General features: G+C 38.3%; 6 protein-coding genes across 10 annotated transcripts in view; 2 read left to right on the top strand and 4 right to left on the bottom strand.

Annotated features, from left to right (window-relative positions):
* The window catches only part of zbedx (zinc finger BED-type containing X), an 8,649-nt gene extending 405 nt beyond the window's left edge, over positions 1 to 8,244 (top strand). The window contains exons 1-4 of one of the 4 annotated variants that reach the window (XM_079841322.1): positions 286 to 438; positions 1,768 to 2,028; positions 3,908 to 4,168; positions 6,085 to 8,244. In XM_079841322.1, coding sequence (XP_079697448.1) covers positions 1,786 to 2,028; positions 3,908 to 4,168; positions 6,085 to 7,806 — 2,226 coding nt within the window. In that variant the 5' untranslated portion in view covers positions 286 to 438; positions 1,768 to 1,785 and the 3' untranslated portion in view covers positions 7,807 to 8,244. Of the gene's footprint in view, positions 1 to 285; positions 439 to 1,767; positions 2,029 to 3,907; positions 4,169 to 6,084 lie in introns of those variants that run through there. The other 3 variants (XM_079841321.1, XM_079841324.1, XM_079841323.1) reach the window with 3 other exon arrangements.
* Positions 8,245 to 15,542: 7,298 nt separating this feature from the next.
* Positions 15,543 to 22,064, bottom strand: psmb3 (proteasome 20S subunit beta 3). Its single transcript, XM_079841320.1, has 6 exons — positions 21,902 to 22,064; positions 20,807 to 20,991; positions 20,595 to 20,702; positions 17,655 to 17,832; positions 17,454 to 17,548; positions 15,543 to 15,711 (listed from the first exon to the last, which is right to left on the bottom strand). The coding sequence occupies exons 1-6, from the start codon at positions 21,902 to 21,904 to the stop codon at positions 15,663 to 15,665; spliced, it is 618 nt and encodes a 205-aa protein (XP_079697446.1). The 5' UTR covers positions 21,905 to 22,064; the 3' UTR covers positions 15,543 to 15,662.
* Positions 22,065 to 22,106: 42 nt separating this feature from the next.
* Positions 22,107 to 25,925, top strand: LOC307141263 (uncharacterized protein). Its single transcript, XM_079841319.1, has 5 exons — positions 22,107 to 22,147; positions 22,324 to 22,403; positions 22,606 to 22,699; positions 22,787 to 22,874; positions 25,307 to 25,925. Exons 1-5 carry the CDS (start codon positions 22,122 to 22,124, stop codon positions 25,859 to 25,861), a joined length of 843 nt encoding a protein of 280 aa, XP_079697445.1. The 5' UTR covers positions 22,107 to 22,121; the 3' UTR covers positions 25,862 to 25,925.
* Positions 25,926 to 30,325: 4,400 nt separating this feature from the next.
* unc80 (unc-80 homolog (C. elegans)) lies at positions 30,326 to 97,679 on the bottom strand (the record flags this gene model as incomplete). Its single annotated transcript, XM_079841011.1, has 64 exons — positions 97,413 to 97,679; positions 96,956 to 97,004; positions 96,081 to 96,237; positions 95,666 to 95,961; positions 94,586 to 94,709; positions 94,360 to 94,424; positions 94,084 to 94,217; positions 93,105 to 93,372; positions 90,617 to 90,751; positions 89,928 to 90,144; positions 89,612 to 89,743; positions 87,907 to 88,175; positions 86,682 to 87,002; positions 86,465 to 86,596; positions 86,052 to 86,199; positions 75,395 to 75,445; positions 74,796 to 74,944; positions 73,096 to 73,259; positions 72,803 to 73,011; positions 71,233 to 71,339; positions 66,455 to 66,602; positions 65,832 to 66,004; positions 65,334 to 65,546; positions 65,076 to 65,211; positions 64,837 to 64,970; positions 62,281 to 62,461; positions 61,974 to 62,186; positions 61,075 to 61,175; positions 60,789 to 60,989; positions 58,397 to 58,504; positions 58,139 to 58,277; positions 56,395 to 56,576; positions 56,066 to 56,197; positions 55,725 to 55,911; positions 54,789 to 54,920; positions 54,562 to 54,705; positions 54,354 to 54,454; positions 54,189 to 54,275; positions 51,148 to 51,331; positions 50,965 to 51,059; positions 50,776 to 50,865; positions 50,555 to 50,656; positions 50,178 to 50,358; positions 45,445 to 45,710; positions 45,198 to 45,332; positions 44,947 to 45,085; positions 44,736 to 44,832; positions 43,987 to 44,157; positions 43,779 to 43,871; positions 42,805 to 43,023; positions 42,457 to 42,687; positions 41,653 to 41,776; positions 41,447 to 41,572; positions 41,020 to 41,143; positions 39,763 to 39,969; positions 39,484 to 39,668; positions 38,916 to 39,081; positions 38,459 to 38,638; positions 36,901 to 37,048; positions 36,667 to 36,723; positions 35,871 to 35,952; positions 33,497 to 33,614; positions 32,235 to 32,446; positions 30,326 to 30,673 (listed from the first exon to the last, which is right to left on the bottom strand). The coding sequence occupies exons 1-64, from the start codon at positions 97,502 to 97,504 to the stop codon at positions 30,326 to 30,328; spliced, it is 10,011 nt and encodes a 3,336-aa protein (XP_079697137.1). The 5' UTR covers positions 97,505 to 97,679.
* A 709-nt stretch (positions 97,680 to 98,388) lies between these two features.
* Positions 98,389 to 131,120, bottom strand: nomo (nodal modulator). Its single transcript, XM_079841013.1, has 31 exons — positions 130,958 to 131,120; positions 130,362 to 130,451; positions 127,812 to 127,857; positions 127,533 to 127,633; positions 127,341 to 127,447; positions 124,133 to 124,205; positions 122,793 to 122,945; positions 122,517 to 122,654; positions 121,872 to 121,961; positions 118,772 to 118,877; positions 118,467 to 118,617; positions 116,437 to 116,614; positions 116,209 to 116,350; positions 115,990 to 116,121; positions 113,914 to 114,050; positions 113,708 to 113,795; positions 113,569 to 113,632; positions 113,311 to 113,406; positions 112,995 to 113,195; positions 111,617 to 111,699; positions 106,990 to 107,149; positions 106,649 to 106,775; positions 106,438 to 106,551; positions 105,591 to 105,718; positions 105,104 to 105,245; positions 104,905 to 104,988; positions 102,517 to 102,627; positions 102,324 to 102,425; positions 102,038 to 102,157; positions 99,671 to 99,763; positions 98,389 to 99,563 (listed from the first exon to the last, which is right to left on the bottom strand). Exons 1-31 carry the CDS (start codon positions 131,093 to 131,095, stop codon positions 99,432 to 99,434), a joined length of 3,627 nt encoding a protein of 1,208 aa, XP_079697139.1. The 5' UTR covers positions 131,096 to 131,120; the 3' UTR covers positions 98,389 to 99,431.
* An 11,193-nt stretch (positions 131,121 to 142,313) lies between these two features.
* LOC307140667 (poly(rC)-binding protein 3) overlaps positions 142,314 to 144,179 on the bottom strand; it is a 16,895-nt gene continuing 15,029 nt past the window's right edge. For both annotated transcript variants that reach the window (XR_013818271.1, XM_079840320.1), the window contains one exon: positions 142,314 to 144,179. This exon is cut by the window's right edge and continues 324 nt beyond it. The gene's annotated coding sequence lies outside the window, so the exon portion shown is untranslated.

The raw sequence follows: 144,179 nt of genomic DNA, 5'->3' as shown, positions 1-144,179 counted from the left end.
GTTTTTTCGTAATTTAACACCCAACAGATTGCTGTTTTTACTGTATATTTGAGTTTGTGGAGCGAATATGCAAAAGTAGACTGTTTTTGGTAGATTTGCGGTCGAGCACAGGTAAAAGCTTTTTTTTACACGGCTAAATGTGAATATGCAAGGATGCACCAGATAATATAATTTTGTGACTTATAAATACAGAAAGGCACTGGTTTCACTTTAAATGCTTTTCAGGCAAAGTTTCGAGCGAAACGTGGGGACAGAACCAACAAAAGTGGGAGTGGTTTTGAGTTTGTAGCAAAAATTTCTTCTATTAAAAAGTGTATAGTTAGGAGTAAGGTACTAAATGAGGTCTAGTTACCCGCTAGTAATATAACGTACAATAGATTATCCAGTCGTGGAATGAGAAACCTTCGTTTCAAATCGATTGGCGGTTTGGCGTATTAGGTGAGCAGAACTGTTCCTAACGATTCTACAACGCATTTACTTTTTGCAAACTCTTTAGTTACCGTCGACTCTATAATGTAGATACAACGTTTGTAAAAATGTAATTACTTTAAAAAAATGTTATTGATGTAATACGTGGTCTTTTGGAAATGAGGGGCAATACCGCGTGTAGCCTACGTCTCGCGGTTTGTTTATGATGCTTTACAGAAGGAAAATGCCGCTTGTGTTTCAATTATAAGTGATTCAACAACAACATCTTGCTGTATGTTTGTAAAATATAGGCTAAAACTTCGAAACATGCATATCCTCGGTAGACTTGCATTTAAAACCGCAAAAGCTCGTCTGAGAAAATGGCGGACGGCAGTTGTGAAGGTGGGATTGGTCAGTAATGTTTTTAAGGCGGGCTTGCTTGGCGTGTTCAACTTTGTTGTATGAAAAATGCTGTGTCCGAATTAGTCCCCTATTCCTTGATTAGTGTATGTTATATAATGTATTACACGAGAAAGGAGTTAATGAAAATTGGAGAGGGTTTTGTCACATACACAATAATTCGATGAGACCATACAATGTAACATTTCTGTTAAACGTTGCTTTTTAGCAGTGGTCCCCAAACTCGATCCTGGAGGGCCACTGTCCTGCAGAGTTTTGCTCCAACCCCCAATCTAACACACCTGAACCAGCTAATCAAGGTCTTTATAGGCCATAGTAAGACACTGATTAGCTGGTTCAGGTGTGTTTGATTTGGGTTGGAGCTAAACTCTGCAGGACAGTGGCCCTCCAGGACCGAGTTTGGGGACCCCTGCTTTATAGTTTAAAAAAAAGGGAAATTAAACATTCCTTTGCAGACATCTGACACAAACGTTTTTTTAATTTCTTAATACAAATGAGTATTGCACCCCTCCCTGTTATGTTTAATTGATATTAAATATACCGTAACCACCATGCATTATGGGTATGCTTTAGTTGAGCATTATGGGATTGAATGAGTGCAATGGATAATCTCCACCCTAAGTAATGCACAATATGGGATCGGGGCGATTTCAGACACAGCTAAATTTCTATATGGCATGGTTTGTGACATGTTAATTCATAACAGCATGTTGATTGATTATCACTATTCATCAAAGCACTTTATTTGTTCAAACTAGCAATGTAATGGTATGACGGTTTTTACGGTACATGGTTTTAAATATAGACGATTATTACTACATAAGTTAGGGTTTTTATTTTTAATAAAACCAAAGTAAAGACATTTTTCTATTTACTATACGTATAATTAAGAGAGAATCATAAGTGTCTAAATTGCGACTTTCTCCTCTTTCATTTAAGTGTCACTCACCTTGCCAGATGCGCAAACGGCAGCACAGCGAAATGTCGGAGCCTGAGCCTCTTTTTCTCCCACCCAAGCGACTGAAGTCTGTTGTTTGGGAGTATTTTGGGTATTTAAAAGACCCAGGAGGCACCATCCTTGTTGATGGTTATCCAGTTTGTAGAATGTGTCGGAAAAAAGTGTCGGCACGGGCGGGCAACACTTCAAACATGATGCACCATCTCCGTGACCACCACCCCAAGGAATTTGCAAAGTTGAATGTAAGTGACAATACTATAAATCGCCAACTAATAAATTATAGATCGCCTTTCATAAAATACATAAGCAAATGGAATACACTTCAAGTTTTGAAATTACTAATTTTTAGGTATGTATATAATATATATATCTATAGGTCAATATTATGTTTGTGCTTTTTGTAAGCGCTAAATGCAACATTACTGTAGGCCAAATGCCAAAAACAACAGAAAATAGTTGTGGGGTGAGGGAAACAATTGTTATATGTGGTATAATTGTGTTATATTGTACCGTGAAGATCACATACCGTTACACTTCTAGATCAGCTTGCCTGAGAGCTACTGTCCCACTTTGTCGAACATGTTAAAGGATGGTTCACCCAAAAATAAAAATTGTCGTCATTTACTTCTCCTGATGTTGTTCCTTTCGTTTGAAACACAAAATATATTTTGAAGAATGTTTTGAATAGGGATGTCCTGAGTCATTGAGGATTTGCGCATATATATATATACACACACAAACACACAGACACACACACAGACACAGACACAGACACACACACACAGACACACACAGACAATACAATTATAAAACATATATGGACCTTTTATATAAAATATATAATCTTGCATGTAACATCTTAAAGCCATATCTATATATATATATAAAAATAGCTTTAAAATAAACATTATATATATATATATATATATATAACTATATAACTATATAACTATATAACACAAGACGTTGGTTGATGTAAACATCTGTTTTAGACAATTGTAGACATTGTAACTGTGGTCAGAATAGGGATGTAATTTTACACAAATTCCCACAATCGATCATCGTTTAAATTAACGATCAATGAATCGATTAATCGTTAGCCTTAATATTGCAATATGCGTCTACTGCAGTGGGATACAGCATGACAGGGTGTGCCAATGATGCTCAAAACGCTGTGTTTCTCACCAAATGAATTAGAAGGGTTTTTAGTCTAAATAAAAGGCTAGTAGGATTGTAAAATGAGTTGATTTGATTGATCATTTAATTTAATTATTTAATAATCAAATATAACAACCATTACATGTCACCAACGCCACCTCAGATGCGTGTCAGTCAGAATGTGTAACTCCTGTTGTGGACGAGCTCTTCCGGGTGCAACGTGCTGAAACAAGACAACTAAACACAATGAGTTCACCACGATTTATTACAATAGTGTTCTCATTATAATGTTATGTAACATTCAAATTGATTAGGTTTCAACATCCCCCCCGTAAACTACGCACCTGCCTTCACAAAAATAAACGCAATATAAAAACTTAAATTTGCACAAAACAAAAGGCTGCAAATGCGCACGCAAACTTAATGTCATGAAGCTGTAACTCTAGCCATAGCGTAAAATGGTCCCAAACATAACTCCGGCGCCCTCGCTTCATTTTTCCTCTTGTCCACTTACGTATTTCGCAGTACACATGCGCATGAACATTCTTAATCGACGAAGTGGAATAGTTGCAACAAAAAGAAAAAAAGTGGAGATAAAGTTAGAAAGCATGAATCTCGAGGTGTCAGAATGCCAGTCTGTCGGCCAAGTCAGAGGAAGGACGTCTCGGATAGTCTGATGACAGATAAACATAAGCAGTAAATAAATAACTTCAGAGTGATTCGTTACAAAAGTGCACATCAAATATGCTGAACACGGAAGTTCGAACATGCGTGTGGGAAGCGCTTGAACAGACCTCGGTTTTTGTGTCACACACATTTGATTTGAGCTGCTTTTCCTTTTAATGGTGGTTGGTAAAACCGCTTGAAGGTGCATACCGCCACCTACTGCACGACACCTGCGTGACCACAATTAAGAGGGAATCATAAATGTCTAAATTGCGACTTTCTCCTCTTTCATTTAAGTGTCACTCACCTTGCCAGATGCGCAAACGGCAGCACAGCGAAATGTCGGAGCCTGAGCCTCTTTTTCTCCCACCCAAGCGACTGAAGTCCGTTGTTTGGGAGTATTTTGGGTATTTAAAAGACCCAGGAGGCACCATCCTTGTTGATGGTTATCCAGTTTGTAGAACGTGTCGGAAAAAAGTGTCGGCTCCGGGAGGCAACACTTCAAACATGATGCACCATCTCCGTGACCACCACCCCAAGGAATTTGCAAAGTTGAATGTAAGTGACAATACAATAAATCGCAAACTGATAAATTATAGATCGCTTTTCATAAAATAAGTAAGATAAGTAAATGGAATATTACTCATTTTTAGGTGTGTATATATGTATATAGAGGTAAATATTATGTTTGTGCTTTCTGTAAGTGCTAAATGCAACATTACTGTAGGCCAAATGCCAAAAACAACAGAAAATAGTTGTGGGGTGGGGGAAACAATTGTTATATGTGGTATAATTGTTATATTGTACCGTGAAGATCGCATACCGTTACACTTCTTCTAGATCAGCTTGCCTGAGAGCTACTGTCCCACTTTGTCGAACATGTTAAAGGATAGTTCATCCTGATGTTGTTCCAAACCTGTATAAGTTACTTTCGTCTGTGAAACACAAAAAATATATTTTGAAGAAATGCTGAGTCCCAATCCGATACTTGTATTTTCCAAGTGCTTGGTGCACACACTTCCAGTACATTAAACACACACACACACACACACACATACGAGACATTGGTTGATGTAAACATCTGTTTTAGACAATGGTAGACATTGTAAATAGACGTTGTGGTCAGAATAGGGATGTCATTTTGCACAAATTCCCACAATCGATCATCGTTTAAATTAACGATCAATGAATCGATTAATCGTTAGCCTTAATATTGCAATATGCGTCTACTGCAGTGGGATACAGCATGACAGGGTGTGCCAATGATGCTCAAAACGCCATGTTTCTCACCAAATGAATTAGAAGGGTTTTTAGTCCAAATAAAGGGCTAGTAGGATTGTAAAATGAGTTGATGTGATTTTAATTAAATTTTAATTTAATAATCAAATATAATGACCAATACAACATTTCACCAACACCACCTCAGATGCGTGTCAGTCAGAATGTGTAACTCCTGTTGTGGACGCGCTCTTCCTGGAGCAATGTGCTGAAACACGGCAACTAAGCGCAATGAGTTCACCACGATTTATTACAATAGTGTTCTCATTATAATGTTATGTAACATGACAGTCTCAATCATAGCTATTTGCACAAAAAAAAAGGCTGCAAATAAGCGCACAAACTTATTGTCATGAAGGTGTAACTCTAGCCATAAAGCCAACGTTAAATGGTCCCAAACATAACTCCGGTGCCCCTTCGCTTCATTTTTCTTCTTGTCTGCTTTACCTATTTTGCGGTTGAGCGGCTCTCTTGCACATGACCATTCTTAATCGACAAAGCGGACTAGTTGCAACAGAAAGCATGAAGCTCGAGGTGTCAGAATGCCAGTCTGTCGGCCATGTCAGAAGAAAGACGTCTCAGATAGTCTGATGACAGATGTAAATAAATAACTTCCAAAAGATTTGTTGCAAAAGTGCACATCAAATATGCTGAACACGGAAGTTTGAACATGCGTGTGTGATGCACTTGAACAGACCTCGGTTTTTGTGTCGCACACATTTGAGCTTTGTCTTTTCCTTTTAATGGTGGTTGGCAAAACCGCTTGAGGGTGCATACCGCCACCTACTGCACGACACCTGCGTGAACGCTGCCGTAAAAAAAAGGATCGGGCTTAGGATAGCTGATACTAATCAGTTAAAAAATCTGCTTAATTCCCAATTAGATCTTTGAAATCGGCTTGGGATATCCCTAGTTTTGACTATACAATTAAAGTCACTGGGTTTCAAAACAGAATTGGGCCCATGGACTTTTATTGAACGGACAAAAACGGTTCAAGGAGGACTCATCCCTCATAGGGCATTAACTCATTATTGTTTTCAAACCTAGAAGAAATAAATATTGCAAAAATCCTTTTTAAATGAAAAAGGCAAAACATACCTATAAGTTAATGTCTTAAAGTGTTCCATGTGTCTTGGTTTCACCAAGTTTAAGCAAAGAAAATAAATGTCTTGTTTTATTTTTTCTTTGTCCTCCAGAGAAAGCATTCTGTGGCGTGTAGGAAGAGAATAAGGGATGCACCAAGCAGTGATGGACCAAGCAATTATGGACCAAGCATTTTGGAAAATCAAACGGAAGAATCATCTGACACAAAAGATGCTAAGGCCGATCCCACCATTTATTATCAAACACAATCCAGGCTAAATGCACTGGTTTTTAATTTTATCGTGGAGGATGTGCAACCCATTTCAATTCTAGAGCAACCTGGCTTCAGAAAGTTGATTGAAGCATTAAGCAGAGGCAAAAAAGTCATGAACCGAAGCGCTTTTGTCACCAGGCTTGATGTAGCATTTGATAAAATGAAAGGGGAGCTAAAAGCAAAACTCGACAAAGTGCAGACATTGTGTACAACTGCTGACATATGGTCGGTGCAGGACAGAAGTTATTTTGGAATGACTTGTCACTGGCTTGAGGACAATCTCGAAAGGAAGTCTGCCGCTCTTGCCTGCACGAGAATCCCTATCAGCTACACTTGTGAAACCATTATTGCTAAAATTCAAGAAATTCACTCTTCCTTTAACATTGAGAGCAAAGTTCAGGCCACTGTCACTGACAATGGTAACAATTTTGTGAAGGCTTTTAAAGAGTTCTCATCTGAGGATGACCAAGAAGTGGAGGACAGTCGTTTTGAGGATTTGGGCAGTATTCTTTGTGACGGAGAAATGGGTGGAGACTTCTTTCTGAGTTATTTCTTACCACCCCACCAAAGGTGTGCAGCTCAAACATTGAATTTGATTGCCTCAAAGGATCTAGCGGATGCTGTCTCAAAGGGACCGACTGGCAAACTGCACAGTAGCGCAACTGCAAAATGTGCAGCGATATGGCACAAGTCCCATTCCTCTGTGGAAGCTGCTGAGGCAATGGAATCCATTGCAAAAATGACAATTACAGTTCCTTGCCTGAATAAGTGGAGCTCCGAATACTATGCCGTTAACAAGCTGATGTCCCTTACTGATTCACAGCTCAACGAATTGACCGAAGCCTTGGGTGTCACAGGTTTTACACCTGATGAAACTGCGTATCTCACAGAGTATACAGATGTCTTCAAACCAGTGGCTTTTGCGCTTGACCTTTTGCATGGAGAAGAAAAGTGTTTCCTTGGTATTGTGATACCAACGTTGTTGACCCTTAAAAGGAAGCTTGAGGAAAAGGCGGCAAACACCCGCCTTTTCTCCAAGGTCATTGAGAACACCGTTGAGGCAATTGACTCTCGCTTCAAGCAGGTATTTGACAGTTCTGATGCCAGATTGGCCACAGCCACCATGCCACAATTTAGATTGTGGTGGCTACCAGAAGATGAGAGGGAAGCTCTTCGGGCACAGTTGATCACTGAGGTTGTACAGGTAGACCAGGGGACTGAAGAAACCGAGACCAATGGAGGCTCTGTTCATGAGGATGAATTCTTCTCGTATGGACCTGGAAGTTCTGGCAACAAAAGTGGAAAGAGGGAAGCGGCAGAAGAGGTATGGCTGTATCTTCAGGGCACAAACAAAGATCTGAAATGCCTAAATGAATTTCCAGGTGTGAAAAAAGTGTTCATCAAGTTCAACACAACTCTGCCATCAAGTGTCCCGGTACAACATCTCTTCAGCAATGGGGCCAACGCTGTGACCCCAAAAGGACATCATCTCTCTGATGAACAATTTGAGCGTGTACTCCTTTTACGTTACAACAGCAAAATCACCACTGCTTTGGAGTAATTAGTGGAGTAACATTTGCTGATTTCATTGTAAAATATATTTTTTCTTTTTGTATAGTTAATAGGATATATGTTCTGTCCGCCCCCCACTACCCAAAATATTACAACTATTCCACACAAAAGCATGTGCCACCAAATAAAATTAATTTCTTAGTAAACGTGTAAACAAAAATAAATTTGTTACTTTTAAAGTTTGGACTAGTGGTTCTAGAACTGTTTGTAGAACATGGTAGTCATTGAATCATTTAGATGTTTTAAGATTAAAGCTTACTCTAAATTAAGATTTAAGTCATGTTCAGAGCTGTTGTAAAATGCTTAACACATAACTGTAACCACACATTCATGCGCCATGTTGATACATTGCTAAGCAACTGTAAACTATATCACTTGGTGGAGGAATTGTTTATTCTGATTCTCATTACTAATAAAAGTGTTTTTTTTTTTACATTGGCCTCTCTTATTTAATGGTTTCTGCAATTTTGTAAGAGCAAGAAGACCATTTAAGTGATTTTTACCATGATTATTACCTGTGGTAAAACCCAACTAACACAGCCATTAGTGGTGTATTGCTTTAACTTGTTCTTTTGGTATAGAAGAGATGATTTATATTATTAGATTAATTTACGTTATTGTTTTGACCTTTTATTCAAAAGAAATCGGATTGGCTACAGTTAAAAACATAAAACCCTTAGGAGGGAATATTTTTGGTCTCTGTTGAGGCCATAATTCAAATACTAGTGAATGCACTTTTGATTCATGCAAGATACTATATCATCATACAGAGGTGTCAAACTCGGCTTTTGGAAGGCCACACTACACATGTAACATAGCAGCTGCCAAAGACCTTGATTAATTGGTTCAGGGTTGAAGTTATGCTGCCTTCACGTGCTATCGGAATGATCGTAAATACGAGTTTCCTAGGTAAAAATAGCACATGAACGCCCTCACATTCTGAAACTTGAATGCAATGAGCTCGTAATCACGACTTCAGAAGTCGGAATTCACATTTCCGATAGCACGTGAAGGCAGCATTAAAGTCTGCAGGAAAGAACTGTCCTCAGGAACAGAGTTTGACATCCCTGATCTTATGCTGCGTTCCAGGCAGGTTTTTGAGCCCGTAAATTACAACTTCAAACCACGACTCACGACTTTGTAGTGTTCCAGGCAAAGTCACGCCAAACTGCCTGAACGCAAGGAATTGTGTGGTAGTTAGATGTAAACAAAGCATGGCGGACCGTGCGGGGTGTATGCTCATTTACAATCATTTCTATCGCCAAAGGTGCTTACTCCTTGCTTGTTTGAGGGAAACGGAGGAGGAAAACAGCGCAGACGGCAAGAAAAGCTGTTATACCTTTTATTTTACGTTATTTGTATATTTGTTTAATAAACACTGCATCCGTAGGGGGCTGCCATTGTTGCTTCGCGGGCTATGTGACTTCAAAACTCGTAACTGGGAGTACATCGATCTAGTACGAGTTCACAGGTGGGAAGTCACGGGTTTGACTGCCATTCCAGTCCACTTTAACGGGTAGAAGGTTGGAAAAACACGGGTTACGGTTTGCCTGGAACGCGGCATTATCGAACTTATTTTACAACGTGGAAGTAGGATATTTTCTATGAATGTGCAAGACTTCTGATTCATTATATGCTAAAGGTAAATAATTAGAAGAATAATAAAGTAAATTGGATAAATATTTGCGTTACAAACCAGTGTTTATGATTACGAGTGCAATAGAGCAGGGGTTCTCAACCCTGGTCCTCGAGGCCCACAGTCCTGCAGAATTTAGCTCCAACCCTAATCAAACACACCTGAAACCGCTAATTAAGCTCTGCAGGATTACTAGAAAGCTACAGCCAGGCAGGTGTGTTTGATCAAGGTTGGAGCTAAACTCTGTAGGACAGTGGGCCTCAAGGACCAGGGTTGAGAACCCGTGCAATAAAGTGGTGCAGGGATGGCGTCAAAACCCGGAAGACTGTTTTGCCACTGGTTCCCTTGAGATTTTCCTATGGGGTTTTTCTGTGATACATGATGACACTCCCAACATTTTGCTCTACAACCTAAATTACACACACCTGTATTGAAAACCCAAAATTTTAAGCTGTTTTTATTTATATTTTTAATAAGTAACTAGATAAGAACATTTGGGGTGTGAGTGTGTGCAGTTCATGTTGTAGAACAAAAGGAAGGTCTAACAAGGAAGCAATGCGACATTAAAATCCAGAGGCTGAGCTTCTTTCATACATCTTTTCTTATGAGTAATAAATAAAATAATTCATTGTGTCTGAAAATAACATTTACTTATTACCCAGTTTATTAATTCCCATGATTCACAAACATTTATGATTAAGAACCTATATGTGAGATTTATGTAATAGAAAATACCTGGTATATCGTTTGCAAAAACAGTACTGCGAGCAATACCAGTTATACCGGTTATAAGAAACAAACCGGTAAAGATCTCATTGCATTGCCAAGCAATGTAGTTTTTCTGAATCACTGTAAACTACGGCTTCTTGGGGCTTAAGATTTTTAAAAATGTTTTTAAAAGAAGTCTCTTGTGCTCACCAATTCGGCATTTATTTAATGAAAAATACAGTGAAAACAAAAAATATTTTTAAATATTATTACAATTTAAAATAACCATTTAAATATATTTTAAAATACAATTTACTCATGTGATGTCAAAGCTTCAGTCTTCAGTGTCTCATGATCAATCAGAAATCATTCTAATGATTTGAAACATTTACTATCAATTTTGAAAAAAGTTTTTTTGAGGAAAATTAATAATTAGATATTAATACTTTTATTCAATAAGGACACATTACATTGATTCAGTAAAGACATTTATAATGTTACAAAATATTTATATTTCAAATAAATGCTGTACTTATTAACTTTCTAATAACCAAAAAAATCCTGAAAAAAAATGTAGTCTCCACAAAAATATTAATCAGCAAAAACATTTTCAACATTGACATGAACCATTATTAATTGAGCAATAACAATGCATTATAGCTGAGGTCTAAATCAGTATATCGAATGATTTCTGAAGGATCGTGTGACACTGAAGACTGGAGTTATGATGCTGAAAATTCAGCTTTGCATCACAGGAATAAACCTTCTAAACCAGAAGACCTTCTAAAATATATTAAAATAGAAATCAGTTATTTAAAAAAAATTATATTTCACAATATTACTGTTATACTGTAATTTTAATAAAATAGATTCAGCCTTGGTGAGAACAGACTACCTTACCTAGGCTAATAAAAAAATACATTGACCTCCTGTAACCTTCCATTCTCTAATGTCATGGCGCTGCGATGCTGCCCCATTCACGGCAGACCTTTCACACCACTTAAGAGTATGATACGTTAATGTCATCATCCTTTTGTTTTATTCTGGATTTAAATTGCATGCTAAGAATGCCCATCCACAACTCTTTGATCCCGATATACATTAATTCATCCATTCTCCAAACTGCTTTATCCTCTTCAGGATTGCTGGGGATGGGTCTCGGGCCACAGATGGGGGACACCTGGATGGATGGATAGCCAGTCCATCACAGTGCTCACACACACATCCACACTGTCATTCACACCTATGGACAATTTGGTGTCTCCAATTCCTGATACACATTTACATTCAGCTTACAGCAAACCTATTGCACCTATTATCAAAAATCTTTCTTTGGCGAATACTGGTGAGAGCTGCAAACATATCCACCGAAATGTTGGAAATTGTGCGAAATGCGTATGTGTAAATAAAGGAATGCTAGTGCATACTGCATTTCCAAAATGCATGTTAAACTCCCTGCACATACAGAGACAGAGTTGATGAGAAGCAGCATTTACTGAGACCCTGAAAACACTGTAAGCTGAACGCGTGTAACACAGTGTTGCTCTTCATTCTGAAACACGCAGCGCAACAGGCTATTAAATCCCAGCTGTAGACTGTCTGAAATTTTATTTTATTATGATTAATTCTGCAGCCACATTTATTATAATTTTACATAGCTTTTCATCAGCTCACAAACCACCTGCAGATCCCTCCCAAACTCCCTATTTGGGGAAACTAGACTAGACCAATTAACTAGACCAATGGAATAAACAGTTCAATCAGAAACCACTTAAGTAACAGCCATTTCACCATTATTTTTTTTACAGATTAAACACAAGCATAGATAAGCAAGTCAATGCATGAAGAGGAAAAAAAAGTTCTCATCGAACCTTCCAACCAATCAGATTGGTTGAGAAGCAAGCAAGTTAGCATTTTAGCACTGGGTCGATGGGTTTTTTGAATGGGGTTTTGGTCAAATGGCTGAAATAAGGTCTGTGATGAACACAAGACACTTTCACATTTTATTCTACGACATAAAATACATCAGTATTATCCCACTCGTGATTTTTACGTCATGATTAAAGGGGCAGTATGTAACATTTATGAGGATCTATTGACAAAAATACAATATAATATACATAACTATGTTTTCTGTGGTGTATAAAGACCTTACACAATGAACCGTTATCTTTTTATTACCTTAGAACAAGTAATTTCTATCTCCATACACTGCGGGTCCCCTTACAGTGAAGTCACCATTTTGCACCGTTTCTACAGTAGGCCAGACAAACTGCTCTACAGAACAACTATTTGCAACTGTATGATTATGGACAAACTTTAGTGTATGGGCATTTGCCGCGTGACAGTGATTTAATGGGGCCAATCCATAAGCCTTAGCTAATAGTAGGCCCAATCACAGTTTCAAAACGGCATGACATAAACAGTTATCGCTTGTTAACACGACAAATTTGTACTACTGTTAAATCTTTAAAAAATACAGTGAATTCATTAACGGGTCTGTTAATTGTATTCTGAATCATCCGTTTACTTTATTGTTGTAGTTCAGGGTTTCGAGTGTGAATGGCTACTGGCGGTGTGCAGCGTTTAGTTTAAATAGCTCGCTATTGGTTTTAGCATTCGCTTACGGCCATACCACCCTGAGCACGCCCGATCTCGGAAGCTAAGCAGGGTCGGGCCTGGTTAGTAGTACTTGGATGGGAGACCGCCTGGGAATACCAGGTGCTGTAAGCGTTTTTTTATTTTTTATCATTACTCAGATCTTCATCTTCAATAATCATACACTTATTAGCTCGACTCTGACAGTTGTTTCTTTATCCTTTTTAATTCAATTGCTTTATTTTCATTTTGCTTTCGGTGTGGCAAAGGACATCTCAGCCTTGTCATTCTTCCTTTCTCCTCGAGGGGGCGATCGACAGGCTTTTTTCTCTCTCTCAGTCTACAAGCAACAGGCATCCAAGCACTTGTTCTTTTGTAGCCCAGAGGTTCCCAAACTTTTCTGTCAGCCGAACCCCAATATTTAAATAATTCAACACATCGCATGTTCATGGCTTTCTTATGTTGGTAACGGTCACATAAGGACATGCAAGTAAACAGATGCACGTTTTTCTTCTTTAATTTAATATTATTTATACACTCACCTAAAGGATTATTAGGAACACCTGTTCAATTTCTCATTAATGCAATTATCTAATCAAACAATCACATGGCAGTTGCTTCAATGCATGTAGGGGTGTGGTCCTGGTCAAGACAATCTCCTGAACTCCAAACTGAATATCAGAATGGGAAAGAAGGTGATTTAAGCAATTTTGAGCATGGCATGGTTGTTGGTGCCAGACGGGCCGGTCTGAGTATTTCACAATCTGCTCAGTTACTGGGATTTTCACGCACAACCATTTCTAGGGATTACAAAGAATGGTGTGAAAAGGGTAAAACATCCAGTATGCGGCAGTCCTGTGGGCGAAAATGCCTTGTTGATACTAGAGGTCAGAGGAGAATGGGCCGACTGATTCAAGCTGATAGAAGAGCAACTTTGACTGAAATAACCACTCATAACAACCGAGGTATGCAGCAAAGCATTTGTGAAGCCACAACACGCACAACCTTGAGGCGGATGGGCTACAACAGCAGAAGACCCCACTGAGTACCACTCATCTCCACTACAAATAGGAAAAAGAGGCTACAATTTGCACAAACTCACCAAAATTGGACAGTTGAAAACTGGAAAAATGTTGCCTGGTCTGATGAGTCTCGATTTCTGTTGAGACATTCAGATGGTAGAGTCAGAATTTGGCGTAAACAGAATGAGAACATGGAGCCATCATGCCTTGTTACCACTGTGCAGGCTGGTGGTGGTGGTGTAATGGTGTGGGGGATGTTTTCTTGGCACACTTTAGGCCCCTTAGTGCCAATTGGGCAACGTTTATATAATGCCACGGCCTACCTGAGCATTGTTTCTGACCATGTCCATCCCTTTATGACCACCATGTACCCATCCTCTGATGGCTACTTCCAGCAGGATAATGCACCATGTCACAAAGCTGGAATCATTTCAAATTGGTTTTGTGAACATGTCAATGAGTTCACTGTACTAAAATGGCCCCCACAGTCACCAAATCTCAACCCAATAGAGCATCTTTGGGATGTGGTGGAACGGGAGCTTCGTGCCCTGGATGTGCATCCCACAAATCTCCATCAACTGCAAGATGCTATCCTATCAATATGGGCCAACATTTCTAAAGAATGCTTTCAGCACCTTGTTGAATCAAGGCCACGTAGAATTAAGGCAGTTCTGAAGGCATTAGTATGGTGTTCCTAATAATCCTTCAGGTGAGTGTATATATGACTGTGCATTTAGGGCCTATTAATATTATTCTATTATTGTTTTAACGCTAATTATAAAAATTAATCTATAAATATATTGTTGTAAATTACAACTGTCCTGTGAAATAAAAAAATGAATATTTCATTTTAATTATCGCCTAAACCTAATTACAAGGCTAATATTTATGTCTAAAATTCTTCATTTTTAAACATTCAGATCTCCCAGCTTATAGAAAACAGAACAAAATGTTTTATTTCTTGTAAATTCACAAGTAAGTGTTTGCAATAACTTCCGATTGCGATCTAAAGTGGATTTTGACCATATAATAAGGCATAGGCCTAAATATTTGTAGCTTTTTATAATAAGCTCTGACTCCCGGGTTTTCTCCCGACTGTGTCAAGAAAATATTTCAACCAAGCCAGTTTAAGTCAACTGAAAATGTTTTTAAACTTTTCTTAAAAGGTTTATCCTGATTAAAGCAGTCAAATGACTGTGATACCGGGTGGGGGGTTACTGTCGCTTGCATTGGCCACTCAGTCCATCCAGACGATATTGAGTTTAGAAATTAACATCCCCTATCACTCAAACTACAAGGATTTACATCCATTTATTGTTGCGTTTTTTATATGAATCCATTCTTTTACATGATCTGTGTTTTATTGAATTGTATCTCAAATAAAGTGGTCAAATGACGGTGATCCTGACTTTTGAACAACATCTTGAGACTACACTGGACTTGTCCAAGCGACCGCTGCAAATCCATGGCCATGTACACACACTGCAGTTAAATTTGGTTTTCAATTCACCTTTCAGTCAGTCTTGTCTTCCATTTCTTAATACATGGGTCCTGGCATCTGCTAGAAATCATAAAGTAATATCTTCTTTTGTACCAAACTATAAAGACAAAAAAAATGACAATAATGTTACACTGGATCTCAGGAGGATAAAACTCCATTATTCATGACACTTGTACCGGGAAAATCCCAGTAAATCCTTTCTGGTAGTTTGGTATGAATAAACTGAAATAAGTTTTGAATAAACAGACCACTTTTGAGTAAATATCAGAAATTTTTATTGAACAATTCAATCTTAATGATGACAAATGGAACGAGGCAAATTCTATTTCAGTACAAAAAAAATGGGGTCGTAGCAGAGGAAACAGCAGTAGTAGTTTTCTCTAGTCCATTCTGGCCTTCAGGGTGCGTGTGGTTATCTTATCCTTCTCGCTGTGAAATAACCACATATACCAATTACCTCACTGAATTCAACTAGAAATGTACAAATAAAAATGTCAGTCTGAATCTGTACTATGCATTACTACACTTCAAGAAATCCCACAAAATTAATTACAATGGTTGTCAAACGTTTGGAATAATTAATAAAGGGGGGGTCTAGTGCTATTTCATGCATTATGACTTATTTACACTGTTAAAGAGTTGGATTCTCATGCTAAACATGGCCAGAATTAAAAACAAAAAACGAATTGGACGTATGACGGAGTATTTCTGTGCCAAATACACTGCTTCAGGATTCAAACAAGTTTTGAAAAATTCCCATAAAGGCATCAAAAAATAATTGAGTGGTCTAATCCAAATCCAAGTCTTCTGAAGAGACACAATGGCTTTCTATGATGAACAGATTAACAACGACGCACATACTGTAGTAAACACGGACATTCAAATGTGACGTGCGGAAGCAACATGAGAGTGAGTAAATGCAGAACGAACCATTTACAGTTTGGGAATAGTCATTTTTAACACACTTTCTTGCGATTAGAACTGTGACTGATTGCATTGATCCTCTGAAGCGCACACGCTGCCGGAATGACACGAAATTAAGCGCAAACATTTAAATCATCATATCACATTTAGTTTTAGTAGTATGATTATTAAAGCATTTTAGATGGTTTATTCTTATATGTATAGTGCATTAATAGCAGGAGAGGCGGAACATTGCGAGCACTGGGAGAGTCTATGTGCGCAGCGCGAGGATTACATGAGAAAAAAGTTTCAGTGACATTACTAAATTAAACTACTATATAATGTTGAATATAATGTATAGTAATGCAATGGGGGAATAATTGTGTGTCCTGATAATATAATATAATAATATTTAAATAATAATAAAAAAAAACACCATCTCTATTTTGGCTTAAAACATCACAATAAATATCGTATCACGATAGTATTGTATCTATAATGCAGAAACTGTGTTTTATGTACCCTTTAAGATTTGTTATGTTTTTGAAATAAGTCTCTTATGCTCACCAAGGCTGCATTTTATTTAATCAAAAACACAGTAAAACCGTAATATTGTGAAATATTATTATTACACTTACATTTTTTTTTAATTTAAGTTAATTTTTTAAAAAGTAATTCCTGTAATGCAAAGCTACATTTTCTGCAGCCATTACTCCAGTCTTTAGTGTCACCAGATCCTTCAGAAATCATTACAAGTGCTCAATTATTATTAATGGTTCTTCTTATTGCTTCTTAATATTTTTGTGGAAACGGACACATTTTAAATTGAAAGTTCAAAAGAATAGCATTTATTTGAAATAGTAAAGACCGTTATAATATTACTTGAATCTTAATAATTCTTGAATCAATTTAATGTGTCCTGGTTGAATACAAATATTAAATTCGATTTTAAATCCTTAAAAAAAAAAAAAAAAAAAAATTACATCCCCTAAAATTTTAAATGGTGGTATCATGGTTTTCAACTGTAAAATATTTTACAATATTACTGTATTTTTTAATCAAATAAATGCAGCCTCTGTAAGCAGAGGAGACTTCTTTCAAAAGCATTAAAAATCTTAATCATTTCAAACTTTTGACCCCCAGTGTATACAATGAATAAAAAGTTTTAAAATTCTTAAAGCGTTTTGTGCATGTATAAGTCAGTGGATTAAAAGTTAATGATTTTCATACTATAACTATGGTTGATGACATTTGATTGATACACTTACATGACATGAACAACGACTCCCATTCCAGACACTGCGTCTCTGTCAACGGCGTTCAGCATGGCCTGTGAGATGGTCTCAAACAAATCCTCTGGGTTCTAGAGAACACAATCAGCAGCATAGTCTATGAGTCTACCAGGTCTAGATGGCGCATAAATCAGCCTTGTCCAATAGAGTGATGTAGACTTGTTCTTCTCCACTTACCATGTCAGGTTCCCATAGCGACTCACACATGCCGTACATCTGTTCTGAGCAAGTCCCGCTCACAACAAAGTCTTCTGTTACCATTGGACATCCAATAAGATCAAGGGAGCAGATGAAGGGTTCAAAGGTCTTTGGGTCTAGACCAGCAATCACAGGCTCAATATAGTACGGCCCAAACCTGAGAAAGGTACATGACAGGTTGCAGTTCTGTACACAGTGTAGCAATATTTCAGAGAAAGACAAAGGTGCTGCTAAACATTTCATATCTTCCAGTCCTGTTCCTGGAAGCGCACTAACAGCACACATTTTCCAACTCTTCCTAATCAAACAGACCTGATTCAACCCATCCGCTGCTTAGTAGAAACTTGAAGGTGTGCATCCAGAATTAGGGTTGGAAACCGTGTACTAGGTATAGGAAAGATGCCTAACTACATGTGAATCAAAGCGAGAGACAGGAAATGCAAGCTCATGCGTACAAATGGAAGTCAATGGAACAAAGAGTGCAACATAACCACCTCTTACTACTGGTTAGACTCTAAAGACCCTTTCACACTGCCAGCAACTTTGTTGCTGTATTTTGCTAGTCTCAGCACTGGGAATGCCCACAAGCACCTTCACAGTACAGTCACTCTAATGCTATTGTTAGATTGCGCCTCTAGTCAGAGTCCTGCCCGGGTGCGGGTACCCGACGGGTGACCCGCGAATATTGCTGAAACGGGTGAAAAACATCCTACTGTGACGGATACGGGTGCGGGTCGGACAAGGGAGAACACGGGTCTAAACACGGGTTTTAAACAGTCACGTGCAAACGAATATAGGCCTATATATAAAAATATATGCATGTATATTGTAGATGTGTTCCTAAAAATATGCATATACAAAAATATGCCTTGCCTGTATTTCAAGTTGATAAAATACATTTCAAATCCATATCAGGTTATTTGTGGCCGCGCAGCGTGCGCCCTCCCAGGAGAATCACAACCGCGCGCGCTCTGCCTGCACTAGTCGAGATGGCTCATGAGGAATTGAAGAAAAGATAGCCGCAAATGTGGAAGTTCATCGCTGAGGAAGCACGCAGCTAACTGTGGTAACAAAACCAAGCACACGCAGTTCAATCGAACAGTATTTTTGTTATGGTTCCTGAGTTTAGTCTCTTAATAACACTGTCTTAGTAGCCTTCATTAAGCCATGTTAAGCGTTTTCTTATAATGGTTTTCTATGGGAGGAAAACGCTTAACGTGTAATTAAACGCGTTGCGTTCAAATTTTGGGCTCATTAGATTTTTTGTACATAGTATACGTTATTAGTACTGAGTTTGGTCTCTTAATAACGGTGTCTCACCTACATTAAGCCACGTTAAGCGTTTTAGAATTTCCCGAAGTTGTCCTTAAGTTAATGGTCGTGTAATAACTTATGTATGCTGGCAATAAACATTTTTGTAAGTGTGTCTATAATGTAATATGCTAAACTGATTTTATTGTGGGTGCAGGTCGGGTGTCGGTTCTATTTTAAGCGGGTCAGGTGTCGGTTCTATTTTAAGCGGGTCGGGTCGGGTGCGGATTTTATTTAGTGCTGTTGTCGGAAAACGGGTCGGATGCGGTTTTAAGCACTGCGGGTACGGGCGGGTGCGGGTTTACAAAATCGGACCCGTGCAGGACTCTGCCTCTTGTACCTTTGTCTGATTGAGATCATAGTCTGTTGTTGTGATTCATCTTGTAGCTGGTTGGTTTTGGTTTATGGCTTCTAACTCTTAAAGGAACATGCCGACTTTTTGGGACTTTAGCTTATTCACCATATCCCCTAGAGTTAGATAAGTCCATACATACCATTCTCATCTCCATGCGTGCCATAACTCTGTCTGACGCATCCACGCTAGCCTAGCTTAGCACAAAGACTGGCGGTTAACGGCTCCATCTAGCCTACTGCTCAATAAGTGACAAAATTACACCAACATTTTCCTATTTACATGTTGTGATGTGTATAGTTACATCGTGTACTAAGACCGACGGAAAATGAAAAGTTGCGATTTTCTAGACCGATATAGCTAGGAACTATTCTCTCATTCCTGCGTAATAATCAAGGAACTTTGCTGCCGTACTATGGGTGCAGCGCCGCAATGATATTACGCAGCGCCTGAAAATACGCTCTCTGTGCAAGCAGGTTGTCACGTTGGTTATGTTGACGGAAGTCTGCCTATTTCAGGCGCTGCGTAATATCATTTGTGCTAAGCTAGGCTAGCGGTGGGTGCGTCAGACAGAGTTATGGCACGCACGGAGATGAGAATGGTATGTATGGACTCTCGGTGAATAAGCTTAAGTCCCAAAAAGTTGACGTGTTCCTTTTAACAAAGACTTAAAAAAAAGTATGTGAAAAATACTTCCATAACCAAGGCCTCTTGCTTTTTGTTCACCAGTCCTAAGGAACTTACCACTGTAAATTCGTCCTGTAAAATCTGTGCTTGCAAAGGTTCTGCACGATCCTCTTGTTCGCAAACATTCTCAGGGTCTGAATCGAGCTGGTATGGCAAAATTGACCCCATTCATAATATTTAAACCAGAGCTGATGAAACATATGGTTATGCTAAGGGGTGTGACATTTCCAGAACACGTTCTAAGCCGTCCGTCAATCACAACCCACTGGGCCAGCTAACTAATCTGAGCACATTTCGTATTTCGGAGGAGCTTCATTGAAACATACACTAATGGGGCATTTGAGACAAACTGGTAAGAGAGGAGCTGCAATGTAAAATATGTGAAAAATTGTAATAATAGGACCCCTTAAAAGCAGTAAAAAAATAGGAATCATCACTGCAGGACAAGAGGGCGTTTGGTCCATTGAATGCATTTGCTGTTGAACTAGTGCCCTTCCATTTCCAGCCATTTGTTTTTGTATTTGGTGCAAATGAACAGTAACTAGCAAGGAAATAAGTGCGTTATTTACCTCCTCTCATACAGAAGATTGGACACCATGCTCATGAAGGTCTTTGGCTTGATCTGACGACCTTCCTTCAGCTCATACAAGTTCAAGCGGAACTTCAGCCTTTGGGATCTAGAATATAAGGGAAAGGTAAAAGCCAAAAAGTCTTAAAAGGTCAAATTACTAGTGATGTTTAAAATCATAAGATTATAATGCATCTAACATTGTATTCTTACACTGTCTGTACATCTGTGGCAAGACCTGCCAGCCCGATGAAGAGTCTATCTCCCATGGGGAATAATTTCTGGAAGTCGGTGGTAACCAGCTGTGCCTGGATGCCAAACCTCCGGTCTGATGCTATTGCCACACAGTCCTTTCCCCGCATCGCCATTACGGCACCTCCATTATATGACATAATAGACTGTAGGCAGAAGACAATAAGAGTACTATTAGACTTTCTGCGATAGTCTGTGTTACCGGTTACATCACTTGTCCACCGTGTCCGATATCATGCGTCCTGCCAGTTAACATTTTTCCGTAAGTTGAATACGAAAGGCGGTCTGGCGGCAGCTAGATATTTTCCTTTATAACGTGTTTAACAATGCTTCAGAAGGCCTTTATTAACTCCTGGAGTCGTGTGGAGTATATTTATGATGGATGGATGCACTTTTTTTGAGCTTCAAACTTGTGATCCAATTGTGTTCCTCAGAAAGAAGAAAGTCATATACACCTAGGATGACTTGAGGGCGAGTAAATCATGGGGTAATTTTCATTTTAAAGTGAATAAATCCTTTAAGAAGCTATTTTATATACATTCTGCCTAGACGATCATATACATTTTTCAAACAGTTATTATATAGAATGAAATACTAAAACGTAGTTCTGATGATAGAATATTTTGCCACTAGGAACACTGCAATTGTTATCCAACTCCACATCTGAAATGCTTATGATAAAAAAAACTAACAGAATTCCCCTTCTCATAATGAGACAATTATGAAAATCATGATATAAAGAACGTCTGCATGATTAATCCACCATCATTTGGCCTAGGCAGCCAAGTTCAACACTGTTAGTTTCGTTTTAAACATGACTCGTTCAAATAATTCTGCATACTAGCACTCCCTCAATATAACTAAAGCTTATTGTGCGCGTGGAATGATTACAAATATACGAAAGTATTTAAAAGAAAGCTATATAGTTAGCAGGTTAGGATACATTCTTTTATAACAACTTTCGCCAGGAAAGACGAGAAGGCAAATGAGCTAAAGTGCTAATAAACACGATCGCATTCAACAAACGCACTTAATTCTTCAAACGTGTTCACTTACCATGATCACAAATGTAAAAGAAAGCACTAATATGAGGAACTATCAGGAAGGTTTTGTTATGTTAAGCTGAAAATATAGCTGCAGACCGGGTTACACACGGTGACTACACACTTTCTTCTTTCAAGCGCTGCAAGTGCTAGCTGTTCCTGCTGCTGCTGCTAGCGTCATTTCCTACAGACGCAAACCCTACAGCGCCCCTGCTGGAGAAAATCCTCAGCCGATGTCTCAGTACAACACTTTTCTCCTGTAAAGAATTTAACTAGTTTTCAAATCGTGCCCATGTAATATATTATATCGCTTATATCGTTTTTTGAATTGTGATTCCTTTTAAATCTGTCACGGAAAACAACAACCAGCGAAAACAAGCCTTTTGTACATTACGATAGGGGGCGATAATGTTTGTAATTTATTCTCACCCACAGGAGAGAACAAACGGCAGAAGAAAACAATGCTAAACAAAACATAAAAAATAAAATGGGTTCGGAAGAAGGAGTTTTCAAATGCAAGTAGCACGTTTTTTTTTAATGTCAAAATGTATCGGTTTATGATTAGACTGATTTCTTTGACTTTACTTCCCAAAACTGCTTCAACAATAACACTATGTTGATATTATGAAAAATTAATTGTTGATTGCCATTAATAACTCCATTTTCAAGTAGTGGTAAAAGGCAAAACATCTTTACCAGCCGTCTCTATGCATTTAGGGACTGATGCCAACACGGCAGATCTGATTGTGTGGAGAGTCAGAAACAACAGTCTGTTTACAGGCAGAAGAAATGCAGCCATTAAAGCCTTTGAGTGAGTAAAACCAGCCCTGACTTTACTGAGTGCTATTATGCCTTCGTCTCCTTACTTATTTCATGCTGTCGATCTGTCAATCTATAGGCTGTATGTGAAAGAGAAACAGCTGGAAGGGAAAGTGACCCCTGCATGGGTTCGAAAGAAGTGGGAGAACTTAAAACAAAAGTATAAGGTGATGTCATGCTTTAATTTAGCTAGTTTGCAAGTCACATGTCTGCAGAAATCTATTCAATACAGTAGAAATATTAATGAATTACTTTGCTTTAAGGTAACTGTTCAGTTACATGCCATTTTTTTCTGGATCTATAGGTATCTTGATGTCATGATGAAGAAAAAAACTTTATTGATAAGAATATCTATATATACTGCCGTTCAAAAGTTTTTGATCAGTAAGATTTTTTATGTTTTTAGACGAAGTCTCTTCTGCTCACCAAGGCTGCATTTATTTTATAAAAACAAAACAAAACAAAAAAACAGTAATATTGTGAAATATTATTTAAATATGAAATAACTGTTTTCTTTTTTAATGTATTTTAAAATGTAATTTATTTCTGTGATGCAAAGCTGAATTTCCAGCAGCAATCCTCCAGTTTTCAGTGATCCTTACGAAATCATTCTAATATGATGATTTGCTGCTCAAGAAACTTTTTTGAGTATTATCAATGTTGAAAACAGGATTCTTTGATGAATAGAAAGTTCAAAAGAACAGCATTTATCTGAAATAGAAAGGTTTTGCAGCATTGTATTACCGTTCAAAAGATTTGGTAAGAATTCAGTACAAAATCTTTTTTTTTTTTTTTTTAAAGAACTTCAGCAAGGATGCATTAAATGGATCAAAAGTGACAGTAAAGACATTTATAATGTTACAAAAGATTCTAATTTCAAATAAATGCTGTTCTTTTGAACTTTCTATTCATCAAAGAATCCTGTTTTCAACATTGATAGTAATCAAAAAAGTTTCTTGAGCAGCAAATATTAGAAAGTTTCTGACGGATCATGTGACACTGAAGACTGGATTAGTGATGCTGGAAATTCAGTTTGAATCACAGAAATACATTTCATTATAAAATGTATTCAAATTGAAAACAGTTATTTTACATTTTAATAATATTTCACAACATTACAGTTTAAAAAAAAAAATGCAGCCTTGGTGAGCATAAGAGACTTCTTCTAAAAACATAAAAAATCTTACCAATCAAAAACTTTTGAACGACAGTGTATATTTTTAAATAGCTTATTAATGTTTTTTTTAAACGTTGGCCAAATCAAAATCATGATGTGAAACTAACATGCAAATATTAAATATCTTCCTTTGTGTTCAGCAGAACAAAGACATTTATACAGGTTTGGAACAATTTGAGAGTGAGTAAACAATGACAGATTTTATTTTTGGGTGAACTATCCCTTTAATAGAGAAGGTAAGGTTGGTAGTTTTGGTTGTAAAATATCATGTGCTGTAAGTCCCCCTATTTATTAATTAATTCATATAAATAATTCATGATAATTGCAAAAATATGTAAACTATTTAAAGGTCCTGTTCTTCGTGATCCCATTTTTCAAACTTTAGTTAGTGTGTAATGTTGCTGTTAGAGCATAAATAATACCTGTAAAATTATAAAGCTCAAAGTTCAATGCCAAGCGAGATATTTTATTTGACAGAAGTTCCCCTTCAAAGCCTACAGCGAACGGCCGGTTTGTACTACATCCCTGTACATTCTGCTTTAATGAGAACAGTTTGTTGACTAACCTCCGCCCACAAGAATACGCGAAAAAGGGGGCGTGGTCTTGTTGCTCCCTCGTGGAGAAGAGGAAGTGTTGCGTTCGGTTCGGTTCGGTTCGGTTGCGTTTGTCGCCATGTCGTTCAGACGCTGTTATTTTCATCCCGGAGTCAAATCACCTTTGTTTGGCCTTCAGGGGCTGTAGTTTGAGCACATGCATCTCCCCGTTATGGTAAGAGGCGTGACCTTTCCGGGCAACGTGCCCTAAGCTGTTGTCGAATCACAACACGGGAACCGCTGGCACAATCAGAACTCGTTACGTATTTCTGAAGGAGGGACTTCATAGAACGAGGAAATTCTCAGGCCGTTTTGAGGACAGTGAAAACAGCGGTATACAGATAAGTAAATTGTGTGAAAAATACTGTTTTTTTACACATGAAACATGAACACATGTTATATTGCACACTGTAAACACAATCAAAGCTTCAAAAAAACACGAAAAACGGGACCTTTAAAAAAATAGTGCATACTCACATTCAAGATGTAACGAAAAAGCATTCAAACTTGCATAATAAAGTGAAACCTTTCTTGAAAATTATGCAGAGAAAAATCAGTAGAGTCAACATAATGAGAAGATGCTTAGAATGTCTGCATTTAAATATGTTATTATTATTCAATTACTTTTAATTTATCCATCTATTTTTTTCCGCTGGAAATTGACAGGTGTGGTTTATTGTACAATAGAATATTTGGCAACAAACTTGGCATCAATATTATCTTAAATGTTACAAGGAAGGTTCTCAAAACCATATGAAACCAACATAAATACAAAAAAAGTACATTTCTAATAACTTGCAGTTCATTAGTCTTTGGTTATTTATTGCAGGACCTCAAAAGCCTCAGTGTGCTGGGAGGAGACACAGCAATTGCAACCTGGAAGTGGTATGCAATCATGGACGGTGCACTGAGTAGCGAGATCCCCCTCAACCATTTCATCAAGCCGGATCATGTGTCCTCATTCGCTCAGGACGCTCCTCCCATCAAGCAGAGAAAGGAAGAGGATTGGTTGATAGTCCTGCGGGAGATGGAAAGGAGGCAGGAGGAACGAGAGAGGCAAGCGGCGGAGAGGGAGGACGAGAGAGACAGACGGGCTGCAGCGAGAGAGGACGAACGAGACCGACGGGCTGTAGAGAGGGAGGTGGAAAGAGATCGAAGGGCTGCTGAGAGAGAAGAAACGAGGGAGAGACAGGCGCTGGAGAGGGAGGAGAGGAGGGAACGGGAAATGTTTGCGAGAGAGGAACGGTGGGAGAAAGAGATGCTGGCTAGGGAAGAACGGCAGGAAAGGGAATGGCGAGAAAGGGAGGATAGGAGAGAAAGAGAAGCTGATGCTAGAGACGAAAGGCTCTTTAAAGTCCTTGAGACATTTCTGGCCAACAAGTAAAACTTACTGATAGTTATATTCCAAGAATTGCCTATTTTCTGCTAATAAATTGTTTTGCATTACCGCCGTGTGACTAGTTCTTTGAATGAAAAGTCAGTATTACTCTTTCACAAATCCCATAGAATTAATTTAGTAATTACAGTCAAACCAAAATTTTCTTACATTATCACAGTTTATTCGCTATAGTTTAAAAAATGGTAAAAAAATATGACAAACTGTGTCAGAGCAAATTCATCTTGATAATGTCTGATAACTTTGATAGAAAGGTATGTAATTGATTACAATAAACCAATCAGCTGTTAAATTTAAAGTACACAATTAATACCAATTTAGGTCCAATGACCAAGCAATGCTTAAAGGTGCACTATGTAAAAAAATTTCAGTAAAATATCCAAAGAACTAGGCCAGTGTTATATATTTTGTTCAGTTGAGTACTTACAACATCCCAAATGTTACCAACTATTTGTAAGTCGTGAGAAATTGCCATTTTAACTAAGGAACCGGGACGTGTGAGGGAGGCGCCTGTTGATTGCGTCATATCTGCGTTACCCTCGGTGTCCGGTTTTATTTTGTAGAAACGCTTTACTCTTACTGCAGTGTGCAATAAGTGTCATAGCAGCCGCTGAGCGAACGCACAGAGTAACGTCATAACATCATTTTCAACACACTCAAATGTATCTAATATGATAAAAAGAGCTGCATTACCTCATACTCATGACCCTAAAAGCGGAGATGTGGCATAATAAAAGTCCCGCTGCTTGTGAGGCGTGTTGCGTTCATCTTATTTACAATCGCTGCAGCGGCCTTGCTCAGCTCCCACAACACTCAGTCCTGCTCTGCTTCATACTACAGTAATGTCAATGATCGCATCCATGAACATGATTTCTGCCCGAGTCCTATCCCGATTCTTTTCCACCGGCTGTGAGGTGAAGACCTAGCCTAGAAATCTAGACGCACCCTAGCGGCAGCAAATCTAATTTGCAGCCGGGTAGTCTAGCAACTCTCCGTTGGCTTGCGAGCTGGAAAAACCAAACTCTGGTCAGGCCAATCACATCGTGTATAGAGTCAGTGGGCGGCCTTAACATAATGACGGCAGAGATGCCACGGTTCTGTGTGCTATTTGTAAACAAAGAAGCTGGTGAACTGGGGCCTATACCATGAAGCCGGTTTAGCTGGCTAGCCAGATATGTTTAAGCTTAGTTTGTGCCAATCCTGGGTTTTAGGTACCATTAAAGTGGTTTGGCTTTTAGCAGGGTTCATCTCCATAGTAACTAACGCTCCACGGCTAACCTGCTCCAGGGCAGGTTATGTTCTGGATAAGAGATCTCAAACTGAAATTAGACCAATCAGCTGTGAGCAAAGTGACACACCTCTGATGCAATGAAGTCACTCCCCCTGTTTCTACTCCAAATTAAAGGTCACTACATAGCAAATGATTTTAAAAGACTTAAGTGTCTGGCTTTTAACAATGCTTATTTATTATAATAATAGTTTTGAATGACTTAGATATCATTTAAGTAATTATATACCCTTATTCACTTACACATGTATCATTTTAGTTAATCAATCATTAATAGGCACATAGTTAAAATTAATATAAATAGCCTAATGTATATAAAGGTCATACAAATGAGCTTTAAAATCAATAAATAAAGCTATAAAAATGACTACATGCGAGTTTAAATGTTCAATTCTCTCTATATATCAACTAAACTAACTTTATAACTTTTACTTGTACTGACTAAGTAAGATTTTTCTTAAAGTTGACAGCTTTCATAGACAGCTCTTTTCTTCTTCCTGTGTACATTTGTTTAAATTCTTAATATTTTCAATCATGTAATATTCTGCAGAAGAGAGAAATCAATTCTGCAGAAGAGAGAAATCTCTCGCGAGAAGTAGATGTCAGTTTCACTGATCCACATCGTGTGATTGGCTGTTCATTACTGATGTCACAGCTAAAATCCTAAACTCAGGATCAAAGCCTGAGTTGACAGAGAAAGTTGATGAGCTGCGTCATGGTACCAATAAAGCTTGATTGCATCGGTTTGGTTTTGTCAACTCAAAACCAATCCTGTAACCCTGAGTTTGTTCAACTACCTTCATGGTACAGGCCCCAGCGGTCTTTTGAATCGGCTTTGGCCGCGACTCTGGAAGACTTGGAGTTAAGCTTTTCTTTGAGAAAAGAACGGCACTGAAGTCACTCTTAAGAAAGGAAGATGTGTTCTGAGTTTTACCGACCGGAGGCGAAAGTTTAATTTATCAACTAGCTCCACTTCACCTTCTTCATTGCTCTGGTTGGTTGTAGCGCTATATATCCTATTGCGTCCAGATGGAATTTGAAAGACAACTGTTTATCCCGCCCCTCGGATTGAGCCCTGCCAATGGTGAGTTCCCAGACCCAACATCTTGATGTGGGTTTTGAACAGGCCTGGTGTACGGAAAAGTTGCATAGTGCACCTTTAATTTTGTTCAGTCTGTGGTGTAAAAGGTCGCATTAGCAATTAAAGCAAAACATGGTCAGGTCAAAGTGTCTGAATAAATTTGCTCCCAAATTTTTTATCAATTTTATTGGTAGTCCACTGTATGAAGAATTTTTAGGTAAAATGTGTCAGTTTATTTTATTTTGCTATCCTCACTTACATAAATTAACTATAGTGTCCTGCACCCACTAGTAAAAAAATCTGTTGTCTGAATAATTTTTGACTGTATACTAATTATATTAAACCAACAAGAAAACACAGACATGTCATGATTAAAAAATTTATTCTTGAACAAATCCAACAGATAGCAACACATTAGACGAAAAAACAAAATACCCACAAAGCAGCGAACACAGAAAAAAAATGCCTGCTGAGCTTTTACATTCTGAATACAAGAGTGTGAGACATTCAGTTAATTAAGTTACTATTTTAACATTGAATGTTATGTAGAAGAATTTGTAAGGTATCTGAAAAAAGGTTATACTGTATTTTAAAGTCAGAAGTTGAGGTAACACTTCATTTTAAGGTACTTACTATAGTAATAACAGTAAATGATGCATGATTACAAGTAACTAACCCTAAACCAAACCCTAACCGTAGCACTATAGTAAGTACATGTAGTTAGGTAATATTACTCGTAAATAGTACGTATTTGAGTAATTACAATGTAACTACGTCATCTTAAAATAAAGGGATCCATTTTATATTAGGTGGCCTTAACTACTATGTACTAACATTTAAATTAATCATTTGATACAATGCACTTATTGTGTAAATACATGTTTTTACATTGTACTTACATTTTAAAAATTACCTGCATGTAATTATATCTGTAATTACATTTATAATTAAACTGTTGACAGTTCCCTTACACCTAACCCTACCGTTAAACTTACCCATACCACCACACCTGTCCCTTTACCCGTATCCCACCTTAATATCAGCAAAAGTGTTTTGCAATACAATATGAACACAATAAGTACTTATTTTTTTATGGAAGTGCATAGAATTTAAGGCCACCTAATATAAAGTGGGACCAAATAAAGTGTAACCAACGTTGAATTAGGCTGAAATTAACAGAGGAATCAACAGGACAACAGAAGACGCTTAGAATATTTCTATTTAAATATATTTCTATTATTTCAATATTTATAATAGTTAATTATGTCTATTTTTCCATCTTTGCAAACAAATATTTGGCAACAAACTCGGCATCAGTATTATACAAGCATCTTTTTTTTCTGAAAATAAAGCATTTATAATATTCTAAATATTTATTTTGATATAATCCTCTAAATAAATACTTTAAGAGATGACAAATATTTAGAATACATCTATAATATTACACAATGAGTTTCTGTAGATAATATATACTTTTCACAGAATACGTCATCTTATTTGATCAAAAATGATGTAATTTATCTCACGAAAGACTAAATGATACAACAAAGATTAATCAGCTTTCATTGACGGGTGGAGTTAAAGGGATAGTTCACACAAAACTGACAATTCTGTCATTTGCTCACCCTCAAATTGTTCCAAACTCGTATGAATTTCTTTCTTCTACTGAACAAAAAAGAAGATATTTTGGAGAATGTCTGTTACCAATGAGTTGATGGACCCCACTGACTTCAATAGTATGGAAAATAATACTAAGGACGTCAATGAGGCCCATCAACAAAATATATTTTGTGTTCAGTAGAAGAAAGAAATTCATACAGGTTTGGAACAACTTGAGGGCGAGTAGATGACAGAATTTTCATTTTTGGGTGAACTGTCCCTTTAAGCACAGTGCTTCATAAACACTTCTATTAATTTCAAAGGATGTCACATCAGCTTATTATGCTTTATCTCTTTTCTTTTGATCAGAGTTGACCAAAAAAAGAAAGAACGAAATCTGATCAGAGGAGCCCTGCCATTTCTTTTTCCACTTCCTGTTACACTAGCACAGTATTGCACTGTTACATCCTGAAGCTGGACATTCTCAGACGTGAGACTCGTCCAGATCCAGGTCAACAGGGGACAGGGGGAGCGGACAGAGGGCATGGGATGTGAGCAGCGAGGTCAGGAGTGGGTTCTCTGTGCCACAGTCCTCTTCTGTAATATGGGAGGTGTCTGTGTTTTGCAGAAGCCCAGAGGTCTCCTCATCCTCCGGACTTTCTCTGATCTGGGTTGGGACCAGCCGGGACGGTGTGCTCAGGACAGGGAGGGGAGGAGGAAGAAGAGGGGAGCAGGCTCTAGAAGTGGAGCTGGAGCCGGCAGAGGGGGTGGGAGACAGACTGCTTCTTACACTCTCCTGATCTTTCCTTTCTTTATTCTCATATTGAGAGACCTACAGTCAAAATAGAGCAAGTGGTTTGTAAGTTGCTGAATTTAGAGGTATACAATGAATTTTAAAAACACAATGTCTCCACAACAGTCAGAAATTGTCAATATTTGCCCCCTGGAATTGATTTATAATTACCTTATTTAATATATTGTTTTGTCTTTTATGTCAAATACTTGAATATAAATATAACAATTTCTAACAATATAAATATAATTTATAAGCACATCAGAGTCTTGCATCAATTGCAAGTGCACAAATACATGGTAATTTAACATTTAGGTGAGATAAATGTAATAAAACAAAAAAACAATTGTCTGAAATATGACCCCCCACCTCCCCCCTGACATTAAAAAATCCCCCCATAACCTAAACGAATGCTGCCCCCATTTTCAGAAATGAAATTCAGACCCTGATTTTTTTAGGACATTCTGCAGTTTAAAATTTTTTTAATATATCGCAATATGCTATTGCTAATGCTGTCAAATCGGGATAAAAAAATTATATATTTATATAATTTGTTGTTATTATTACTTGCCCAGTGATGACACCTTGTCCTCTGTATGTTTTCAAAATAGTTCAATAAAAGCAAAAAAGGGGAGGGGGGATAATATATATATATATATATATATATATGAACACGTATATTATGTAAACAAAAACTTTTATGTTAGATGTGATTAATTACTAGTGCAAAATGTTTAAAATTACAATAATATCATATCGTGGGTTAATTATCGTGATAATAACACACTGTGGGGCCTCTGCAATATTATGACAAAAGTATTATTGTCGATTATTGCTCTTGATATTGCAATAACGATTATTAATGTTGATTAATATAATACATTATTTTTATTTTTATTTTTATGTGGAAACATATTCTGGCTACACTGACAAAACAAGCTAAAGAACCGTTACTTTGATAATTAGTAGTGCTATTAATAGATTAAAAAATATTACTAATCAATCACATATTTTTCTGTAATAATTGTGATTAATCGTACCTAACATTAACGTTTTTAATGTATTTTTATATTGTAATAATAAAAATTGTGTAATAATTTCACATTTAATCTACAAATTAATATAGAGACAACTTAAAGAGAATTTGCAAGAGTACAGATTTCAGTCTAATCTAAACGCCTCTGATTGGCCATAAGATCAACAGAAACGTGTGTGATTGGTTATAATGCTCAATGCTGCAAAAAAAAGCATAAGTAGAAATTCTGATGCAACATGAGCAATGTAATGCCGCAATTGACACTTTGCATTTAATTCATTTTCACATTTTACTTTAATAGCGGCAAACATAATAGATTTAGTATAATTGTCCAGATGCAGTTTTTCCTCCTTATCTTGAATTGGGGGACATTTTTGTTCATTTTGATGGTACTCCAAACTGTTAATTTCCGCCCCTGGTCTCCACTCAAAGTTCACTCAATGCACTCAAACTTTTCAAGTACATTTCAAACTAGTGCTTATAAACTTGATATTTTGAAACTAAGCATGTGTGTAACCAACAACTCAGCAAGCTTTCATTTGAACACTGTGTTCTTAATCAGACCTGTGGCAATGCTGGTTTGTGGTGGGCAGTTTTGATGCTAGGTGATGAGGACTCTGATGCGGCGGAAGGAGACTGTCCTCCTGCAGCATGGCTCAGCCTGCCGACCTCTGTGGCCCCTGCTTGGCCGCTGCTGGGGCTGGCAGTGGGAGATCTGCCAGCTGCATCCTGCTGGGTCTCAGTAAAAGTGACAGACCTCTTTTGGTCACAATGTGCTTAAGGAAAAAAATGAGAGATTCGTTAGACTATCTGAGCCTCTTTTGCATTGATGCACGTGGCAGGCGTTCATTGCATTCAAGGTATACATTATTAGTTCATGCAATTTCCTGGGACTCAAATACATAACATTGGTGTTGTAAGCACCATGTACTACTGTTTACCTACAGACACTTCCATAAATAATTCTCATTGTGGCCATTTGAGCTGATGACAGAATTCCCATAAATCCACATATGTATCAAATGTGTACGTCATTAATTTGACTAATGCTTTTCCAAGACAAACAACAGCAGCAAAAACTTTTTATATGACATACTACATATCTTCTGCCCCCTGGTGGATTATCCATGCTCTTCAGAAAGTAGAAGAACTTTTAATATTATTGTTATTGTATAATATAATACTTGTCTTTTTGCTGGCAGTCAAGAATGGCAAAATATTGATATCTCGAAATTAATATTCAGTGTATTTAAGCAACTTATAGACATTATGTATATTTCATTGCTTATAGAAAAATCATGTTGAAAATGTTTTCAATTACACAGTAGGTATTTGAGGTATGTTTTTTATGTACTATGCCCACCACAATATCAATATTATTTTATATTTAGAGTAGGAACTGATATGTAATGTTTTATTTATGCAGCCTGCTCTATCATTATAATTTGTTTAATTTATATTATTATTCATAATAATGTATTTTTCCCCCATTATTATACATCCTATATATATATATATATATATATATATATATATATATATATATATATATATATATATATATATATATATATATATATATATATATATATATATATATATATATATATATATATATATATATATATATATATATATATATATATATATATATATATATATATATATATATATATATATATGTCAAAAGATTCAATAGACTATATTACTACATCTATTTTCTGGATTATTATTTCATATACCAGGCATTACAGAGTTAAATATGCTAAATGTTAAATTTTGTGCACATTAGAATCATAGGCATTCATTTAATTTTCAACATGTACCCCTGTCGAGTGGTTTATTCTTAGGCTGAATACTCCTGCGGGTTGTTGAGAGTCTGGCTCCCTGACGCCCACGAGACTCGTCCTGCACCCTCTGGATTGACAGCAGGGGTCGCCGTAGCTACAAGACACAGCGGCTCAATTTTATGCCTTGAAGGGTTAGTTCACCCAAAAAGGAAAATTCTGTCATTAATCCCTCACCCTCATGTCGTTCCCAACCCGTTAGTCCTTCGGTCATCTTCTGAACACAAATGAAGATATTTTTGATGAAATCCGAGAGCTCTCTGACCTCTCCATAGACAGCAATTTAATTAAAGGTACTGTTCTTCGTGATCCCATTTTTCAAACTTTAGTTAGTGTGTAATGTTGCTGTTAGAGCATAAATAATACCTTTAAAATTATAAAGCTCAAAGTTCAATGCCAAGCGAGATATTTTATTTAACAGAAGTTCCCTTTCAAAGCCTACAGCGAACGGCCGGTTTGGACTACATCCATGTACATCCTGCTTTAATTACGTCAGTAGAACAGTTTGTTGACTAACCTCCGCCCACAAGAATACGCAAAAAGGGGGCGTGGTCTTGTTGCTCTCCCACGTGGAGAAGAGGAAGTGTTGCGTTCGGTTGCGTTTCTAGAGTGAGTTTGTCGCCATGTCGTCCAGACGCTGTTATTTTCATCCCCGAGTCAAATCACCTTTGTTTGGCCTTCAGGGGCTGTAGTTTGAGCGCGTTAATCTCCCCGTTATGGTAAGAGGCGTGACCTTTCCGGGCTACGTGCCCTAAGCTGCTGTCGAATCACAACACGGGAAACGCTGGCACAATCAGAACTCGTTACGTATTTCTGAAGGAGGGACTTCATAGAATAAGGAAATCTTCGAGCCGTTTTTAGGACAGTGAAAACAGAGGTATACAGATAAGTACATTGTGTAAAAAATACTGTGTTTTTTTTACACGCGAAACATGAACACATGTTATATTGCACACTGTAAACACAATCAAAGCTTAAAAAAAAACAGGAAAAACGGGACCTTTAACACTTTCAAGGTCCAGAAAGGTAATAAACATTGTTAAAATAGTTCATGTGACTCCAGTGGTTCAACCTTAATTTTATGAAGCGACGAGAATACTTTTTGTGCGCAAAAAAACGAATAAAAACAATTTCTTCTCGCCTGTGCCAGTCTCCTACGCTGTTGACGTAGTAAATACAGTCCAGTGCTTCCGAGTTACGTCAGAGCTATGCCAGAACACCGGCTTACTATTGGCCGATGCTGTTCACGTGAGCACCACGACGGATGTGTGTGATGCTGACGCAGGAACTGGCCAACATAAACTGCGTAGGAGACTGACAGACATTAAGAAATTGTTGAATACTTTTTTGTTTGTTTTTGTGCACAAAAAGTATTCTCGACGCTTCATAAAATTAAGGTTGAACCATTGGAGCCACATGGACTATTTTAACAATGTTTTACTACCTTTTTGGACCTTGACAGTGGTAATTAAATTGCTGTCTATGGAGGGGTCAGAGAGCTCTCGGATTTCATCAGAAATATCTTCATTTGTAGACTGGGTAAACCCAGCCTGATCAGCCGGCAATTTTATTTCGCCCTGCAGCTCAGTCTGGAAACCTGTACATTAATTTATCCTGCGTCTGTCACAAATTTGCGGCAACCAATCACAGACTGGCTTATCCACCTGGCACGCTATCGCCGGGTTTAACACAATGGCCCTGTCCCAAATGGCACCCTCTGAGACCCACCCAGTCTTCCTCTGAGACCGCACTTTCACAACGTAACGCCGCTTTGACTGCCGGGAAGAAGTCCACTGCGTAACCCTCGGCTGTTACCTCAACTTCTTGCTCGGCTGAAGTGCGCATATCGACCTCGCGAGCACCCTTCTGAGACCTAAAATGACAAATGGGACACCCTACGGTCTCATGGACTTAACGGACACGCACACGCAGCGGCCATTTTAAGTCCACAGGACCGAAAGTGCACATGAAGTGCGCCATTTGGGACAGGCCCGATGACGGATAGAGAAGCGATGGCTCAATGCCTGTTGATCATGCCTCTTGTGGTCTGATTGGTTGAAGGACTATCTAATTGCGTACAGTTTCATTTTTGATCACGCCTCTTGTGCAGGAGAAAAATACAGTACATAGCAGACTCCCCAGATCAATGTTCAATCCTAAAAGATTGAGCTTGGTCTGGTGATAGCCAGATAACTTAATTTGTGTTCCCGAAGATAAACGAAGGACTTATGGGTTTGGAATGACATGAGGGTGAGTAATTAATGACAGAATTTTCATTTTTGGGTGAACTAACCCTTACATAATACACAGAATGCAAAAAATATGACCATTATAAGTAAGACTGAAAGCTCACCTGCCGAAGTCCTCTCTTACGACCGAGAGGTGGCTGAATGAGCAGATTCTGCTGTCCTGGTTCACTCTGCACACTGGCAACCCTGCAGAATAAAGCCGACGGAAAGACACAAACAGAACCGATGAGCTTGAAATGCTTGGAGAGCTGAACACAATCCCTGTTAAATCCTCCGCATAAATGGGAGAGTTAAGAGGAAATGTGTCCCTTCCACAAATCCCCATCAGTCCTTAGCCCTCCACCAATCAAACACAGTGACAGGGACGAATCAGAAAGCATGAATCACAGGTCAGAACCTGCAATGTCATCCACAAAAAAACAAAGGGGAATAGAGAAGCTGGTATAGCAGTGAGAGCAGGACGTGAACTAAGCCATTTCTTGATAATAAGCAAATTGGTGAGATTCATCTGATGGCAGATCGGAAAAACACATTGTTAAATGTCTAATTGTCTAATTGTCTACTTTAAACCTGCTAGACCAACCCCCCCAGCCCCACAGATTGGCCCCCCAAAGAGGAACTCCAATTTGAGCAGCAAAAAGCCTGAAACATGAGTGGACACCATGAGGCTCACTGGAGATGACATGAGTACCACAAAGTGATAATACGTAGACAGGCATCATTGTCCCTTGCCAAGAGAGAGAGAGACAGAAAGAAACAGTGACTTGGAGTGGATGAGAAGAGAAAGAGAGAGGGAGATCCTAGTGAGAATTCAAGTTGGATGTGATGAACAGGGAAGGCAGGCCCAGCCCCGGCACACAGACGGTGAGACACTGCACACACAGGGCCTTGACACTGTACCTAGACAGGTTACCCTCCTCCAGAAGCCCCTGGGATTCATCTAGCACATTGGGTTCACTGTAGAATTGGGCAGGGAACAAGATTAGGGGAATAATAAGAGAGACATGCAACCCCCCAGCTGTAGATCAGCCCTCTCTTAAAGGGAAAGATAAGGTAAGATTGGATAAATAAGGCTGTTATAGACAGTTTTTGTGGCTTTCCGTCGTAATGTTTCGAAGTGGGGTGTTTGTTTACCTGTGACTGGGTAGCATGGTGCTTATGCCTGGTTCAGGCTGAGTGGCGGCTGAGCCCGTGGCGTGACTGGAGAAACGCCGCTGGGAAATGAGCCTGGGGAGGAAAGCTTCGTGCTCACTTACCACGCTGGGAATGCTAATGGAGTCATCTGAAAATGACAGGGTAAGAGTTAATATGGATCATTCAGTAATAATAACATAAAATTCCTCAGCAATGAAACCCATCGATTTTACATTAAACTTAGCATGCTGCATTAAATCATTTCTAATAATTATTTTATGCAAGGTCACGCTAAATAATTTAGCATTTATGACACCTTTGATTAAAATGACCTACATTAAAAGGTAACTAGTAACACAACTGAATTTCATGATGGCATTTAATGGAAGGTGTTACAAAAATACTAGTATTGACATCCATAACAGATAAGGCTATTGAAGAATTTGTGTTTAAAGGTTGTTTTTCTAAAAGGATTCATCATGAGGTTTATAACGCAATAACAGACTTGCATTATTGTAGAGACATTATTGTAGAATGATGTTCTTTACACAATCATCTGTGATGAAAATAATGAAACCCCCAAAAATGACAATTACTATTATTTACATTGTTGTGTTCAAGGGCATAGATTGACATCTGAGCGTTGGGGGGTTGGGGGGGGGTACCTTGCCAGTTGCTTTGGTTAGTCACCATTTTAAACTAATTTTAGCTTTTCTATAGTAAACCTTTATATATTCAGTTGCTTTGGTTAGTCACCATTTTAAACTAATTTTAGCTTTTCTATAGTAAACCTTTATATATTCACACTCCGTGTAACTCCATACATAATAATATTGAAGTGTTTTAACTATGACTACAGAGAACACACTGATTACTTAAGGGCTGCCCTGAGTCTGTTTTGCCATGCTAAACTTAGGAATATACATATTGAAAATGCCAATATTTTAAAGTAGTAAAATGCATCACGTGACAACAGCTTACGCAAATGAGATTGGGGTGGAGTTAGTAAGTTTGATAGAATTTTTTTATTTATTTATGAAATAATTCAAAATGTATTCAAATATCTACATTATACGCATATTTACTTTTGAGTTGAACATATAATTTATTTGTAATACTAAAGTAAACTCCCCGCAAGCTACGCCCATGGTTGCGTTGCTCTAAACCTACAATGACTGACTTTCCTTTGTGGAACGCAAAAGGAGAATTTAACAATGCATGTTTTTTTTCTCTCTCCATGCAATTAGCCTACAAAAGAATTTGGATGGTACATAAAAGCACAATTAAAAGTAGTCAATTTGGCTTATGCATTACAGTACGAGTCATATAGGCTATATGTCACATATATATTTGGAAATTCCTTGTGTGTTTGAGCACACTTGGCGAATAAAACTCATTCTTTTAAGTCAGATCTTTTCAATTAACAGGTTGAAATAGTTGACAAAGAAAGAAAGTTAATGCGATTTGTAATGACACATGGATGAGTAAATGATGATCAAATTTTTTTGTTGTTGAGTGAACTAGGCCTTTAAGAAGAAACTTAAGAAGAATTACACACTTTCCTCCTCCTCCTCATCGGTACGACTGAGTGTATCCTGTGAGGGCTGGCGTGAGGGTTGGCTCTCCTGCTCCCAGACAGTTCCTGTACCAGTGTTGGAGCGAGACATGGTGGCGAGACTTAACCTGTATGCAGAGGTGGACGTGCCAACAGTACTGATGGAAGTCTTTCCCTGGTATGCTGGAGAAAAAACAGGGAGAGATAGACAGAAAAAGCTTTTCACGTTATATTTAATCTTAGGTGAATGTCTTTTCAAACCCTGGGTAAAGTCCAATTTTTAACCCCGGGTTAAATTAAGATGAATTACTAATGCAAGAGCTGTGTGAACATGATAACCTAATATTACATTAGCCCGTGGTTAAGGATGATCCGGGGTTAACAATGTGTGACAAATCCTGACAGATGTGTAGGAAAACCTTTAATTTATAAGTAATATATCAATTAAGCCAGTTCTCACCAGAGCCGCTGTGCACAGCCTCTTTCAGGATCTTGAGCTCGTTGCTGAACTCGGCAAACAGAGAGCTCTTGCAGAGGGAACGTGGGATGAAACGGCGCTCTAGTTGCTCTGCGATATGGTGACGGGCTGTGATCTCCTCCTGAGACTCAGCCGGTTGGGTCAACAGCTGAAAGTAGAGACATGAAGACTTATTCATGAGTATCAACCTTATGGAAGAATGGAAAGAAAGCACGCAGAAGAAAGAGATCAGAGATAGAAACTAGTAGTTAACCGACATATCACCAAGGCTGATATATTTATAGGAACGTCCACCTGAAGGGCAAAACAAAGACTTTCTTCTGCTGCCTGCCAGCTATTTTTTCCAAGCATATAGTCAAATTGTTGGATAGTTGTTCCATCGAATGCATTAACCAAGCCTGTGTTAGGTCACTGTTAGGTAGCTAGCTAACATCAGCTAATTAGCACTCACTTTTGCTCTGACAATAAAGAATTTATTGTCTTTCACATCCCAAAACAGCCATTGGTATCAGCCATTAAAAAAACCATATCGGTCGACCACTAATCGTACCTTGCACTGTATGAAAGGACGCAGTAGGATGAAGATTGGAATTCGTGTGCGCACTATGAAGTCAATAAAATCCCAAAAAGCCAGACCGCCGACTTTACGCAGGGCCATTTCCTTGACCTGTAGACTCAGCTTGTACCACTGATTACCCAACTGTCGCTCAAAGCAGACTAAGACCACCTTCAGAGCTAGAGAGAGCAGAATTAAGAAAAATATATAATATAAAAACATTATTTGCTAAATATTTGTCAAATGAAAATTTCCTTTCTAGGGCTCTAGTACCAAGATAAGCTGCTTGGCTGGTGGATTCAGCCAGTCCCTCTCTACGCAGGTCTTTCCCAGTGTCCCCTGGGGTGGAGCAGTGGGCAGGGGATGCGTCCAGAACAAAGTTCTTACTGCGGGAGGTGCTGATGATGCGTGGAGGTAACAGGATGTTAATGACTGTCTGCAAAAGTAGAAAAACCTCTGGTTGTTCCAGATGAGGGCTGTCTGTGAAGGGAAAACAAACAAACAAACATATTCTAAATGACATCCAATCACATTATCTCTTTGAGCATATTTAAAGTGATAGTTCGCCCAAAAAATTTAAATTATCCTATAATTTACTCACCCTCAAGCCATCCTAGGTGTATATGACATTCTTCTTTCAGACGAATACAATTGTAGTTATATTAAAAAATGTCCTGGCTAATCCAAGCTTTTTAATGGCAGTGATTGAGAACTTTGAAACCAAATTGAACCAAAATTTGAAGCCTATAAAAGTGCATCCATCCATTATAAAAGTAATCCACACGGCTCCGGGGGGGTGGTTAATAAAAGCCTTCTGAAGCGAAGTGATGTATTCAACTTACGAAGGAAGTGTGATGCCTCTCGCAGTTAAAAACGCTGACACTACGTCCGTTGTCATTGTCAGGCCAGTTACGCGTTTTCCGTAAGTTGAATATGGAAGACGGTCCGCCGGAAGCTAGATATTTTACATTATAACATGTTAAATATGGATATTTTTCTTACAAAAACCCAACGATTCGCTTCAGAAGGCATTTATTAACCCCCACGGAGCCGTGTGGATTACTTTTATAATGGATGGATGCACTTTTTTGGGCTTCAATTTTTGGGCTGCCATTTACTGTCATTACAATGCTTGGATTTGCCAGGACATTTTTAAATATAACAACGATTGTATTAGTCTGAAAGAAGAATGTCATATAAACTTAGGATGGCTTGAGGGTAAGTAAACCATGGGGTAATTTTTTTTTTTTGGGGTGAACTATCCCTTTAAGGGGACATTCACACATACATTTTTGCAGTTAAAAATGCGAGAGGCAGGTCAGCGAAAAGAAATAAAACATGCAAGGTCTAGAGATGCATTTTTATATCGTCGTGCCATGCAAAAGACCCAAGAGCAATAGTCAAACACGTCCGTCTACCACATTTTTACATCAGAAAACAATAGAAAAGCATGTGCAGTGGAATGCAAAAATGCATTCTGTGTGAACAGTCTCTAAATGTTCCTGGTTCTGTTTGTTCTCTGAGGCAGACCTTTGCTTCCTGAGCCCACGGTTAGTACAAATGGAATCAAGAGGTTAAGTAGCATCCCCTCTCGTCTCTCCTGATTGGTGAATGGGGAGATCACATGACTGAGTGGGAAGTCTTCCTTTAAAGCCTAGATTTGGAGGAAGACATTAAACTTATGCCCATGAACACAGGCAAAAAAATATGTCAATGAATTGAAATGCACATTAGAAATATTGGTTGCACTTTATTTTACAGTATATGCACTTACCTAAGAAAGTAACCAGTAATATAAGGTAACTACATACATCAGATTTAAGGGTATGTTCAGGGTTAGTACCTAGTTATTACCCAGTTCTTGTAATTACTATTATAAGTACATAGTATGTGTATGCAGAGCAGGACTGTAAAATAAAGTGCTAACGAAATATCCTGATGAAGAAATAGATTATACCTGGATCTGCATGGCAACCAAACGCACAACTGCTGTGCTGAAGGGAAGGGGAGGAGACAGATAAGGACTAAGGTGCAACAAGGGAAGTCCATCTGCCACGCTAGATGGCCCCACAACGCCCATCACCTAAACACATAAATATAAACAATGTAAACACATATATATCACACAGAGCATCTAATCGGTGACAGGTTTTTGGGACTCACCAGGTTGACACAGACGTTGATTAGAGATCGCAGGTGAGGAAGGAAGGAGATGATTGGCTGCCGATGAAGTGTCAAACAAATCCCTTCAATCAGACTGCTAGCCGCCTCCCACTCCACCTGCCGCCTGCAAAAACAACACCGAGGTAATTATCTCACACTTTGACAAGATGGACATCAACAAGGTATCATGTTTTCTGCCACTAGGCACTGAATTACGGAGCACCAAAAGTAATATTTTCCCAAAAAAAACCCATAAAGTTGCAAACAAGAACATTTTCCTGTGTTTGCACAAGAAACTCTTTGATATGCAGGCAAGAAAATTCTCAATTATGCTAGAAATCTTTTTTTGTGGAAATGTCACTTTAGGTGCTCTGTAATGAATCCCTTCTGCCATTGCACTGACAAACTCACAAACATTATATCTAAATAACGTAGTCCTTTTTGCAGAATACTTCTGCTCGTAAGTTGCAAGGTTGTCAATGACAACTTGCAGTTTAATTGGTGTAAAAGTATATTGTTTTACAATACAGTATTTCACAAACATAAGCAAACTTACACAAACTACTTAAGCAAGATACAGCATACTTAGACATACTTGTTGCTTTACAACATTTAGTCCACTTTCAACTTTATTTTAAAACCATAATGGAGACAATGGAAGACAAAGCACAACACCATAGCACAAAAGCAGCAGCCGTCCATTACATCTCAGAGATGTGATACCAATGATGAGGCCAGCAGAGCTCCACCGGAGCATACAGAAACACAGATGGTGGAGGGCTAGAGATCAGCGTGAGGACGTACCTGGTGCACAGAGCCTGAGGATGAACGCACCTGAGTGTGGGCATTTTATGAATCTTGTTAAACATGCGGTCCAGCCTCTTCAGAATGAGGATGAGAGCGGGACGAATGGCCTCCGTCGACCAATCGGTAATGGGTAACATCTCTGTAATGTAGCGGCGCAGCCCTCGGCTTTCCATGGTCAGTGTGTCATATGGGGCCAATTTGAGAAGGGAGTGAGCGATTTCTGCCAGTCTGTAGAACATAAAGGGTTAAGTCATAGATGCATGCTGTGACTCGCTTGCTCCATAATGCTGTGGAAATGTAATTGCTACTGAATGTTGAAACTTATTTAGGTAGCTTTTGTTTCACCTCATATGAGACTTGATATCCAGCAGTTCTAGAGCAGTGACTCTGGGTTCTCCTGCCACATTCTGCAGGATTTTGAGGCGCGGACCACAGTGCTTGTAGAACTCCGTGCAGATGTTAAGCAGAGACTCGCGGGGGCGACGGAACTCTTCACGGGCGATGCGCTCGTCCAGTTCCTCCCTCAGTATACCCTGACCCTCCTCCAGCAGGTGCAGGTTATCCCTGCAGAGAGTCAAATTAAGAGTACTTTTAAATAACTACAGCTTGATTTGCCAACCATATCAACAGTGGTAGTGCTAAAGTTTTAAAGCCCTCTGTTCCGGCCAGGTGGGACTGTATAGACATAATAAATGCATAGATGCCTATATGTCTATGGGACTGTCAGACAGGTATCAATATACCATTATTTATTAAAAGAACTGATAATGTAATAATAAAGATGTTCAGCAAAATTAAAAACGTGCATAATAACTGCACAATTTACAATGTGGCCTTATACATGGTTTAAGGTAAAATTTTAAATATTGAATATTTAAGTTATTAATATACTTAATACATAACTTAATAGCACCCCCTTTGAACTGCTAAGCTGTATGACGGCTCTGGTTCTGAGCAGTCCCTAATTTCTTTTTTTAGCTACGTACTGACACACTGGCCTGTCAGTTTCTCTGAAGTGGCCGCTTTTAGGACAGCGGATAGCTTTTCTTTGACTGTTAGCATTTTTGACTGTTAGTCTTTTTTGCCATCTTCTAACATTACACTCTGACACACCGTATTTCTTGGCTGCTTAATGAGAGTTGTTTGACTCGTTTTACACGTATTTGGCACTCCCTATTGTTGTGGGTGTATTATTGACATGTAAAAGTGAATTTAAGATGACCCAATTTTAGTTATTTATATATAACTAATATATAGAGTTATTTCCAAAAAAAAACAAAACATATATATTCGGAACAATACGGCATATCTGTCCTGACCTTGTGTTTGGTCCTCCAGACATGGTGTGGTTGGCTGTAGTTGCTCCCTTGTGGCCTTGATCACATCGACTCATCTGAGGTGCGGTCATAGGTCTAGGAATTCAAAATCATATGATAAAGACAATAATAAATTATACACGACGCAGGGAATATCTAGGACTTCAGAGCAGTGTGTAATTACAGTAATGGCTTGTGTTCTGGGACTGACCGTGTCAATGCCTCCACGCTATAGAGCAGAGCCTGTAGAGAGGTGGCCAGAGCAGCTATGGCAGCAATCTCATCCCTTGCTGCAGATGCAGACTCCAGAGTCTGTGTGTTACCCTTCATCTTCTGCAGGTAACATGGAACCAAAGCCTCCAGAACCATCAGCATTTGTAGACTGACAAAAGAAACAGAAGAAAAGAGAAAAGAGACTGTGCATCATACACTAAATGACTAAGGATCAAACACTACCAGATTTTAATGTAATTCCAAACACAACAAACTCAAACAAAAACTTTGTTGCTAGCAGATTTCTGAAATCCTTCGATCCTCCACTTATCAGCCAATAATTATTCTAATGTTGTGGCTGATAACTGGTAAATGGCTGATATTAAAATGACACTATTTTGTCTAAATCAATTAAAAATAAAACATCAAAAACTATAATCAAATGAAATCTTTTAAAGTGAATCACATAATATTAGGTATCACAACTTTAAAAATAAAAAATTACAATATTAAAAAAATGGATATTTATTTTGAGATTTACTAAGATTACATTTAACAGTGTCATTAAATTAATCATGTTTTGAAAAATGATAACGTCAGATAATTAGGTAAATGAGCATGGCATGCACACTTATATGTCTAATATTGGACAATATATATCCAATATCGATGGGCATCTAATACCTGCTTATAACTGATATGGGACCAATATATATATATATCGATTGAAATCTGCAAGTGACAAACCTGCGGTAGGATTCTGGTGCATAAGCGACCACTGTGACACACAGCTTAATGCCTTCACTTATTGAAAATGCCAGATCCTCATTACCATAGCAAAAATCTGAAAAAGAAAGCCAAAACAATAGCAATAGTCATGCTATTACGTATTATGTATACATAATACAGAGGATGAGGGTAGATCTGTATCCTCCAGGAGCCCTGTGTGCCATCTTACCCAGAGAGCGGAGAGGTTTCTCAGCCTTCACCAGCTCAAGAGCATCCAAGGAATCTGCAGTCTCTCCCTCCAAAGATACCAGCAGGTCAAAAAGACACTGTGAAGACACACCTTTCGAAAGACCAGTACTAGTGCGAGTCTGTAAAAAAGTCAGTTCATACAGTCAATGTTTAAAGATACTGTAATAAAACTGTAATAACAGTATCTATAAATGAGGGGTTGTTAAAATCATGAAATCTTAATGTTCTTACAGTAAATTCCAACAGTGGGGCCACACTAGCAAAGAGCTGCAATATGAATGGTTTACGGTGGAGGATATAGAACTGTCTGCAGCAGAACTCAATACCTCGACGCAACAGTGGGTTACTCTCATAATCCGCGTATGTCTTCAACAAAGAAAAGCAGCAACACAAAACCAAATGAGCATCATAAAAAAATGGGAAAACATTCCTAAATCATAATAAATGCGGAAGATGACTTTATATGTGTGCTGCTAACCTGGAGCATAGTGGGAAGGATCCATTGATAGCCACTAAGAGAGAAGAGGTGGTTGAAGTGTACAGCTGTGTTAATGGCAGTGGCGCTGTATTGCCTGAGGAGGGCACTGTCCTCGGGGTGTAGGAGCAGGGCACCATTAAACACATTCAGAAATAGCATAATCTCATCACCCCAGGGATATTCACTGGGCATGCCCAGAAACATCTCCTCCAGCAGTTTGATCCATAGGACCTTGTGTAAAGTGTCCAAACCAAAAAGCTCTTTGCCTGGGTAGAGGGGAAAATACATTAATTTAAATACTGATTATAATTTGTATTATATGATTGTAAGAACAAAACACATATTTTTTAAAATAAGAACTGTAAAGGAGATGTTCTAAACATGAATTAATATGAACATAATTATTTACATCTAACCATGACTGTAGAGCAAGGGGTATGAATTTATTTTAAATAACAAAATAAAAATGTTTTGACAATGTACTGACAATTTAAATGTTCTAAATTATTTCAAAATGAAATGTAATGATGCTTCAAATTATTACTATATTTTATTATACATACATATATACATATATACACACACACACATTTCACTAATTCCATTCAAAAAGTGAAACTTTATATATTATATTCATTCATTACACACAGACTGATATATTTCAAACGTTTATTTCTTTGAATTTTGATGATTATAACACAACTATGGAAAATCCCGAATTCAGTATCTCAAAAAATTAGAATATTGTGAAAAGGTTCAATATTGAAGACACCTGCTGCCACACTCTAATCAGCTAATTAACTCAAAACACCTGCAAAGCCCTTTAATGGTCTCTCAGTCTAGTTCTGTAGGCTACACAATCATGGGGAAGACTGCTGACTTGACAGTTGTCCAAAAGACGACAATTGACACCTTGCACAAGGAGGGCAAGACACAAAAGGTCATTGCAAAAAAGGCTGGCTGTTCACAGAGCTCTGTGTTCAAGCACATTAATAGAGAGGCGAAGGGAAGGAAAACATGTGGTAGAAAAAAGTGTACAAGCAATAGGGATAACCGTACCCTAGAGAGGATTGTGAAACAAAACCCATTCAAAAATGTGGGGGAGATTCACAAAGAGTGGACTGCAGCTGGAGTCAGTGCTTCAAGAACCACTACGCATAGACGTATGCAAGACATGGGTTTCAGCTGTCGCATTCCTTGTGTCAAGCCACTCTTGAACAACAGACAGTGTCAGAAGCGTCTCGCCTGTGCTAAAGACAAAAAGGAAAAAACAGTGGTCAAAGTTGTGTTCTCTGATGAAAGTAAATTTTGCATTTCCTTTGGAAACCAGGGTCCCAGAGTCTGGAGGAAGAGAGGAGAGGCACACAATCCACGTTGCTTGAGGTCCAGTGTAAAGTTTCCACAGTCAGTGATGGTTTGGGGTGCCATGTCATCTGCTGGTGTTGGTCCGCTGTGTTTTCTGAGGTCCAAGGTCAACGCAGCCGTATACCAGGAAGTTTTAGAGCACTTCATGCTTCCTGCTGCTGACCAACTTTATGGAGATGCAGATTTCATTTTCCAGCAGGACTTGGCACCTGCACACAGTGCCAAAGCAACCAGTACCTGGTTTAAGGACCATGGTATCCCTGTTCTTAATTGGCCTGCAAACTCGCCTGACCTTAACTCCATAGAAAATCTATGGGGTATTGTGTAGAGGAAGATGCGATATGCCAGACCCAACAATGTAAAAGAGCTGAAGGCCACTATCAGAGCAACCTGGGCTCTCATAACACCTGAACAGTGCCACAGACTGATCGACTCCATGCCACGCCGCATTGCTGCTGTAATTCAGGCAAAAGGAGGCCCAACTAAGAATTAAGTGCTGTACATGCTCATACTTTTCATGTTCATACTTTTCAGTTGGGCAAGATTTCTAAAAATCCTTTCTTTGTATTGGTCTTAAAGGAACTGTATGTAAGAAATGTATTTCAATTAATCATAAAATGGCCCTGATTTGTCACTAGACATTAAGAAATCATGTTCATTTCAAATACTTATATCACTGACAACAGTTGTCAGGCCAAGATATTGTCATTTTAAAAGTGAAGTTGCAGCCCTCAACTGATGTTGATGTTGACATGTTGTGTCATGCCTGAAGCGCCACCCTCCACCTATCTACCAATCACGAAGTCAGTAGTGTTTCTGCATTCGGGTTGCCAGCTCTGCTCTAGTTACCACAGCTGCAGCTACAAACTTTTTGGATAAACAATGTCTAACTTTACGAAACCTAAACGGCCTCGTTATGAATCAGAAAATCGTCGTGACAGTGTCCGAGATAAAACAAGGATTTGTATAAGAGATGCCTTTGAAAGATGGAGACGGCTGAAAACGGAGAATAATTTGAAGACTGATGCCAACGTTGCTAATTTTCTCCTGGACAGGTAAGGTTCATCTATGTTTGGCTAACTTGTACTTAATGTAAATGGACATTTCAAATATTCATGACAGTCGAACAAAGTTATGCATGTTCGTGCAAAGTAACGTTAGGTTAGCGCAGATGTAGGAGGTGGGTCATTGAATTGAAAAGTTAACGTTAAGGAATTGTTTGGTAAATAAAAACGGCGAGTCGTCATTGCTAACAATAGTAATGCATTATCAGAGCCCGTTTCTCTGTCATTATGCTGGGACGCTGAGGAAAACAACATTAGCACGCCTATATATGGCAATGTGAAAACGTATTTGAGACTGTAGCATAACGTTACCTCAGTAAAAATTATTCCTCATTCGTTCTTCGCATATATAGTGGACAAAACATGCTGCAAGTGGACCTGTATGACCATTGCTAATGTTATTTAGCTTTGCTGTAATTTTACTATAGTATTTTTTCATGTGGGAATGTACTGTCACATACGAGCGTTCATATTTACGATTATATTTGGCTAATCGCCATAAGTAAATTTTTGCGATTCATAATTACTTCACAAAACACTGCTCTTGAAGCATAAACATAATTAACAGAAAGAAAAAAAACTTACTGTGTACGACACGTCACTTGCCATTGAAAGCTCCGTGTAGCAGCCTACGTTCCTGCTGGATCCTGCAGCCTAGCTGGCAACCTCGAGTCAGGGGAGGGGGAGAGGGGATACACCGGTCTACAGTAATTTGAAAGTGATTGCAGTACCAGTTTTGGCCACAGTCCTACATACAGCTCCTTTTAGTAATATTCTAATTTTCTGAAATACTGAATTTTCCTTAGTTGTCTGTTATAATCATCAAAATTAAAAGAAATAAACATTTAAAATATATCAATCTGTGTGTAATGAATGAATATAATATACAAGTTTCACTTTTTGAACCGAATTAGTAAAATAAATCAACTTTTTGATTATATACTAATTATATGACCAGCACCTGTATATATATATATATATATATATATATATATATATATATATATATATATATATATATATATATATATATATATATATATATATATATATATATATATATATAAATTATAGTCATATTCTTATTCTGTTACCGATTTAATTGAGGGGAGACAGTCACCGAACAAATAAGTTGTGTAGGAGTAAAATAACTGAAAGTCTCTGTTTGCTAGCTCCCTTCAGTCCCTCTGCTCCCCCTCTGTTGACTCCACTCTGCTGCCTCAGATCTGCCTCAGGTCTTCCGCTCTCAGCTCCGCCAGGTTGCCTAGCCTGTAACTTCACCTCGGCCCGTCGACCAGTTAGCTCCACCTTGGCTCCTTGCCTCCTCGGCTGCACCCAGGACTGTCATCGCTCTGCTTACACCATGGATTTCATGGGCTTCGTTTGGGCTCCTCCTTCCCTCCGGCTCCACCTTGGTCATCAGTCCCACTGGTTACGCCTCAGTCCTCCGACACCCTGGCTCCACCTTGGCTGCTAGGTCTAGGTCCATTAGTTTCCCCCGGTCCGCCTGGGTTTCCAGCTCTTCTTTCTGAACCACTGTCGGTCGGATTGCTGGTTCCATTCTGGCTCCACCCATCATGGGTTTCGGCAATGTCCTTTGTTCTGGCTGTGCTCCAGGGCTTCATCTGGCTCCTACCATCCCCTTTACTAGCTCCTCCCAGTTCCCTTCTACGCCCACCTCCAGAGCCCCCACCCTTTCTCCTCTGTTGGATTATGTCTATAACTATAACTATGTTCCGGGAGGGGGGTGTAATGTCAGGTTATGTAAATAGCAAATAGCAAATGACTAAGTGTAAATAGTATATTATCTTAGAACTCGAATAATTCGAACTCGTCGATTTGTGTCAAAACTTTCTGCCTCTATAGGTACTTCTGCCCTTGCAACTGTTGACAATCCAAACCAGACGTCAGTGGGTTAGTGTAAATAGCCTCTGCTAACAAGGCGGACTATTTGTGATTAGTGTAAATGGATGGACTCACCATTAAGTAATTAAGTGATGCTAATTTTGGTGAATTTTATGAAAACATTTCACGCTAAAACCAAAGAAATTATACTTTGCATTAAGAAAAGTTTTTTTTGAGGACCATTTGGATTTTTTTAGATTGGTAAAGGGTTTTCATGGTTAGAAAGGATAAAATGAGCAGGACTTTGAAATTGTCAGGTAATATTGCAAGATGGATGACATCCACAGAACTTGCCATATTCTGACTTTTGGTGAACTGACACCACTGGTTAATTGGTTAGACTGTTAGTCAAGATATTAGCTTAATGTAAAAGAGGATCAAATTGTTTTTCTCACTCACCCAGAGGCTCATTGAAGAGGGTGAACTCAGCATCAATGGCAGAGCGAGGAAATGACGGCAGTCGCAGAAGGTCTTCTTGAAGCATGGAGACGTGGGATTGCTTGTGCATGGCAGGCATACGCTGGGTAAGCGAGATGATGAACAAAACTCGGCCAATCTCTTCCAGCTTTCTGGAAAACACCTAAAAAAAAGAAATAACAAATTATTGTTCTATATTTTTCTTAAATGAAAAAAAGTTATGTACACTAGAATTCTGAACTATTGTTGAATATATATATAAAGTCAACTTGATCTTACACAAATTCCATTATGTGAGCAAATTCCAAATTCCATTATTGGTTCAGCAAAAACACTTGACTGAGATTCACAAAGCACACCTGTTTCTGAATGAGCTCTTGACCCTTCTCTGGAAGCATATGAACCAGGTTGAGCTGAGGAGACACTGATCTTCTGAAAGGGTAGATGTCTCGCACATAGGTCTGATGTCGAGATGGATACCAAATTTCAGCCAACATACAAACATTTTAGTGTTTACTATAAAGAATAGTCACAATGCATCCTTTGAAATGTCTAGATTTGTTTAAAAACTATGGCCCACCTTGGCATAGTGGATAAGGTTCCAACGCTTATCCATCAGAAAATAGTTAGCAGATCGAGCCTCTGGTATATTGAAGAACTCTAAACACTCCTGGCATGAAAACATTAGGCAAAAAAGGGAAAAAGGTTGTTAAATTGTGAAAATATACCAAATTAATATTTTGAACAAATCTACAGCTTTTACAATGACCTTCAAAAGAGCTTCAAACTGGGTGTCTTCATGCACTGGTAACTGGGTGGGAATGTCACACTCATTCTGTCCATGAACGACCAGGGTTTTGGTTCCTAGGCACATAATTACAGGTACAGTTATGAACATGAACAGGACACTAGTAAATTATTTTCTGTATGGAGTGTGGCTGAAATATGCAACCTGGCATGGAGGCAGTAACCAGAAGCTTGACCTCACACTGTTCTTTCTTCATAGTCTGTTTAAGGTCTTTGAAAAAGAGCCCTTCTACATAACCCACCACCTCCCACAGAAAGGTCAATGTGGCTGATATGGCATCCATGCCCCACTCACAGGGAGTCCTTACGAAATACATGATCAAGCCCACCTTGGAAAAAATGAGAAAAATATCAGATTTCACATGTCTAGTATGATACCCAGATCTGCATAACGAGATCCCTGCATCTCCATCCTTCACTCTAAAAGGGATAGTTCCCTGAAAAGTGAAAATTATTTTATCATCTACTCACCCTTATGTCGTTCCAGACTTTTATTAATCTTCAAAACATGATTTAAGATATTTTTAATGAAACCTGAGAGGTTTCTGTCTCTCCATTGATTGTCCACGTAAGCAAAATTTAGAAGATCCAAAAAGGTGATGAAAGCATCGTAAAACGAATCCGTATGAATCAAGCGGATTAATACAAGTCTTGTGAAGTGATATGATCGCCTTTTATATGACAAAGGTCATTGCCAATGACCTTTGTTCTGGCTGTGCTCCAGGGCTTCATCTGGCTCCTACCATCATCTTCTCCCTGGCTCCTCCCTCCATCATCTCCGCCATGGTGTTCCCCTTTACTAGCTCCTCCCAGTTCCCTTCTACACCCACCTCCAGAGCTCCTCCTCTGTTGGATTATGTCTATAACTATAACTATGTTCCGGGAGGGGGGTGTAATGTCAGGTTTCATTCTGTTTTGGTTTCGTTATCATGATTTTCCGATTTTCCCTGTTCCTGTTTTGCCTGAGTTCACGTTCATTGATAGTTGCTTAATACAAGTCTTGTGAAGAGATATGATCGCTTTTTATATGATTTATATATATATCGCTTTTTTTCATGCATTCTGACTTATTTAAACTGTTAAAGGCCCACTGAAGTGCCTTGGAATGCGCAGCATTATTCAATGTGTTGGCGTAATTGAAACGGCTCAAGCTGTTAGCAGCTCCTCCCCTTTTTTGAAACAGCCAATAGCGTTTCGTTATTACCACAGTTTGACTAGCCTCTCTCTTTGTTAAAGCCAGTTTCCTCCAAATCGAACCGTTTATCATCAATATCTCTTTCATATCTCTTTGAAATACAGCATTCTGTGCAGAATTTAAATGGGTCTGATATGTTTTGTTGTCTGCGCCGACTTGCGCATATGATCCGCGCTGCGCTCTTGTGTCTCTAGTCAACGGCTCTGGTCTAGACTAAGTGTGTGCGCTGCTGCGGTGCACGTGAAACTATCATGAACCCAGACTTAATTCGCCTCAACTGAAAGCATATTTAGACTGTCTGAATCGTTTCCTATCGCATGTATAGAGCGCTATGTGCCATTCACCAGTAGAAAATAGTAAATGCGTGAACAACTGACTGTTTTCAGACGCAGTTCAGGGTCTATTTATAATGCAGGGGGCGGGACTTCACATTCTAGAGCGTATTTGATTGGACAGAAGGTTTGATGAGAAAGTGAAGTCTGCGATGATGTCATCAAATATGATTAGTTTTAACGGAAGTGAGAGACTGTAAGTTTTGAATGCTTATATCTCCTAAATGCAAATTTTGTCACTGTTTTGGCACACCAGCTAATTCATAACCTTAAGGCTAAGATAATCATACTAAAATCTAAAAAACTTTTTTTCAAGTATGGCCCCGTATTACATCATAAAGGGCGGAATTGCTAGTATGGGCACTTCTCCTGGGTGAGCGCATGCACACATCAACCAGAGCCAGAGCCAGAGCAAGAGCAAGAGCAAGGACATCAATGAGCTTTGTTCGTGTTATGGAAGCCGTCCGCATTGTTGATTTCGTGGTCTATAAACAAAATGACAGCAATGTCACTAAAGAAGTGCGTTTTTGGTTGTGAGGGAAAGATAACCTTGTTCAGCTTCCCAAATAACCCTGCGTTAAGGAAACAGTGGATGCAGTTTGTTTTTGAGTTCTGTAAGTGTGTTTGTTTGTTCCCGGTCATGAGTCGAAACCGCAGGCGGTGAGTGAAACTCAAATGTCTGTGTTTTGTTGGCAATTGGCGCGTAAGCGCATATAGTGTAAAAAACACAAGCGTATAATGAATCGAAAGTTATCAAGGGGTAATGCCATGATGCATTTTGTGTGTGTGTGTGCTTGTGACTCTTTAGCTCCACCCACTTCACGCCTGCACGACCTCGGCTGTTTTTGGGAAGAATCGGTATCTGTCTTTCATAAATATGATAAAACGAAAAACTCTTCGGAGATATGAAGGATGCAATACTACTCTATAGGTACTTAAGATTAACAGCAGAAACTGTGTGTGTTATGTACCCTTTAACGGATTTAATTGAGTATTTTATTGACATCTAAACAATGATCTACACACATAGAAACAGTAGAGCACATCACATATAGTAAACATGGAAGCTCAAACGAGAACCAATGAGGTTTTTTTCTAGCATGTAGTGCATGCACAAGCTTCCATGTTTACCATATGTGATGCACTCTTATGTACGTGCGTTTATATGTGAATAAAAGCCTAAATTAAATCTGTTCATCATATCGATCGTATGTCTTCAAATCACTTAATTCATATGGATTTATTTTACTTCTCAGGTTTCATTAAAAAATATCTTGTTTTGAAGAATACCGGTAGTCAAAGTCTTATGGGTTTGGAATGACATGAGGGTGAGTAAATGATGACAAGAATTTTAATTGTGGGTAAACTATCCCTAACAAAGTTCTTTTTGTATTCCATGAAGAACCTTTAACATCCATGGAACCTTCCCACAGCACAAAAGGTTCTCTGCAATAGAAAAATTACTAAGAAAAATGGTTTCTGGAATCTAAAATGGTTCTTCTATGGCATTGCTGTAAAACACCCTTTTTGGTTCTTTCTGGTAGCATCATTTTTAAGAGTGTTCACTTAAACCACTATGGCATTTAAATTATGCCATTTAAAAACAAATTCTTCCTTTTGTCATCACATTGGTGTTGAAAAAGCATGCTAAAGTCTCACCAGATAGTTGAAAAGAATGTGCGAGGTCTGTGCAGGCAAATCCCCAATGTTAAGCAGCAGTTTCCTCAGCATGTACATCAGCTCATCCTGAGAACAATAACCATGTTTCGTCATATAACAGCACACGTTCATCGTTTATTCTCTGACTTACTTAGGTGATCTTACCTGTCTGTTACTGACGGTGAGTTTCTCCAGGAAGTGTCTCAGCACCAGTGCTGGATCTTCAATCAGGCAGTTCCACAAGACCTGCTGAGCAACAGCACATACTGTGGGAACACAAAACGAAGAAACAAAGTAGTGTGAGGGTCTAAAAAAACAGTGGGTAAAAATGTTTATTAAATGGTTTGTTGGAAGATTCTTTTTTGCCTCTCACCCGCAACTCCATCTTCCCGAACTCCTCCATCTTCCATCAGGTGCACAATGGGCAACACGGCAGCACATATGCACGGTGGGAAAACAGCCTGGGGTGGCTGCAGCATGTGATGTGTTGGTGTGAGTTCTGTTGTGTTCTCATCATCTTGTAAGGTAAAACAAACCACATGAATAACAAAAAATAAAATCAATATGACCAATGACAGGTGAGTCCAGAATGCTAATTACCTTCAGCACTGACCACTGACCGCACTGACCACACGGAGCCTCTGCGAAAGGAGTAGTTTCTGTGGGAGTTACTGGAGGCACAGGAAGGGCTGACGGACAGACGACGTGATGTCAGGTTCACCACATCTTCTACTGACAGAGAAGAGGATACCACATATTATATTTGCACATAATTAGCTCAGCTGAAAATATGTTCTGAAAATTTCAGGGTTGATCTCTGTGGGCTTAAAGTGAAATCAGTGTTTCAAAATCGAAATAAGTCATATCATTCATTGTTTTATTATTTAGTCCATCAATAGATTATGATCGAAATATATTTTTTAATTATTTAATAACGACCACTTTCTACTCGCTTTCTGGCACTTAGAATTCTGAAAAAAGGCACACCTTTTTTTTCTTTTTGAGACTATGTAAATACATTCACATATGAAGAGACTTGCATGGCCATGCAGTATTCACACACAAGCTGTGGGTTTGCTCTTGAGTCTAATTGAGTTTTTAATCGCTCCATCCTTTTGGAAGCCTTACATTGTGACAAGTTCACTAAACAATCTATGTTCAAACTGAAAATATGTACAAGCGTAAAAAACTTTTTTGCAATATATGGGAGTTTTTGTGAAATTGACGCATTTCCACTGGGCGTATTTTCAATTCGCAATTTCAATTTGCGCAATTTGAAGGATAATGGAAACGTGGTTAGTGTCAATATAGATGTAATTGCAGAAATTAATAACAGATGTAATTACATGCGGATATATTTTTTAAATATAAGTACAGTGTGAAATCATGTTACGTGTTTTGTATCAAATGATTAATTTAAATGTTAGTACATAGTAGTTAAAATATAAAGTGAGACCACTCTTTTATCTGAAAAGATAAAGGAAATAAGATTCCTTATGATATAACCCTGACTAGCACAGCACAGAAATGACACACCCTCTTCTTCCTGCTCGGGCGGGGGACTACATGTGGGCTCATAGCAGGCCTCTTGAGCGATAGGGATGGCCGTAATGATGCTGGCCTCGCGACCGAGTCTCCTCTTCTCTTCCTCCTGCTGCATGTTCTTCAGGATGTGCTCTGCCCGTTGGTGAGAGCGAGACACTGCACGTGCCGAGAACGATTTCTGAAATGTACAGGGAGCAGAGAAAGAACTGAATGAGTGGTTAATGGGGAAATATCTTCTGTAAAATTTGTGCATGGCCATTTTGCCTTAAAGCAAATGTTTGGTGTGTTAGGCAAATGTTATATGTTTGGTGTGGTGGGCCACTAAAACGTACAGACTGATCTTCACTAATTGCATCCGGAACAGTGCCTGCATTAACAGGAACCCATGGAGGGTCAAATATGGGCACACAGGGCATTCCCAGGATAGGAGAGGGCAGCGTGAAGTTAATGCTGGGTGGAGGAATCTATAAAACAACATGCATGCACAGAGAGAGAGAGAGAGCGAGAGAGAGAGAGTTAAATAATTTGTAATGATATTATTTAGTTGTAACGATTTAAAACAAAATAATAACAAAGAAGAATATATGCATCGAAAATTTTACTGCAGTATGCTTGTATACTTCTAATTTCTAACTGTAAAGTGTTTTTCCATCAGTAATACCTTAAAAATCTGCTGAGCCCCCTCCTCCATCCGAGGCCACACTTGGTAACGGAATCTCCAGACAGTGTAGAATTTCAAAACGGAGTTAATTCTCTGACACGCTTCCTGGTGCTGAAATTCAGCCATCATCATCTCGGTCACTCCATCGGGCACCTTCACCGCGCACAGCAGGAACAGGGCAGCTGTGTGTGTGTGTGTTTGCATGATAATAATTAATGTATGTAGAGAGAGACTCCATTCAAGAAATGGATGGATAAGTATCCCTGCTCTCTTCCAAACCTTAGGGAGTTGTCTTGCTGTCTACATTTTATATATTCTCCTTAGACCCAGGCACAGACTTTGTCCTCTGTAGAGGACATTACATTTTAGTGAATTTCTCTGGGACCATACATGTCACAGTTTTATGTCTGGATGTACAGTACTGTAAAGAGCCAATTCAGGGATTTTCAGAGATAACAAATATTTGGAGGTTTCACCATGACAACACCATCTCCTTTGACTGAATTCAATTATTTGTCCTTATTTACAAGAAAAATTGTTTATCGTAAATACACTTTATGGGGGCTTCAAATCAGAATATGACTTTCTGTTATGAAACAAGCCATTGATTTGTAGTCCTCTGTAGTGGACACCATTCCTATGAAATATTAGATATTCTTATGAAAATGTTTCCAAGTTATTACTCTTTTTCATTTAATGTTGCTCCAAGAACACATTAATATGCAAATTATATACAATGTATAGAATAGGACTACCCATTTACAGCAATTTTACACACATATTGCAAAAAGTAATATCAAATCATTCTTTAATATCTTTCATAACAGATTTAAGAATCATCTTTATACAAAGTTTGGTTAAAAATAGCCTAAAACCTATTATAATTTGTATTTATTTGTATAGCCCTTATAGAATTTTAACTAATGTATTAATTATAACTATTGACACTGTCCTAGCACTGAGAATAACTATATAAAATATTGTTAAAATAAAAAATGTTCTTGACTGTCTGAAGGAGCTTGTCCCAGTGCAATGGGATTGCCTTACAGAATTTGGTCAAAACAAGGTTCCTTAAGGTGAGATCACACTAGACTTTGTGAATGCACAATTCTTTCAGCCACTGCAACGTACAGGATATGATGCAAAGCTTAATTTTTAATACATTTAAAGTATAAATTAAGTTGCAGTAGTCTTTTCTTTCCTATTGGGATGTACATCCAAGTGAAACGGCTTCTGGAACAAGAACAAATTTATGGTGAAATAAAAAAAAATTATGGACTTGATTTTGTCCAACCGGAATTGAATGGACCATTGTCATTTGCTTTGGCTGTAATTTCATGTGAATGACCGGTTGTCCCGTCCTCGTGCCAGTAAACAAGTCATAAAAGAAGAGATGTTGTTGAAAGAGGGAGGGGAATTTATTTTGATTAAAGATTATGAATGCACATAAATTAAAATGATGATGTGCATGGATAAATTATTTATAATAAATATTGCAATGATTTCATGGTGACTTTAATAGTGCCTAAAATACACCACAGGTAGGCTGTTCACTAGGGTTTGGAACAGAGCAATCAACATTATAAAATGGGTCATTAACATTATAAAATGAAAATATAATTCTATATTGCCATAAATAGGAATAAAATCCCTTGCTATAAAACCCCCTGCATTTCAAAGGCTAACTAACTAATGACTTTGAGTAGATTCCACAACAAGGAAGGAATATGTTAGTCAGACAGACCTGCAGCTGCAGCCATATGCTCATCCACACTCAGCAGGAGCTCCCATGCTGCAGGCAGAATGTCTCCATACATGTCCTCAGTCAGGATAGGGGCTGCTTTTATGAGCAAGGACAGAGGGGCTGGAGACAGGCTCATTACCTAAAGGATTGAACATAGCATACTTAACAAAACTAACTCACAGTCTTTATGTATTTGTAACAATAGCAAAAGGTTGTACACCAGTAAAGTTCTCTCCGTAGTGGACAGAAAAAAGAGACCTGGTTGCGGATGTACTTTAACATGCCAGTGTCTTTTTTCCCCTCGGCACTGCTGTCAGTGGGGCGTCTTTTCATGGATGGGGTCCGGAGGCAGGATTTGTCTGAACACTGAAACAAAACACAATATATACAGCACTTAGGTAGGCTAAGCTAGGAGTTAGGTTGTCCCTGGACACCATTAGTCAACACATACTCTACAGTGCCAAAGCTCTTGGATTGTATTTACTTAGGTGGAATGAATATCTTTACACTGCAATGACAATTGCATAAAAATGTTAGGAGATTAATGTTTTAAATACTAAATCCTAAAACAGCCAGGTGAATGTAAGTCACTGTCTTAATGAATGAGCCATTGAATCAATTCAGTTCTATCAAAAGGATTGATTCATTCAGGAACGAAGCAAGCGAATGGGTCATTGAATCATTTGCTCAACCAATTTATTCAAAACATTAATTCAGGAACTAAACACCGTCATTCTCCTACGCTATTCACTTAGTAAACACAGTGCGGCGCTTCCAGGTTCTACGTCAGAACACGTAGGTGATGCTGACGCAGTTCACGTGAGCACCACGACACATGTGATGCTGACGTAGGAGCTACCAAATAATGAGCCGGCTTTCTGACGTAGGAGAATGACGTTGAAGAGACTGTTGAATAAAGTCATTATTTTTGTTTTGTTTTTGCTCACAAAAAGTATTCTCGTCGCTTCATAAAATTAAGGTTGAACCACTGTAGTCATATGGACTATTTTAACGATGTCTTTACTAAATTTTTGGGCCTTGAAAGTTGCTATGACATTGCTGCCTATGGCTGGTTCACAAAGCTCTTGGATTTCATCAAAAATATCTTAAATTGTCTTCTGAAGATGAACGAAGGTGAAAGACTGAGAAAACTTACACAATGCCAAAATGTCTGATGGAGGACAATTACTCACTGAGAGGACACTTTTCGCAGACGACATCACACTGAGTGAATCAACTGAGAATGGCCTTAATCTACATGTCCCTTCCCCTGAATTTCCCCCATCCTATTCCACTTCATGGTGAGAGATCACCTAGAATTCTCCCAAAATCTGTATGCTTTAAATGTCAATTCACACTATACAATATTATATGCGTTTGATATCGTTTGAAATGTCTCCGTGCGACTGGTACAAAAATCTCGTCCCCACAGAAGTATACAAGAAGATAATAAGAGTTTTTAGAGCTTAGAGATATTTTGCATATTATGATGGGTGTGGCTTTTGGAGCCATTTTGGTCTCTTCTTTCAATCCAGGCAAATGGGAGAGCGATTAAATTTAAATTTCCTTTGTTATCATGTTTCCATTTGAAAGAGGTTTCTGTCTGGTCTGACCTACTTACAGCGATGTAGCAGAGAGATCGGGGCACGATGCTGTAATGAGTTCAGCCTGTAACGCAGAATGTTAGACACTCTGCGTTATGTAATATTCAGAAGTCAGGTGTCAATATCTTATTCTTTGCTTCAGAGTATTTGATGTTGTATATGGATTATCTTTGAATTGATTATATAATTGGCATTATAAATTTACCCGACTGTTAATAAATAGTTAGATTTTTGATCTATTCTGACTTACTCTATAATTCTCTAGTAGATTATGGCAACGAAGGGTTAAACGGAATGATTAAATGTGTGACTAACTTTTAAATATAAATAACCAAACAACCAATTTGCATTCTATCCTAAATTCGAGATTATGATAAAATGGAGTCAGATTAAAGATAAATTAGAATTAAATCCATTCTGCCCAGCTGAAAACACAGAACGCGCAGCAACCTTCAAACAGCAGATCGTTAGCCTCCATTGGAACGATTTTAGCGGGTCTTTTAAAGGTCTTATGGGTTCGGAAGGAAATGAGGGTAAGATGACAGAATTTAACTGAACTGAACTATCCCTTAGTTAGTAACTATCCCTATCCCTTTAACTTCTTGTTTATTAAACTGTTGTATAACATATATCAAAATAATTTACAGTCGTGCGTGCTGGTATTGTAGAAAAACAGCACTCTTTCTTGCTCACGTGAAACTGCTTAACATTATTGTATGTTATAAATATAAAAAAAACAAGGGGACTTTTTTTGCCCCAAAGCCTCAATTTCCAAACTGCTTACTTTCACTGTAAGGTGAAAATGAGGATCCACTCTGCCAGTGTCACTCAGTTGTTGCATGTACATTCCTTCAGAAAGCAGCATGCAACTCACTTGAGTGTGTTTAGAGTTTTTAGAGGAATTATGTATAAAATTGGTACAACTAGCAATCCCGCATTGTGTCAGCACAATAAATTAAACAGCAACAAAAAATAAATCTAGTTTTATGTTTCTAGAATACTAGTTTGTACTTGGGAACAACCTAGCACTGAATATTTTTAACCACCTCTTTGCTCTTCTTGGCACGGCCGCTGATATTGCCGGTGGCGCTGTTCTCTTTCAGGCTGTCCACTGTTTCTCCATATAGAAGTTTGATGGCACGGACGAGCCGAGCACAGGAACGGCTGTGGTGCTGATAGCAGCGAGGATGGCAGAAATCCACATGAGTGCAGATGAAACTCTGCTGGTTGCACAGCAGAATCATAATCTGGAAATTGAGAAAGAGGAGTATAAGAAACAAATATCACACACATTTAGTTCACACTGGGAAAAGTCAGAATGCTGGCACTTACGTGCAGCCACGACATGTTGCGATGGTAGTTATCCTCCACACCCCCTGTGCTGCCAGGACCTTCAGGTTCAATGCTTGGCTCGCTAGCACTCCAAGGGCTTCCTAAACAGATAAAACATACAGCCATTTTATTCATGAAATTAAGCTGTGAAGTAAATTTTTCGTTTACCGGATAACTACTAACGATGTGCAGAAAAGCAAATTTGTATGGTATATGTATCTGTGGCAAAGACAAATCTTTTTAGATGTATCTGATCTCAGTTTCCAAATATGACTTGTACAATTCATTGAATTATTCATTATTTTATTTTTATAGCGACCTTTAAGTAAATCAAGGAAAAACAAAGGTTGGTAAAAAAGGTTTAGCTTGAATCAGAATCAGAAATATAACATGCCACATTTTATTTAATAATTTATTGTTTTGTTGAGAAATTTTACCCCTCTTTTACCTCATATACTGCATACAGAAACATGTTATATCTCTCTCACTCGGAAGGTTTAAAACAGTAGCATAAACATTTAAAAATGGGAAAATATGTACGATAACATAGTTCAATATTACTTGTGACAAGCTTCGATTTCTGAGACACATTAAATAAAATGATTGCAAAATGTCCATCCAATTTGAATTCCTTTTACACACACCTTGTGTATTACTTTATTAGCTTTACCACTGACCATTACATTAAAACATGTACAATTAGATGTGTATTAAAAAAATTACCTTTGTTGGATCAGCCAAACAAATATTTTTTCTATTTTTCAGTAAAATGTATTATTGACGCCATTATTATTGCCTTTCCAAATAAGGTATTCTGCTTTGGTCAGCTTCCCAATAACAACATTTACAAATTTAATTATAAAATAACTTAATATAGGGCTGGAGAAGCATTGCCTGACCTATATCAGTGACAGTATCTCTGCTCTGGGAGAGCAGCCGTTCCGAATCCACGTCATTCTCAGACTCCGAGTCCTGTCGGGACATCTTAGTGCTTTTCAGACTCCCTGCTCTGCGGATAGAAGACAAAGAGCCCCCTTTCTTTATTCGGAAACTCCTTGCTCCTTTAATCTGTAGCAAACGAGAGCCACCAATACGGATCTTCCTAATTGGAGCTGGGGAGAGGAGACAAGACAAAATGAAATGATAAATCCTATCTTCATTTATCAAACAAGTACATGCAGAAAATTATTCCTTTTTTAATTTTACCCAGCGGCTCTTGTGATGATTTCTTCTCCTCACAGCCAGTGTCAGACTTGAGAGTGTGGCTGCTGCTGTTCAAAGAATCGTGTCCATCTTCATCATCTAGGATTCCGGCAAAACTGATCTTCCTCTCATAGCGGTGACGGCCTAGCTCTGGGTCTAGACGCAAGCGGCAGCTCTCTAAATCCTAAAGGAGCCAAAAGACAAGCCTGTTTTAGGATTTTTTTTTACTGTGCGACGATGTAAGATCCACTTACTGTTAAATTATCAGTCAAGTAAACACATACACCAGGGCTGTGCGCTATTAAGAATGAAATTGAGCGATTTAAATTCCAAATTCATTTCCTTCATTTAAAAATACACATCATATTTAATAAATAAATGTTTTACTTAATTTCCCAGAATGCAGAATTACGCCAAATTTCCTTGAATTAAAATTCTGTACATTTTTCTTCCTGTCATTCCACTTCAACACAGTGCAGCCAACTGAATTCAAATTACAAATAATGAACTGAAATGGAGACTAATCTTCAATTCTAAACTTTGTGCAATAAATAAGATGTTTGGCATATAAAAATATAATTTCGAAGTCCTACACATTATCTGTGGAAGTATATTGTGGGCACAAATTAAGCATTTATTCTCATGACTTGTTTATCAATTAGTTCCCTCATTTTAGTAAAATCATGGCCACATTGTACTAATTTGTTCCCTCGTTTTAATGTAAATAAATCAAGGGAACCAAATAGTACAACCATGGTCAAGATTTAACTAAAACAAGGGAACAAATTAATAATTTGTTGGAATTAAAGGGGCGGTCACACTACACTTTTCATTCCATTGACATCCATTCATACGTGTGCTATTGAGGGAGACAGGAAACACAAGCCCAAGCAAAGAATTGTAGAAGTAGATTGCATATTTTTACATTTTTGATGCATTCGTTTAAAAAGACAATTCTAGTGTCTGTAGAAATGTTGTATGCTCAAAGTCTAGTGAGACCGCATTTTAATTCCTAATTCATGGCAACAACATCCTGTTTTACCCCTGCATGTTATATGTGGGGCTTCGTAGTTAAAGGTGCACTATGTAACTTTTCCGTCCACTAGAGGGCGCCTATTCAAAACAAAGGCGTAGTTTAATGATGCCAAGTTTGAGCGAAGACTCTTGGGACATGTGGTCTTCACCTCACAGCCGGTGGAAAAGAATCTGGATAGGACTAGGGCAAAATTCATGTTCATGGATGCGATCATTGACGTTACTGTAGTATGAAGCAGAGCAGGACTCAGTGTTGTGGGAGCTGAGCAAGGCCGCTTGAGCGATTGTTAATAAGATGAACGCAACACACCCCTCACGAGCAGTGGGACTTTTATTATGCCACAGTCGCCAACGCCATCTCCGCTTTTCCGGTCATCAGTATGAGGTAACACAGCTCTGTTTATCATATTAAATACATTTGAGTGTGTTGAAAATGATGTTATGACATTACTCTGTGCGTTCACTTGGCGGCTGCTATGATGATACTTGTTGTACACTGCAGTAAGAGTAAAACGTTTCTGCAAAATAAAACCGGAAACTGAGGGTAACGCAGATATGACGCAATCGACAGGCGACTTCCACACACGTCCCGGTTCCTTGGTTAAAATAGCAATTTTCTCACGATTTACAAATAGTTGGAAACATTTGGGATATTGTAAGTACTCAACTGAACAAAATATATAACACTGGCCTAGTGGTTTTTGAATATTTTACTGAAAAAATATTACATAGTGCACCTTTAAAAAGATATTCCAACCAAAAATTCTCTCATTATTTACTCATCCTCATGCCATCCCAGATGTATATGACTTTCTTTCTTCAGATGAATGTATAATAATCCATCTTTGTGAGTCCATATAATGCAAATGGATATGTCTCTCAAAGCTGACGCTTCAAAAACAACGCAAAATGAACAAGGCGGTAATCTATATGACCTCATTTGATGAATCAATGGCTTCTGAAGTGAAACGATAGGAATGTGTAGTAACATGAGAAGTAACCATCCTCTGTGCTTCCGCATCACTTGTCGAGCTAATTTCACGACGTGCTTCACAACATAAATTTATAATAAGTTTAAAATGTTAGTATTTTGCTACAACAAACCTATTGTTTCTCTTCAGAAGACATTGACCTATCAACTAGGGTCATGTCACATGGACACAATTACCATTGTGTTTGTTTTGCGTGGTTTTTAAAGCCTCAACTTTGAGGGAACCATCAACTTGCATTATAAGGACTCAGAGATTTTTCTAAAAATCTTTGTATGTGTTCATCTGAAGAAAGCAAGTCATATACATCTGTATCGACATGAGGGTGAGTAAATGATGAGAGAATTTTCATTTTTGGGAGAACTTTCCCTTTAATCATGTCACATGAATGAATCTAGGCAGCGTTTCCCAAAAGCATCGTAAGCCTTAGTTGATCGCATAACAATTACCACCAATTGTCTCTATGATTAACTTAGGCTTATGATACTTTTGGGAAATGCAGCCCTGGTCTGAGGGAGACAATACCAAAACGGACCACAAGGGGCTCTGTTCGGGGTCTGGGGAGACAGGGAAACGTCTCTCGCAGGAAAGTGGTGATCTCCAGAAGCAGCTGACAAGCAGCCATCTTCAGAGCAAAAGGGCAGCCACACTTTGTAGGGTTGACTGTGTCTGATGAAAGAATAATTCAAAAATCATTAACTAAATGCTGAAGCATTATATTGAATTTGTACATCGTGTTTGTTTAATCGGAATTCATGTCATTTTCACTCTTACTGTCATCCAGATAATCTTCCTCCTCATCCTCCTTTTTTGCACGTCTCTTGCTCTCTTCATCATAGATGAAACCCAAGATGTTGGCTGGACTCTCACTGTCTGAGTGGCAAATTTCACTCAGCCGAGTGCCTATTGCCTTTTTGATGATACACATATTAGATGCAGCCAAATACCACAAAATGAATTTCTCAATTTATGTAAGTGGGTTTTCTGCAAGAAAGACAACATTTGCATATCTTTCAGCGTAATGTGACTCACATCTCCCCACTGGTAAAATTGTTTGGCAGCGTTCCACTGGAGCTTCGTGTTCCTTTTGTTTCCCGCTATAGGCGATCGTCCTCTGGACAGTCCTCTCTTAGTGATGTTCACATGGTGACCTTTCATCCACTCTGGCCAGTTACCACGATTACAGCGATGCACGAAACGGGCACACTCCAGGAAAAGCGATGCCCTTGCTACGACAGGGGCTTCCTGGCAAAGACATTCATCAAAATCAACAAGACAATATTCAGTTCCTTATTTTCTTTGAAAAAAATACTGATGCCAATTTAAAGCTGCACTAATTTTGATGCAAAAACTTCATAAGCTAACCTCCAGAAACATAATATAAAGATCTGAAAATGCATTTCTTGACTCCTTTAAAGGAAATAACTGGTTTCAAGTTTTTGGTTATCATTTTATCTCTTTAGTCTAGCAGATTTGCATCAAAAGTAACGTGACACCATTTTGTATATAAACAGAAGAATCCAAACTGACCAGGTCCAGCGCTGCTGCTAAAATCGAAGCATCTGGTATGGTTCCTGGCTCACAGCAGTTCAACAGGAACTGAAACCTCTTCATGCCTTGTCTGATTGCACCTAGATTCACAATGTTTTTATTCTTTATGGCCTCCTGGCTAGCAGCCAAGCGCTCCTGGAATCCATGGCAACCTTGTCGGTGGTACAGAATAGTGTCAGTAAAATCTCTGCATGACAAGGTTTTAACAGCTGAAAATAGCTGGTGAAATATGCATCTGGTGATATCGCAATGAACATGCAAGTCTGTTTTTGTCACTATTCTGAAATAGCAAGAACACTACAAGATCTACAAATCAAAAATTTCCCCAAATAAATATCTATTAACTATTAACTTTGAGAGCAGAAGGTTCACGATAACTGTGACAAAGCTGTGGCGGGTCATGGTGTCAGGTCACTGGTCAGAGAACCACAGTTCCTCTTCCAGCAGATGCTTCTGACAAAGATGGACAAACACACAGAGAGCTGGCATGGAAGATGGTAGAGGAGTGTACCAGAAGCACAAGACACGTCAAGTACGGGCACACACACAAACAAACAGAGCGAATTGTGGGCGGGGTGGGGGAAGGCACCCGAGGATTCTACCATCTTTCTCTTCTGTGTGGTGAATCTTGGAAGGGTTCCTCCGACCAGACCGCCATTTACCGAGCCGCTTGAAGAAATTCTCCTCTTCCTCTCGCCCATATTCAATAGCGTTACCCTCCGACAGCTTCACGGCACTGGTGAACTTGACCTGAGATGTACAGGAAAGTCTTGGATCAAGGACATGATGTCTAATAACTCTAGCGCAAAGACTGATTCTTTTCCATGAAGAGGTTCAGCTTTATTCCCAAGAAAGAAATTAGGTGAGGCAGAAAAATGATCACATTAACGATGGCAATGGCATAGTTTCTGGTGGGACCTAACCATTGTAACCCCGTTTCCCCCCCTTGGGTGTACATGTTCATACTATAGTAGAATTAATTCATTTAATTTTGTTGTGTGTGTGTGTCTTTGTATAAGGTTTTAGTTTAAATGATTGAATAGATGCATGTTTTACATCATTATTGTTTGTAGAATAAGAAAGCCCAATTAAGTATAAATGATAAAAAAGAAATCAGGTCAACTATCTTCGGTGAATGAAATTATGCTCTTTTTTTTTGTCTCAATCTAATAATTTATTCAAAAATGCAATTCATACATACAATGACTGGAATTCTCATCTTCCATGATGAGTATGTTTTGGGGCATAAAGTTAAAAATGTAGGCAGTGTTATTTTAGTATTAATGATATTGTCACACTGCAAGTTCAGTTCTGTTTCTTTGTCTCGTCAGTGTGTACGTTGTGTTGGACTGCTATTGAAATTTGTCTTCTGATTGAATTTGAATTTGCCATATTTAAACCTGTTGTACTTCATCTTCTTCGTGGTGCGTTTGGCTCTCACCACACAACCCGTGACAGAAAGAGAAAGTAATCTGCGACTCGTTTGTGTTTTTTTTTTTTTTTCTGTTTCCAGTTTTATGTATCGGTTTTTGTTTATTATGGATATCCCTGCTGTGAAGCGATTGTGCCTTGAGCAGGGAGAAAGCTCCCTTGAGGAACACCTGGAAGAGTTACTGGATCTCACCTTCCCTTATGACTGCCTGTGCTTGTTCCTGTTCACTGGCCTCAACAACGCCACACGAGCGCAGCTGTCCGGGAAGGCTCCCCGAGGGAGCTATGCCTCCTTTGTGGAGTGGGTTCTGGTATGCTATGGATCTGCATTCACCGTGGATGATGTCACCAGCCCCACTCCCAACAGTGCTAAGCCAGAGCCCATTGAATGGGATAGAGCAGTCTAAACCCACCGCAGAAGTCGAGCCCTTCTCTGCCGCGAACTGTGTGCCAACGCCATCAGGGGCGTGTGAGATTAACATCACCTACGGAGCCTGATTTGCACGAGTCTGACCAGGTGTGCATGCCCGGCTGCACCATCTACCACCAAGGGAGTGGAATCTGAGGGCAAGGATGAGAGTCCCACCCACCCTCCTGCCAGTGAGAGTGAGACTCACAAAGTTTGGATGGGTAGTTAGGAGAAAATATCAGAATTACCCCTTACCAACTTGTTCACAGAACCTTCATCCGTCCCGTCAGTCCCACCCAGCCTCCCTCTCCCACCACCTCTCCTAACCACCATTGAAGATTTATCTTGTCTCATTGAACTATTTATTATTCTCCAGTTTCGTCCTCAGCCACTCCTGCCACCCACTCGTCATCTCCCACCAATCCCTCTGTGTCCTCTCCTCCTCTTAGTCGCGTAGTTCCACCTCGGGCCTGCTGGAAACAGTCTCTGCCTGGGCAAGAGGAGGTCGCGACTCTGCATACAGCCTCAGCTGACTTCGCTCCTCCTCGACCTGTCACCCCGGCTCCTGCGCCTACACTCCAATGGGGCTTTCTCTGTCAGTGGGCTCCACCTGGGTTAGATCTCGCTATGCCTTCGCTGCGGACTTGCGGCCATCTGCTGCGCTTCAGCCCCCCCCAGCCCTTCGACTATGGCCCGCTTAGCCCGCCCTCAGGCTCTGCCTCCAACCTTGGTTGTTCCAGCTCGCCCTCTCGCCTCCGGACCCACACTTTCATCTCGGGAGGTTGTCTCTGCGGCTCTGTCGCGGATGCCTGGGTCATTGACGTCGCTCCATCGCATCTGCATTTCGGCTACGCAGTGGGCTCCAACTCCATCGGCACCACTTCCGGCCATCCCCCATTCCGGCCATCCCCATCCCCAGGACTCATACCACCATGGTTTTTCCATGGCACCATGGTTTCCACTCTGCTCAAGGCTCCTCCCTGGCTCTCACCACCCTGGACTTTTCTGTTCTGCCTCCAGAGCTTCCTCCTGTATCCTCTGCCTGTTTTGCCAACCCTTCGCCATCTCCTCATCCTCCTCACCTTCTCTCTTGAGGGGCATTATATCACACTGCATGGGCTCTGTTTGTGTTTTGTACCATTCCTGCCTTAGTTGTCATGGTTATTCATTTGATTTCATCATGTTAAGGTGGGTGTGTCTTGTTATCGCCACTTCTTAAGTTCAGTTCTGTTTGAGTTTCTATGTCGGTCCTCCTCAGTGTGTACGTTGTGTTGGACTGCTATTGGAATTTGTCTTATGGATTATTAAAACCTGTTATACTTTAACTTCTTTGTCGTGCGTTTGTCTCTCTCCACACAACCCGTGACAGATATACTATTATAGTTCTTGTTAATATTTTGAATTATATTTTCTATTTTCACTTGAATTTTTAGTTAAAGTTTTAGTAATTTTATTTTTATTACATTTTAGTTTGTCATTTTATTACTTCAACTTAAACTAAACAAATATTAGAAATGTAATTACTAGCAAAAACAAAATTTGGTTCTTTTATAATTTATTTGATTTCAGTTTTTTTTTTTTTTTTTTTTAGCCATGAAAATGTTTTAGTTAGCGATAATAACCCTGTGTCAAGGTAATACAATTGCACTAATTTCATAATGGAGAAAAAAGCAAAAATGCAAAAACAGAAATTGCTGAAAAGAATATTCATAGCATATTCATAGAAAACAACACAGGGAGAGAATGGCCTCCTGGCTCAGCCGGGACTTGAACCAGGGATCTTTTTGTTAATTTATTATTTATTAGTAGTTTCCATATTATTGTTATTATTATTTATAAAATAATTATATTTTAACAAAACTGCTGCACTGCTTATTAATATTGGTCAAGTAATGCAACGAGTCTCTGACAATATCAGATTATGTTACCTTTTTATGTCATACTAAGGTTAGTTCAAGTTGTAAAGTGTGGTGCAACTCTCCAAAACCTAGTAACATATACACTATATTGCCAAATGTTTTGACACCTGCCTTTACATGCACATTAACTTTAATGACATCCCATTCTTAATCCATAGGGTTTAATATGGAGCTGGCCAACCGTTGCTGCAATAACAGCTTCAACTCTTCTGGGAAGGCTTTCCACAAGATTTAGGGAATACATTTATGGGAATTTTTGATCATTCTTCTAGAAGCGCATTTGTCAGGTCAGGCACTGATGTTGGACAAGAAGGCCTGGCTTGCAGTCTCCACTCTAATTCCTCCCAAAGGTGTTTTATCGGGTTGAAGTCAGGACTTCAGTAAAAAACAGTAAAGTTCCTCCACACCAAACTCGCTCATCCATGTTTTTATGGACCTTGCTTTGTGCACTGGTGCACAGTCATGTTGGAACAGGAAGGGGGCATCCCCAAATTGTTCCCTCAAAGTTGGGAGCATGAAATTGTCCAAAATGTCTTGGTATGCTGAAGCATAAAGAGTTCCTTTCACTGGAACTAAGGGGCCAAGCCCAACCCCTGAAAAACAACCCCACACCATAATCCCTCCTCGACCAAACTTTACCACTTGACACAATGTGCAGGCAGGCAAGTACCGTTCTCCTACTCGTCTCCCAGACTCGTCCATCGGATTGCCAGACAGAGAAGCGTGATTCGTCACTCCAGAGAACACGTCTCCACTGCTCTAGAGTCCTGTGGCGGCGTGCTTTACACCACTGCATCTGATGCTTTGCTTTGCGCTTGGTGATGTAAGGCTTGGATGCAGCTGCTCGGCCATGGAAACCCATTCCATGAAGTTCTCTATGCACTGTCCTTGAGCTAATCTGAAGGCCACACAAAGTTTGGAGGTCTGTAGCTATTGACTCTGCAGAAAGTTGAAAGAAAGCGCTGACCCCGCTCTGTGATTTTCCATGGCCTACCACCTCGTGGTGGAGTTGCTGTTGTTCCCAATTGGTACCACTTTGTTGTAATACCACTAACAGTTGACTGTGGGATATTTAGTAGTGAGGAAATGTCACGAATGGACTTATTGCACAGGTGGCAACCTATCACGGTACCATGCTTGAATTAACTGAGCTGCTGAGAGCGACCCATTCTTTTACAAATGTTTGTAGAAGCAGTCTGCAAGTCTAGGTACTTGGTTTTATACACCTGTGGCCATGGGAGTGATTGGAACACCTGAATTCAATTATTTGGAGGGGTGTCCCAATACTTTTGGCAATATAATATATGAACTAACAATACATAATATCTTTTAAAATATAGGCTACTTTTTACCTTCAAAAATATATTTTTGAATATAATGATAAAGTAATGAGCAATGAAAGAGTATACTCACATGCATTCAATGTGTAAGAAAAGTATGTTATTACTTTTTACTTGATGCAAACACCACATGACCTTTTAATGTAATTAATTAAATGTAATCTCTTCATGGATGCATTTCTAAGAACTTTGCGAATTTTAGTACTGTGGACACTCTTATTTGTCATTGACCCTCTAAATCCCATCTTATCCTCAATACACTGTAAATTTAAAGTCCTCACCTTGGAGCTCTGTCTGATAAAGGACAGTCTGTCCACTGAGCTGATGTCCAGCAGGTCCTCGACTCCATCAGCCAGCCCAGATAGAGAGGAGCGTTTCAGCCAGTTACCTGACCACAGATTCAATAGTTACATGGAAAAAAAAAGTGAATTTAGCACTCTGGTAACTTTGAGACCTAGTCATGTTTGAACTCTGGTACCCTTTCAATGGAAGTGCAAACAAGCCAAAAGGAATGTAAGAGGGAAGATTTCATGCTGGTTCTCCGGGTCATACAGCTTATACACAAAAATAGACAAACAACTCATAAACTCTCACAGCAAGTAAATAAAAGTAAAAAAAGAGAGATCAAATTTGAATGCATTTTCTTCAAACTAAAGCTTCCATAATGACACCATAAGATGAGGCTGCATAACTAAAACACAACACACATACGTAACATGGAGAGAGTGAGTGGATGGCGAACTTTCCTATGGCATGCTGGTGAAAAAAAAGGAAAGAACAGAGATATGAATGACTTTTCATGAAATTCAGATCCCTAACCTACCAGTGAACCAATCAGAACTGAAAAATCTTTTTTTAAATCTAATATCAACTTCACATACTCTCATATAAAGTTATTTAATATTATTATTATTATAATTTTTTTTTTTACAAACTTACCTATGTATGGCATGCACATGAACACATTAAAGAGAAACCTAAATCTTAATGTGTGTTTTGAAGATGAATGAAACAACATTAGTTTTGGAACGACATGATTAGTAAATGATGACAGAATTTTATATTTTGAACTATCCCTTTGTGAATCCTCTGTGTATGGAAATTTAAATTGTGTAGTTTTTAGTTTACAGATAGCAAATTACTATCAATGTGATTATTTACCCAATCATGCATATTTGGTAAAAGATCATAGTTTTGCAATTCAGAAAAAAAAGAAACACTTTTTTATCTTCTGGTTTGGACTAATATATCACACACACACACACACACACACACACACACACACACACACACACACACACACACACACACACACACACACACACACACACACACACACACACACACACACACACACACACACACACACACACACACACACACACACACACACACACACACACACACACACACACACACACACACACACACACACACACACACACACACACACACACACACACACACACACACACACACACACACACACACACACACACACACACACACACACACACACACACACACACACACACACACACACACATATATATATATGGGGAGCTACTTTATATTGGAATATTATTATGAATATTATTATTATGAAACTGTTTATACAGTAATTCTGCAATGAAAGAAATTCTGAAAAACAGGGTTATACCAGTGATGAACAGCAGTATAAGGATAAGAAAAGTAAGTATTGGTAGGGCTGGTTCTGATCCTCTGATCATACAGATCACACTGTTGTTCATCATAGTTAAAACTCTAATAATCTGCTTTGTATAGGACAACAAAGAAAATGAGACAAATATGGTTATGTTTGTAAAGAACTTCTCTCTCACAAAAACATACCTATGGGTAGTTTGAGCTTCTTGCGCAGTGAGATCCGTCGGGAACGTGAACGTGAACGCCGGTCTGTGGTAGTACCAGAGTGGGCAGTGGTACACTCAGAAGTATCCTGCTCTGATTGGCTGCTTGTATCACTGGCGGCACTCTGAGACTTGAACATCTTCCTCCAAAAGTCTTTCCTTCCTAAAAGAGCTCCTGGAATCTGCTCCTCACTGATATACACATACAGATGCACTTAATCCATGCATATATTTAATTTATGCATTACAAAATGTGTGTAATATTTGTGTGTATACTTTTTTGCTGCAGATGGCTTGGTTTCCTCCTTTTCGTCTGTTTTTTTAGTGGTATTAAGTTTCTCTGCGCTGTCCAGGAGGGCACTGAGTGCCACACGTCGGAAGACATTTCCATGAGACTCCTTTATAAACTGAACCAGCTGACGTATGTCACAATACAGACCCTGATTTGAGTGTGTATAGATGTGAGGAGAGACAGTCATAGTGTGAAAGTGTGAAAAGAGAGATGGAAAATAAAAATAAAGATTTAAATATTCACTCTTCTTTGAACAATAGAGTTCGTTACCTGAGAGCTGCTACACAGCTATTCATTTTACATACTCATAGATACATAGAAGCAATTAAAATATAACTAGTATTATACCATGTCCTAACCAGATGCAATGCGACAAGATCCCAGCAAAGAACAATTGACGAATGTGAAAATGGGGTGTGATGCAAACTATAAATCACAAACCACAGCCAATCAAAACAAATCTTCCTCAGTTCCACCTCAGTACAGAGTTAAAAATTAAATTAAAAGGTACTTGCGGCTTTATATTTGACAATTTGACTTTATATCTAACAGTGAAACTTTTTCTTACAATTGTAACTTTTTTCTACCAATTTGTAACTTTATTTCTCATAATTTTCGACCCTATGACCTTATTATCGCAAGTCTTACAGAGTCTTTTTTGCAACAGATTTGATTATCGAAAGATTGTCGCAATTACTTTAAAAAAGTAATTGTGACTTTATATCTTGCAATGCAACTTTATTCCTCGCAACTGTGATTTGCGACATTATTTATTACAATTTGAGACTTAATTTCTCGCGATTTTCGACCAGATTTCTCGCAATTTGTGACGTTATTTCTCAGAACTTTACATCTCACAGTGTGACTAAGTCGCGATGTAACAGAAGTGACCTATATCATTATGAAATGGATTATCAAAAATAAATGATAAAAATGTAGGGCGGGACTTGGTTCTGTACATCGGTTGTTGATTGGATGGAGGCACATAATGTGAACTTACTTAGTTTGCATTCAGATCTTCTAAAGGCATGTTATTGATCACAATAAGATCAATAATGTGCCTTTAGAAAATAGATAGGATGAAGTTTTTCTTTTCATTTGGAAATAAGCTTTCATATTTACAACAGTGTAGGAGACTGACACAGGCGAGCAAAAAGTATTCTCGTCCCTTCATAAAATTAAGGTTGAACCACTGGAGTCACATGGACTATTTTAACAATGTGTTTACTACTTTTCTGAAAATGTAATTGCTGTCTATGGAGGGGTAATGACAGAATTTACATTTTTGGGTGAACTATCCCTTTAAACATGATAAACAGTGTCAGTGTGTCGTTTAATCAGAAGTACAACTTAATTTTCTACTATAAAGCAGCTCTCCAGTGTGTTTTTATCTGCGGACGTCTGACCTCGACGGACGGAACAGGAGAAATGAAGCAGAAAAGATTTCCACGTGAAAGAAGGCAAAGCCTCCGTGCACACCTACCTAGGTAATCGCCATGGACCAATGGTAGTAAAGTCCCAAAACTAACTTTTAATGAACTTTGTTTTGGCCTGATTTTGTTCGAAATTACATCACATTAGTTCATTCTTTGATTTTGCCTGAAGTATATCGGGGCCTTTAGGGTCACTAAATATCTCAAGCCCAAAGTTTTGGCAACTCATGAATTAAATGCAGTACTCTCACCAGGTTTTCAGAACTGTGAAGCTCATGTGTAGTGGAGGCACATCTTGTGATGAGAGACTTGAACATGCAGCCCACCACTACAGTCTCCATGCTCTGGGCCAGAGACTTATCTCCTCCAGTGGTGAAGTTGTTCCCGAAGCCAGCCTTGTCTGCAAAGACAAACAAGTAATCTCAGATGAGAAACTGTGACCTGAATGCCATGCCTGGGCAAAATCACTGAAGCTCAGCTATAGGTGCCAAACAATAAGGGAAGCAGGAAGCACTGATGTTTACAAGATGAAAAGGGGGAAAATCAATAGCACATATGATAGGAAAACCTAAAAAGTGATTGCGGGTTTTGAAGGTTTGCATACATGCAAGTGACTGTGGCCTGAGAGATAGTGATAGACCTAACAATCAGGTCATGCTCTGATTTCACAGCAATGTTGAGTTTTGTTTAGCTGGATCTATAAAGCCGGTTTTATTGATTGTTTATTTGGTAAGGCCTATGCACTGTTTAGCTCTACTACAGGAGAGAACATCACCCTGGACACTGTGAGGGGTGCAGGAATGGGTGTAATGCCTAGTTTTGGCAGTAAATTTAGATATTGTGTATCTACCGATGTTTCTTTTATTCGCCCTCCTGGACCTCTCACCTGCACTGCCGTATTCTGCAAGAGAAAAGATGGTGGGCAACATTGGTGTCAGGCCAGCACAGACATGTACTCGTAAGTCAGGAAACACCAACTCGCTCCAAAACACACCCACACACAGACGCACACACCCACAGATGCAAAAAAGACAACCCCCCAAAAAAACATAGGGACATCATTTTCATAACATTCACTCATGTTCACTAACTTGCCAGATATCAATCGAAATTCAGCGTATCTTGCTGTTTTGATACCATAAAATTTAAAATACAAACAATAAGAATTGGCTCTGTCAATATGATGTTTGGCAAGTCTGCTGAAAGGATGAGTGATGAGGGTTTGGGGTACAAACAGTGGAGGTTGACTGGCAGACAGACATGTAGAAAGAAAGAAAGAAAGAAAGGTCATACGAAAGAAAGAAAGAAAGAAAGAAAGAAAGAAAGAAAGAAAGAAAGAAAGAAAGAAAGAAAGAAAGAAAGAAAGAAAGAAAGAAAGAAAGAAAGAAAGAAAGAAAGAAAGAAAGAAAGAAAGAAAGAAAGAAAGAAAGGTCATACTGGCAGACATGAAGGCAGAAGACAGAAGAGGCCAAGGAGCGAGAAACGAATGACATTAAAAAATGTAGAGACGATCTGTATTTCCAGATCATTTTACAATTTAATACTTTGTAGCACATGGCCTTTTTAAATGGAATATAAGACTTGTGATATATTTATATATATTTATGATATATTTTTATTGTGATAGAACTGTAATGCCATTGCTGGCATGTCCATTCCAAAACCGAATTTCAAATTTCGGTAACACTTTATTTTAGTGTCCATGTAAATATAGTACATAGTTACTACAGTAATAACTCTAAATTAGGCATAATTACATGCAACTAACCCTCAACCAAACTCTAACCTATAGTGGGCACATGTAGTTAATTCTTATTAGTACATAAATGTATAATTACACTGTAACACAGACACCTTAAAATAAAGTGTAACCACATTTTCTATGTTGGATATACATAACCTCTAAAATATTTGGATTTGGTCTAATCTATTTGGTGGTGGAATAGTTAATTATATAAACTACTGAAAAGACAGGGATGAAAAAGCCCTGATTTATGAGGCTAAATTGCTAAATTAGGTGTTCTGATCTGTTCTGATTGGTCATGGCTGTGTTATTAAGCATAATTCATGTTGTGTATCATGGGAAATGTGGTATGACACAGAAATATTCAGATGTTCTGATAAATGGCAATGTTTTTATAGGAAAAGCTACTCACTTTATGCAATCAAGTCTCATTTCTTATAGAAATTAATAATGTACAGTCAGCTGATCATTTTTGCAATATTAACCCAGACAGAGGATCGAATACCACCTGTTTAAACCTGATGGGGTTTGTTTTGCTATAATGACCAGCTATATGTACAGTGCATGGGTACATGGGTATACAATAATGATTTGATTTTACTATCTTACTAAAAGATTAGCTTAAAGCTTTTGAAATCCTCCCGAGACCAGAGGTGGACAGTAACTAAGTACATTTACTTGAGTACTGTACTTAAGTACACTTTTTGAGTATCTGTACTTTACTGGAGTATTATTTTTTAGGGATACTTTTACTTTAACTTCACTACATTTGAAAGACAAATATCGTACTTTTTACTCCACTACATTTCTATCAAGGTCCTCGAAGTCGAAAGTCGTTTCTGTAGCAGCTTTAAAAGTCAGTGGATGAATTTTTTCTTCTTTAAAAGGAATTTTTTTTTTTTTTTTTTTTTTTTTGCAGACAGCCTATCAGTAATCACTCTTGTATAGGGTCATGTGAAGTTTCCCAACATTTTTTAACACTGATCAGTTTACAGCAAAATGGAAGAAGACGGTTCCTCGGCACAGTGTGTGCACCCATGGCTATACTCAAAAAGTATGTTTCAGTTTTCTCAAAAGATTAAAGATTAAATTAGTTGGCATACACTTTGATGCATGTCTCATAAAATGTTAAAAAATGTAAATGTCTTGGAGACAGAGTAAGTTGGGGGAATATCGGATGTGTATCAGTGTATAGGGTCCATGCATTCAGCCTTAAAGTGACAGCAGCTTTGTTAAGAGCTTTGTAACTTTTATACAAGAAATTTTAAATTTCAATACTTGTATAAAAGTTACAACGCTCTATACAAATGTAAAGAAATGAGTTTAAGGTAGTCGTATGCTAGCATGTCGGATGGAGCATCACTGACTGGCTTAAACCACCTTGGTGGCATAATGTACATTTATACAACAATGCAACAATAATAAAATAATGCATTGACATAAAAAAAAGGAAATTTACTTTTGATACTTAAGTACTTTTAAAAACAAATACTTCTGTACTTTTACTTAAGTAAAAATCTGTTTTTAGAACTTTCACTTGTAACGGAGTAATATTTGACCAGTAGTACTTTTACTTTTACTCAAGTAATAGAGTTGTGTACTTTGTCCACCTCTGCCCGAGACCCAGTCATAGACTTATGTCTTTTGTAGAGGATATTACATTTTAGCAAATTTCTCTGAGATCATATATGTCAGTTTTAAGTCTGGATGAGTAGGGTACAACGGGGCTAAAGGCTCCACGGGGTAAAAGGCTCCTTTGATTTTATTTTCCTCTAAACCACTAGATGGCACAAAAACTTGCCTCAGCACTTTCCAAAACAACGGCTTTTCAAGATGCACGTGGAAATTTGTCTGATCTTTGATGCGATCACGGGCAGCAGCGCTCATTTGATTTAATATTTGATGTTTTTTAAAATGTTGTAGATTTAAGTAGCAAATAAGAATCGCTAAAATTATTGAATATATTTTGAAACAAAGGTCTTGTTAATGTTTGTCAGTTTTGTTCAAGGTAATTAAAGCAACTGTTTTTCAATGACGGAATAATATGTAAAAGTATGGTATTTGGGGTAAAAGGCACCCTTGCTGTCAGGGCAAAAGGCACCATATTTAACATGATAATAAACAGCTAGCTGACTTTTCCATTTGTTGACATGACATGGTTAGATTCAGATTGTAAGTATATCATATATTAAGTTGGGTGTTCACCTTAGAGATAATCACCATATTTATAATGAAACTATCATATTAAAAAAAATTATATTAATCATATCATATAATAAAATATAATTTATTGTTACTACTGTAAATCTATATTAAATTATTATGGTATCTCCTTCAATGCTTTCAGAATCTTTACTTTTTTAAATGATTTTGTTTCTATATTTTTCAGATATATTTCTATATTAAAATTTTTTAATGACAACATATTTATTGATCAAAAATGAATTATTTTATTCATCAAAATAAACAGAAAATAGTTCAAACTTTGCTAAAGTGATTGTTTTGAACAAGTATTAACTTAGACATTATTAAAAAAAACTAGTGCAGGGCAAACGATTAATCGCGATTAAACGCATCCAAAATAAAAGTTTGTGTTTACATAATAATTATACACAGCACACACACATATATTATGTATATATAAATACACACACAGGCATGTATATATTTAAGAAAAATATGTTATTTTATATATAAAATATTTATATTTATAAATAAGATAAATTATCTATACACGAAGGAGTGTGTATATATATATATAAAATTATACAGAGCACACACACATATATTATGTAAACACAAACTTTTATTTTGGATGTGATTATTCGCGATTAATCATTTGCCCAGCACCAGAGGTGGACAAAGTACACAACTCCATTACTTGAGTGAAAGTAAAAGTACTACTAGTCAAATATTACTCCGTTACAAGTCAAAGTTCTTAAAAACTATTTTTACTTAAGTAAAAGTACAGAAGTACTTGCTTTTAAAAGTACTTAAGTATCAAAAGTAAATTTCCTTTTTTATGTCGATGCATTATTTTATTATTGTTGCATTGTTGTATAAATGCACGCTATTCCATGGTGGTTTAAGCCAGTTAGTGATGCTCCATACGACCACCTTGAACTAATTTAAATACTTAAAAGTTACAAAGCTTTTTACAAAGCTGCTGTCACTTTAAGGCAGAATGCACAAATCCAACACACTGATACACATCCGATATTCCCCCAACTGTTTACGTTCACTTAAGACATAATCAACTTTGTTTACGTGAATACTTCCCAAAATGAAAATTGACATTTTGTGTGTATTGGTCTGTTTAAGTGCGAAAAACACACAAAAGAAAGCTCTATTCAGTACTCGTGCATCTCAGAGGCACATAAAAACAGACTGAACTGAGCTCCTTCATCATGCTTTTTCAGATTCATCCATACGTCTATGCTTCTCTTTCTCCCAGACATTTACATTTAGCAAAAAAGAAAAAAAAAAACTTTTAAAGAAGAAAAAAAATCATCCACTGACTTGCAAAGCTGCTACAGAAGCGACTTTTGACTTCGAGGGCCTTGATAGAAATGTAGTGGAGTAAAAAGTACGATATTTGTCTTTCAAATGTAGTAAAGTTAAAGTAAAAGTTTCCCTAAAAAATAATACTTCAGTAAAGTACAGATACTCAAAAAGTGTACTTAGGTACAGTACTCAAGTAAATGTACTTCGTTACTGTCCACCTCTGCCCAGCACTATAAAAAAACCTAAAATTTATTTTTGTGTGCCTTTTGCCCCATGCTGGGGAGCCTTTTACCCCATGTGTGGGGTAAAATGCCCCCTGCCCCCCACGACACCCCATACATTTTAAAGATTTTTAAATAAAATAAACCACTCTTATGATTTATTTTCCCACAACATCTGTTGCTCCATAAATGTTCAATACAAACATATATATTTTTCTGTATATCATACACTATAGGAGTAGTGAAAAGCACATTTTTCTTAAGGTGTGCCTTTAGCACCATTGTACTCAACTGTAAAGAGCACATTCAGTGCTTTTCAGATATACCAAATGTTTGGAGGTTTCACCATGACAACTCCTTCTCCTTGGTCTTGGTCTGAATGACAAAATTTAGCACTCTTATGGAAATATGAAAATATTTTGTAATTATCATTTAAATCTGACTAATTAATTTTTAAATAAACAGGAAAATGTTACGGGGCTTCAAGTCAGAATATGTCTTTCTGTTACGAAACAGAGCATCGACAAACAGTGTTTTCCCCCTATACATGTCTTTCATTCTTAAAAACTGGACATAAAATATGAATGACATTTTTTTTGTAAATTCCAGTTGTTTCTTATGCTCCCTCCAAACAACGTGATGACAAAAAAAATCTGGGTCTCAGGAGGTTATACAGAAAACAGCTCAATATTACTAAGAAAACAAGTTCAGCAACAAAATGCTGCTACAAGATTATAATATCAATTTATATATATTATTATTATTCATCTTAAATCTAAGTTACTTTTATGGACTAGTTAATTAATATAATTAGCTACAATGTTACATGTCTTCATCTATTTTAATTTCTCTCTCATCGAGCTCTTTACGCTTCTTACCGGTTTGTTGTTCTTCCAAGCAATGGTTTCATTTTCTTGCCTCTAGTCATCTATCAAAGGTTTTATCCTCACCCTATATATTAAAATGAACATTCAAGTCTTCGAGTCACAAGATGACACCATTGCTATTCTAATCTCCGTTTGTATGAAAACAGACGCTAAAGTTATACATGAGACATGAAAGTAGCACCGGCATCTTGCTATGGACAACAATCAAATATACAGTTTAGCGGTTATTATACAAAAATATTTCACAGCTCAGTGACCAATTAGAATCAAGTATTTCAGAGAGCCATGTAATATACTGTATTGACAAAAGTTTTGGGACGCCTGCCTTAACATGCACATGAACTTTAATGACATCCCATTCTTAATCCGTAGGGTTTAATATGGAGTTGGCCCACCCTTTGCAGCTTTAACAGCTTCAACTCTTCTGGAAAGGCTTTCCACCAGGTTTAGGAGTGTGTTTATGGGAATTTTTGACCATTCTTCTAAATGCACATTTGTTAGGTCAGTCACTGATGCTGGACGAGAAGGCCTGGCTCTCCGTCTCCGCTCTAATTCATCCTAAAGGTATTCTATCGAGTTGCAGGCCAGTCAAGTTCCTCCGCACCAAACTCGCTCATCCATGTCTTTATGGACCTTGCATTATGCACTGGTGCACAGTCATGTTGGAACAGGAAGGGTCCATCCCCAGAAATTGTCCAAAATGTCTTGGTATGCTGAAGCATTAAGTGTTCCTTCACTGGAAATAAGGGGCCAATCCCAACCCCTGAAAAACAACCCCCCACATCATAATCCCCCCTCCACCAAACTTTACACTTGGAACAATGCAGTCAGGCAAGTACCGTTCTCCTGGCAACTGCCAAACCAAGACTCGTCTATCGGATTGCCAGAAAGAGAAGCGTGATTTGTCACTCCAGAGAACAAGTCTCCACTGCTCAAGAGTCCAGTGGCGGCGTGCTTTACACCACTGCATCTGACGCTTTGCATTGCGCTTGGTAATGTAAGGCTTGGATGCAGCTGCTTAGCCATGGAAACCCATTCCATGAAGTTCTCTATGCACTGTCCTTGAGCTAATCTGAAGGCCACACAAAGTTTGGAGGTCTGTAGCTATTGACTCTGCAGAAAGTTTCTGCACATTGTGTGCCTTAGCATGTGCTGACCCCGTTCTGTGATTTTACGTGGCCTACCACTTCGTGACTGAGTTGCTGTTGTTCCCAATTGCTTCCACTTTGTTTTAATACCATCAATAGTTGACCGTGGGATATTTAGTAGTGAGGAAATGTCACGAATGGACTTATTGCACAGGTGGCAACCTCTCACGATACCATGCTTGAATTCACTGAGCTGCTGATAGCGACCCATTCTTTCACAAATGTTTGTAGAAGCGTCTGCATGCCTAGGGGTTTGATTTTATACACATGGCCATGGAAGTGATTGGAACACCTGAATTCAAAGATTTGGAGGGGTGTCCCAATACTTTTGGCAATATAGTGTATGCAATGAATGAATTTGACAAGATTCCAAAACCTACAATAAAAATGTATTTGTAATACATTAACAGTCAAACGTTTAATTTATTTTTTTTGTTTGTTTGTTGTGTGTGCCTTTGAAAAAGACATCTCTTGTGCTCACCAAGGCTGCATTTGTTTTTGCATTTGTGCAGCAACAGTAATATTGTGATCCATTATTACAATCTTAAAAAGCTGTTTTCTATTTTAATATTATTTAAAAATGTAATTTATTCCTGTGATGCAAAGCTGAATTTTCAGCAGGCATTACTTTCAGCAGTCTTCAGTGTCACACGATCCTTCAGAAATCATTCCAAAACGCTGATTAATTATTAATAATGGTTCTTATTGATTAGGAATTATATACTTGCTCATACACCTTCCTTGGATAATACATCACCCTGACAAGTTTTGACAAGTATTTTGATCAGTGTAAAGGAAGTAAAAATGGGTTATCATTAATTTATGACCTGTTGCAATCCATTAACTCTCCCTCTACAGAATTAGTTAAAGAGGAATGGGAGAAAGAGCTAGGAGTGGAAATTCCTGAGGAAACATGGCAGAATAGTTTAAATGATATTAATGAACACTCCATCAATTCTAGACACTGCCTCGTTCACTTTAAGGTTATTCACAGACTACACTATTCTAAAAATAAGCTGCAATACATTTTTCAGAGTATCTCACCTCTCTGTGATAAATGCAACTCAGTTGATGCTGATTTGTCACAGTTTTATTTTCTTCCCCAAGGTACAGAGTTATTAGTATAAAAAAATGGGATGCACTTTCAGAAACGTATGCAAGCACTCATCATTCTGGAACGTTCTGATCTTCACAATCTAGGGCGCAACGTACATTTCTTGCTTACAGTTTAATTATTGCCAAAAAGCTAATAAGGCTGTTCTGAAAGAAAAAAGCAGACTCCTAAGGTCAAGTTATTGTTATGGGTTATGTTTAGGTCTGTTGAGTTGTTGTCACATGGTGTTTTGGTGTTGGTTCATGTTCATTGTTCCTTGTTCATGTTTTAGTTTATCATGTTCTTGCTTTGTTTTAGTGTCATGCGCTGCGTCCCAATTCGCATACTATCCGTACTAAATAGTATTCGAAAAAGAATTAGTATGTCCCAAATCGTAGTATGTTGAAAAGAGTATTCCAAATATTCCCGGATGGTTTACTATTTCTGGTCATAATTCGAAGTGCAGATCGATGCGCACTCTAACGGCTGATATTCCCCACAACCCATTGCGAGATGGACGAGGATTCGATTAAAACTACAAACGCGGATAAAAAGTGTTAAAAAACTACAAACATGACGGTTACGCGAGTCTGGCGGTTAAATAGAGAGGATTAGATAAAGGGGTTTGAGTGAGCAATTATCAGTATTTAACCTGACGAAAAGATATTTCTTCAATGTTAGCCACATTATATTTCACCTGCAGCAGCATTGTGAACTTTTGTAAGAATATGTTTGGCCATTAACTTGGCAAACACATGAGAGGAGTCTCTGCATTAAAGACCCACGAATGTCAGATCAACGTGCGATACGGGAGGATTCTCTCCGATACGGTAGGAAATTAAATTGAATGTGGAGGATTTTAACTGTGACGATGATTGACAGGGCAGTTTAAACGGTGACGGGCTGCACGTAACTAAGCAACAGAGTCCGTTAAAGATGACGAAGTAGTATGTCCCAAAGCTTGCATACTCTTCTGCTACACACTCAAAAGTATGTACTTTTTCTTCACAAAAAGAGTACATACTTTTAGGACGTAGTATACGTAGGCGAATTGAGACGCAGCAATGTTCACAGTCTTGTCATGCACTTCCTGGTCTTGTCATGTGACTCCCATGCCCTCATGTGATCTTGTGTCTTGTCCTGTCATTGGTTCATTGTTTAATCACTGTTCACAGGTGTCACTTGTCTTGTCATTAGTCTGTGTGTGTATTTAAGCCCTCATGTTTGCCATGTGTCTTTGTCAAGTATTGTATGTTGTAACCCGCTGTCGGTGAGTTTAGTTATTGCAAGTCTTTGTTTTATGTTTGGATCTAGTCAAGTCTTTGTTTTATGTTTAATTGTAAATAAACTGCACTTGGGTCCTTCAACTTGCCTCCAGTGGATCCACGTTACAGTTGTGTTTTGATTTAGTCTCCATTGTGTTCTCTGTCCTGTCCCTATTAGACTGAGCTCTGTTTGCCAGTTTGTTCCCTTAGTCACATATTACGTATTTCGGTTTAAATGCAACTCAGTTGATGCTGGTTTGTCACATAGTTTTATTTTCTGTCCCAAGGTACAGAGTTATTAGTATAAAATGTTTTGATGCGCTTTCAGAAACACTCAGTATGCAAGCACTCATCTTTCTGGAACTTTCTGATCTTCACTATCTAGGGTGCAACATACATTTCTTGTGTACAGTTTAATTACTGCCAAAAAGCTAATACTGCTGTTCTGGAAGAAAAACAGGCACCTAAGGTCAAGTTATTGTTATGGGTCATGTTTAAGTGTTGAGTTGTGTTTTGGTTTAGTCTCCATTGTGCTCTATTAGACTGAGCTCTGTTTGCCAGTTTGTTCCCTGAGTCACATATTGCGTATTTCGGTTTATTTAAGCCCTTGGTTGCATTCTAGGAGTTTATTTTCTCTTGGATTTAATATTAAATACTGTTTGTTTCTCTGAATCTCCTGAGTTGTGCGTATTACTGCAGCCAAACCATACAGTTATGGCTTTGAAAGTTGATTTCTACTTTACACTTGGAACAAATTATCATCTGAAAGGTCATTTTAATTCTTTTGATAAGATCTGGCACCCTGACCTTGATGGAAACCCTTTTGACTAACATCATTTTGGCAATGTAATGTTATTCAATGTTAACAGGCCTGGCTTGTGATTTTTTTAACAATAATGTGTTTTTCTTTGTATTTGTATACACAAACGAAATGGAGTCGGTAAGATTACAAACCTTTCTTTAAAATGTTGTTTTCCAAATAAACATATTTGACAAAAAAGTTGCTTATTACTATCAGTGTTGAAAACAGTTTTTGCTGCTTTATATTGATGAATAGAAAGTTCAATGAACAATATTTATTAGAAAAATATTTACTGCCACTTTTTTAAAACATTGATAATAATAAGACATTTTCGAGAGCACCAAATCAGTATATTAGAAGGATTTCTTAAGGATCATGTGAAATTGAAGACGGCAGTGTCATCACAGGAATAAAATACATTTGAAATGGTATTAAAATAGTTTTTTTTTTTTTTTACTAATTGTAATAACATTTCAAAATATTAGTTTTTACAGCAAAATAAATTAATAAAAAATAACAAAAAAGAGCTTCGGTGAGCATCAGAGACTTTTTTTTTTAAGAACATCAACAAATTGTAATTATTCCAAACTTTTGGTGGGTAGTGTATGTATTTCAATGTAAAATTAAGAATTTTACTGCATTTATAGTTTTAAATAAAAGTTCAATACACCGTTTAATAATCAAATTGCAAATAATCAAGTTTAGCTCTTTTTTTAAGAAAAGACAAATACATCTCTGTGTCTGATGTATGAAAATGGGGCCCATGCTGTATATCTGGAGATTTCAGAAAAGGGATAAAACATAAGCCTGGGCATGTTAATAAGTGCAGCTCTGCCCTCTTACTGTCAGTGATTGGCTCCATGCAGAAGCCAAGTAGCGCGTGCAGGAAATCCACAATGTTGTTGAGCGAATCCTTGTTAACGTATTCTTTCATAGTCTGCCGGAACTGCACTTTATCCAGCTTGTACAGAGAAGTCAAACAGTTCTGAGCCTAAAAAAAGGACAGAACATCTAGTCATTAACCTTTGTTGTAGATAGAGCTACAGTTATTTAATCATGTCTAATAATTGCTTTGAACTAATGTAATATATTGGATACTAAATATATTATGAAATCTATATCATCTGACTATATGACTTAGTAACAACAGTATATCAACATATTGCTGTGTGACATAGGTCAGTGCTTAAACCTCTTGAAAAATAAAGGTTAATAGTCACTGTAAAATGCTATTTTAATTGTACAGATATATTGACCTGCATTCGAAGGCGGTCTCCAGAGAGCCCGCGATGGCCTTCACCACAGCCGTACGCGCAGCCGAGCGATTTTACGATCTTAATAAGCATGGTGAGAGCCAACCTGTGAGTGCTGAGGGAAGTGTCTTCATCCTGTTGATGATTTAAGAAATGCAAATCTTCCAAGTGACAATTACTCTCAGATATTCCTTTACACCAGATATATAAACTGGCTTACCTTGTTGTCCTTGTTGTTCTTTATATCATCTCTGCTTCCTCCACGACTCTCTCCACCCCCTCCTCCTCCTCCATCACCTCCACCACCTCCATTAGGTGCTGCTCCCGTGCCTCCAGCTGCCTCTCCCTGAGCTCCACCTGCACTCTGACTGGCTCCCTCCTTTGGACACTCCGCCTCTTTGTCCTCAGGTTTGGAGGATTTCTTATTCATGCTGGGAACCACGCCCAGCTGCAGAAGGCAGTCGATAATGTTGAGCGCCACGTCGCAAATCCGAGAGCTGATGTCATGGGTGAGTACGGAATATAGGGCCCGTAGAACAGCCTTGAAAAACACCACAGTGGTAAAAAGAAAGGGAACACTACTAATAATTTGAACCATATGGACAGATCTTTTCAATTAAATTTAAAATAATTGATTTTTCTCAGAAGTTGATGGCCAATCATATGATTACCAGTCAAAAGTTTGGAATATTCAATTATTATTTTTTTTGAGAGTAGTCTCTACATTTACTTAAATACAGTGAAATCAGATATATTGTGAAATATTATTACAATTTTAAATAACCATTTTCTATTTCAATATATTTTCAAATGCATGAAATACCAATGATGGCAAATCTAAATTTTCAGCATCATTACTCCAGTCTTCAGTGTCACATGGTCCTTCAGAAATAATTCTAATATGCTAAGTGATATTCTGGTAAATGGTTTTAAAGATTTGGGTGGGGTAAGTAAGAATGAATGCTTTTATTTAGTAAAGATGGAATAAATTGATCAAATGTGACAGTAAAGATATTTTATAATATTACAAAAAAAATTATGTTTAAAATAAATGCAGTTTATTGAACTATCTATTTATTAAAGAATCCTGAAAATAAATATTTTCAAAACTGATAATAATAAGAACAATTATTAATAATTTAGCAACAAATAAACATATTAGAATTATTTCTGAAGGATTATGTGACACTGAAGACTGGAGTGAAAAATGTATTACATTTTAAAATACAGAAAATGGTTATATTAAATTGTAATAAAATGTCACAATATTACTGTTTTACTGTATGTTTGGTCAAATAAACGCAGCCTTGGTGAGCATAAGATACTTTCTTTAAGAACATTACAAAACCTTAATTATTCCAAACATTTCACCAGTGATGTATACGCAAATCTGCCACTCTATGACAGTAAACTCATGCCCCTCTGCTCAAGGCTCCACCCCTTACCACAAGGTCCAGCATGCCATTCTTCAGAATGAAGTTGTTAGTGCCCTCAATGGTGTCTCGGTCCTCCAGGGATGTGTAGTTGATGCAGGAGTCTGTCAGACTTCGGGGAAGGTTGGAGCAGGCCAACGGCTCACATGGCATCTCAGGGATGGGAATGGGGTTACACAGTTTCTTTATGTGCTCTGTGAAGAAATCTGTGTAGCCTACATTAAAGGAAGCCACTGTCGTGTTAAATGTGGCCATCGTGATGGTGGAGATCTGAGAACGAACTAAAAGAAAAAAAAGAAGACTATCAGTCCACATTACTGATTAAAGAGGCAGTCACACTACAATTTTCTTCCACTGACTTCAATTTTTGCGCATGCAAATGCAAGAGACTGAAAACAAAGTTTTGCATCTCGCAGCGTTCCAAGTGTGGTGAACCTGTGAATTCATATCATGTTTTTTTTGCAATTTTTGAATTTTTTTTTTTTTTACCACAGAGCAAGAGCATAGTTGTCAAGTAATAACAAATTTTTTTCAGGAGGTTGCAAATTTTGGTTGCACTTAATTTTACAGTATGTGCACTTATGTGTACTTACCTAAGAAAGTACTGGTTAATAAGGTAACTACATGGGTTAAGGTTAGGTTTAGGGGTAGGTTCAGGGTTAGGGGTAGGTTAAAAAAGCACCACAGAGCACGCGGTTTTCATATTCATAACTCCTGACACATATTAACAAATTACTGTCACTATAAGACTTTGAGAATAAAACAGAGGTAAAAAATGGAAGCTTGAGTCTTAGATCTTTTAAATGATGTATAGTTTGTCAAGGTAATTACTTACATCTGACAGTCATTTGAGCTAATATACACAAATAAAGCTTAAGGACGAATGCGCCCTCAATCCGGTTAAGAGGTTAAGTCATATCTCATTTGTTTCACGAGGTTGCAAATGTTGGTTCTCTCTTCTTCTTCTGTGTGACAAGCGAGTGTCAGAAGCGTAAAGTGCCGCAGCACCACCTTGTGTACCGGGAGCACTATCTACTGAATTTGCACGTTCACTCGGCGCATCGCCAGTGAAAATCGCTTGGGTGTGAACACTCAAGACGAGCCGAAAAACGTCACGAAAAATGCTGGTGATAAGCACGCGCGATATTCGTCCCGGTGTGTACAGGCCTTATGGCTGCTCTGCGTTAATAAAAGGAGTGCTGTTAAACTGAATTTGCGTTAACACGTTAATTTTGACAGCCCTACTATATATATATATATATATATTGTTATCGTGACATACAATTACTAATATCGTGATATAAGATTTTGGTCATATTGCCCCCCCTAGCTAAAAGCAATGAGTAATATATCATCTGTATAATATTATTTTTTAATTCCAAATAATTATTTATTTATATGCCTTTTCACAAAACAAAAAAACTTCTCTGAAATGTTCTATGGATCCCCTAGAGCAGGGGTGGGCAATTCCAGTCCTCGAGGGCCAATGTCCTGCTGAATTTAGCTCCAACCCTAATCAAACACACCTGAACCAGCTAATCAATGTCTTCAGGATTACTAGAAGGCTACAGGCAGGTGAGTTTTATCAGGGTTGGAGCTAAACTCTCCAGGACAGTGGCCCTCGAGGACTGGAATTGCCCACCCCTGCCCTAGAGCCACCTTGTATTAAAAAAAATATTCTGTTGTACTAATAGTGTAATAATGCTTATTTGCTTACCACCCTCTTTGATAGTATTGTCACTGTGACTGTTAGAGTGTTCAGGCAGGTTGTGGTGGGAGTGAAAATGTTTTGCTCCAAGACTGTCAACTTCACCGGTAGTATCTGAGCTTCCACGACGTGTTAACTTCCCTGCAACAAAACAAAATACAGCCACTATATGACAATACAATATTACTTTTAATTACATGACAATATTTTATTATTTTAGTCAATACAATTATAAAATGTAAAAGTTTTATGAATTCAATTTATTAGACATGCTTTGAAAAAGAATTGGGAAAAAATAAAACAGATTTCTTATGGCCCTACATACCCATGATGGTGGAAGGCCAACCCCCACGGTCCAGTGTGCGACGGTCATCTCCCAGTCCAGAGAAGCTTCCGAATGAGAAGGTGCTGCGTGTGGGTGAGACGTCCAGGTGATCCTCATGCATCAGGAAAGGTACACCCATCCGCCTCTGCCGTTTTTTCCCAGTATGGTGGAATGGGATAGAGCCCTTTCTCTCCCGATCCTCTCTACGGTTCTTAAACTGTAAAAGCATTGACAAGATAAAACTTTTAACACGTGTGGCTGTATCAAGAAAGCACATGACGAAGGAGTAGTCAAAATGAAACAGTCTTTTAATAATCAGAGAACACACAGGAGAATTTACGTAACAACCACTTAGCACAAACATTGACGACAGCACAAAGTACAGAATGAGAACTGAGGGCTCATATACACACACAGAGATCGTTAATGTAACAAGAAACACCTGCATAACTTAATCAATGACCATGGAGACAAACCAGGAAACACAGGGAAAAAGGAACTGAACACAAGAAGCACAAAACCAAAACGGACTATACATGTTACATTAACAAGTGGCTAGAAAAATGGTCAGTTTTTAAGCAAAGATATCCCGCCCAGAAAATTAGGATGTTATATTAACATTTTAAATGGGTTTTTGTTAAATCTAAGATATATACATGAACTATGCATAAATAAAATAATATGCAAACCTTTTTAAATATGTTCATGCCCATCTCAGCTGAAAGGTCAGGGACTGCTTGTCTCCTGAGGTTAGTAACGGACACCTTGGAGAAGGTCTCAGAGCTCAAGGACCTGCTCTCCTCATTACATTTCAGAGTCATATCCTTAGAAAAATAGGAAGGAAAGGTTACACTTTATTTCGATAGTCCACTTTAAACATTCTACTAACTATCAGTAACTTTGCAACTACATGTCAACTAACTGTCAATAGAGTATTAGTTGACTTTCAGTAGACTGGTAGGTTATGGTTAGGTGTTAGGGTTCAGGTTAGTAAAATAAGTTGAATTGTAGTTGCCAAGTTACTTATAGTCAGTAGAATGTCTGTTGGGGGACCAACAAAATAAAGTTTTAGTAAATATTAATCAGACAGTCTACAAATACTCTAATGACAGTTAGTTGACATGTAGTTGCAAAGTTACTTATAGTTAGTAGAATGTCTAAAGTGGACTTTCAAAATAAAGTGTTACCGAAGGAAAAAATAGGGTAAATGGCTAAAATGTTGGGTAAAACTTTATTTTTCGATAGGTCACTTTAGACATTCTACTAACAACAGGTAACTTGGCTGTTACATGTCAACTACCATTCACTAGAATATTAATATACTGTCTGCTTGATGATTTAACCATTCAGTTGTGATCGACTTTCTGTCAATTTATGGATCATAACTCTCCATGTCAAATGATTTTTGACCGCTTCTTTCAATTCTTTCATGGACATGTTCATGTCTGCCTTGAGTATGTCCAGCCAGCTTGTTATTTGATGTCTTCTTCTCATCAAACTAACTATGCCCAGTATGAATGCTGTTTCCAAGGAATTAGCTTGCATGATATGACCAAAGTATGAGAGCTGCTACTTGGTGATTTTTCCCTCAGTGATATCTTTGTTTTGACTCACTCTAGGATCGTCTTGTTCGCCATTTTTCGACCTTAAACCTTTACTGCCAAATGCTGTCCAGACTGTAGCTTCCTGATTCTCATAGAGTGATCGTATCAATCCTTCCAGATGCTCTGGGAGGCCCATTTGCTTCAGGCAATTCCACAGCTTGTCATGATCCACACAGTTGAATACTTTACTGTAATCGGTGAAGCACATATACTCGTCCTTTTGGTATTTGTGAGTCTTCTCCATGATCCACCGCAGGTTCGCAATTTGAGCTCACATTCTACTGACTGAAGTTCGTCAACTTATTCTACTAACTCTAACCTAAGTCTACTAAATCTCTAATAAGAGTTAACTGACATGTAGTTGCAAAGTTACTAATGTCTAAAGTGGACTATCGAAATCGAAAGTGCAACCAAAAGCAACGGCACATCCTGAATACTTAGGTTTAGATTAGATGATTGTATGGCCATAAAACAGGATTGTCATCTAATCTAAACCTAAACAATCTAAAAGGATTCCGGATGTCCCATTGCTGCTTTTAACAGAAATGTTCAAGCCCTCTTATTCAAAAAGGTCACATTAGTACAAGCAGTGACGCTGCTCGGGCTATGTAAATGGAATACTGATGAGAAGCACGCATTTAATTAATTCCTGAATGAATCAGCATTTTTGCAATTGAATTAATAATTCAATAACTCATTCATAAAGACAGAAACTTGCTGCAAAAACACAGTTTTTCCCATAACCCATTACTAGTGGCTTCTTTGAATATTTATTTCTGGAGGGGCACAATCAGTCAGTTGTCAAGCAATATGAGGGCACATATAAACATTTCTAGTAATTTTGAATCAAGCAAAAATGCGTTTAAACAGTCCACTTGGACTGGCCGTATTATCTCACATAACTCACATGAGCTAGCAAAAGACAATTCATCAACAAAATATTGTAAATGAATAACTGAATATTATCAGTACCATACATAAAACCTTTTTTTTAATTAGTATGGGTCGATATTCGATATAATATCATCTGTTGTTAGATATTTAATTGTGCATTATATTTTTACATTTAGATAACCTTTGCCATCCTTTAACACTCACTTAAACTTAATCTTTACTTACACTGATAATGTAATAACACAGTTAAAAGTAATTGTTATGGAGGTCTCAAAAGGATTTTAAAGTGTATATTTCAATTGCTGTGCTGCCTAAAATTCACTAGTTTTTTTAAAAAAAATTTAATTTTATTTGGAATTTTAATATCACCCATTTATTGATTATCGGCCATAGCATAAAACTAATAATCTGCTTATTCAAATCAATATCAACCAGAATTTTAATATCTGTGCATCTCTAAACTAAACTAACATTGTATAGAATTTCACAACTGCACCTGTTGTCATGCCTATGGATTGTATTTTATTCCTTTTATGTTTTGTATTATAATTTCAAGTGAATTGATGATCATTCAATGTATTTCATACTCTGGCCCCGTCAGAACCTAATACAATTGCACCACTGCCCATTACTACCTGAAACTGTCTCACAGTCAGTTAACAAACATGTTAATGATTACCTGTGTTTTGTGAGTATTGACCAAAGATGGGGTAGCAGCCACCATGGAGCTACTGCGGGGTCGTGGTAAGGGGGGTATCAGGGGCTCAGGGGGGCGTTCAGGCTTCTCCTGCAGTATCTGACGCAGCCGCTGCAAGTAGAATATGAGGGCCCAGTGCACACCTTCTTCTGTCCAGTGAGGCTGCATCAAGCAACGCAGCACTGCAACGTCAAAATAGGTGGCATACCTTGCTCGCTGCGATACTGAGATGCCACCTGGGACTGAGAAACTTTCGGTGAAAGAAAGACAGAGAGATTGTTACAGAAAATGATGGTCAAAGAACGGAAGTTCAGACTGAGGTTGCTGAGAACCGTTGCTTGGCAACTGCACTGCGATCACATGCACAGACTAACGCTGTGACAGATGGGAGTCTGACTGGAACTGGACAGTTTATCTAGCCAACATAGGATAAGTTTAAAGAAAATGCTTTAAGATCGTTCTAGTTTTAAAAGATTATTATGGATTTGTTTGACTTTTTTGCCAACATTTTATAATAACGTTCAATTTGTTAACATGTTATCATGAACTAACAATGAACAACAATTTTTACATAATTTATTAATCCAGGTTAATCTTAATTTATAAATGTATTATTTTTCATTGGTAATTCATGTTCGTTCGTACTAAAGCTAATTATGTTAATTTAAAGAATTAGATATGTCAAAAATGTATTCATATATGTAGAAAGTAACATTAACTAAGAATAATAATAGCTGTAAAAGTATTTTTCATTATTATTTCATGATAGCTAGTGCATTAGTTAATTGATTAACAGAGATTAATCTAAAATGTTGTCAGTGTAGAGGAAAACCACTCAGAAATTAGATTTTTGATTGGATTGTTTTCTATAAATAGCTACTGAGGTTTTTCCCTTATATTTCAACATAGAATGATATAGTCCTGCTACATATATGTACCACCTGTATGTACAAACACTCACTTCTTCTGTTGGGAAAATCCTCTCTCAAAGGCCTGCTGTGAAGACCCTCCCTTCTCCACAGAGTTGCCACGACGACAGCTCTGTCCTGTCACTGAGGGGGAGGAGCAGTCAGGCAGGGCTGATTCACATACCACCTGAAAGCCGAGACAGAAGAGGAAATCACATGACCCCAGCAGAACAATGATGTTAATGCACTACGAGGGGAAATTAATTTACGAAGGGACTGAATGAGCCACAAGGGGCTGTGCGGCTGCAAATCAAAGTCTGAATACTCACTGCAGGGCATGGGTTACTGGTATCATGAGGACTACACTGGTTATTCACTGGAGAATTCCTCTTTGCTGTGGAGAATATAACAGAGAGATATAAAGCAGATGTTTTAAGCACGAATGATTTGCACACATGAACAACTGGTAAAATGGATAAAAAATGACATCGATGTTGAGGACAGAGCTTGAAAGAAGAATCGTAAAAAAAATAGGTGAATTCATAGAAATCTGACCTGTAACAATGTTACGCATGGGTTTGACAAGGGCAGAAAAAGCAGGAACATCAGGTTGACGGTGCTCCCACATTGGCTGCCAAATAACAAGCCCACCAGCCAGTCGAAAGGTGAGGTCTGACTCCTGCCAAATGAAAAATTATCAACAATGTTAGCAGTTCAAACAAATTAATTAATAAAAAAAAATCAAACATTAAAAAGGAATACGCACAGCCAAAAAATTATGATGGATTTTGAACTGATAAAGTAGAGCTCAACAATGAGGATTTTAAGATTTTACTTGCTTTGTCCAGCAAATTTTCATCGGCCCCACCACAAAAGAATTATCCATTTTTGTTTTTGGTAGAAATATTAATATTTTCCAGTAAATGTTAAGTTTTCTTTTTCACTCACTAAAACATTTAGATTATTATTATTTAAATGTATAATAAGATTATACAGCTGTAATGTAAGCCAGCTAGATAACATTATCTAATGACAAATCAGAAGAATGTATAACAATGTAGAATATATCATAGAACAGGGGTTTTCAAACTTTCTGATGCCAAGGACCCCCAAATATGATGAACCTTTTATGAGGGACCCCCTTCCTAAAACCCATCTATATTTTAAACTGTTAGATAAATAGTAAGTGTGACATTATAAATACAACATATTGTTTCTAAACTTAAAAGGGTGAGCAAGATAAAGGGGACTATAGTGAGAAAAACTCACTAGAAAGATATAAAACAAACATATACGATTAGTATGTATACAGCAAGAAAGGAGAGAAACATTTAGAAATGAAACGCTTAGAATGTTCGGTAGACTTTAAACATTTTTGCTTTGTCTTTTTACTTTCTGAAATCTTCTGGGGACCCCTTAGAACCTTCTGGAGGACCCCTGGGGGTCCCCGGACCGCAGTTTGAAAACCACAGTCATAGAAAACCAAGACACTATAATTAATGCACAAGATCAATGAATCCAAAATGTACAGTGGCAACACAGCACTTTCCCAAAATGGCAAGTGAGTCAGCAGGCCATCCTTTTTGTTGAGCCCTGTCGAAAAACATAAACAATATAAACAGTTAAGGTTCCAACCTTGATCCGGTTAATGAGGGGAGCAAAGAGAAACACAAAGAGCTCCACAGTGGCCATGTTTTTGTGGTAGAGTTTGGCACGGGCATACTCATTCTCTTCAGTGGTGCTGCCATTGCGGTCTGTGAGACCCTGGTTTCCCACGGGCTGAAGGTAGGCACTACTGCCACCACTGCTGCCCCCAGACCAGCCGTGTCCCAGGCCAGGCTCCTGGTGACACTCCTGCGCCGCTTCCAGAAGCATCCAATGTAGAGTGTGAAGGAGTTTGGTTTCAGCTACCCCGAGTTTATCCTGGTGTCCTGGTGAAAAGAGATTGTGGACATTCTAAGCATTAAAAAGAACCACAAAATGAATTCACCCAAACACACAGTGCATAGAGGACATAATCTAGCAACTGCAGTTTAATAAGTGTTCCTACCCAGCTTGTTGCGGTTCGAAAGAAGGATGGAAGTGCAGTGAAGAACATGAGGTAGAGCAGCTTGAACCAGCTCCCAGCGAGAGATGCTCTGAATGGCTTCAGTGAGGGCTGGAGAAAGCCCATGGAGTTTGTTCTCCACCAGCACCCGCTCAAATGACTAGCCAGGATTAAAAGCGTGAGACATAATCCCCAAGAACACTTATTAAATGATTACTTATTCTTGTTACAGTATTATTTTTGTACAAGGAAGAGAACAGAATAAACCAGCCTGGCTGTCAGTCATCTAGCATAATAAAAATAATAATAATTATTATTTATTTATTACACAACTATATGTAGATGTGCTATATTTCTTACAGGTAAAACTCTGTTTCTGTCAATAAAACAAAATATTCACTAATATTAATTAATTAAATGTTTTCCAGTCTCGCATTGGTCTTTAGGAAGCACAGACCTTTTTTAAAATTATTATTATTATTATTATTATTATTCATAACCTACCACATCTTTGAGTACATACAAATGTTTGGTTACACTTTATCTGAAGGTGTCATTGTTACAGTGTAATTATAGCCTAAGTACTGAGTAATATTGATCAACTACATGTACTTACTAAGGTTAGGGTAGGATTAGGGTTTGGTTGAGGGTTAGTGTAATTATGTGCACTGTTATTACTGTGGTTAGTACATGTAACATGTAAGGACACTGCAAAATAAAGTGTTATCAAATATTCCAAGTAAATTATGTGTGTATCATATTTAAAATTAAACTTAACTTACGTGTGTACATGAACTATAGGCTATAGTTTTGTTTTCCGTGATAAGAGGAGAGCTTATTCACAGGTGACAGTGTTCACTTATGATTATTACACTCACCACACAGGAGGCTTCATACTGCTTCCCTAACTTCGGCCGCAAAAACGCGCTGAAACAGATACAGCTTTCATTTAGTTACATATGTCTGTAATAAAACTGAATAAAATAACAGTCATAATCGAGCCGGCAAGGACAGTCAGTCCACTAACATGATTTTAACTGAAATTGAATCATGACGAACTCTGGGTAAGGCACTGACAGCAGCATTGCTCTGTGAAGGTTAAATATTCGATTGAATATTCTGCTAATTTTGTCCAGGGGTTCATTATAAGACACAAAGGTGCGGCGGTGTATGAAAAGATGACGCACGAGACACCAGCGCAACAGAAATCCATTCAGAGACCGGTATGAGAGATGCATACGAATGAGAACGGCTCTGCGGGATCCATATATAAGAGAAACAGACTAATCACTCGCAGGAAAAAAACACCTGTTATGCCACGACTAAATCACTGACCTGGTCTGTCTCCATAGGAAGGTTTGGATCGGAAACGGGATCCCCCGGCAGTTTTCCTGGTCACTGTCATCCAAGCTCTTTCTTTTCACCATTTTTGACCTGCTGGATTCAAGGGTGCAGACGTTCTGCTCAGAGATGGATTTGATTCACGGCATCACAGGGATATTTCACATCGGATCGTAAAATGGCTGCAGGTGTTGACTTGTGTCGACACCACCCCGCGGAGCAGCGCTGAAAGACCGAATCCACTTGTCAATTAGGGACTCTGACCACCGGTTTGAAGATACGGCTTGAAATACGTAATCAATAAGATGGAGCGATGGACCCCCTCTGGGTCTTAAAAGCTCGAGATTCGCGAACAATTCAATTCAGGGTAATAACAATTAATACTACATGTTAAGCTACATCCCCTAACTGGCAATTCCGCCAAAATACAATTGTTACTAGAAGTATGGTAACAATTAAATAAATATCTTTGATATAAAAGATTTTACCGTTTCTTTCTTTGGTGGGTCACCAAATTACCAGTGTAGTAACAGTAACTGTAATAAATTATTTTGGCCAACAAACTATTGTAGGCTACCATACACTCAATTAACAGAATACCACAAAAGTGTAAGAGCACAATTACTATTAATTTTACTTCAAAAATTAAGGTAAAATGTGATTTTCATCACCTTCATGTAACAAAAAAAATTATTTAAACTCTCTCTAAGTACAGCCTAAAAGTTCATAAATAACGGTTTATAAGAGTTAACCAATGTCACCTCAATTTCTCAGTAACGAAAACAAGACTCTGAAGAGCATCAATATGTGATATAGTCACGTTCACCAATCTGCTTTCTAAAACATATACAATGGGGTATTAATTATATCCTTGTGTGATTTTACCAAAAATATGTGTTTTACCAAATACACACCACGTCACTACATCTTCTCTTAAAACATTTATAAAAAAAATGGTCTCATTCATTTTGATTTCCATCAAAACTTCATTGTTGCAATTTAGTAACTCTATCGAAATTTTAAGTCTAAGTGCAATAACAAAACCTTCAAATAGACACACAAGCCTATATATAATTCATATAAGGCTATATAGTGTAATTGTAGTTTAAGTGCATTGATCAACAACATTGACAAAATGCATATTTACATATAACATTTGATCAAGTATTTTATATTAATGCCATCTTCCAAAAAAAAAAAAAAAACCCAAATAAAAATGTTATCATATGTAATAAGCACAATATATAGATTAGTAGATTCCAAAACACTTTATTATTTTTGTTCTCTCTATAACCAGACACATCACATTATTTACCTTTTAATAAAGTGGAATGAATATGTACTAAATCCATCAAATGGTATAGCAGCAAGTCAATTACATTTAAGGAATTGAAAAATGTCCTTTTTGTACTTTTGGATATGTCTTGTTGCATTTAAACAAATGAAGGAAACAAAAATCATATAAAACGAATTAGTGAAAACAATATCAAATTTTATTAAACAAATCTCTATTTTAAAATGTAGGGGTCTTTAAGTTTGCAAATTACAACATTCTCCAAATTCTAGTAAAGTTATAAAAAAACCAAAACTTTTTTATTGGAGTGTGGAATTAATAAAATCTAATCATTCAGGGCACTACTGGAATCATCAAACAATCAATTCCTTGGGTTATTACTCTGTATACTAGTGAAAAAAAAAAAAAAAAAACACACATTTGTAGTCTCTTAAATCAGCCGTTCTCCCTGAGCAATCTCACAAACATAAATAAAAAATCTCTGAGCCACATTCACATGCTAGGGACTGTAAATTATAGGGATCTGTGTGACCAGGACACCACATGCAAAGAACCTTAAGTCATCTGAGATTTAGCAAAACAAAATAAAAAATGTCCAAAAAAGGGAGTTTTTTATGAAAGGATTTTATGATCAGACCAACATGGTCTCATGTGTTGTCTGCCTGTGAGATCTGAGTGCAGCGATTGGCTTGGCCTTCAAATTAGCTCATACTGGAGTCTCATGTACGTCTTGTCTTTGGCCTCTTTGACTGGCGCTTGGCTTCATCCACAGGGATTCCATCCCCGCTTGTCTGAGAGAGTCCTCGAACACCCTGGATCTGATTAACCAGCTGCAGAAGAAGTGGGATCACCTTGGAAAGACATAATATTGTTATTTACATAATGTCCTAAGAGCTGCAGCAATTGTAAATGACAAAAAGTAGCTTTTAGCTATCCTCAAAGAAAAAGCAACAGGTACCCGCTCATGATTATACACAGCAAGCAACAGCAGTAATGTCAGAGGAAGGGCGATGAAAGATCCTTGGGAAACATCTTGATCTGGTATTTTCCTCTGAAATCCGGAAAAAAAAAAAAAAAAAAAAAAATGACAGAAGTTATGGCTGAGTGATACATAGAAATATTATCTTGATACCTTAGCTGATTATTATATCTCACAATAATGGTAAAGAAAGTATGTATATATATGTATATATATATTCTGAATAAAGTTATAAGTCTGAATATATATAGTTATAACTTTAAATATATAAATGTAAATATGAATATATAATTACAAGTTACAATATATTTATAAATTCTGAATGTATGGTTATAACTCATAAATCTGAGTACAGAGTTATAACATATATATTTATATATATTCAGATTTACATTCATATATTCAGACATACAGTATCTATATATTCAGATTAATATTTATATTATATTTCGAGTCATAACTATATATTCAGACTTGAATAGTCAAAAAGAATTTGACAGCTGATAGGCTACTGCTTTTAAACGCTCTCATTTGTGTGTGAGAGCGCTTTGTGAACAGTGTCAAAGGTTTGTTTTTGCAGCACTGTAGCCAATCACAGACATGTCTAATGAGCGCGTAAATGCAATGGTCAATCCGAGGTGTTTAAAGGGAGAGTTCACCCAAAAATGAAAATTAGCTCATAATTTACTCACCCTCAAGTCATCCTAGGTTATAAGTTATATTGCATCGAAGTTATCCATATTTAAAACTTTATCAAGTAAACTTTCGGCCGACCGTCTTCCGTGGAAAAGTGTTGAATGTTGAAAGTGAAACTCAAGATGCGTACGTGACGTCATGACGAGCCTACCTGGTCGCATTAGTCTTTCGATCGGCAGGGGAACTTTCAACAATTTTTCCATAAATTGAACAGGAAAGGTGGTCAGCGAAATTTTACTTTATAAATATGGATATTTTTCTTACAAAAACGCATCAATTCGCTTCAGAAGGCCTTTATTAACACCCCAGAGCCACGTGGAGCATGTTATTTGATGGGCAGATGCACTTTTTATGGACTTCAAAAACAGAGCAACTATTAATCCAATTCTAATGCTTGGATTAGCCTGGACTTTTGTAATAGAACGCCGATTTTATTCGTCTGAAAGAAGAATGTCATATACACCTAGGAGGACTTGAGGGTGAGTAAATTATTTTTGGGTGAACTATCCCTTTAAGTTAGTTCTATGTAATGTAATTACAATGTAAATGTAATCTTCACATGTTCTCTTCCTGTTTCTTTTGTTTTTGCAACAATCACAATTTTTTGTAAAAGGATTGCAATTTTTTTTAAATAATTTTCCTAATTTTATATTGGTACCTTTAAGTAAATATGATTTTAAATGTTCCGCTTTTGTTAATTTAGTAAGAATAAGTACGTGATCATTATGTCTAGATTATGTTTTTTTTTTAAAATTGGTGTTCATTTTGCAGAAAACAATTTGTATGCCCTTTGTAATAATAGCTGTTCTATCCAGAGCATGGCTTTTTATGGGGGGATGGAGGGTGTCATTAAAATAAACTTTTACAAATGCAAAGATATTTGGAAAAATATTGGAGGTATAATTTTTTTAGAAATATTACCCCCGCACAAATAGAAATTCAATTTAAGATCTTAACCTAATTTAATAATAAATGTCAACCTTCAAAACAAAAATGGTTTGAATGAACGATTCAATGACTCACTCATAAATACTTCAATTGTTTCAATACTGGATGAATCAACGTCTTTGAACGAATCGCTTGAATGGATGATTCAATGACAAATAATTTTTTTTAACATTCACTTGTCGCCACCTGGTGGTGCAATGATGTAATCGTCATCGATACAGTTGTTATTTGAAGCGGCAAGTTACTTTCAAAAGGTGATTTGTTTGCTCTATGATTGCTACCGTAGACATCAGTGATTATATCCTAACTATAAACTTTTATCCCATTACTTCTGTGATAAGAATATTTATAAACACAAGAAGTAATGAAACTGTGTGGTTGAAAAGACTATGAAGCAGTTTCATACCTATATTATACATGACAACTGCTCTCTCTGGCTAAGTGGCAGTGCCAACACACATTTGAATGTTCCGGTGTGATTTTTTAAAAAGGTTTAATAGACAGGCGAATCTTTGTCATTTATGAATGAGGTCACGTGGGGGTTTAAATAGAGATTCTTTAACAATTAATCATACAGCTCCACCAAATGGCAAATTAACTAATCGTAGATTAACAATCTATTCACACAAAACTAATTATTCAGCATTTTTTCATCACCACACACAATATCATTATATTTGTTTTACATAAAAAGGTTCTTACCTTAGGGTTAAAGGTTAGTGTTACGTGTTTGTGGTAACCAGAGGACGTGAAAGAGACCTGTGGGAGTTTGATGTCATACTGGGTGCGAGAAAGTGATGTTTCCAGCATCAACACATAGCTCTGCAAGAGGACAATAAAAGGAAATGAATAAATGAACATGACCACCAGTTTAAGCTGGTGGAAAGTACTGGCAGAATAATATTAATATTGTGAAAGATTCTAAAAAATTGGAGTCGTTTAGAAGAAATTGTAAATGGAATGGGGGTAGTAATAAGTAATGATCTACCTCTCCATCACGTGGCAGGGAGGCAAAGTGGAAAAACAGGGACTGGCCAAGAGACACAGTCTGGAAGGGATTGTCAAGATTGTCACTCTTGTAGAGCTTCACCTTTAGAGAGGGAGGAAAAATGACTTCAAGATTTCACCAAATATGAGAAAAATATGAGAAAAATTATGAGAATTTAAGTTACTGCACCTACCCAGAGAGTGAGAAGATGATCAGGGGAAGTGATGACATTGCCACTCAGATCAAACTGATTGATCTGTCTAAAGGCGATTATGTTTATTCCTTCAATATCAGTGTTGCCCACCTAAAACAGTCAAAAAATAAATACATGAATGGAAACTTCATATCCACCTTTTTCCTAAAAAGTCTACCGCGTTTTAGATTATGGGAGGCACTTCGGGTTTGGAGAACTTCCACTCACAAATCATTTTAAAATCCCAACGTTGCACTACAAATAATCCTTTTCTGTCGGTTTTACTGAATGAGCTGTAAAATTTCCTGCAGACGTCAAGAGAATAACGTAACTTTTTGTATTTTAATGTGACATGGTATAACAAGAATATCTATGACAATAGATCTTTTCAGTCACTGAATTCTTTTCCTAATTTTTTTTTGTAATCCGCTGTAAAAGTATGAAAAAAGACAACATATACTGCGCATTTGTGGATGCACTAAGAATATCTTGTTTTTCTCCCCAAATCCTCAGTCATCAATCTTTTGGGATTATTCATGGTCTGTCGTAGTAATTTCTTATTTCCATTAGGCTTGCTACGATAGTCGGTGTTGCCGGTGTTACCGGTGTCCAGACTCAACACCGGTTACATCACTTGCCCACCGTGGCACCGCCCACCGTCTTTTTGATTTTTTTTATAGTAATAAAATAATTTAGTTCAGTTAGAGAACAGACAATACAAATAAAAACTGAACGTATCTGCTTAATAAAGCAGGATCCGACCGTGAGTCCTGGCAGCGGCAGGAGTCATTCATCAGATTTAAGAGTGAGGAGCTGACGGAGATGATCGCGGAAGATTTGGTTTCAAAGCGAAACGTAAAAGCGCCTATTTAAGGGAGTTTGTCATTTGTTTTGTTGTTGTGTTTTTCATTAAAAATAATAGACTAATGAACCCACAATTCAAGCAACCCGCAGCCGAATTGGCGCTAATTCAAAACCGAAAGTTAAATGTGCACGGCCGCACAGAGCGCGCATTGTTTACTTTTGCCTGGCTTCGCAGTGCGAGCCTCCGCTACGCTGACTGCGCGCATTTCTTTTTGCCGCGCGCACCCTCGCGCTCGTGCGGGCGCGTCGAGTATAAACGAGGCTTTACGGACGAACTGTTATTCATTCATGGCGTGCATCTCAATCATAGACTGATCAATGCTTGATCAGTGCCCTGACTACTGAACTAGGGAACTGATTGAGACGCACCCATGGCTTCACTGAGCGCGCATTTACAGACGAGCTGTCATTCACGTGGGTGAATACGCAACACTGGCGCGTTTTCAGTTCAGAGCGGTCGTGTGCATGTTACTTTCGGTTAGATAGAATTAGTGATTTAAAAGCCTCCGCCGGTGATACCGGTATTACCGGTGTTGTCACACATCAATTAACCGGTGGGAAAATTTCCTCACCGTCACATCCCTAATTTCCATGCATTCTGACTTATTTACACTGTTAAAGAGTTGGATTTTCATGGTAAACATGAAAAGAAAAAAAAATTTGTTGGACGTATGACGGATTATTTTTGTGCCAAATACACTCCTTCAGGAGTAAGAATACAAGTAAAATTCCTTGTATGGGCACTTCTCCCGGATGAGCGTGTGCGCACATCAACTAGTGCGAGAGCAACAAGCTTTGTTCGGGTTACAGAAGCTGACGGCTGTGCTGTCATATTGTTTTTAGACCACAAAATTAACAATGTCACTAAAGAAGTTTGTTTTCGGTTGTGAGGGAAAGATTTATTTAGGAAGCCTTGTTCAGCTTCCCAAATAACCCATCGTTACGGAAACAGTGGATGAAGTTTGTTTTTATAAAGTAGCAACGCAAGTTCTGCAAGTGTTTGTTTGTTTCCGGTCATGAGTCGAAAACGCAGGTGGCGAGTGAAACTGCATCAAATGTCTGTTTTGTTGGCAATCAGTGCGTAAGCACATATAAACCTTAACAACATGAACATAATAGTGAATCGAAAGTTATCCAGGGATAATGCCGCGATGTATTGTGTGTGTGTGCTTGTGACTCTTTAGATCCACCCATTGCATGCCTCCACGAGTTCGGCTGTTTTCCGGAAAGAATCAGTCTCTGTCTCTTCGGAGATATGAAGGATGCAATACTACTCTATAGCTACTCAAGATTTACATGAGATTGACAGAAATGGTGTGTTTTATGTACAAGAATAATGTCATATCACTGTACCCAGTTTTTGAAAATGCATATTATTGAGTTCATGGAGCGAACCTTTCACTGATTATTTGATTTTAATGGAAGTTCCTCCAATAATTTGCGCAAAATGTCATAGGGCATAGGAAACAGGTGGATAAAATGAGCACAAAAATAAAACCTATAAAAAGGTCAATAAATGCTCACCTCAATGGTTTTGTGTGGCGGCAATGCTCTTTCAATGTGATCATTTCCTTCTCCTCTCAGCTGAATGTTGTAGTTACACCCAGGCTGACAATGAACACAAAGCAAAGGCAAGCTTTGTTTAGAATCTTAAAACATATGATCTTGTGAACATTTGTCAGTCGTTTTATTTGTCTGAAGAGTTACTCTAGTACAGTCTCACCCGTAAGCCTCTGAGTCTAAAGCGGCCCTCTTCATCAGTAACCGTGTCCTCACTGTACATGCCACACTCTCCCTGCCCCACTGCCTCCACGGCAACACCCTGCTCCGCATCGCCACCTATTGACTGCACTGTTCCATAGCAGCTAAGATACATGTCAAAATAGAAAAATGGAATGGGTATGTTAATGTACATACTTTTTTTTTTTTTTTTCAGCAAGGATGCATTTCACTGATCATTAGTCACAATAAAGATATTCATATTGCAAAAAAGCATCATGTTTCCACAACCGTTTACAACATTCATAACAATAATAATAAATGCTACTTGAACACCAACTCAGCTTAATAGAATGATTTCTGAAGGATTATGTGACACTGAAGACTGGAGTAATGATGCTGAAAACTTAGCTTTGCCATTACAGGAATAAATTACACTTTAAAATATATTCAAATAGAAAACTATTCCTGTAAATTGTAAAAATACTGACCTGTATGCTGTTTTGAAGCCAGTGATAGGAATATGGAGGACCTGTCCTTCCTCTACTGTGATCATTTGTGCTGAGGGCTCAAAGCGGAACTCCTTCATCATGGGCTTGAAATAGTACTGGCCAGGACTCTGAAATGGAGGGAGGAGGGATTAAGAAAATCTAGGTGTTTCATTTTAACAAAAAAAAAAAAAGTCTTATTTTTGTACATACATTAAAAGTCATCAATGTTGTTTTCAACCCAACTGACTTTCATTCAAGAATATGCTGCTGTCACTTTAAGAGCTGATGGATGGATCCAATATACTGTTACACACACGTTTTCTTTCACAACTGTGTACGTTTACTTAAGACAACCCACTGGGTTTACGTGAATACTCTCCAAAAAGGCATTTTGACATTTTTGTGTGTACACGTTTAGGCATGTATCGGAAGCCCATTTCCTTATCTGTGTTCGGCTCTGACTTGGAGCACGCACACAGAAAGCCACCTGAGGAACAGTGTCTTTCTTGCGGCTTAATGTGCTTTTAATAACACTGTTTAATATAAAAAACGTCCCGCAGTTTAGCAACAGTATACTGCATTTTACAACACTCACTTATTTGGTTGATTTGGATGTTAAGTTTGGGCTTTTAGGGAGGAACGAAAGCACACCACTTTAAATGAAAGGAAGGTGCGCTGGACAGTTGCACAATAATCATGTTACCATCTTGTTTTCATAATCGCTTGGAAGTCAAAATCGAAATTAAATTATGATTAATTGCACAGCCCTAGGATAAGTAAACAATAACAGAATATTTGGTTGAAATACACAGCAAAAAGATGACCATAGTCACTGAAAAGACAGTACCAGGTTGTTGAAGGTGAGGAGGCCAGTGTCCTGAGAGAGTAAGTTTGAGCGGAAGCTGGCTCCACTGAGAGACAGCAGAACCCCTGTGAGAGGAACACTATCCTCTGCTTTTATCTGAGGGGCAAGAAAAAAAATCTTGAACAAAATGAACCATTTGTTTCCTATTAAATGATCAACTTAGCTTATGAGAAGACGTTAATGTGACACTGACCTCAAAAGTGACGCCTGCCAAGGCAAATGCTTTGAAGTCTCCTGTCTTTCCCTCCACTGGAGTCAGGACAAAGCCCTCTTTACTGGCATTGATGTCATACAGAGAGTCACTATGTAGGGGTCCAACACTGGTTTCAAAGGGAAGAAAAGGAGTCTTCAATTTGTATTGGTTAGAACACTAGAGTGCACTTAAGTTTTTAGCCACAATGACTGGACTTTAGTTCTAAATATGCCAATAGACATTCACTTTCTAAACCATACTTTTAATATGCATTATTGAATACATAGATAAGAGAGCTATTAAATAAATGAATGCAGTGTGTTTGTGAATATGAGAGATACCTGTAGGTTCCGGTTTCATCCGTGAGAACTGTAATGAGAGGGGTTGTAGCTCCACTCTCCTTAATGGAGATTTCCACACCCTCCAGTGTAGGCGACACCTGCCCCGTGAGGAACAGTCCTGCCCTGCCCGCAATCTCCACCATTTGACCTGGACAGTTCTCTGCGAGAACAAATGATTGTATTACAGATTTAGATATATACTGGGGTAAAACTGTAACTCGGTTTCTGAGGGACATTAGTGGGGTATTTCACTATGGGACAAACCTTTTTCATTTTACAAAACTGATTTAGCAATATTTCAGATATACGAGTTGAACACACCAATTCATTTTTCATGCTGAATTTACTAAAACCCCTATTAATAACCATCAACAACAATTTACAGTTCTCATAAGCCCCTATACCTTGTCTTGGCCTACATCAGGTGTGTCCAATCCCGTTTCAGGAGGGCCATTTTCCTACAGAGCTTAGTTCTAACTATATCCTGAACCAGCTAATCAAGATCTTTTTGGATTTTCATAGTTTCTTAGTCTTCGAAAAGGTAAATCCATAAAGTATACTGAATTTCCTGTTTCTCATCTATAGAAGAGATGTTTCTGCATGGTGTTAGCAGACCAGCTGAAAAAAAAAAAGAATCACAACATTTGTAGTAAAATGTACCCTTAAAGGGGCAGCACTTAATTTTACTACAGTAATTGCAATAACTAGGTAGTAACTATGTAATAACTAGGTACTATCCCTGAACCTACCACTAAACCAGGGATGGAAATTAGCACCCGCCACCAGCCAAATGCGGGTGATTTTGTGTTGTGGCGGGTAGATTCGCTTCACCTACCGGCCACCGTGGCGGGTAAATAAAAATAGCATAGCCGACTGTTTCAGCTGGACGGTGGACACTTTTAGAGGAGTCACACCTTCAAAAAGAAATGTGCCGTTACAAATCAAATTCACAATATGCAGTAGAGAAGTTAATTTGCGCGTGGTTGCGTTAAGCGGCTTTATTGCCATAGCGGCGGAGTCTCGAGAACATGCGCTGGAAACGTGCGCGGTTTTTTAAAGACATATCGAGCTCGCGTCGCATCCACCGTTTGAACAAGCAAGAGGATCTCCAGATATAGAGCTGAATAGAAAAAAAGGTATCAATGGGTCTGTCCAGTAACTCATGCAGGATGAACCTCAGGCGAACTGCACACTTTATGAGAAGCATTTCAGTTGCTCAGACTGACTGACTTAAAGCAGCAGCAGTGACACAGAGAGAGACCGGATAGCTGGACCGAATGGCTTCAGCCAAGTGCAAGCAAAACTCACGTAGGCAGGCTATCTGACGTTTCACATGGGGTTTATTATCAGCGCCATTCCCATGCACTAATGGGGTAACGTTAGTTTGCAACACTTCACTGACAACAGCGTTATTGAATGGAAAAATAAACGATAAAGAGCAACAGAAATATATAAAGCATACATGCAGCTCACAGCTCGTGCTCCATCTAAGGACTGCCCACTCAGCGAGTGAGTAAAATAAGTGCCTTCCCCCTTAAAGGAGCAGCACCGAATTGTACTTGTTACAAGGTATAGGTCTATTGTTTTTTTAAATGGATAATATATTTATATAATATTCCATACATTATCAGAGCTTGGCAGACAGAATTATTATATATTTTTAGACAGGTTAATTAATAGATTATAGCCTAATTAATGTTATTACTAATGTATAATTTTAATCATACATAATAAATAATCCTGCCATATAAAGTTTGCCCTTTATTAAAATAATATTTAGATAAAAATTGGACAAATAATTACATAATAACAGTCAAAATTTAAGTAAATTAATACAAAATTTAACAATTTTGAATTTCAGAATTGTCAAAAAAGTGATTAGTGGTTCAGAATGACTGCTTAACTTCTTAACCCGCACCGGTTCGTGGACGGGGGGGGGTTGACGGAAGTGGGGGGGTGTGTACTTTTATCTACTTTTGTTTTATACAAAATATTCAATCAACTATCACAAACTATGCATCATTTGAAAGCTAAAACACTCAAGATTCATGTTCTGAACTTGTTTTTGCAATAAATACACCAGAGAGGAAAGGGTTAAATGAAACACTAAAGGACCGGCCATGTAAACATTAGAAAAATATCAGCGTTACTCATCTTTCATCTCCTGTCGTTCAGATCAGATCGGACGAATCCAATAAACACCCGCATACATCTCTGTGAAAGAGTCCATTCTTCAAAATGCATCCCACTTTTTAATCCAAAACAACGAAAAAATAGGGAAAAAACTAAAAATCCTCCGTTGTTTGCAAGAGAGTTTTGAGTTAGCGTGATCAATCATGTCCATTTTCAATGAAATATCGATTCTATTCCGTGTCTGGCAAACTCCCCCTGCTAGAATGGCTTCTCCCACGTATTTTAAACCCTCCCCCGTCTCTCTCCTTCAATCAGAGACTCTTCTGGGATGCATCATATAGAGGAAGTGCCTTACAGGCTTGGTGAGCTGTCAATCATTGCGCCCATGGTTTTCGTTGGATAAAGGCACTCGGTGCCCAGCCAATGCCTTTTCAACAAAGGTTTGATTGATGGACTTAGTAACCAATCAAAAGGCATTATCTTGCGCAGTTTGCGTAAGTAGGCTTTGGTGAATACTGTTTGCGCGCTGGCTGCACGTTCTCCATGGCGCAACTGCAGTGGAGCGCGCTGTCTCTCACTGACGCTTCCCATCAGCTAAATGAGTTTTTTACACTTTGTAATCTCTGTAAATAGTTGCTTTAGTTTTTCAGTAACTGTTTATCCATTATAATTAGTAGTATATTGCAGTTTATTGCAGATTTATTTGAATGAAAAACTACTCTTTACAATAGCAAATGTTCTGAAATAAATGGCCTTTTTGAAATGACGCCTAGACTTTTCTTGACATAAAAGCTCACAGAAGCTACATTACTGAGAGAATCATCCTCATATTTGAATCATGACATGATTAGACATTCAGTTTTATATTTAAGTTATTTTCAGGCTCTTAACATTAAATTATAATATTTTTTTCCCTAATTGAAAACAAAAAACAAAAAACGTGAGTCACTTACATGTATATTTACATGTATATTACTCTGTTCCCATATTACTTTGAGTTATTATGACTCTTGGGTAGCAATATTTCAAGTGTCTAGTTTAAAATAAGACCAGGTTTATGAATATAGACCATAGGGTTTAAGAGCTGCAGACATTTTCATTTGGGTATATCGTTTTCAAAAAATTCCACAAAAATGGGGCGCTTGTTAAGAGGTTAAAGGGACAGTTCACCCAAAAATGAAAATTCTATCATCATTTACTCACCCTCAAGTTGTTCCAAACATGTACACATTTCTTTGTTATGTTGAACACATTGGAAGATTCATTCCTACTATGGAAGTCATTGGTGCCCCCAAAGCAGCCTGGGTACAAACTTTCAGCAAAATATCTTCTTTTGTGTTCAGCAGAACAAAGAAACTCATACAGGTTTGGAACATCATCAGGGAGAGTAAATGATGACAGAATGTTTTAGTTTTGGGTGAACTATCCCTTTAAAGTGCACCAAATAGGCTTTAGAAATAAATTAAATAATCAAATGTAAAATAATATAAAAATGTTACATTGTCGTGAATGGGTGTCCCTTATTTTGCCACACTGAAGGTGGCAACCCTAGTATGTCGTCAACACGCTTCAGAAGATGCCAAAACTAATAGTTTCATTGTTGGGACTAAAAACCTAAAACTGGAAGCCATAAAAGACCACGAATCATCCAAATGCCACATCCATTAATCTGCCCTACTCATTTAATGAAATTAATATCAGTTCATGGTTTGTGTGTGTATAAGAGAGAAAGAGAAAATGCCAGTATTTCATTGAGACTTGAGATTAAATAAACTGCTGAAGTATTGTAGAGCTTGTAGTATTAATTTTCACATGCAGTTACACATTGTCGGTTAAAAACAAGAAATGGCTGGTAAAAACATTGAGTGGCTGGTAGATTTTGAAATCCACCAGCCACAGTGGCCGGTGGACAAAAAATTTAATTTCCATCCCTGCACTAAACCTAACCTTAATCCATGTAGTAACCTCATATTACCCAGTACCTTAGGCAGGTACACTGTAAGTACACGTACTGTAAAATAAAGTGCATCTTTTGTGTTCAGCAGAAGAAAGAAATTCATACAGGCTTGGAACAACATGAGAGTGAGTAAATGATGACAGAATTTTAATTTTGGGGTTAATTAATACTAGTACTAATATGCACTATTTTGGGGTAAATAATGAATAAAGTTGTTCCTGGGTACTGCCCCAGTGACAAGCTGTTGTTCCCCTAAAAGTAAATTTTTACACAATTTTCTGAGAGTGTAGGTTGCATAATTATTTTGTACCGATATGAACCCTATGAATTTGGTTGTCAGTCAGTGCCACCTTATGTATAAGTGTGGATTTGCTTTAGATGTAGCTTGACAAATGTTAATTCCATTCTTTGTGTGAATAGAACTTGCCTGCAATTTGTTTTCTATTTGTTGTGAAAGGGCTTGGACACAAAATGCATCTATTACCATAATAAAAAAAAACTTAAAAAAGGGTTTAGAAGTTTGTATTGTACTCTAACCTCCAGTGATTGTAGCCTCTACTTCAGGAGGGTAAAACAGAAATTCTTTGGATGAAGGTGTGACTGTGATCTTCTCTCCAGCCCTGAAATAACCAGCAGTCAAAATATAAAATTAAGACCAAGAAATTCATGACTGGTATGAAAAGACAACATAATACATTTTGTTTGCACATATGACTTCAAAATATTTTTCCTAAAGCCCGAAGTATACTTTGGCAGGAGGGTCCGCATACATCCGTGCAGCCCATTTTTTTGTGTGCGCACAGACACACACAGTTCGACTGACTTGAGCGCTTGAAAACAAAGTCCACTATATGCCGAGCGTGTCTTTCCGTGCTCACGGCCAAAGGAGCATACATTGAAAGGCTCGGAACTAGAGATGCACGATTGCAAATTTTTTTGTAAATGTGCCCTACCGATACCGTTTTTTGCAGATTGCAATTTTCTTTCTAAAAACTATAACTGACAGCATATACAAATAAAAATTGACTTTTCAATTTTGATGAAAAATGTTATTTTCATTAAAAAAACACCATTAAAATGTCATTAATAAAAAAAGAACAAATAAACTAAATTGCAACCAAAAAAAGCAATAGAATAAAGAGAGATATGAGGGGAAGAAAAAAAAACACGCATTTAAGTTTTTCAGGAGGGTCTGACAGTAGGTCAGTATTCAGGTAAGAAATACTACAAAAATCAAAGTAATTAAATGTAAAATAACACTGGATAGTCTTCATTGTAAAAATTAAATACAGATCAATGCTTACAGTTCAAATTACAAAAAGTTTTTCAGTCAAGAGCAGAGAGTGATTTTTTGTTGACTTTTGTTCTTTGATTGACATGACAGACAGCAGCAAGTTTATTAGGCTGCTATCACTTTAAGAGTTTATGCATGGATCCCATATACTGTTACACAACATGCATTATCTTTTTAAACTATTAATGTTTCAAAATGTTTTTAAAGCGGCTTTTTGTTTGCGGCACTATAGGTCATTGGTGTGCACGCTTTTGTTGTGAGAGCAAAACCTGTGGGATTTAGGTAAATTATGTGCAATACAAGTACTATTTAACTGGAGCGAATGAGACGAGTGAGTGAAAGGAGGCGGGTGTGAGTCACTTTGCCGTCAGAGAGAAGAGAGCGAGATGCGCAGCTGATGTTATTGCTTGTGCCACTGGCAACAAAATGGACTGACTCGGAATTGGAAAGGCATGAGACTGACTGGACGGCCACCGGTCCCGGTCGAGCATGCGGAAAATCATCCGATTCTGGTCGATCGGTGTATCTCTACTCGGACTGTGGAAAATGAAGATTACCTGGGCTTTAAGACAGACAGACAGACAGACAGACAGACAGACAGACAGACTCCAAAGATCTTACCGTGCCCAATAGGAGAATTCATAGTGGAAAGGCTCATGGAGTTCATCTGGTTTCTCTTCCACAGGAAGGCTCTTCTCCTCTTTCTTTTCTTCCCTCTCCTTCCTTCGGGCAGCTATTTCCAGAAGCTGCTGCTCTCTTCGCTCTTCCTCGTTTGAGCGCAGGGGCCCAAGAACCAAAGCAGGCTCACTCTCAATGGAAGATCTGACAAAATGAAACAAAAAACACTGGGATTTAACCTTTAAATTGTTGGAAAGCAACAGACAGGCCTGCTTTATACTTTTAGAAAAACATTATAACAATGTTTTGCCTCACTCACTTGATGGTGACCGTGACATCCAGCATCTTATCAGTGGTGATGAGTCCTGTCATGTGGTGTCTGACAGCAGTCAGGGTTAAGATGCTTGGAGCAGACCTAAGGAACAGAATGAAAAAAAAAAAAAAAAAAGTGTGAATTAGATTTCCTTCAATGATGTTAGACAACAAGCACATACTGCAAAAGCATGGGATCAAAGGATAAAAAGCTGTGGCAACTACTTTGATTTTAATAAAAATCTTGACACCGGCAGTCACATACGTGTTGTAGGTGTAGTAATCCTGTTCAAACTGGTGACAGGAACGTGGAGTCACTTTATAAACACCTTAGATTGAAGATAAATATGTTAAGTACTTTAGCCTCTATGAACTTAATCAACAAAACTGAAGAAAAGACTCACCTGGTTTGGACAGACAGAAGCGATTGACTCCTTTGGACAGATTGTAAATGCCAACATTCTCTGGTGAACTGCCATCTTGGAAAAATTCCTAAAATTATGGACAAATAATGCACCACAATCATAATTATCATTTTAGACTAGTAACAGCGTATTCTGGCAACTATGTGTTCAGTCATCATTAAATATTGAATATTTTCGGGCCTCACCAGAGTAATGGCATGGGACAGCGAGCAGCGCAGCAAATATCCAGTTTGTCTGAACTCCACTCCTTCTACATACGAGTCAAGTACATCGATCTCCACTGATTTATGCTTCCAGCACCACTCCTCTTGGGTGATAGACACTGTGATAACCAGACGTTGTTAATCTTTTTCTTAAACTGAATGTCTATACTGCTGAAAGGCAATATATTATAACTTCAACATTATTATAAACATACAAGCATCTCATATTGCTGCTGCTTAGACATTCAGACAAAACGATATAGGGTTATATTGAAATACAATGTGTAAAAAAAGTAAACTTTTATGTGCTCGAAGACGAATACCTCATACGGAAAGGCACATATAATGTTAGACGTATGAATCAAATTATGAAGAAAGGGATTTTCTGTGTGTTGTACAGTACATGGATTCTGCTAACCACTTTTTTCCAATGACTCTTAAAAAGTGATGGGGGAAAAACAGCAATTTGGTAAAAAGGTGTTGGGAAAATGTCCCACCAGACCAGTGCGACATGCAAATTACATTCTCTACTAAAAAACGTTTTTATTTTATTTAACGTTAGTATTATGGTTTTAATTAAAACCTATTTAGAGAAATGTTGTTATTATTTTAATATTTTAATAAAAATGTATTATTAAAATATTTATAAATTATACAAGGCATATTTGCTATATGTAAACTATAATGGGAATTTAATAAGGACTTTTCACATAGTTTGGTTCCCACTCTTTTTCAGCAATCATTTTCCAGGACATTTTCAATTTTACTATGACAGCAATAAAAAGACAAATACAGTTTTGCTCTCGAGGTCTTTAAAAGGAGTACAGTTTATTGCCATGACTTATAAAAACAGTTTTTAGTAGGAGCGCTTAATCATACATTATGACTACGGAAGCTTGTTTCTGCCACAGAATTAAAAGAAAAGGTAATTACGACTTTTTATCTTGCTATTCTGACTTTTTCCTCACAATTGCGAGTTTACATAATAGTGATATAAACTCGCAATTGTGAGTTATAAAGTCAGAATTGTGAGATATAAACTTAAAAAATTCTGAAAACAAGTTATCTTTTCCCCTCAGAATTGGACTTTATAACTTGCAATTGTGAGTTTATATGTACTCAGCTAAAGAAAAAGTATTTTCCAAGACAACAGCAAGAATGTTTTTTTTTTTTTGTGTGTGTTAATTTTCTCAAATTTTCCATGTGTTTTCCATGACAGGAAAATGTATCATCAATTTTCCAGGCTTTCCAGGATGAGTGGGAACCCTGATAAACTTCTGGTTTAAGGCCCGCACACATCGGATTTTTTTCGAATACAGATCATTTTGCCAATGCAACAGCTAATTATCACTACTATTATTTTTTACATTTGTATTTATATATGGACTATAACTAGACCAGATATTACTGAAACTAGATATTACTGTACTGTAAAATTAAATAATCATATTCATTTTACTCTCTCTTTCGGCTGCTTCCTGTTAGGGTTACTTTACTAACCCTTATTTCTTGGTGTGGCACCAGTGCAACCGATTGAGCCACCATGCCACCCTAATTTGTTACATTTTACAATACAATAATTATATTACAACAGTAATTTCTGCATGAATTTCTTCAGTTTCTCACAGTTTTTAATTGCGTAGTCATTTATACATTGCCAAAGACCGCAGTAGGTGACACCTGCAGGTTGACATGGTCAAGTTGTTTAGAACCAACATCTCCTATTAAGACCAATTCACACTGTACCAACAGAGGCCGACCATCACCAGATTGCAGTATGTCACTTCTCAGACTTTCCAACAAACGGCAACTGAACACATTCAAATGCCAAAACAAGCACTGACCAATGGCAACAGACAGTGACAGGGGTAATGCACTGATCTGACAAAATCAGCCAAAGTGTGAGTTGGTGCAGTGTGAAAATTGGCCTTCATACTACACCAAAGATTTTTGGGTAAAAACAAAACAAAAATGGTCTATTTGCATACATATTTAATATCATAATTATAATCATCTCTATTGCTTATTAAAATAAAAACAGGGCAAAACAGTGCTTACCTTTGTACTTGCCGGGTAGTACATTATTGAAAGTGAAGCTGAGAGTTTCACTGCTGCCAGACAACTGGAGGTTCTGCTTCTCTCCCTGCCTGCTCACAGGCTGAAGGGTGACTGTCAGATCTCCACATGCCACTGATGACACAAATCAATCATTGAACCAAAGACAGAAAGCACATGTATCTAATCGAATTTGATAGCGGGCATGAAAACATAACTCACCAAGACATGACACAGAGCCAGAGACAGATGCTATGAATTGAGTGAAGAGAAGGTTGGTGATAGGATGGTCCACCAGTGAAATATCGAGAGAGTTTGGCTGAAGAGCGAGCCCAGCCTTTACGTCACTTTCAGGGAGGGTCACCTTCAGTACAGCACACAACCATTTAATTAATGTGCAACTACACTAACTTTAAAGTCAAGTGGAGTTACAATAGAAATTCTTATTACCTGCAAGCTGTAGTCCCCCGGTTTAACTTGAAAGCAGAACGCTCCATGACTGTCACTTTCGACAGTGCGGAAAAAGCCCTGATCCTGTCTCTGGGCAGAGAGAGTAACTTTGTAGTGCCCAAGCTGTTTAACAGTCTCAGGTAGACGGGTGATTGAGATGTGACCACACACGCTAAACCTGAAAATGACAAAGTGGGCCAGAATTTTTTATCAATCCAATCAAACGGTACAATGTTCCAAAAAGACTTATAAACACACCAAAAACAAATCAAACAAAAAAGACATCACAAATCATAGGCTATTGAGACCTAAGGCTGGCAGACCTAAGAGTTCTCCATGGATGGGGCGAGACCATTTAAACATTTAAAAACAAGCAAAAGCACTTTAAAATCAATTCTAAAAGCGGACTGGGAGCCAATGTAAAGACATTAAAACAAGAGTAATATGTTTGCATTTGCAAACATCGGTTAAGAGACTTGCAGCTGCGTTTCGGACCATTTGTAATCTAGATAATGAAGAATTGTTTATTCCCAGATACAGGGAATTACAATAGTCAATTCTAGAGGAAATAAAACCACGAATCGCAGTTTCAAAGTGCTTAAAAGAAATAAAAGTCTTCACTTTAGCCAGCGCTTAGTTGATAAAAACTTGAAAACTAAATTCATTTGCTTATATCCACCATACACATGATTTAACCGAGGAAAATAAAACACCAGAATTTAAATGAGAAATGATGTTCACTCTTACATCCAACAACTAAACTTGCTTACGAGACATTCTCATCACTACTCGCTCAGGGCGGGGTCTATGCTAATACGGCATAGTCCGTCAGCAGCCTTGGGTGGTCTTATTCAAATAACTAGCAACCTACGAAGAAACTGGCTGCAAATTGAAACAGCTCGCTGGATGACACAGATTCAGACTTAGGCCATAACAAACTGTCTGCGTGTTCAGATTTTCTGAGCTGGCAGACAAGCCAGAAACCTAACTAAATGCAAAAATAGTGAAAAATTAATCCGATGTCCACAAAAGGGGGTTAAAATCACATTACATTCTAACATTGTAACATTCTATTGTATTCTATCAATCTAAAAACAATTTTTTATTTTATTTTTTAAATTCACTAAACAAAAAATTTAAATAAACAAAAGCACAGACTAATTATAGTAGTCTACATTTTATTACCCCATTATAATGGTCACTTTCATAAAATTACACTTGTAGGTCCAACAACAAATATTTTAGCAAAATGTATATTTTGGCGGTGCTCGTTAACGGAAGCTTGAATTTTAGCTGAATTTTTTTCCTCTCCTGACAGCAAAATGGACATATTTGCATGACTCTATCTAACATTTACAGATGGAGAATATACGAAATGTAAGTTATGCACTGAGGAAAGCATCACATCTCAAACGCATTAAACAGCGCAAGTCTGTCAGTCAGCACAAGACTCAGTCAGAGCATCTGCTGATTTAAACTATACGCGTTAACTATATCTTACCAGTTATTTTGAAGCCCTAAATATAAAGTAAGCGTCATGTTGAGGACAAATTGGATTATGCACTCTGCGTCCTCCGCTATTTTTCAAATACGCTCGTATAAAACTACTTTATATCGATATAAACAGTATTACTTCAATCCATATCGTTTCTAAAAAGTATATCGTTATATCATACAAAGTCGATATACGGCCCAGCCCTAACTTTAACAATGACTTTCTTCTAGAGCTGCTGTACAGCCAAAACAATCTTTGTTGCATTCATTTCCTATTATCACTGTAAAGTGTAAAGCTGCTAAATCTGTATTGTAAACAGCATTATATAAATAAAGGTGACTTGCCTTGAAGTGTCAATAGTGCTGTGATACGCTATATATTTATATACCGCAATATACACTTCATACCGCCCAGCCCTATTTTAAAAAAATGCCTTATTTTTGTAATTCCACTGTCACAAAAATGTCATTCTTTTTTTTTTTTTTTTTTTTACATACATGCACCTTTTAAGGACAATTCTTATATGCATACTCACCCTGCAGTGATGATGTCTGGCAGCTGAGGGGTGCTGGGAGCAATCTTCACAGTGACTGGCTCAAAGAACATCAGCTCCTTTTGCGTGTTGATGGTATAAGTGCCTGTGGTCATATTCTCCAATCGGAATGAACCATCTTCTTTAGTTTCCACTGTGAAAGAGACCATGGAGGAGGCAAAAAAACCCATTAAAATATAAATGTTAATTAAGCATACATTTGTTTATCAAGCATGAATTGTTGGGTTCTTAGGATTATACCCACGGCTAAGTATGTTAATTTTACTTAAGCGCATCATCACAGTTACCTTTAATTTGGTTGTTAAGCGTAACTACAGCATCTGCAACACCCTCTCCATTGGGGCTATTCAGAACTCTGCCCATCACAGAGAACCCCATGACTCGGAATATTGGCTAACAAACAAAATAGGAAAAACAGGTTAGAAAACAGGTTAGGCTGCTGATACATGATTTAATAAAAAAAATGCTCATTAACAATTTAATGTCCATTTGAACACACTGTAAATATTGTAAATAATATGTAAATATTACTACAGTTCTTTTAATTGCGTTGGTGAAATTTTCACAAGCAAATGGTGAATTTCCAAAAGTCTTCATACTAATCCTAATCAAACAATAGATCATCAAAAATGCACTTTTTTGAATTGCAGAATGTTATCAATTATGCTATGTACAATATACAAAAATCGCAAAGTATCCTTTTCCCTACACAATATAAGCTTTTCCTTTATATAAACATTTCAGATCTATCAGAGATGCATCAGAATGAGATGCATCAAATACAAGCATTTTATATTACAATATATGTCATGTGATAAATTTAAAAAAAAAAAAACATAGGGCTCACCACTCACCCTGAAACTACAGTAAAGATATACTGTATACTATTAACAGCAAGGTTATAGCAAAAAATTTCAAGGCTGTGTCATATCTTCATCATACATTTTTATAACACACTGGACAGGTCCAATTACAAACACTATGGATTTGGGTAATTTAGGCCCCGTCCACACGAAGCCAGAACTTTCCCTATCCGATCTTTTTTTTTTACTCATTTCAAGAAATATCTGTGTACACACGAGAGCATGAAAACGGCTCAAAACGATGTAGTATAGATGCCAGGCCAGTATGTGGCACTGTAATTCTGCCACAGAAACACACTAAAAACGGAGAAGAAGAGTTGTGGCTAGAAGGGGTACGGCAACAGTCGGAGGTGAGGTAAAATCTCACAATAAAATAACAATAAATAAATTTGCTACTTACCAGATGTGTTTTATTAACGCATACACCTACCCCAACTCTAAACATACCCTTACAATAATGCAAATACAGTAATTAAACAACGCAGTATTGATGTGCGCATGCCCAGTGCCCATAGTTGTATCCCTCAGTCTTCCCCGCGCAGGACGTGGTGTGATGACATCACCGTTTCACAAAATATACGGATTGGCTGTACACACGAAACCGCAAGGGTGTCGTTTTCAGATTTATCCACTTTAGGACCCGGTTTAAAAAAAATAGCGGTTTCAGTCTCCCAAAACGGCGGATCCGTGTGGACGAAACGCCAATACGATAAAAAATTTATACGTATACAGTGATACGCGTCTCCATGTGGACGGGCCCTAAGTGTATTTTCTAATGTGGCGAATGCAGCCTCTTTATTTCAGCAATAAGGCAGATTTTAAAGCAGCACTAGGTAGGTTTTGCTCTCGGGGTCCCCCTACAGTTGGGAAACAGTATTGTCCTCTACTACTGTCGTAAACTGTCATTCTACATCAGTGGATGCATCGCACGTGCATTTATTGACATGACAACCATGATAGCCCTGAACACTGCAGGAGTTCACATGCAGGTGTTCTGCTTGCGTCGCGTGTGAAATGTCTTCATCCCAGGTAACGTTACAGTGGCATATGTTTCAGCATGTCATATTTCATGGGTTTTATTTTTTTTCAAACGCCAAATGATCGCGATGCTCACGTTTACAAGCCAGCGTCATTATAGTAGCCTAGTCTATTGGTTCCCGTTTTACAGAATCTATATGATACTTCAATTCAATGTTTGAGTGGTAGGTAATCACCATATATCGTCAATATTATAATATCAAGCTACCATAGATGAATCTGCAAATTTGAAAAATCAATTTGCATTATAGCTTGAGGCAAGACAAATAAACAATTATCACAGACATGTTAGGCATCCTAAAATATGATTTTGTACGTCTTATGTATTTACTTGCAAGAATGTAGCCCCTCCTCCTTCAGCTCACGCCCACGAGCAAACGCTGGCCCAATGTTGATCCTCGTCCTGCCTTTAATCCGATCACTTTCTCGTTTCCTCTTTTTGCTTTCCTCAGACAAAACCTTTGCTTTCTTATTTTTCTGTGCTGCTTCGGCCATGACTATAACATTCGGCAAACAAATGATAGTTGGGCTCGCACGTCCGAATTTAAGGAAGTGGGGGTGGTGGTGGAAGTGACGTATATGCCGTAAAGCAGTCGAATTTTGTAGTTCTTTTTTTTCTCGGGTTACTACCCGAAACTCGAAGTTTAAAAGTACGATTAAAAACGATACAGACCCCGTCAGGCTATGGCAGACGTGTCATTAAACCTATTGTAAGTCGATGTATCATCACAAGAGTCTTGAAAATATATTATAAAGGTTGAAAAGTTACCTAGTGCTGCTTTAAACATTCCTTGCATTTTTTGCTACTGAATTAAATGATTGTAAAAAGTACTAAATTGAAAGAGGATCATATTGTTTTTTTCTGGTGATTCTCATTATATATACACAATGATATTTATTGTGTTTTGAAACAATGACTATGTGGAAAGTAAATGTATAGTTGTAATGAAAGCATGCGATTTGGTTTTGAAAGAGTGACTAACAGTGTTACAGGTGTGACCATTTTAGAGTTTTGAAAATGTACACTTTACTTGTGAAAATAGTACCAAAGCAAAGAATAAAAACTGTATAACAGTTTACAACCATAATTGTGACCCTGGACCACAAAACCAGTCATAAGTCACAGAGGTAGGCCTATATCTGTGGCAATAGCCAACAATACATTGTATGGGTCAAAATAATGGTTCAAAATATTTTTCTTTAATGCCAAAAATCATTAGGATATCAAGTAAAGATAATGTTCCATGAAGATATTTTGTAAATGTTAATATTAGTAGTAATATGCATTGCTAAGGACTTCATTTGGACAACTTTAAAGGCGATTTTCTCAATATTTCGATTTTTTTGGCACCCTCAGATTCCAGATTTCCAAATAGTTGTATCTCGGCCAAATATTGTCATATCCTAACAAACCATACAGCAATTGAAAGCTTATCTATTCAGCTTTCAATATCAAGTGAACAAGTCAGTGAATTGAGAAACTCACCTCCAACATTAAACTGTTGTGCTCTATTTTGAAATCCATCCGAGAAGGAGCAACATCAAAAGTAATTCTTTCCCCTCTGTAATATGGGACCTGTAGTTCAAGAAGAGACACTAAAAAACTAAGACTGACATTTGTGCTTTATTATTACAAATTATTTAAAGCTGCAGTCTGTAACTTTTGGCACACTAGCGTTAATAAACAGAACTACATGCGTCTTGCAGAACAAAATTGTAGCTACTTCTCTCTGTTTATGTTTATGTCACACAGGTACTGTGCTACTTTGCAGCAGTGCCAACCCTAACCAGTCTAAAATAGTCAGAATATAAACACTTATTTGCTTATTATACACATTTTGTAAATTTTGAATACAAAAAAGTAACGGACTGCAGCTTTAACTTGGCATAAAAAAGGTTGCGAAATGAGATGAGAGAGAAAAAAATATCAAATTATTTTAATTTAAGGTACAGTAATGACATACTGTGCAGAAGTCAAAGGTATGTTAGAATTTAAAAAAAAAAAAAAAAAAAAAAAAAAAAAATGGTGTTTATATCTTTTGCTTTAGTGTGCCAATAGTTCACAATTCACATTTCCAAAAACATTTCATATGAAAATTAATGACAATAAAATAAAAAAACAGCTTCTTACCACAGTGTATTCACCACTGGGAAGACAGGGAAAGGAGAAAGTGCCATCCTCACGAGACAGGGAGCTGCACAAATACACAAGGGAGGGGTCGCCGATTAAAGTCCCATCCACAGGAGCCACACTGCAGCCATTGATATCCTGGATAAATTACAAATTTGTTTAGATACATTTTACTGGATAATAAATATTGAGTCTGTATACATTTGTGAAGACATTATCATATTATGGAATGACAGATAGATGCGGTTGGGTTTTGAATCTAATAAAACCCTTTACCTCTTGTGTTACACTTGCAGAGTAAAGGAGGAAACTGACTCCCTTCATGGGTTCACTATCGCTCTGCACCTCTCCAGAGACATCATAGCCCTTTACCACAAGAGGAGCTGCGGCGGGGGCATTTTCATTTGACACAACCACAGTGGTTGAGCTCTGTGGGGGGACAAAAAAAGGAAACCAACAAGATTTTTTTTAGAACGATGTAAAATGCTGGAGAAAATCAGAACTTTCTCCAGTTAAATGAGAAGAATACAGAGATCATAATTTTTGGCCCTAGTGATCATGTAAATGCAAGTACAATCTTTCGGCCTCTGTCATGGGATGTTGAAATTCAAGGAGTCTTATTTGACTCTGATCTTAAATTTTAAGTCAAGCACTTTTCAAGTATCTCTTCGTAAATATGGCTATTTTCAAGGGTTTTCCAGGACTTCAATTTCAAAAAGTTAAATTCAAGTACTTCAAGCACCTTGTACGAACCCTGACAATCGCTAAATTAAAACCATTTCTTTCTTTTACTGATCTTAAAAAAACTGATCCATGCATTTGTTTCATCACGCCTTGATTATTGTAATGCTTTATATCTAAGTGTTTGCCAATCTTTATCGTTACACCTAGAGCTAGTTCAAAATGCAGCGGCCAGATTGCTAATAAATACAAGAAAGAGCGACCATATCACTCCAGTCCTGTCAAGCAGCAAATAGAATTCAAGGCTTTGATGTATATTTTTAAAGCTCTTCACGGTTTGGCCTCAGTTTATACTTCAGAGCTCATCAATACCTGCTGCTTCTCTAGATCCCTTAGATTGAACATTCAGCTGCTTATGGATATTCCATGAACCTGGTCAAAAGGTGCAAGGGTGATCAAGCTTTTGCTGTTGCTGCTCCTAGGTTATGGAATGGGTTACCACTCTCCGTTAGGTCATCAACATCGATGTACATGTTCAAGTTGTGTCTAAAAACTCACTTGTTTTCTATAGTATAATACAATAGTAATATATGTGGCTGCAGTTTACATTTGCGTCTTCTGCAGTCTTTGACCATCTTTGTTTGTGCATATGGTATTTGTGGTTTTAATAGTTTTTTCTCCCCCTTTCTCTTGTATTGTTCAGCACTTTGTCAACCTTGTAGTTGTTTTAAAGTGCTTTATAAATACATTTGATTTGGATTGAATTTGAACAATAAAGTACATAAAACTGCATGTATATTTAAATTAGACGCTTTGCCATAAATGTAATGTATGAACAAACATTATCGTGTGAAATGTAGTGGCAGCTTTCTTCGGGTGTTGACCTATTCGTCCTTGAGAACTGTTTTGTCAACAAGCTAGTTTGTACTTTATACCTGCTCCAGAGTCCATGAGACATGAGAGGCAGTGATGTCATAAATTCCTGGAAGCACCTTGAGGAAAGTATACCTGTAAAAAAAAAAAAAGCAATATAGAGAAGATGTTATTTGTCTATTTGTTAATGGAGTATTTGTGCAGTAAAAATCTGATCATTATTTTGAACTGGAAAGTTAAAGAGAGAACCTCAGGGTAAAATGACCCCCCCAGTGGCCTATTGTTGCTGGTGTTTTTTTTGTTTGTTTGTTTAATTTAATAATTATTTTATGGCATGGATATATTATTTTTTATAATTTCAAGAATATGTTGCATATTTCAAACAATCAATCAATAATTTATTTATAAAGCACTTTAAAAACTACAATGGCATACCAAAGTGCTGTACAAAAAAAATAAACATTTCATACACAAAGAATAAAAATTCCAAATATAAAAATAAGTAAGTACATATAAAACTACTCATGAAACTCCTGTGAGTACAAATAGATCTTACGATGTGATTTGAACATTAATCTTAAGAATCGTAAGCGCAATATGCTAGTTCGACCTTAGCGATCTTGTTGAGGACTGAATGTTTAAAAGATCCCTGATATAGTCTAGAGTAGGGTTGGGCGATGTCCCCTAAATTGGCAGTTGACGTGTTTACCGTAAAACATCGCGATGGAATATGATATTGCCGCTGGGGGGGCAGGGGAGGGGATGTTGAAGGATATATTTTACTATATCTCTTTACATAACTATTATTTTATACTTAAAGGGTTACTTCAGTGATTTAACATTAGGCTTTGTATTTAAACTGGGTCATTTATGTAGTAGAAATGTGAAATTATTTTTGAATTTGGTGCCTTCTAGACTAAGAAAAGACAGTTTCATGTGGATGAAAGACAACAACTCCCAGAATGCACTTGCTTCGCTGCACTACGAGGCCACTCCATACACCGTCGTTTTGATCTTCATAGTAATAAAATAATTTTGTTCAGTTAGAGAATAAACACTACAATTAAAAACTGAACGTGCCTTTTCAATAAAGTGTAAGTGAGACGAACGAAAGTCACGGCACAGATGCAGCTGTGTCAGATTTCATTCATCACAAAGAGCTGAGCAGAGATGAGGTAACGTTAAGCGCCAGTCTGGCACGTTTTCAGATCGCATATGGAAGCTAAACTATCACAGGAATTCATTGAAAAGTTGAAACACTCACTTTGCTCTGCATCGCCCCGTTATGAATGTCCGTGCGGCCGACTGTGTCTTACATTCTGTGCGTGAGATCTCTCCCCTATGGGCGGGTTGATAACATGCGGAACAGCTCCATCTAGTGGCTGTAGTCTTTAGCCTCTGGCCAAAAAATCCTCAGATGACGCAAAATGACGATATTTGCGTCATCAGAGGATTTTTTCCAGAAATAAAATGCATAATTATCTCGTCTCAGGGGGATATGAGGGGGAAAGTACCATCATTTGAATATACTACCGGGTTTCTACTGATACAAAGTAGGGATGTGACGGTGAGGAAATTTTCCCACCGGTTAATTGATGTGTGACAACACCGGTAATACCGGTATCACCGGCGGAGGCTTTTAAATCACTAATTCTATCTAACCGAAAGTAACATGCACACGACCGCTCTGAACTGAAAACGCGCCAGTGCGCACACACCGTGACTGACCGCTCGTCTGTAAATGCGCGCTCTGTGAGGCCATGGGTGCGTCTCAATCAGTTCCCTAGTTCAGTTGTCAGGGCACTGATCAAGCATTGATCAGTCTATGATTGAGATGCACGCCATGAATGCACACTGTTAGTTCGTCCGTAAAGCCTCGTTTATACTCGACGCGCCCACACGAGCGCGAGGGTGCGCGCGGCAAAAATAAATCCGCGCAGCAGCGTAGCGCGGAGGCTCGCACTGCGGAGCCAGGCGAAAGTAAACAATGCGCGCTCTGTGCGGCCGTGCACATTTTACTTTCGGTTTTTAATTAGCGCCAATTCGGCTGCGGGTTGCTTGAATTGTGGGTTCATTAGCCTATTATTTTTAATGAAAAACACAACAACAAAACAAATGACAAACTCCCTTAAATAGGCGCTTTTACGTTTCGCTTTGAAACCAAATCTTCCGCGATCATCTCAGTCAGCTCCTCACTCTTAAATCTGATGAATGATCCTGCCGCTGCCGAGACTCACGGTCGGATCCTGCTTTATTAAGCAGACACGTTCAGTTTTTATTTGTATTGTCTGTTCTCTAACTGAACTAAATTATTTTATTACTATAAAAAAAAAATCAAAAAGACGATGGGCGGTGCCACGGTGGGCAAGTGATGTAACCGGTGTGGAGTATGGACACCGGTAACACCGGCAACACCGACTATCGTAGCAAGCCTAATACAAAGCCTAATGCTAAATCACTGAAGTTACCCTTTAAAAACTATAATTTCGTTATTTTAATAACCTAACTAATGACTCATACGCACTTTCTGGTGGCACGTGAGGGGGAAATACGTAGCTTTCTTCCACTTAAGAAGAGTTGTGCACTTAAGCATTTTTTATTTTACTACATCGCTTTACAATTTAAAAAATTCTACTTAAAAACTATTATTTCGTTTAATTAATCGTATTAATTGTGCTGCTAATTATAAGTTAAATAAAAAAAAGGCGATTTCAGTCTGAGTGTTTTTCCCGTTTTCTTGTTCTTGATTTGTTGTTCTTCTGTGTTTAAATAAATGTGTTATCAGAATCACCTTCATTCTTTCATTTTATTTGACATTATGGCCAAGGCAAATTGTCAAAGGTTATTTGACGTTCGCCTAACCCTAACCCTAACCCTAACCCGGCAAGTCAATTATTTATCACAATTTATTGAACAGTGGAGTGAAATCTTAATTTAATCTGAATTCTCAGTCTATAGCCATTATTACATACCTTAAAACAACCTATATGCAATTCATAGAATTATATAGAGCAAATCAGAAGTATCAAAGAAGGGTCAACGTTTCATATTTCGCTGCATTCAAACTTTAACTTGCAAATTCGTATGATGTTAAATGATCTAAGCATTATGGGTTGTTGTCTTGGCTCAATAATATGTTGAAGTCTGTGTTTAGACAATGCGATGCAGAGCATGACATAATAAGCACATTGCGTCAGAAGAAATTTTTCAAGATCAGTGTTGAGTTTGACCTTGGCTTTTTATGAAAAAAAAAAATAATAATCTACTCACTGGCCTCCAGCTTGGGTGAGGACACTCTGAAGAGCATCATCTTCTCCTGCTTTTCTCAAACTTACTTCAACCCCTGCAGGCCCCAACAAATGCCCTTTACTCAAGACCTGAAGGAGTGAAGAAAATGAGCAGATTTCTTTTACCTTACCAAAAACTGAATTACAAAGTCACATGTAAAGATTTTCAACTTACAGTTCCCAGGACTGAAAACCCTGTAAAAACAAAGTTGATGTCTTGTTCTTTAGTGCAGATGTCAGTAATTCCATCCACATGTAGGTCCACAGTTGTTGGCTCTGCATTCAGATAATGTATAACACAATACATGATAAGTGAATGGTAAGCACACACTACACCCTGGATTGATAAAGAGCATATTAAAGAGTATACATGAATGTGAATTATTGAAGATTGAATTATTTACGATTTAACATGTAAAATAACCACCGCTTGATATGTGAAATTGTTTCTTACCAAAGCTCCATCCTGACGGTGGTTCTATCTTTATAACAAAATCACCCTGTAAAAGATGGTGGTCCCGATTAGTGCAAACATACACATAGGCTACAATCATGAATTTTGTGCTGACCATTAATTGTCATACAGATAATTGTGATTAACGATTTAATTCTGTTTTGTTCATGTTATTCCTGACTATGAAAAAGACAAGGGATCATATCACTCCTATCTTGGATTTTTTAGGGTATTTTAATTTGATTACATTGTAATTTTTTTATTTTAAACTGCTTACTTCTTCAATTGTTTTGATAGCATGTTTTTATTTTGTATTGTGTATCTGAACGCATTTCTCTTTTATGAATGCATTTCTATTATACGATTGTATTCCTCCTTATTTTATCTTATTATTGGAATTAATAATATGCGTTGAGACGCAACTTTTAAAGATGTTTTAGAAAATAATAATAATTATTATTATTAATGTGGTAACACTTTACAATAAGGTCTCATTCGTTAACATTAGTTATTAACTAACATGACCCAACATGAGCAAAACATTTGCTACAGTATTTATTAATCTTTGTTAATGTTAGTAATTAAAAATCCAGCTGTTCATTGTTTGTTCATGTTAGTTCACAGTGCATTAACTGATGTTAACAAATACAACTTTTGATTTTAATAATGAGATTAATAAAGATTAAAGATTAATAAATGCTGTAAAAGTATTGTCCATTCTTAGTTCATGTTAACTAACTGTTAACTAATGAAACCTTATTGTAAAGTGTTACCACCAAGAGTTACCTTTTTTTTTTTAAACTTGGACTCATATATATTAATAAAAATTATAATAAATAAATCAGCCCATATGATAAACTTTAATTCTGTGAAAATTAATAATAATAATAATAATAATAATAATATAATACTATATTTGTGTTTTTCTACATGTTGAATCTTATCTAAGTCACTGATGCCTCTCTGATGGTGTGAATTAAGGTGAAGCAGCAGGTATAAGGATGTGATACTGTAAGAGCCTGGCAGGCGGTCCCTTAGCCCGCCCAACTCCTGTTCCAGTTAAAAATAGACGGGCATGTCAAAAATTAATTTCGCCCCAATTTACGCCATCAGAGGAGCTTGCAGCAATTTGCAAGTCCTATGACAATATGTGATTTGTTTAAACTCCACTGGGAATATTTACCATTCTGCAGATTAGGGCTGTGCAATATATTGAATTTCATGATGTATCACAAACAAACTCATTAGGGTTGCAATATGCATTGCAAATTAAATGCATCTTTTTCGAAAAGGTATCACAATGAAAAGTGCAGAGAAACATCTAGAAATGCACCCGTTTTCTGGTATATGTGTGAATCGAGCGACAGCAGTGATGCTTGCGTCAAAATAAAGAAACTGCAACTAACCCTAAACATATGATAGCTTTCAAGGGAAGATGGCCTGCCTGATGTATCTTCAAGTGAGCAAGGTGTTTTTCCCCAGTGCACTTATATTTTCCTGATATTGTATATTCTTATTTGAATAATGAATATGAAGTCAAGCAACTTGAATTCCTGCGTCTTGCCAGAAGATGGCTCCTGGAGCTCAATTATCCATCCATTTTCCAAACTGCTGGTCCAATGTGACTACAGCGTAATATCATACAGGTATAAATTCCTTTTTAATTGATTATTAAATGGTTTCATTTATTTAAATTTAAATAAGGTTTATAAATGCTAGTTTCCAATAGAATTCAAGGTAAATATTTTAATTACTACTACTCAGTTTGCTAAGTTCAAAATTATTATTAAATAGCAAGCACAAACTATGCAAAAGCGGCAGCCCTTCCGGCACATTCAGTGTCCGAATTAACTCACTCGTTTTAATTTACTCTTTCAAGTGGACTATACTAGTGGAGTAATGTAGGTACTAGGGAGTAGTGAATGAGGGTATAGGGGGCAATTTCAAACACATCCTGGGATAGATAGGAAAAACAAGTTGTCAATGAATTACATAAAATAATATTAGGCCTTTATCTGATTAATTGATTTATCAAAGAAATAATCTACACATTTACAGATTACAAAAAGTGTTTTAGTTGCAACCATAAAGCTTTATTCATAAAGCCTACTTTTTAGACAAGTTATGTAAATAGAAAAAGCAAAAATAGAGTTAAAATAGAATAATAGTAAAATAAAAAGCATATTTCAAGCTCCACTCTCCACATATTTTGCTTATTGATGTTGTAGATGTCATTTTGCACATGTACATAATGTAAAATAAGCCCATTCTTTACCATTTGATTGCCATTAACGATAGATACTTTTTACAGGTAATTTTTACTCCGTTCTTTACATAGAATGAACAGGAAACATGCATGTTGCAGGTGTCATTCTTTTATGACTTAAAATCTTAAAAGAAGCCAGTGTAGATCACATTTTTCTCTATATTGTGTAACGTTAGCCCTACAACAACTGAAGCCATCTCAATGAGTGGTGAAAGGACTTCATAGAAAAAGACTTCCTTATGATTCAGAATAAATGCAACAAGACATTCTAAGAGTTACAGTACCTTGTCATAGAGGGGGATCATGAAGTAACCATTGATTGGTGCACAGTCAGTCTGATATTTCAGAGAGCCCTGCTTAGTGTACAACTTTATCTGTAAAGAACACATACATAGTAAATGTTGGCCATAAACTCCTTTTAAATAAATGTTACTTTTGACAATGCCATTGTATTTTCATATCTCAGTAAATTCTCATCAAATTGTAAAATGTAGAGTATCATGATACTTAAGCTTTAAAAGAAACTTACTACTGCGAACGACATGCATTGTTCGACTAACTGCAAGCAGTTAATTCAGATAGTTTCAGTGATTACCCTGAGTAAGACAAATCTAATTAACCGATTATCTGTGATAATAATATTAAACATGCTTGAACAAATCATGTGTTTTGCTGACAATGCTTGACAGGTTAGGTAGCTGTCATCCAACCTGCTACATTCACGACAGACGGATCAGCAGATTATACGATCTACAACCCATAAGCATTACTTCTTAGGAAAGCAGATGATATATAGATCAGAGAATCGGTTCAGTTCCGGAACGGCGTGCTCTAGCTAGCCAGCTAACCATTTTTAACCAGAAATCTCAAATCTTCTTACCTCAATGACAGAGTAATTAATTTCCACATCTGACTTGACAAAACCCCCACAGCCTACCAAAATGTCATCGGTACCATTCACAAATGTCAAATACAAAAAAGATAGAATAAGAATCACTAGCTCTTTAATTCCACCCATCGTGCAGCGCTGGTGTAGCGTACTGACGTACGGTGAGCATGGCTCCGATGAATTCAGCCAATCATTTTAATGGCAAACTATTTTAACTTATTCCTATTGGTCAGTCACGACCGGTTCCTATATTCATTGTTTTTATTGGCTGTTTCAGGAGAGGAACTCGAAAACCAGCGAATATTATTAGAGTTTCTTTCAAGCATACTTGGTTATTTATGTGGCATGGTAGATAATATTCGTCAGAATAAGGTCATTATCGCATGAATATCTCATTACTAATAATAAGGTGAACGATATTGTCATGCTAAGTGCTATCCTGCTTATATTTGTAAAGGCCGGGAACTCTGGACATGTTCTGCAATTTCACGTTTGCATATTTAACCAGTGAACATGTATAATTTTATCCTTGAATTCTATAGTAAATATTCACATTCAAAACATTCTGTTTTTCAAAACCTGAAATGACTTGACCATTCGCTTGCAGGAAAAGCAGCAGAGTGCCGATCCACAATCTCCACCTGCTGCTACAAATATCACCATTAGGTGGTGCAATGGGGCGTTGATAAAGACTTCAAGAAACAGAAAAAGTCTAGAGGACCTCAATAAATGACTTGGAAAATATGGACCAAGCGGTGAGTATATGAGACATTTGTAGTTTGTTGTAATCTCAGTGGCCGCTTAGAACACACACAGTCAAAAAGAAGAAGAAACACACACATTCCATTCATGTTTTATTGGTCACGTGGTTTCCATAATTATTGAAGGTTTTCTGGTGACTGAAGAATAAGGGAAACACAAAAATCTCTAAGGTAGGGGTTTTCAAACAGAGGAGGGGTACATGGGAAAGTTTAGAGGTAAAAAAAGTAAAATAATAATAATAAAAAAGACTATTTACATTTGATTAACATCTAATTGTCCATCCAAGGTGTCCCCCATGGCCTGAGACGCTGGGATAAGTTACATAATCTTCGTGACTCTGGTCTGCTCCGGATAAAGAGGTTTTGGGAATGGATGGATGGACATTGGAATTGGGTAATACATTTAACAGTACAGTAGCCTACACATATGATGTCTGTTGATGTAGTTCAGCACACCTCACTGCAAAACATTTTCATTTTACGAAAGTTCACCTGTGAGTAAACTCAACTAAACATGAGTAAACCCAACTTGAAGATAACCTTTGTTTCAACTTACAATAGTCAATACAATGGATACTTTAAGTTTACTTGAAAACGTATAAACTTCAGTTCAAAGTCCAAAACATGTCTAAATCTTTAATGTACACGCCACATATAGTAGCCTACCTACATTGATTACTAAACACTTCAGCTCGTGTCATAATCGTAGTAGTCTCACACATGACTGGCGTTTTACCATCTTTGCTCCATGGGGCTTTGTACCGCTAAAATTTGAAGTTTTATTATTATATTATGTATTCACTATTATGTTATAATATTATGGTGTAAATAGTCCGTAGTTAATTATGGATCGGATCATAGGAGACACAGGTTGGCAATGTTCAGCACAGAGTGCTTCCTCTCGCACAGTTGTCACATACGCATCCTCCATTTCACATCTGAATGCTCTGTGAAGACACAAATTAAAATGCAAACAAATATGCTACTAAAACCTGAGTCTGACAAACAGATGTTTTTGACAATTTTACTTGTACAATTTTTATCAGTTATCCTTTAAATCACACACTATACAGAGTGACTAGAGCCCTAAGACATTAATAATTAATGTGAGAAAACAGCTTATAGTACAATTAACGTAGTTTACTGTACACTAGGTTGTAGCGTGACCTTTAGGTTACCTTAATTATGACAAATGTATGAATTTCTGTATGGTTTCATGTTTATAGTGTGAGCCTTCTTATGGCAAAGAGTTATTGGTTCTATAGTGATGCTGAGTGAATAAGCTATTTTAAAGCACAGCATACACCGATCAGGCATAACATTATGACCTGGTGAAGTGAATAACACTGATTATCTCTTCATCCCGGCACCTGTTAGTGGGTGGGATATATTAGGCAGCAAGTGAACGTTTTGTCCTCAAAGTTGAAGCAGGAAAAATGGGCAAAAGTAAAGATTTGAGACATGGGCCAAATTGTGATGGCTAGACCACTGGGTCAGAGCATCTCCAAAACTGCAGCTCTTGTGGGGTGTTCCTGGTCTGCACTGGTCAGTATCTATCAAAAGTGGTCCAAGGAAGGAACAGTGGTGAACCGACGACAAGGTCATGGGCGGCCAAGGCTCACTGATGATGCACGTGGGGAGCGAAGGCTGGCCTGTGTGGTCCGATCAAACAGACAAGCTACCTTAGCTCAAATTGCTCAAGAAGTTAATGCTGGTTCTGATAGAAAGGTGTCAGAATACACAGTGCATCACAGTTTGTTGCATATGGCGCTGCATAGCCATAAACCAATCAGGGTGCCCATGCTGACCACTGTCCACCGCCAGCAAAGCACCAACAGTGGGCACGTGAACATCAGAACTGGACCATGGAGCAATGGAAGAAGGTGGCCTGGTTTAATGAATCACATTTTCTTTTACATCACGTGGATGGCCGGGTGTGTCACTTACCTGGGGAACAGATGTCACCAGGAAGCATTATGGGAAGAAGGCAAGCTGGCAGAGGCAGTGTGATGCTTTGGGCAATGTTTTTGTGAAAACTTGGGTCCTGCCCCATCCATGTGGATGTTAATTTGACACGTACCACCTACCTAAGCATTTTTGCAGACCATACAGCCTTTCATGGAAACGGTATTCCCTGGTGGCTGTGGCCTCTTTCAGCAGGATAATGCGCCCTGCCGCAAAGCAAAAATTGATCAGGAATGGTTTGAGGAGCTCAACAACGAGTTTGAGGTGCTGAGTTGGCCTCCAAATTCCCCAGATCTCAATCCAGTCGACCATCTGTGGGATGTGCTGAACAAACAAGTCCGATCCATGGATGCCCCACCTTGGAACTTACAGTACTTAAAGGATCTGCTGCTAACATCTTGGTGTCAGATACCACACCACACCTTCAGGGGTCTAGTGGGGTCCATACCTCGATGGATCAGGGCTGTTTTGGCAGCAAAATGGGGACCAACATAATATTAGGAAGGTGGTCATAATGTCAGAAAGTCTTTTATTCCTGACATTTTATTTTGAGAATGTAATCATATCCTTTCCGAACGCATCACATCATCATTGCCGACTCCGCATTCTGTGGGATGGTGGCTCGCGTGTGCGTAACCTAATCGAAAGTAAGTTTCATCCTGCACTAAGATGCAAATATTGCCATCGGACTTGTTTAGATGGTGTATACTTTCACCTGTTTACATGTTAAGTATATTATACGCATGGTTTGATACCTTTGTGTGTATTTCTTTAGTTAATAGGTATTACGTGAACATGTTATAAGCCTTGTTAGACTGGAGATTGTTTCTTTTACATTATTTCAGCCGTAAGCTGTATTTTCGAGTGCTATATTTAAGTTATTATGCCCTTTAGTCCTACTGCTAAATTGTGTTTAGCCTCTGTGTCGCTGTCAGATGCACGTAGAGTGTAGTTCGGCACTCCCTGGCCATGCCCCCCTCATGTGCTGGGGCATGGGTGCAGTTGCGTTCGCTTCCACTAGAGGGAAGCGAAGACCACCGAATCCATTTAGTATTCCTACTTGGCCTCATTAACCTTTTGTATGCCTGTATATTAGTTGTTTATGACTCTTTTCAGGTTATTTGACCAAATTATTATATTTCAGTATTCAGATTCCATGTTTAATATTGCATTGGATATTACTTTATACTTTTGTACATTGTGATGAATATTATTTTATTCTTTGTTTCTTTATAGACCACACATACACACACACCCCACCTATATACCTATTTGTACACCAATGATTGTACCCAAACTACAATATTAAAGTTTGCTGGAATAACTTCTCCGTGCCCTTCTCTCTGACCGGAGCCCTGTCAAAGGAAACTGCCAGACCAGTATTATCCCCTTCAGAGTGTCCTACTCTATCACATGGTCCTTCGAGCCGGATCTGACAGCTTTCTGGAGACAATATGGAGCCAGGACAACCATCTGCAGATCCAGCAGTGCGTTCTCGACCCCAGCGGGAGATACAGTTACCAGCATCCCTTGCAAACTTTGAAGTTGGGTACACACTGAGAGTCACAGTACTCCCTTCCACCGAAGCTGAGGAACTCGGAGCAGCAGCCCCAGCTCAAGACATCCCAATCCCTGATCCACTTTCACTGCCATCTGTGAGAGCAGAGTCATGTCGATCCTGGATATCTTCTCATCGTAGCAGACCGAGATCTCAAGCCAGTGCTGCCTCATCAGGCAAGAGGTCCATTGCAGACGGGCTATCCGAGCTACAAAGTGCCATGTTGGAGGAACAGGTCAAGCGAATGGAATTAGCAGAAGTGCAGCGGCAGATCATGGAGCAGACGCTAGTGGACGAGCATTGTACTCTTCTAGACAAAGAAGCCAAGGATGCCCTCTATGAGAAGGAGGAACTTCTCATAGAACAAGAACGTCAGAGACGTCGACTGGAGGAGAAAGCAGAGATGGCATACAAGAGTAAAGAGGCTATCACCAGGCATCAGATGTTGCGACGGCGACAGAAAGAGAAAGAGATGGAATTGGCGCAAGCGGCTTTAATCACGTCTTTCCTGAAGGAAGAAGGGATTGAGAGTTCCCGTTCCTCCATGCACCTCAGTGAATGTGGGCGCAACCTAAGGTCCTCATCAGAAGCTCAGCCACTCCTACTCCACTCACAAGATGGACATGGACTGCTTCATTCTACTCCGTCTATTCATGTTATGCCACCAGTTTCCAGTACAGTCATAAGTCCACCTGTCTCGACTAGTCTTACATCAATACAGCCCGCTCCACAAGTGAGTGCTTATACTGCTACAAGTGTACTCGCTCAGCCGCAGCCTACGTATCTTACCATGCTTCCTCCTTCAGCAATCATCAATCCAGCTTCGCAGTCGGCTCCCAGATCAGCCGTGAGTGCCGTTACCTCATGTGCTCCGCCACTGTCAGTAGAACAGTATATGGCCCCACTTCGCCAACAGATGGTCTATAGCCAAGCCCAGGTCCAATATGTGCCTCCACCTGTTACACCTCTACAGCCAGTGCTATCAGCTGCTAACATGCCGTCCTATCCTTACCCTGCTATGCCACCTTCTCCACGACAGGGCATAGCGCCTCTAGATTACAGGACAACGCCGGGTACAGACATCATGGAGCTACTAGTTGCCACAGCTTATGGCCTTCCTAGACCTACTCTACCTCACTTCACCTCAGGTAAAGAGTCAGACTTTGCCCTGCTCAAGATGGCTTTGGATAATCTGCTCAACACACATGCTCACCTCACAGAGCAGTTTAAATATCAAGTCCTCCTCGATCACTTGAAACAACCAAGCGCCTACAAGCTAGCCCAAGCTTACATGTACCATCCAAAGCCGTACACCTCAGCCCTCCAGGCTCTCCAAGATAAATATGGGCAACCGCGTCAGCTCGTGCAGAGTGAGCTGGGTGCCATCTTAAACTCACCTTACGTAAGATCTGGAGATCCAGAGGCATTTGACAACTTCGCCCTCTCAGTACAAAGTCTAGTTGGCATGCTCCGCTCCCTCGAGGGTGAGAATGGCTATGAACTGCGATGCGGCTCCCATGTCGACAGGCTGCTCAGCAAACTGCCTACTAACTATCGAGATGCGTTTGTGGAGTACAGCATAAACCGAGGCATCCTGAGGACCGGCACTGATCAGACCTACACACTTGAAGACTTCTCTGTTTGGCTTCAGTTAAAGTCACAAGCAAAGCGCATTTCATCTCGAGCAGCTCTGATGTTCCAAGACCAGCCTATGCCAGTTAAGGGCAAAAAGAAATCCCAGGGTCCTTCATCCAACGTGTTTTACAGCACTGAAAGTCAAGCGAAGGTAGCCCCTCCAGATCCTGCTCGCAGCACAAAGTCACCCAAAGGTAAACCCAGTGTGAAGCCTTACTGCCCGTACTGCGACGCCCGTGAGCATTACCTCAGCTTATGCCCCAAATTCAAAACGCTCACTCCATCAGAGATTTCCGCCTGGATTAAAGACAGAGGCTGTTGGAGATGTGGCAGGAACCATAAACCTGAGGCATGGACTCTCAAAAAGCCTTGTCAAGTGTGCAAACAGCAACACCTGACCGTGTTACACGAAGTGTGTTCCCAAGAAGCGAAGAAAGTGTTGATGGTCAGTGCTGCTCCCGACACCATATACGTTGACCGTCCTAGTCGTCCGCAGAGAGTCATGTTGAAGCTAGTTAAGGTGCGCCTGTACAATGCCGAGCACACTCTGGAAGGTTTCGCTATTCTGGACGACGGATCTGAGAGAACCCTCATCCTTCCCTCAGCAGTCTAGCATCTCCATTTAGCTAAAGAGCCTGAAAGCTTGCCTTTACGTACTGTCCGTCATGAGGTGATCCGTCTACAAGGAGCCGCTGTCTCTTTCGACATCTCCCCAGCTCCTTCTCCCAAACAAAGGTACCACATTTTTCATGCCTACACCGCTAGTGAGCTGAGCCTGTCTGAGCATAGCTATCCTGTGAAGTCACTCATGCGTAGATACTCCCACCTGCAAGATCTTCCCCTGCCGAAGGTTGACAAGGTTCAGCCGTTTCTGTTGATAGGCTCTGACTTTCCGCATCTGCTGCTTCCCAAACAACCGGTCCGAGCAGGTCCACCTGGGAGTCCTGTAGCTGTGCGTACTGCTCTTGGTTGGACATTGCAAGGCCCCGCCAACCTTAACCTCACTGGTGAGCACTCTCACTGCTACTTCACCATGTCTACTAACTCAGAGCTGCAACGGCACGTTGAACGACTATGGGAAGTTGACATAAACCCGTATGCCAATGCAAAGACTGCGATCTGCTCTAAAGAAGATCAGCAGGCCCTAGAACTGCTGGACCAGCGCACAGTCAATGCAGAAGTGGATGGAGTGACAAGGTATGCTACTCCACTACTGAGGCGCAAAGCAAGCCTCACGCTCTGGGCTCCAAAGCACACATTGCTCCCACAGCTACGGAGCACAGAACGCCGTCTAGCCAAACACACTGCTCTAGCCAACACCTACTGTCAATAAATACAGAAACTTGAACAGTTGGGCTATGCCAAACCTCTACCTCCTGACACAGTAGACAGCTCCACAGAGTCCTGGTATCTGCCGCACCACGTTGTCCACCACAACGGTAAGGCGAGGATTGTCTACAACTGTTCCTACCAGCACAACGGTCAAAGTCTCAATAGCCAACTGTTGCCCGGTCCGACCTTAGGTCCTACTCTCCTCGGAGTACTTCTTAGTTTCCGAGAACACAGTGTGGCTATCAGTGGTGACATCAAAGCGATGTTTCATCAAGTTCGCCTGCTACCAGAAGACAAGCCCCTTCTCCGTTTTCTATGGAGAAGTATGAAGAGGGAGGAGGAACCAACGGTGTATGAGTGGCAGGTTTTGCCATTCGGGACGACCTGCAGTCCCTGCTGTGCCACATACGCCCTTCAGCGGCATGTGAAGGATAACAGCAGCGGTTATGAGGACATCCTACACCTTGTGGAGACTGCCTTTTACGTCGACAACTGTTTGACCAGTGTCACGAACGCTGATGAAGCCAAGACTATTATCAACCGGATGCGTAAATTGCTCTCAGCTGGAGGCTTTGACATCAGGCAGTGGGCCAGTAATACCCCCACCGTTGTGGAGCATCTTCCATTGGAAGCGAAAGCAGTAAGCACCGAGTTGTGGCTCTCTCAGTCTCGACAAGATCCCGAAGAGCCAGCCTTAGGCCTTCGCTGGAACTGCCTTACTGATCGCCTTGGGTCCCGCCACAGACCAGTAGAATATTCACAGCCAACTCCGAGGAACGTCTACAAGGTGATGGCAACACAATACGATCCCCTCGGATACCTAATTCCGTTCACCACACGAGCGGAGATCCTGATTCAAGACCTGTGGAGAGTGGGAGTTGGCTGGGATGAACCGATCAGACCAGAGGCTCTGTTGGATATCTGGACACAATGGGAGAGGGAACTAATCCATCTTCCTCAAGTGGAAATCCCTCGATGCTATGTCCCAGCAGTAGCAGACACTGGGGCACCCAGACGAGAGGCACATGTCTTCTGCGATGCCTCTGAAAGAGCCTACGGGGCCGTCACTTACCTCCGCACCCAAGACAATCAAGGTGAAGTCCACATTGCATTTGTGATGGCTCGGCCACGAGTGAGCCCTCGCAAACAACTATCCATGCCACGCCTCGAATTGTGTGCTGCTTTAGCCGGAGCACAGCTGGCTAAAGTCATTATGACAGAACTGTCACTCCCTTCCCAGCAAATCACTCTCTGGACTGACGCGATGACAGTTTTAGCGTGGCTCAAATCCGACTCGTGTCGCTACAAGGTCTTTGTAGGAACTAGAGTCGCAGAAATTCAAGAGCTCACTGAAAACTCAACCTGGCGGTATGTCCGCACCACCGACAATCCAGCCGATGACCTTACTTGCGGCAAACCCCTGCTCGAGCTCAGCCAGCCGAACCGGTGGAGCCAAGGTCCACCATTCCTCCTACAACATCCAGACTCTTGGCCAGTGCTTCAGTTAATAGAAGCCCAAGAAGCTGACGAGGAAGAGCTTCGGAAGACATTGTTCTGTGGAGCCACCACCTGCTCTCCGACCAAGACACTCAGGTCTGATATAGACAACTGGGACAGTCTTCTCAAGGCTACCCATGAGAGCCTTCACGGGGCGGCTGATGACCAGAGCAGCCCCACCATGACAGCAGCTGATGTCCAAACAGCAGAGCTACATGTCCTTAGACAATCCCAGAATGAGTCTTTCCCTGAAGAAGTGAAAACTCTGGCTGCTGGTAAGTCCATCTCTAGACTGAGTCGCCTGCTCATGCTTGCTCCAGAGTATGACGAAGCTGTGGGCCTGGTGAGAGTGGGAGGTAGACTGCGCAGAGCAGAAGATCTTGACCCAGATGCAATGCATCCTATCATCCTCGATCCCAAATCTTATGTCACGAAGCTGCTCATCAAGAAATATGATAGTGAACTGCTCCATCCAGGTCCTAAGCGGGTTTTCGCAGAGATGAGGAGAAGATATTGGATCCTCAGGGGAAGAGAGTCCATCAAGCATTATCAGCACGGCTGTGTTGAATGTCAGAAATGGCGCGCTACTCCAGTGGTCCCTCGGATGGCAGACTTACCCCCTGCCAGACTCCGCTTATACAAGCCACCTTTCTGGTCGACTGGAGTCGATTGTTTCGGTCCCTACAATGTCAAGGTGGGCCGGCGCACAGAAAAGCGGTGGGGTCTGATTTTCAAGTGCATGACGACGAGCTGTGTGCATCTTGACCTACTGGAGAGCATAGACACTGATGCTTTCCTGATGTCTCTTCGCCGCTTCATCGCCCGCCGCGGAAAGCCATTTGAGATCCTGGCTGACAGAGGAACCAACTTCCGAGGGGGAGCTGCGGAGTTGCAAGCCAGTTTTGCCGCTTTAGAAGTTCCTCTTCAAGAACAGCTGGCCAGACAGCAAATCGAGTTCCGTTTCAATCCCCCTGGCTCTCCACACTTTGGGTGGACATGGGAACGAGAGATCAAGTCGATTAAGTCAGCTCTCCGAGTTATCCTTCAGGACCACACCGTCGCTGAACATGTGCTGCAAACTGTGCTGATTGAAGTGGAAGGAATACTCAATGCTAAACCGCTTGGGTACCTCTCCACCGATGCTGCAGATCCGGATCCCGTCACACCAAACCTACTGTTGATGGGACGCCGTGATGCATCACTCCCACAGGCTGTCTATGCATCTAGTGACCTTCTCAGCAGAAGAAGATGGCGCCACAGCCAGATCCTGGCGGACCATTTCTGGTCCAACTTTATCCGTCGTCATCTCCCGGACCTTCAGAAGCGGTCGAAATGGCACAAGGACACAGATAATCTGGCTGCTGGCCAGGTGGTGATGGTGGTTGATTCACAGCTACCCAGAGCTCAGTGGCCCATCGGGAGAGTGGTGAAGACCTGTTCCGGTTCGGATGGACGAGTCAGGGCAGCGGAAGTTAAGATCAAGGGACAGACCTACCTACGGCCAGTCGTGCGCCTTGTGAGGCTGCCAGCCTGGGAGGAGGAAGATGACACCAACTAAGAAGACTTTCTTTTGGGATTCAAATTTATTGCTAAATTTGGGGGCGGCTATGTCAGAAAGTCTTTTATTCCTGACATTTTATTTTGAGAATGTAATGATGTCATATCCTTTCCGAACGCATCACATCATCATTGCCGACTCCGCATTCTGTGGGATGGTGGCTCGCGTGTGCGTAACCTAATCGAAAGTAAGTTTCATCCTGCACTAAGATGCAAATATTGCCATCGGACTTGTTTAGATGGTGTATACTTTCACCTCTTTACATGTTAAGTATATTATACGCATGGTTTGATACCTTTGTGTGTATTTCTTTAGTTAATAGGTATTACGTGAACATGTTATAAGCCTTGTTAGACTGGAGATTGTTTCTTTTACATTATTTCAGCCGTAAGCTGTATTTTCGAGTGCTATATTTAAGTTATTATGCCCTTTAGTCCTACTGCTAAATTGTGTTTAGCCTCTGTGTCGCTGTCAGACGCAAGTAGAGTGTAGTTCGGCACTCCCTGGCCATGCCCCCCTCATGTGCTGGGGCATGGGTGCAGTTGCGTTCGCTTCCACTAGAGGGAAGCGAAGACCACCGAATCCATTTAGTATTCCTACTTGGCCTCATTAACCTTTTGTATGCCTGTATATTAGTTGTTTATGTCTCTTTTCAGGTTATTTGACCAAATTATTATATTTCAGTATTCAGATTCCATGTTTATTATTGCATTGGATATTACTTTATACTTTTGTACATTGTGATTAATATTATTTTATTCTTTGTTTCTTTATAGACCACACATACACACACACCCCACCTATATACCTATTTGTACACCAATGATTGTACCCAAACTACAATATTAAAGTTTGCTGGAATAACTTCTCCGTGCCCTTCTCTCTGACCGGAGCCCTGTCAAAGGAAACTGACAGACCAGTATTATCCCCTTCAGAGTGTCCCACTCTATCACACATAATGTTATGCCTGAACGGTGTATATATCCTTATTAAAAGTATTGAAAAATTATTACTATCAAGAAAAATAAAGAGCACCCATGTGAGATCAAGAAACTTTATTGAAGAAAAAAAATTAATATGCAAATAAAAGCATTCTGCAAGTCAAACCATGAGTCTTTCAGCAGCAAACATATAAACCTGTTACTTCGTTGGAAATACTAGTCTGCATGGAAAAATTTACTTGTTTTATAAAACCCCCAAAAATAAAATAAACATAAGTTTAACAAAAGCACAGAATCATAAACTGTTATATCAGATGTTGTACTGTATAGAAAGACTGCAGAGAGTGTTAAGACATTCAGAATAGCAATGCTTGTAAATCCAGACCCTATAATATGGGTATGAATCTACAAAATCAATACTGGAGCTCAATTAATGGTCTATAGCAACTAGTAATGACAGAAACAGATACATATTCACTTACATGAACTTACTGGCTTCCTATCAAGAACTGCAATGCAATAAAATGAGATTTAAATGATCACATAAAGTCAACACCAAAATGCATACATTAAATAATTACACATTACATTTTAACTCATCAAAGCCTATTTCTTTGATATAAATAATAAACATTCTGAACAGAGAACTGTTAACATAGAGCATATACAGTAGATATACAACTTCTGAATCCAACTCACAATGTAATCACTATCTATTGAAACACGTTGAAAAGATAACCTAAAGAGCATGAGAAAATGTATTATATGTACTGTAGGCTGTTGTTTCATCTGTCTGGAGCTGGGTGTACATTTGACAAGCTAACAGCAAATGACCTGTTAAAAAGACACTTCATTACATTCAAATCAACTTCTGTTACTCGCGTCCTTGCTGTATAATCACAATTGCATTGCCAAAAAGTGTCGATTCTTGAAGATGTGGTCCACTGATGATTTGGTTCATCTTTATTAAATATGTCTGGACTAATGTGACACTGTCACACTTTCAATTATTCACATTATTGCAGTGCACAACCCAGCATTAAATAAAGATGTAAACAGTACATTGCTTCATAAACTATTACAATTACTTGAAGCACGGTCAACATCAATAAAGTTTAGCAAAGTCAAAAGTTAAACAATCAGTTTTTTCGAAAGGCTCAAAAATCATTAAACCACACATGACAAGCTCACCTGGTTTGTAATTGTACAAATGTTGAATAGACAATTATTTCATGAAGAAAATAAATTGGTAAAACGTTACAATAAGGTCTCATTTGTTACTATTGCATTAATGAGCAATATATTCGGTTACACTTTATTTTATCTTTGTTACAGTGTAATTTTACACATATTACTTTTACCACGTTTATTAAACGTTATTAATGCTAGATATATATATTTTTTAATGTTAGTAAATGTGGAGGTTAAGATTAAATAAGATTAATAAATGCTGTAGAAGTATTGTTCATTGTTAGTTCCTGCATTCCCAGGTATGCTAATGTTAAAATAAGTAGTGTTATTATGCTAGTAATGTTTAAATTAAACCTTGTTGTAAAGTGTTACCAAAAAAATCATTGGATATCACACACTGTATGAAATATATTGTGTGTTATAAATTATAAAGCAACAATGAATTTACACTGGTGTCACCCTCACTGTAAAACAGTTTTGTGTTTCATATTTAAATTAATTGGAAATCAGTTTTCTCTTTTTCTAAAATCACAACATTTATGACCGCCTGTTTTGCCACTTACGAAAGTTAAATAAAGCATATTTTACAATTTATTGCTCACATTACATGTATGATAACTTGAATACATTTTAAATATACTGTAAAATATTGAGAAAGCAGTTCATTTAAATAAATAAGAGCAATAACAACTGCTAGACATTCAGCATGCTAAGTTTCAGTGCTAAAACTCTAAACTATCTAATTAATAATACAATGCATCATATTCTTGTACAC

This window comes from Gobio gobio (genome assembly GCF_949357685.1).
Source record: "Gobio gobio genome assembly, chromosome: 17".
NCBI lineage: Eukaryota > Metazoa > Chordata > Actinopteri > Cypriniformes > Gobionidae > Gobio > Gobio gobio.
This window is presented reverse-complemented; position numbering and strand designations above follow the sequence as displayed.

Coding starts and splice junctions, on each gene's coding strand:
- psmb3 (XM_079841320.1), bottom strand. Junction 20,703..20,806: donor GCCACAGATGTACAGACAGT/GTAAGAATACAA, acceptor CTTATATTCTAG/ATCCCAAAGGCTGAAGTTCC. Junction 15,712..17,453: donor GGAGTCGTTGTTCATGTCAT/GTAAGTGTATCA, acceptor GTTATTTCACAG/CGAGAAGGATAAGATAACCA.
- LOC307141263 (XM_079841319.1), top strand. CDS start 22,122: ATGTCTCAGTACAACACTTTTCTCCT. Junction 22,148..22,323: donor CAGTACAACACTTTTCTCCT/GTAAAGAATTTA, acceptor TCTCACCCACAG/GAGAGAACAAACGGCAGAAG. Junction 22,700..22,786: donor GCAGCCATTAAAGCCTTTGA/GTGAGTAAAACC, acceptor GTCAATCTATAG/GCTGTATGTGAAAGAGAAAC.
- nomo (XM_079841013.1), bottom strand. CDS start 131,095: ATGGGTGGAATTAAAGAGCTAGTGATTCTTATTCTATCTTTTTTGTAT. Junction 118,878..121,871: donor ACAACAGTTTAATGTTGGAG/GTGAGTTTCTCA, acceptor TTTGTTTGTTAG/CCAATATTCCGAGTCATGGG. Junction 113,196..113,310: donor GATGTCACGGTCACCATCAA/GTGAGTGAGGCA, acceptor TCATTTTGTCAG/ATCTTCCATTGAGAGTGAGC.